Source organism: Paramormyrops kingsleyae, chromosome 21 (assembly GCF_048594095.1).
Source record: "Paramormyrops kingsleyae isolate MSU_618 chromosome 21, PKINGS_0.4, whole genome shotgun sequence".
Lineage (NCBI taxonomy): Eukaryota > Metazoa > Chordata > Actinopteri > Osteoglossiformes > Mormyridae > Paramormyrops > Paramormyrops kingsleyae.
The window spans coordinates 18,092,150-18,236,328 of record NC_132817.1 but is presented as its reverse complement, the minus strand read 5'-3'; the positions used below and the strand labels follow the sequence as shown (position 1 = coordinate 18,236,328).

The 144,179-nt window shown below is 46.7% G+C and overlaps 1 protein-coding gene and 1 long non-coding RNA gene across 5 annotated transcripts; both read left to right on the top strand.

The window, feature by feature from the left end:
• The first annotated feature begins 13,099 nt into the window (after nucleotides 1-13,099).
• On the top strand, nucleotides 13,100-31,719 carry LOC111853552 (uncharacterized). Its single transcript, XR_002840480.1, has 3 exons — nucleotides 13,100-13,496; nucleotides 21,111-21,191; nucleotides 31,578-31,719. It is a non-coding gene; the product is annotated as an uncharacterized lncRNA (long non-coding RNA).
• Nucleotides 31,720-55,907: 24,188 nt separating this feature from the next.
• LOC111853570 (ephrin type-B receptor 3-like) lies at nucleotides 55,908-102,434 on the top strand. 4 transcript variants are annotated; one of them, XM_023830591.2, is made up of 16 exons: nucleotides 55,909-56,581; nucleotides 79,588-79,652; nucleotides 82,702-83,374; nucleotides 85,337-85,492; nucleotides 86,184-86,519; nucleotides 87,793-87,917; nucleotides 88,545-88,707; nucleotides 89,439-89,547; nucleotides 90,828-90,880; nucleotides 91,220-91,426; nucleotides 92,564-92,811; nucleotides 93,355-93,570; nucleotides 93,659-93,808; nucleotides 94,144-94,337; nucleotides 97,109-97,264; nucleotides 98,868-102,434. In XM_023830591.2, exons 1-16 carry the CDS (start codon nucleotides 56,518-56,520, stop codon nucleotides 98,974-98,976), a joined length of 3,024 nt encoding a protein of 1,007 aa, XP_023686359.1. In that variant the 5' UTR covers nucleotides 55,909-56,517; the 3' UTR covers nucleotides 98,977-102,434. The 4 variants fall into 4 exon arrangements, with proteins under 4 accessions (XP_023686361.1, XP_023686359.1, XP_023686362.1 ...); XM_023830592.2 differs by having other exon boundaries at nucleotides 55,910-56,581; nucleotides 91,220-91,342; XM_023830593.2 differs by lacking the exon at nucleotides 97,109-97,264 and having other exon boundaries at nucleotides 55,908-56,581.
• Nucleotides 102,435-144,179: the final 41,745 nt, after the last annotated feature.

Sequence of the window (144,179 nt, the reverse complement as noted above, 5' to 3'; positions counted from 1 at the left end):
GGCAGCACCGGGCCTACTACAATATCACCCTGCCCTTCTCGTCCACCAGGGGGCAGAACTCGGGCCGGTGAGTCTTCCTTTGGTTTCCTGCACTGTGCTTCCCTCACACTCCTCCCCTCACAAATCACTCCAGGTGCTTCCCTGCCAGACCTTCTTCGGGACTCTTCCTGTAATTTCCCAATCCCGGCTCAAGTTTTAGGAGTCATCATTCTCCAGGATAAGATCGAGGAGATGGACCTCAGACAGAGAGGTGAGCGCCATTTTGCTGCTGGAACAATCTGCCATCTTTTTTTTTTTCCTTGCCTTTATTCATCTGCTTTTTTTCCCCAGAAAAAAAATCCTGCTTTCCAGAAGCAGACTTTCCCAGCCTTCTGCCTATGTGTGCTCGTCAAGGATGAGGTCGACCCGGAATACACAGAAGGAACGATGGACCTTTATCCTGCGGTCACATCCGGCACATGTTGGCAAAGAGCTTACGACGCCGAACGTGTCTTCCAGGAAAATCCGAAATGAGTGTGACGGGAGACTCCGTAAACAAGCCTCTCCCCTACGTCTTAGGCATGGAAAAACCCCGACTCACTGTGACCCACGCAGAGCGGTGAGTAGCTAGGCATCGTCACGGTGCTGGCGGCCCGGCGCCGAGGGCGTCGTTCGCTCCTCACCGTCTGCGCCATGCCCGTTAAATCAGGACGTGGCTCGCCGAGCTGGCACGCTGCGGTAATTAAGAGCGAGCCCATCTGCGTCCGGCATCAAAGCAAGTGGCTCCCACACGGGAGGGGAGGTGATGCATTCCAGCTGACAGACACAGGCTCGCGACACGATCACACGGTGCGTGCGACAGGTGAAGGTCGCCCCGGTCACCAGGATCCTGATGTCTGACACAGGCGTACCCAGACACCACCCCACCCCAACATACTGGGGGAAATCATCATCATTATCCAAAGCATAACTTGTTAAATCATTAGACAGCCAAAAGTCACTTTGCTGACTCGCTAATTTGCAGGCCGAATAAAACCAAATTCTTTATGCCACATTCATACGGTATAATGATTATTCCTTTACTATATGTTTTGCTGTATTATTTTTTTATTATTGTATCTACAGCATTCACTTATTGTATTGTCTTGATTGTCCTTAACTGTTTTGCATGACACCCCAAAGTAAATTCTTTGTATATAAAAGTATTTGGATCTAATTCTCATTCTCGGCTGTTTAAATAAATGATCTTCTTAATAGAAATGCACTGAGCACACTTAGGCCTGAGAATCGCTGGTTATAACTGAATACGTTTGGGCCCCAGCTGTGCGCTCTAAAATGATCCAGCCATAGAGAAACATTTCGGGATTATAGTCATAGGGAAGGATTGTTTTCCAGGACGCGAGCACATCTGGGCTGGGATGGGTCAGCCTGTACAATAAAACCTGCATTTCTCTCTGCGACTTCGTTCTGACCTCACGGGAAAGTCAGAATTGATTGATGCGGGATTTTCACCCCCCGCCTCAGATGCTTGCTCGCAGGAGGACGTTAACCTGATCCCCGGCAGACCTGGAGCGAAAAGCACAAACTGCTTACAGGGGATAATGTTGTAGAGGCCCGTAATCTTGGGACAGTTCCCTCCATTACGCAGTTCTGACGTTTTTAAGGTTCCTGACGCCAAATCGATGGGACATAGCTAATAAATTATGTCAACGCAAAACCGAGACGGGCAATTGATTCCAAATGAGTGGCTTCGTCAAAGCCAGCATTGTGTATATTTATGCTTCTTTGAACTGTTTCCTCTTCATGTGGACAAAAATCAGGCTTGAGTCCTGAACGTGACTGGGTGCACGATGCAGGAAGCGTCCTCGAGTGCTTTTCATAACTGAGCAACACATACAGCTCGGACGCTTCGGGAATTTTCTGCTTTGGTGCAAAAGCTAGTTGAAATATGCACAATATTCATATTTATGAAGCTTCTCTGCTCTGTTGTGGTCGACGCTGCCATCACGTTTTCTTCATTTGCTAGGCCCCGCCCTACCTCGCCGCTTTGATCGTCCAGAGGTCGACCACCACATGCTGGAGCTGCCAGCTCCGCCGAGCGTCCCATCCCGAGGACGAGTGCGTGTCTCTCTCGCCTGGAACATCCTTAAGATGTCCCCAAAACATCCTAGGCCCCTGGCACCAACTGCTCCAGCATCTGCTCTCAATACGTGGAAGACGTGGAGGCCGGCGACTTGGAAACATCCAAGGACCGCTGTGGTATGGCATTTCATCATTGCTGTCCCATCTCTCTCTCACTCTTTCTCTCCGGCCCGATCTTAAGGAGCTCATCTGCATAGATCGTCACGACTTCGGTGCACACGGACAATGCTAATGTCACGGTCAGGGACACGCCAGGACCGACAAGTGCGTCCCATAGTTAGAGGCCGATCCTCCGTGGGCGAGGCCCTTCCGAGCCAAACCGATGCTCGATGTTACATGTGCATTTCATTCACTGAGCACGTTTCACTCGATCCATCGATACACAGAATCCGCAAAAATGTGAAACGCTCAAAGGGACAGCAGTGAGCCCCTCGGAATGAGTCATTCTCGCTCTTGCTTCATGCGCTCCTGAATATTCACCATCAAACCCAGTTTGCTTTGTGTGTAAATGCACAGCATGTTGAGATATTGGGTGGACACCGGGGTGGGTGGGGGTAGCAACTATAAAATTAGTGGATTGGGGCAGGAGGTGGTGATTGTGAAAATTGTCAACCTGGGAGGTAGGGGGGTCACTGTAAAATTCGTCAACCGGTTGGGGGGATAGGAAGTATAAAATCTGTTGACAAGGAGTAGTTGTGAAATAGGGTAGGACAGGAGAAGTTGTGAAATAGGGTAGGGGGGGTAACGGAATGTTGGATCGGCAGATGATTCATTTGCAATGCCCAATTGTAGCCACGCCCATCTGTGGCCACGCCCATATGTAACCACGCCCTTTGTACACAGTCCTGCTTGCAACATGTGTGACAGTAAAAGGGATCTTGGTCACTTGCCGGAGCAAAACTCATGTCCGCAAACATCATGGCAGGCTTTCTCATTGGGGGGGGGGCACAGATACTGTACATGGTCTCATTGACCTCAGTGACCTTCACTGACAGTCGTGAACTGTGTGTGTTTCATCTCTATAAGATATATGAGATACATAAGGAAGAAGTAAACTGTCAGAAAAAAAGTACCAATTTGTACCTTTGAGGGTAAAAATACTTCTCACTGGGGATGTAACCTCAAGGGTCTGCCAATTTTACTCTAGCTGTAGGTAAATGTACCTTTTAGTCTAATTTAAGGTACAGAAATGGACTCTGAGGAACTATATACCATTTGGGTTACATTAATGTTGTTTATACCTTGGGAAACAAAACTATACCAGGTCTGCACTCTTTTTTTCTGACAGTAATTTGGAATGTTCCTTAAAGGAGCATTAATGGTTGAAGGCAAAGTTAAGTCAAAAACACTCGCCAATTGCTCCACAAAGCCTCATGCAGTGCCAGGTCGTGGCAAGCCTGGGGACCATCCGAAGAACCAGGTCACGAGGAAGGGAATCACCCCAGATAAGATGCCAGCCCATCACAGCACACGGCCTCACACCCTATGGGCAGGTCAGAGACACCAACTCACATAACCATGTTTCTCCAGGAAAAGCAGATCCGCACACGCAGACCCAAAACGATATGAGCCTCCAGTACTAATAAGTAAGCCACCAATGTCACACTTGACTTGAATTACTCTTAGGATTTAAAATAATGCACTTTTTAACACCATTAATCTGTAAACCCAATAGCCCACTGATGCCTCTTTAATCAACATAATGGATGTTTTCGAGTATTAATGTTAGAGGAGGGGAATATATCAAAATGGAAAATGAATTTGTTGTACTGTTAGTTTTGCACACACACTTGAGCAAGACCTTGAATCTATCACGGACAGTACCAAGAAAAAATAAATAAATTTCAGTTTTTAGGCGAATAATTTTGGATGAAAAACAATCTTACGCAGTTTTCCTCAAAATACTCAGGGGAGCGAGCATGAATTTGAGACTGAAGAAAACACTTAGAAAAAGAACATTTTCAAATGAACCGTGTCAATGCTCTAAACACTAACAGTATTCAGTATTCCAGTGCCTGAGGCAAGAGCTAAGTGTATAATAGGAAAATAAACATTTGTCCACTTGTAGCGTTGCAGATGATGCTCTAGACGGGCTTCTCTGGTGTTGTCCAATAGTTATGGGGCTTACAGATGCGTTATATGTAACTGATTATTTTGTAAGTGTTAATACACACCTGTATCACTAAGGTAACATTAAGATACAAGATTTTTTTTAATAATCAGATTATTGATTCAGTTGTTTTTGCTTGTCGGTTGCTATAGTTTTTGGTGTTTTGGGCACATTTCAGCAGAATGTCGTCTATAAACGCTCGGGGATGTAAAGTGGCTGTGGAGCTTGAGAAGTTCCTTTTATATATATATATACAGGGAAGGAGAAGAAAGAGCAACAATGTGGAAACTGGAGGAACAAAATCTCTTTTAGCCAGGAAGTGGTCAGTGTGAAATATGCTGTCTCCACTTCCAGCAATCAAAAGGAACGGAAAGAAAAAAGAAAGAGAGATGGAACGAGGGAAGTATGTAGCCTGTCAGACAAACAGCCACAGTGCCCCAGTTATCTTGCTACGACACGGGCCCGGAGGAAACCAGAAGGAGACGGGAACCTGACCCTGGAACAGTGACGGATCCACGGGAGGATTCAGAGCCAAAGTGCTGCAGTACCCTCTGGCAGTTAACCTGAATATCTCCAGCTGTATAAATCACTAAAAAGCAGCCTTTCGATTAAAGTCTTGGCTGGGCAACTAAACAGAAAACACTATGACATACTGCCTAATTTATGATGTCCTGTTACAGAACAGAAAAGCATCAGATGCCCGATACTAAAATGACTCTAAGTAGGTGTTTGGACTCCCCCAGAATTAATTAGCCATTAGGGAGACGCGGATTTCTCCTTCGACAATTTATTGAACCTGTCACATGGCTCGCCAGTACAACACTTTGACTTCCTTTTCCCTACTTCCTGTTTTTTTCTTTCCATTTCATCCAATCAGCATTCTCTTAACTCAAGTAGGTAAGCTGATGCACAAATTCCAATCAGCAGATTCTGAACAGTATTAAGAATTTAATAATAAATAACATAACTCGGTGCATTCAACCATTTCTAATAAACTCATCCTGCAAGGTTTATTGGATGTTACTTATATAACCTAAGAAACCAACACAGAGGACAGAAGGAAAAGTCATTTACTCATAAGACTTTGAGGTTGAGTTGATACAACCTTGATTCTATAAAAATGTGGCTATATGCTCTGTGATACTTTAGGGTAAGTCTGATCCAAATGGCCATGAAGATTCAAGACTCATTAATCACAGTGCTCTGACTTCCCAGTTTGAGTATGAGCCATCCACAGAAGCTGATTGACGTGATGGTAAATGGTAAATGGATTGCATTTATATAGCGCTTTTCTACTGGTGGTTAAAGATCGCATTGTCGGTCAACATGAGATCCGATACTCGGGCTTTAGTAGGGCACGGGTCACCATCACTATGGACTTGGCTAAACAGTGACCCGATGCATGGAGAATTGGTCAGCGTTTGCCTTTTGTTTCATCGACATGCCTACAGGAGTCAGCTGGCGAATTTTCCCAGCTGCCTCTGCTCAGGGGACGGCCACCCTCCCAGAAACATTGAAGGCCCCGTTTTTCGGGCTGCTAGAGACTCTGAGGCAAGAGCATTGAGTGAAAGTGGGGCCTCCTCACGGAGGGGGGGGGGGGGGGGCGTCCACAATGCAGACGTGTGGCCTGTTAGCCAAGCTATCGCCCAGGGGTTTAAGGGTGATTGGCGTCACATGGCCTGCGTTCAGACATCTGTACAGCGTAACCAGATGTCACATGATCTAGGGTGTCACATGATCCAGGGTGTCACATGATCCAGGGTGTCACATGATCCAGGGTGCCGCTCATCCCTCTTGCCCCAATTTAATTTACCTTGTGTTCACATTTCTGCCAGTACAGTTTGCGACGTCCTGACCCCTCTCCCTCCCCACCAGCCCCTGTTAATTCTGAAAAGGAAACCCCAATAAACCTTTCCTCAACTCCCCACCCCGGGATCATGCTGCAACCAGGGGGTGTCTCACAGCCAGTTAAAGCAAACCTCTCTAACAGTAGCACTTAAAAATGTAAATAATTTAACAACATCAAATTAAATCAATCAAGAACCTATCCTCACTGGGTCTTACACCTACATTATAGATCCTTTTGTAGCTTTGTCTTAAGAAAAAAAAGACATTGTCAATGATGAGTGGCTGAGTGGGTCAGGCCTCTGTTCCTCTGTTTTCCTGTTAGGTTCTTGAGCACGGCCTGTAACCCCCTAAAAAACACTCCATGGGATGGGGGGCAAACAGCTAACCCTGCGCTCAAACCCCAAACTTCAGTCCCTCCTGTGGGTTTAGACATTAAAGGAGAGCAAGACTGGATACGCAGAATTGTTTTAGTAATTCCAATGTACATGTCCTAACAAAGCATTATTTCCTAAAAAGCAGGTTAAAATAGTTTTTCAGTTTTCTGTGGGATCACTGATGCAGAATTTTTTTGCTATCAGCTTGCAGCTGTTTTAGACGTTTGCTTAACAATTGAATTGCATTATGGATGCCTGTCCCTCGAACAGGAACACACCGCGATGTTGGATATGACTCTTCAAGCCCAGCTGCTTATGCGATTCCCACCGAACTGGGCGCGCGGATGATCACAGCTGCGCGACCCGCTGGCGGGTGGTTCCGTGCTAATTCGGCAGGGCCACATTTAACATGTATATTATTAATCAGGCAGTAAAATTACCGTCTAACTTACAAATGGCCCCTCTGATGAAGGCAGTCCGGTGAGGAATACAGTATACTGCTGTTTGCTTGCAGATGTCACCCGTGTGTTTTCCCACTGTCGTGATCTATTACCTCAAATGCTCTCGGGCCCGGCTGCTGTAAAGTATGGGTTTGCAGCGGCGAAACTCCACCAGGCGTAACCCACAGCGAGACCAGATCTCTGGTTTGGACTGGGTTTCCTTGTAATAACAATGGTACCTTAAACACTCTGAATAACAAAGAGAAACGCATGCGGCCGGCTGCCGCTGGGTCAGAGCCGTGAGAAGCCTGCGGAAATAAAGAAGCGAAGTGCAGGTGTGGCTTTCCTGCGGAAAGCGACGTGCCGCGGCGGACAGCAAGCCGTTAAGAACAGCGGCCTTTGTTTGGGTTGTGTTTCAGTTTGCCGAGACGCTTTCTCTACGTAATGGAATAACATAGGAGTAAGAACGACAGCAAGAACAACAGCAACAACAACACCACCACTAACAACAGCAACAAAATAACAACAGCAACAACTACAAGAACAACAGCAAGAACAACAACAAGAATAATGATAATAATAATAACAGATGGATGGATGGATCGATCAATCAGTCAATAAAGCATGTCAGCTTCCATACTAGAATTTGAAATTTGAAAGATGGATGGATGGATTTAATAAGAATAACAATAACTCCACCACCACCATCAACAACAGCAATAATAATAATAATAATAATAATAATAATAATAATAATAATAATAATGTGTTTTCATACAATATGTTGAGTGCTCCTAAAATTCTCCCCTTGCTTTGAGTATAAAGCACAATGAAGCCCAGAACTACCAAACCAAAAGGACCAAAGTAAACAAAAAAAGGCAAGAGGATAATGACACTCCTCCATTTCGTAATAAAGCAAAGCATACGCAGAAATGTGGGAGAAAAGTAAAGGATTACTGCAGGAGACCGTACCGGGAGCAGAGAGGGAACCTGCGTGACAGTGGGAATGGAAATGCAATTAGGTAAGGAAGGGTGGCGGCAGATGTGATGGGGGAGGATCTCTCACTTTGTTTGTACCTTCTAGGTTACTTCTAAATTCTACGCTAAGTTCCGAGGTGAGGGTTCTTTGGAGCAGGGCTAAGGATAGAGGAGGTAGAGACAGGTAATGGAGAGGCACAGGGTACACTGAGGGGTTAAGAAGGTACCCAGATTCCGATCCACGTTGGTTTTGGTGGACCGCCAAGAAGGGTGCTGCAGCTCTTCACAAGGGAGGCCGTGTCACAAGATGCAGGTGATCGCTCTCTCTTTCTATCCCTTTCTATCTCTCACATTTTTGTAAGGACCCCTATCAGGAGCTACAAGGAACAAGTGAGGTTTAGAAGGTTGCCCAGTCTACTGATCCATGTCGGTTTTTTAAAGATCAGGAACAAGAGCTGCAGTCTGTAATTTGCGCGGGGCTCCACAGAGCCGGCAGTGTCGGCCCGAGAGTCAGGTGATCTCTTACCCATGCATCTCTCTAACTCCTACTCATAGCCCAACCTCTGGAGGGCATCGTAGTTCATTGAGTAGGCTGATGGGGCCTTGATGAAACACTATGTCATTGTATCTGTAGGAGGTATGGATAGAAGCTGAAAGATACAGGGTAGCTCACGTAAAAAACAAAAAAAGATCAAATTGTATAGTACAAAAAATGTCTTTGGAATGTCAGCATGTTCAAAGTATTATGGGCAAATGTGAATTACTCATCTCTTAACGTAGCTTCAGAAACTAAAAGCCCAGAAGCTTTGTTTTATTACTGTCCAACAGCTAGGAATGTGGATCGTTCAGGTATAAAGTCAATGATTCAGTGTGTAATGCAGAGACAGAGGCAGACGGTGTAAGGAAACATGATCCTGGGGGTGGATTTAAAGCCAGCCAGAGACTCATTGTTTCCTGTCCGGGATGTAGGATGTGAAACTACTTAGGGTAATGATGGAGCTTCCAAATTCCGGGGAGCTGAGTGGTTAATCTGACGTCTGTCCGTTTTTTTTTTTTTTTATATGTGCAGATATAACAAACACCATCTTGTGCAGCTTAATGGAGCCAGCTTGAGATGCTTTTAAGGTTTTCATATTTAAACACAGATATGCTGTTTAGATGATGATGTACTTTGAGTATGTGTTTTTAAGTGAGTCATATTTTGGATGCTTTGTAGAATCATGTAAGTCTCAAATCATCTGCATGTATTGTTTAATTTACTAATACAAAGGTAAACACACAACAGCTGCTATAATCATATCTTATTCCATTGTCATTATTATTGTTATTATTATTATTAGCTGTGTTGTATGAATCTTTTACAGCTGATTGCAAATGGAACATCCAGCCCTTCTGTGGTACAGATTACTTCTTTGCCGTGCACTTTTTAATTACACCAGACAGGATGATTATGACACAGTTTTGCAAAATATTTATCCTGATTTTTTTACCGCAAAATTACTGTAGTTACAAACACATGCAAAAAAGAAAAAAAAAACAAATTGCTCCGCATTCCACGGTGGAATGGAAATGATTTATGCATGCAAAGTATTTACAGTCCAGCGGTTGTGCACTGTCACCCACGAAAGTGTGCTCAGACATCCAGCTAATCGCTTTCTGCGATTAAAAAGCGTGGGAATCCGGTGAGTGCCAGATGGGGCAGGAATGTCGAGAGGGGCACCGTTTTGCTTTTGCAACCCGTGGCTTTACTGTGCAATTCCTGCCGTTTATCTTAAACACCGCGCACACGCGGCGCAGTCCCGCAAATTTGGAAAAAGGACAAGGGCCCAGCAGGGGACTGACTGGGACATGCAGATGAGTCCCACGGACAGTACTACTGCCCGGTCGGCTTTGGTTCTGTTTCACGTTTAGATTCAGTACATATCCTATTTTAATTCTCCCTGTTGGTGCTGCTGTATGTTTGGCTATTCGGGCGACAAACCGCTCCTAATTTTCACCACTATAAAGTCCTGGATCACAGCTTGACTCCCGGCAGCCCGCGGCCCAAGCTGGCATCCGTCGATGTTTCACGATCTTGTTCGGCTTCGCGTGCAGCTCCAGCTGTTCGCGTTCCCACTGTGTCGCTAATACCTGCAAAACAATAGCTATTATCGCCCGACGGTGATTCATAGGCCCTCTACGTGCGCGAAGCCCTCTCCCGGGATCGCACAAGGCCTTCGGAAGCGCTACATCCCCACGGAGATATTCAGATAGGATGGAGGGTAAATAGAAAGCATAAAACGGACAAACCAGAAAGGGGGGCCCCAACATTTGTCTCGAAAATGCACGTGGCAGTTTGATCAGCATGGCCTTTAAATGAAATGCGCCGGCTTCAGATTTTCGTTTTATCTCTGCGGATAAATCACAGTCGGATTTCTCTTCGGGGACGGCATTTCCAAGCCGGTCGTCATTTAAGTAGGGTGTGTTGGGGGGGGGGTGGGTTGTTTGAATCCCACTTGCCCATTCTGTCCAAATCATAGCCATACGTCCCTGCACCTGCACCCCCCCCCCCCCCCACCTAAAACATGCAGAGTGAAAAACAAAGACACCCCAAAAAAATTCCTAAGCACAATATCCTTCTGCAAACCTCCGGCTGGTGTCTAATAATCATCATGAGTGAATTAGGCTACTGGGGGGGGGCTTCAGAATGGGGGCTCCAGGATAGGGAAGCGGGTTTTTCTTTGGCTCTCGCATCAGGACCCCCCCCGCTTTCATTCCTGCTGGTGGAACCAGTGGAGATAACAGGTACTGGAGATGCCGGCGTGCCGCCTGATTGGCCGCTGGCAGGCAGGAGATGAGGTCATGGGGGCCTCGCCTTGGCGACTCTGACTCATGTACGACGAGCGTCACGTCAGCATCCGGGGGACGGCGAGGGGCCAGAAACGCCTGAGATTGTCAATCAATAAAATGCTCCAGATCGAGGGCGGTGACTGGATAATCTGCTTATGGTGGCTGACTTATTTAGCACTCGGGAGGTTAAAAAAAAAGCTGGGAATTAAAGAAATGACAGCCATGATTATTTTCCCAAACTATTTCGCCACTTTTTTGTGTTCTAGCTACACGGTTACTAAATGAGAAATTTGGCGACCCTAAAACTCTGCAGGATGTCCAACATCGTTCCCTTTTTTTAAGCTGTCCTGCATCTTGGTTAGTTCCGCAAAGATATTATATAATATCACCCAGGAAACTAAACGGGCAACTGAAGATCTTTTTTTGCCCATTCTGCCGTGACCCTCCCAGTGAGACCTGTAGCATGATCAAAGGCGGGATGAATTCCTCACAGTCTGACCAACCTGCTCCTTTTAACAAAGGGCTGACTTTGTTTAGCGTAATTGTGATGTTGATGGTTCATTTAAGAGCAGCGATTATGTGTTATTGCGCGCTCATCTGTTGGGGACAATCGGTTACGCCGACGAGCAGCCCAGCCTCAGTAATCTCTGCGGTAAAGTGGAACATCCTTGTAAACCAGAAGCAAGACCCCTGCCCCCCCCTTGCCCATTCACCCATGCGGCACCATTCGATGGTGATCACAGTCACACGGTGCCCATGGGACAATCACAGGGTCCTCATAGGCTGGGTGACAGCCAATCAAGAGAAGCAGGACGCCAAAGCCCGTGAGGGTGGTCCCATTTGGTACTCAGCTCAGAGGCACTGGTAGTAACATCAGAGTGCTTTTCTGGTGTTAAATTAGCGATAGCTAGAGGCCCTTCCACATCCCCTTGCATCCCTGGTGATGTGACATCGGCGGACAGTGACAGCCAAAACCAAATACACATAATAAACCAATGTTCCCTAAACCCAGTCCTTAGGGTCCCCCCCCGGCCAGTCCACATCTTTTGCTCCCTCCCAGATCCCGACACACCTGTCTGGACTGGGAAGGGAAACGCTGCAATAATTGAAAGACATTAAAGATCGGGGGAGGGGAGGAGGCATTCGGGCGTGACTGATAAATACGCTGACTGGTGATCAGTGGAGCTTTCAAAGGGCAGCTGACCAGTCAAGCCTCTGCATCAGGTGACTATTTGGGCCCATTAATGTCAGCCTGTTGTGGTTTAAGGTTTCTATAGAGTTTTTTATGAAGGTTAATTTAGGCCGGAATCACGTAAGAAGAAAAAAAAAAGAGAGTTTGTGAAAATCACTGTGAAAAATATATAATCATAAGAGAACCATAAATTACGCTGTATGACTTAAAAATGCACTTTAACAAAATATCCTCTTTGTTTTTAAATTCCCTTTGTAAATTAACATGAATCGTGCTTCACAGTCCGCAAACATTAAGAAATGAATAAGTATGCGTATGTATACAAGAGACTGCATTTCTAACAGTGTACAATGACTTCAAATTGATCATGTAACAAACGTTTTTGTGTGTCAATTTACTTTGGGACTACAAAGAATAAAGAATCACAGTTTGAAAATTTGTTTTCATAGTTTTGTTTGGGGAAAAATCAAATCAGTGGTAAGCCAGCGAGGAGAAAAAAAGATGTAATTTATTCAAACGTCTTAAACATCTGAAGTATGATTTTTGTAAACTGGCCACCATTTTAGTACGACAGTCATGGGGCAGTCAGGGAAATCTGGGCTGCTTCCAGAACGGCCGGCTTAAATCCCAAATCTCCACGAAAAATCGACTCAGTGACTTGCCTGAGCTTCTAAAGTGGTCTTAAAGAGTCCTGATTAAATGTACTGGGGGAAAAAAAACAAATTATAAGAAGCAGAAATGTCTTCTATCTGTCCAACTTCACCAGGAATGTTTGCTATTGTAGAAATCAGATCCCTTAGAAGTTTACAAACAACCTTTATATTCCTATAATCCGGATTTTAACAGAGAAGTTTCTGTATTCTATTCTGGGTATAAATAATTAACAGAATAATATAATAAGTGAACAAATTGGAGGGGGCTGAGCTCAGAAAAAGGTAATCATGCATATTAGCTGTTTGCGAAAGTTAATGATTTAGTAGGGCCTGAGGGGTGGGGTGGGTCGGGGTGGGGGGGGGGGGGGTCTGACAGCCCGAGGGACTTTCAAGATTACTTCCATTTTCATATGGGAAACAAACTTCAACAACAACCTCGGTTTAATGTTTTTTGGCTGTTCGGGGTATTATTTCTGCATGCATCCCTCTACTGCACATGTGCACAACACATTTATAAAAAAAAACTCAACCAAGGCACCAAATGGAAGGAAAATTGTGTGCGTGCGTGAGAGAGAATTCGTGTGTCTGTGTTTCTGTCTCTGTGTCTGTGCGAGGAGATGATGGCATTGATTCACGAAAAAAAAAATTAAAAAAAAACACAGATAGGAGAAAAATCCAGGGGAAAAACAGGATTAATTACCCCCCAGCTACTTTGCGAGCCAAAGAAATGAATGTGCCGGTAAACCCAGCAGACCTCGCCTCACCGTTCTCTCTGTTCCCAGGCTGTGCTGAAACGCTCAGCGGAGCTGCCAAACTCGGCCGAGCACTGGCTGCCCACCCACCGCTAATTGGTTTCTGTCGTACCCAGAAAGCGGGCGAGGGGATTACAGACTCATCGACCTGGAGGAGACCATTAGGCGACAGGAGGAGAGAAATCCGGTCGGCGGAGCGGTAAGCATCTTCCGGTGCTGATAAGTTTGCCGCAACTCTTGTTAAGGTGCCGTGGTCGAGACTTGTGGATCCGAGTAAGACCACACCTCGCTCGGCGGCGAGGTCAAATTGGCTGGGATGGTGGTCGCTTCATGTCCCGGGGGGGGGGGGGGGGGGGGGGGGGGGCGGGGGACACAGTGTCAGTGGTTTTTAAAGTACCAGCCTCAGAGATGAAGATTAATGAGCAAGAGTGTGCCAAAGCTTTGCCAGCCGGAGACCATTAATAGCGTTCCCAAATTCAAACCATCCCAGCGGAGACATTTGAGGCCAGGCTAAAACAAAAAAAATGCCCAGGCGGAGAGTTTGGGCCTGGGGCTACAGGGGGTGCCCCCAGAGTCCCGGCAAAAACAGCATGCGGCTTTCGCATCCATCCCCACATCCTGAAAAATATCCAGCTGCACCAAGTGCTGTCTATAAAGATGCCCGACCGATAACGATATGTGAAGGAATATCAAAACAATAAAAATCAATAATTTTTCAAAAGCGGCTTCACACAAAGCAATTTGCAGTTTCACAAAAAAAAAAAAAACCCAATTTGTCGTGGGGAAATATAATGGCTTCTATCCAAAGCAACTCGCATAAACAGGCCGGCAAATTATCAACAAAAGTCTTGAGTTGAGTTCCTTGTTCCTTGTTTAAGTATAAAACACGAAGGTTTCTCCCGGGAATAAGACCAACACCCTCTTACTTCACATCCGATTCTGAACAGACTACCTGCTACCATTGTACCACTAATATCAGACAGATACAGTAATGTGCAAAAAAAACTGGCTTCTGTATTCAGACAGGAAGATGAGATAAAATGAGGTGCATTATGGGAAAAAAGGCTCGCGTGCTCTTTAGATGAGCGCGGCCACATTAACAGTGTAGCCAGCTGGTACGACTCAGTGACTGCTCCTGCGTAATGGTTTTTGCACGCTGTGGGCAACAGTCTGTCGGGGTGTACCGGGACGAGCACCGTAGGGGGGTCCGGGGGCTACTGTGAGGAGGTCTAGGTTTGCTAATGTTGCGGGAAAATGAAAACAGAAAGCGGCCTTCCTGTGGGTTTTTGTGGAAGTTATTAAAGAGGTATTCCAGAGGAGGGGTTTGTTATCGCTGTGTTTGATTTATCACCCTCAACTGGAAAATCCCACCAAAAAAATCCATCAATTCCAGGTGTATCCTTTCATGTATCCCCCAGGACAGAAGTGGAAGCACATTAGACTTTTTTCCCTGTTTCCCCTCTTATACGCTTCGTGAAGGAAAATATACGGCAATATTTTAATAATAAAATTCTGCTAATAGCTAACTGGAAGTAAAGGAGCATTTTTTAAAAGTAAATAGCTATTCAACACAAAGTAGTAAATTTGTCGTCTCAGTCTCGCTCTTGCCCCAGTCTGCGTTTACGATCCTAAGTCGATGGGAGACTCCGAAACGAAAGTTTTCCACATTTTGGGAAGAGTCTGGTGCTTCCCATCGCGCTCGACCCATCAGTCATGCCTGCTGTGGTGCATAAATGTTTGACAACTTTTTTTAAGTGCTATGAACTTGGCTAAAGCTGCATTTATCGTCATTGCATGCTAAAGACACAGAAATGCGGCAACTCTCATAGATAGCACCGCCGCGGCCTGAACAGCTATCAGAGGCTTGTTAGATGTGGGGCGCTGCAAGATGCAAGAAATGAAAAGGAGCCGTCGTCGTGTTTTACTGGCATTCTTACCTCAGTAAACCACGTTACAAGGATATTCCAAAGCCGTTGGTCTGTTTCCCGTTGGGAAGATATGCACCACATCAAACAAGCCTCCCATACTGAGTGCATGAAACATGCAGGGCGGAGAGGATCATTTACAATTAACGTTCGCCTTGCTAGTCATCTGCCATTTTTATTTCTCAGTTAAGCAGACAGGGTTTCGTTTACAAGTCGAGGTAAACAGAATAATGTGGACGGACCCCTGCAGACTTGGATTAAAAGCTGGCCCTGGACTTTAAGGTGACCCCCACGGTAGATTTTGAATGAAGGAGCTTGAGGGCTTAGTGGTCCTTAAGAAAGTGGTACAAATCATTCATAAACATCACAGGAAACAAAAGTTAAGTTACAGTATTAGAATTAATTCCTAAACACACATTCTATACAGAGGGTCTCCTGTCTGGACCCTGATCTATCCGTCAGTGAACCCTGTGCTGCAGGAACCAAAACTTCTGGCTATATGACAAATTTGTGTCTACATATGCTGTTTGTGTATATATCGTTCTGGTTCAGAAACGTATAACCATACATTATATTACTCATATGTAAAGGCTAATAGTTTGATTAATGTTGTCAATTAATTTTCATTCAGTTCATTTATATTACTGAAAAGAAAAAGGCATGTGTATATATAGTTCTGACCTAAATGTGCATGTAATGACAGCATGCATAAGGGCTTCGTCTCAGCACGCATACAGGCATGGCTGAAAAAGTCCGCCGTTTCAGGAAACGGATCCTCTGCGGTTTAGGAAGCAATAGGTCTTTGTTTACTTAAGTGAAATAAATGTGTGCTTTTTGGATTTTTTTTTTTTAAAGATTGATTTTTATCTCCGTCGGTTTAAAAAAAAAAAAATTCAGTTTAAACAGGTGTCGTTATTGTTACTGTACTTTTGAATTTTAGGAGGCTTCTGTTTATTTTACTTAATGTATCGTAATAATTAGCTTTCCAATAGCCGCATTCACATTAAAAAAGCATTTTCAAATCCGTGCGTGGCTTTTACCTATACATAGACCTTTCTTATTGTGAAACATATGCATAGCATTATCGCATCCAAAAGGAAATTCAATAAAACTCTTTGTAAAGCAATGTCTTTTTCCATTAAAACCTTTACTTATTTTTAATTATAATTAATATATATTTTAACTCATTCTTAGTTTTCGATTACATTAATAATCTCTCTTAAAAGTATTTCTCTTCGCGCACGATGACGTAAACGGCTTATTAATATTTTATGCACAAAAACAAAAGGTAACATTGTTAAGCTTTAATTTGCAGAAGCGCTTCTCCTTTGAAAGCGTCCATCCGTCACATGATCCTTGAGAGGGCGACGCGCGTCTGTCTGGGCGTTACGCACCTACCACTGGCGAATGGGTAAATGGCGGTAAATACGGTAAATGCAATAAAGCGATCACACCAAACAGACAGGGTTAAAAAATGGACAATGTATGCAGTAATACGACGCATCAGTAGTGAGATCGGAATAAACACCGACCTGCCAATTAATACGTTAATGTTTGGGCAATCAGTGGAGTACAGTACCATAAAATATTTCAAGAGAGCCGATTATATTCTAACACTGAGATACTGAGATCAGGGATGCTCAAAACGCAAATCAGTCTTTTTTTTCTTTAATAGGCATTTGCTTTTTTTCCACAAAACACTAACAGAAGTAATTTATTGTTTACTATTAACAACATTTTAATAATAATTTCAATTTTCTTAACATATTTAAATAAATACCTTGAACAGTGTGATGTTCTTATAAATAAAAATATGACACTTGAAGTACTATCTGAAGCTAATCCTGGCTTAAAAAGAGTTTCTGGATTAGATATCTCAAACATTTTTAGCATGTTCATAAATATTATACCTTATGTATGCAAGGGTTTGTGTGCGGCAGACAGTCGTTATTAACTAGGCTGTTTAAGCATCACTGCTGTGCTCAAGACTCGGCGGAACGACTATCGTTCAGTATCTTTAACAGCTTTAACAACATGCTGCCTAACCGGAGAATGTGTTCACATGTTTCAGGTCACAAGGCCAGCTGTTTAACCATTACGCTACCTGCCAGTTGGCGACGATCCTCTCTACCGATTGTAATCATCCGTGATATTCCCTACCCTCTCACCCCGACCATGTTTCTGGCTTTCCAGCTTCGATGGAGAGTGGTCCGCACCTGGGGTCACCCTTAACAACATCTGTAACATGACCACAAAACAGCCTCTCTCACACGCTCTCATTAGTCAGTGAAAGGAAATGAAAATTCAGTAAAAACCCAAAGCATCATTTAGCACTATAAAAATATACTTGGAAGGACAAAAGGGCTAGTAAAATAGGCTGGACAAAAACCAGAGATTCCATTCAATTCCTCCAGATGGCCCAATGAACTCCTAAAGCAAATTACTTTGGTCCAGACCCTATTTATAGAAGATGACGTGAAACAAAAGATATGGACACGTAAACATGTATTTTGTGCCGAGTTGTCGTCGTGTATGAATGCGTGAAATGCCATGCTTGGCGTGTAAGTAATGGTTCTATTTAAAATGATGGTTGTGGTAAGTCAAAGCTGAAATCCGTGTTGGAAGCACAGTATGAGTTACACCCAGGACGGGATTGTCCTCGGCGCTGGGTCTTCTGACCAGCACAAAAGGAGCGAGGGGTACCTGGACGAAGCCCTTTTTATGGCTAGGAGAAGAGACCCTCCACCCACTTGAACGCATTCAAGTGACAACAGTTGCCATCAAGATGCTCCAGAATGAAATTCTAACACATTCCAGTGAAATATAATTATCTTTTATTCCGCTGAATTATTTTAAATTCCAAATTAATAAAATGAGAGGGGGTGACATCCAGAAGAGAATAAAAGGCAGGAAAGTATTCCAACTTAAAAAAAAAAAGCAATTGTTTAAATACAAATTTACAAATAGACTCAGAGAAGTTTGTAGACTCATGTATGTCCCTAGGCCATTCACTGATGGCCGTCCTTCTCGTGCTGTGACTTGCTAAGGCTACAGGAAAAATGCCCGCCAAACACCTTTGTATATTATGTTTGGAAAGCACTGGGAACAAATGGAACATGCCACGTCCCATAAGAACCCCCTCCCCCCCAGCCCATATTTAAAAAAGGTCCCCTACACCATTCCCTACGTTAATTTATTTTATTTCTCGTTCTATTTGGTTAGGGGCATCATAAAATACGAACAGCCAGTTGGCACTCCGAACTGTTCATTTAAGTATACATCACTTTAATCACAGAAGGTCTGTTAGGAAAACAAAACACTTAATCAACTTATGTTTGAAGGCCCTGGGGAGGCCAAAACAAGGCCCAAACGGGCATAAAAACCCATTGTACCCCATGCTAAAGGACAAGGAGGGACAGAGAAACTTCAGCTTGGGTTTTATATGGATTTTTTTCCATTTCCTCAGTAAAAATGTTGCCTTTGTCCACAAGACTCCAGAGTACTATGTACTGGATGCCTGCACTCGTACTGTACCTGTAAAAAATATATAAAAAACCACCCAGTGCACCAATTGTCATTACCGTACATTTTCTCCTCGCGACGTCATTGGCTCACACGTGAAATAAGATATCGTATGTCTTCTCCCTCCGTCGCAGCTGTTGAGATTTTTTTTGCCAAGAACTCCATTGGACTCAAGCTACATGTTTGACGAAAAAAAAATGCACGAGCTACACAGTTACACAATGTTTATTTGATTAGCTATCGACTTTGCGGGCAAAATAGCACTGACAAAGATCTTTGTTACGGGCGTGCGTTTAAAAGAGAGCGAGCGACCAGTAATCGATTGGGTCTGGGTCTGCTCCCCCGAGGCTCGTCGACTGAGCTGGGTTTGTGGAAAGTGTCTTATGTGACACTGCTGTCAACGGGGATCATGTCAGCTTCATTTCGGTTTCTCCATGTTGCCATTACGGCTGCAACTGGCAATTTCTGTAATTTCTTCCCGTGGATCCAAAGCCTGCAAACGATTAATGTATTCTGTTATGCGGTGGCATTGCTATCAAATTCAATTTTCACAGCCTGTAGCTATGATTTTGCTACTGCATCCATTTTTTGGAGGCAAAAATGTATGCCGATGGTATATTGCAATAGGTACAATTAAAATTAAAATAAACAAGCACAACCTGTAGAGTAACACTAGTCTATCACATTCTTTCATTCGTCTTCCATCCATGGAAGCCAGGGACTGAAGGCTGGGGAATATAGAACAGGATGCTTTGAGGTATTTGACAGTAATATATAAATCCATCTTCCAGCTGTTTTTCCACTCAGAGTTGCATTGGGGCTGGGAGGCTCTTGGACCATTTATATGCCTCTTTTTATTAGCTATTGCAATATGTTTTGTATCCTATAAATTTGTTCTATAATATTAATTTGTTATATTTTATTTTATATTCTATATTATTATTTTTTTTCCTATTACACATATTTTTAAAATATAAAAAAAATTAAAAAAAAGAAATTAAAATTTAATTTTATATTATAATATTATATTATCTATTTCTGCCGATAAACTGCAAATCATAGGCAACGCAGTACATTCCAGATTGGCTGTTTTGTTGTTGTTTTCCCAAAGAAGTAGAGTCTTGTCGCTCTCATTTTCCTCCCCCACCAATCATAGCCTCTAAAAGCTACGTATACCATCTATAAACGGTATTTAATGTTATGTTTTGCTTGTTCTGAGAACCACATCGAATTGTTAACGTATCACTGACGTAAAGCCTGACCTTATGAGGAAAACTTTTAAGTGTAACTGGTGTCTATATCAGAATTATTAAATATATGTCTACTGAATAGCTATATAATTGATACAGTACATACAATTGCTAATGTATAATTTATTCATACAGTATATAAAATATATGAATGTTATATATTGTATAAAGAATCAAAAAAATGTCTACTAAGCAACAATAATAGTAACATACAACAATATGTTGCGATGCTGTAATATTTGGTGTCGGCTGCGTTGTGTCCTACTGGGACACACTGACTCATTCTCTGTTCTCTAGAAAAGCTCCGTGGGATGTGTGATACTGTGCATCCTCGCAGTGTAATGCGATTTAGGGTACTGTTAATTAATGCAGTAATTTGCTCTGAGGTCATGGCGTCTTCGTCGTGTAGTCTCTTCGGGAGACAGGCATGACTCAGAACTCAGAAGTTTCATTATCAAAGTACTGGCATGAGGGCTTATGGGAAAAAAACCAACCTCTTTATGGGCCATCAGGACGTCATTAGCGTCAGGCAGGGTCTTGGAACGCGCTCCTTCGCTTGGCTGTCCACATCTTGTACATTCGAGCTAAAGTTGAGCTATCAAGCATGAGGAGCACTCCGATTTGTCCCAAGACTGAAGGTGCGCTGGGCCAGCTAGCGAGAATTGCATTAGCGAGCTAACATATAGAGAATATGGCGGGATCATACATACAGTTTTGTCTAAATAAACTTTCAGAAAAGTCTCGCCGTGAGAAATAAACAGCAGAGGGGCTGAGAAAACGTCAGGCTTCATGTTGAAAAATGATTGGCAGTGGGAACCAACAGAAATGTTCCCCATTTATGTAATGTCAATAATGTCAATTTTAATATTTACTGCAGTGTTTTGACTTAATAAAATCCACTATTTCCCTCTCCTGATGAATAATTTTATTTCCAAACAAATGCCAATTAAAATAAGTATTTTATTTTTGGATGACACAAGTTGCCCGTAGGACATTGCTAAAATTTCACTCAATGTCATACTGTCATATATTTAATTATCTTCTGCATTGTCAAATTAGCAAAGGTTAAGCAACTAAATAGACAATTAATGTTTTTTTTTTTTTACTCAAATGCAGCCAGAGCATTGAAAGCCAGCCTGTATCTACACTGTGTGAGGAGACTTTAAAAGGTTACAGAGTTCACGGCATCCAAGGGTGGTAAGTTATGGAACACATAGGCACCGCTAACTGCTAATCCCCTCCTTTTCACTGGATCATAGGTGTCAGATTCATTATTTGACAGGCAGAGTGTTTATTGTGGTTTTTTTCACCAATATCAGTGCCCTGCTAACTAAAATGCATGCGTGAATGGGAATGTGACTATGCAAAGAGACATTTTGTCCGAAAAACATAATCATATTCTTCACACACATATAGGTATAAAAGACAGACGATTAGCTAATAACCAAGCCGGCGAAATAGGATATGTTAGATTTTACGCTGAAGAATATTATTCAAGATAATTACACATTACGCATTTTTGTAATTATTGCCTACAAACCCAATAAAAACTCAAACTCAATATACAGCTTCAGTTTTTTTTTTTTGTTAATTTTTACCTTCTACATTTCATTTAGCTTTAGGGTACAAATCTGTGAAATATATTAAAATAAGCAAACCTGCTTTCATACTTACGTGAGCAACCCTCTGGGAGAAGTGAGCCGCATCTTTTTCCCTCTCAAATCAAAGCTTGTCTGTATTTTAAGGCATATACATGCATAATTTTTTGTTATAGACAAAAAGGAGAAATAAAACATTTCTCCAGCAATTACTTTACATAACTATTACTTGAATCCAGTTTTTTATAATTAACGAGACTAACAATAATTTCCTTGCAGTCTCTAGTAGTATCAGGCCATCCATGTTGCTAGAGTTGAGCTCCAAACCCATCTGCCTAGCATTACCATCACAGTCCTGGCTCTGCCAAACACAGTGTAGCATTAGACAGACCTAATGTGGAAAATTAGATTGAACGGCAATAAAGACAATCCATTGGACGAACCAGTTGCCTCGTCTTTCCTTCCCTTACTAACGGCTCTTGTTGTAGAGTTTTTGCAGGAAGACGTCTATTGAAGACAGGCTAACACAAGGCAGATGCCTCAGCGCTTGGCACCGTGAAAGGTTGCGGAGGGGGTCTGAGTAATGGTTTTGTTCTCAGACACTACCACTGTCGTGATTTTCCTGCAAAAGCGCTAGTCTCGGTTCTGCCCGCGTTGCAGGCTCCCAGAAGCCTGTCGGTGGAGAGCTAATACGCACCATCTGACACCTGTCAAAACAGAGGTTGCTTGTCAAGCATCGGGGCCCGTCGGCTTTCAGGGTCTGCCTGTGGCCAGCTCGCTTTGGCTGCTTTCCAGTCCTTCCTCCACCCAACGTCGCCCCAAACCCACCTATAGCCATTTTACTGTCTTGCTCCGCAGTTACCAGAAGACACAGGCATCCCCAAAACTGCAGACCAATCCGTTAGAACTTTGACCCGCCGTTCTCCGGCAAGGTCCGCGAAAAGTCTGCGCTGGCTTTGCGCCTTGGCCATTACGTCTAATGCCAGGTTGTCAAAACGTGTTCTGACACGGATTTCCACTGGATTTCCACTGGATTTCCACTGGCTAATAGCTATTTGTAAACTGACGGTTCTTGTTTGTGTGTGAGGTTTTTGCTTAAAATATGCCTGCAGTTTCAGGTATTTGTTCTTGTGTTGCAATTTCAACAGATAATAAACAAAAAATGGAACAATACATGCATTTGTTACAGGCAAATAGTGCCGACGGAAGTGCCGGGGTGCCGCAAAATGATGGCCACAATTATTGACTTGCACAGTCCTTCTAAGTCACCCATAATGCAATTGATCGTGTCCATGTAACACATCACTTAATTATATTCCCTCTCTTACACTCAGGCCATCTCTGAGATTTATTATTTATCTTGTGTGCCTTGCCATTTCCAACTGTGTCACTTCCTATTTTGTCATTTTACCGAAATCAAGATGCATGCGAGAGAGTGACTATTCCAGGTTGTTATATCACACTCCCACCCCCCACGCAAAAGAAAAACACCCTGTATTGCTTTGGTGTGGGTCTGGGTGAGTTATCTGCCCCTGGCATGCTGCCCCATCAGGGCATTTTGTTGGCATTGCAGAGAGTTGCCTTAAGGGAGTGATTCCCAATCTGGTCCTCGGGAACCTACAGACAGTCCATGTTTTTGCTCCCTCCCACCCTGAGCTGGGAGGGAGCAAAAATGTGGACCGTCTGGCAGGGAGCTAAACAAAAACATGGACCAACTGTGGGTCCCTGAGGAGCAGATTGGGAAACACTCCTTTAAGCGATCACTACACTGCAGGAACCAGATGCATCACCAAGGAGACGGGAGATTGCTGGATGTGATGTGTGATCTGGGATTGTCCTCTTGGTGAAAAGTAAAATAGCTTAATCAATATCCATTTTACACCTGCTGGAGTTCTCAGTCAATAGACATGGCTATTACAGTACAGTGATATTTTTTATTTATAGACTGCATGACAGCAATTTACATGGCATTCTAGCACACAGACTCTATTCTGCGTGACGTCTATATGTATAATTACACGAGCCATACAAAATGAAAAAACAGCTCAGCTCAGTCCAACTCGACTACCATAATTTTAGGGTAGCAGTTTTAGGATATTTGTTTTCTTTTAATTTTTAAGATAAAATTACCTAATTATTGCATTATCATTATTATTGTCATCATTATTACTGTTATTATTATTATTAGAAGTAGTATTATATTGTATGATCAGTATAGTAATTACTTTTTATTAGAACATTATTATTATTATTATTATTATTATTATTATGTATAATGTCTGTTAATAAACTGGGAAATTAGAAACAATATTACATTTGAATAACTTCTTGGATGAAAATGCAAAAGCTTTCATTTTATAGGTTGTTTTTTTGCAAAAAGTGAGCAAAACGCTTTTCTGAGACAACATTGGCTGACATTGAGGCTGTATGAAAAGGGGAAGGTGGTTTTAGTGACGCGATGGACTGTAAATAAAGCGACGAGGCTGGTGGCACCTGGACTCCATTTCCGGCGTTTTCTGCGCTGCCTGACCCTTGCAGGCGTGTCGCAAAGCTTCCATCCGTCACGCATGTAGGGTCATTTTCTGGGAGCACAGTTTAACCTGTTCGCCACTTCAGATAGCCTTTCCCCCTTGAAGACGACCACTGTAACATGTCTCCCGCTTCCTCCGCGGGGCAATCACACATGAAAGGAGAGTAGTAGAGTAGTAATAGACTTAACATACATCCCAAATGACCAGTCCTCTTCAAAGAAATGATCAAAAATCACCCAGAAGAATTAGATCCCAACTGTTGAATGAATAACCTTAGATATGAAATACGGCACTTGGCTTATGAAGACCTGTGGCAAAGCCCACTGATCTTCCTTTTGCCTGCAGAAGAACTCTGGCTCTGATAGGCTGATGTAAGAATGCTGGGGATTTCAGCTTGGTCATTGGCTACTATTTGATCATATTGGAATAGTGGTGTATGTGTGTGTGTGTGGTGGGTGAGCTTCAGGAAAGTTACAGCCAATTACAGCAAGCAACCTTTGAAAATCCTTTGATTGGTGCCTGTCGTTTCCAGCGTGCCCCCGGCGGCAGCAGCCACGTCGGAATCGGCTCGCCAGCTTTTCCCACTTAACGGCACGTGCGTTTCATTTGTTTGGGAAGAAAAAAATGCAATAATTGTTGCATGGAGATGCGACACTTATCCTGGAATGGTTTAAAACTCAATTACGGAAATGACAAAAAAACAGGCCACTCTTTTTCATTACAAAATACCTCCTCTGACTTCATTTCTATATCATTTGGCTAAGAACTAGAGGCATTTTTCTTTAATTAAATGTGCATACTTAAAGGAAGACATGAGCCTTGAGTGAAAGATGGGATTCAAGGTATCGCTAGCTAAAGTGCTTTAGAGTTTTAGGGGTATGGTTCATTTTCAGCAAATCTATTTAAAGCACACTGCACACCAGCAATCCCTTCTCACAAAATGTTCTGCATTCTTTTTAGAATAGTTGTGCTCAGTACCAAGAAATGGCGCTTTAAGGATGTACTCACACTCGGTGACTCGTACCATTCCCCAGCACGTTGGACACCCAAAATCCACTTTGTTTGACTGGTGTGGTCACTCCGTACCTCTTGAAGAAGTGCACTGGGGCACAGTTCAGTTGGACTCGCACGGTGCACGTCTAGTGTGATCGCTAACTGTGTCCAGACGCAGAACACAGGCGTAATGTCAGTTATGCAACTGACACACACACGTACATATGTACACTATACAGGAACTGCGCCAGGAAGGGATGGATCGGATAGCGGCAAATATTTAACAATTATTGCAGCAAAAGAATCACTTTGATCTATAGCAGAGGTGCAGTGTTTGCAGTGGAGAGAATCCAGGAACAACTGGATGCAACACATGACATATACCTGAAACTGCATGCATATTTGGTAAAATACACAACTATTTTCTGTAGCACAATTAAATGAAAATCCCTACATTGCATACTCGGTAAATGTATAAGAGGGCCGGGTGTCATCATGACCAAAAAGACTCCAAATTAGCCGCAAATTAAGGCCATTAATTATGAATTCTATTGCACTGCGCATCAAAAGTGCTTTTCTTCCTATGTTTTCTTCAGCACAAAAAGTTGCACGGTGATGATGAAAGGGTGCTCCGGGCTGGAATGTTAAGCGCAAGCTGAGCACAAGCCAGTGGGGCAGTGGGGAGGGGGGACACCGTGCTCGGGTAAGGTATAAGGTAACTGGACCAAGTGTGAGTACGTCCTAAGGGAAGTAGCTAAATGTGAGGAGATTCCAGTGCAATAGGGTGCCTGGCCTGACTGGCTTACAGTGTTGCCCAGCAACATGTTGGTCTCCATTTTACAAAAAATAGCATATGCCTGGAAATAAGAAGCCTTAATGGGTGTCAATGATGTTACCTTGTGGTTTAACTGGGAGAAGACAGGACAATCGCTTCACCAGCTGAGCTGAGGGCAGACAGGGGATGGCAGTGTGTTAAGTGCTTGCTGAGAGGCGGTCAGACGGAGTTCGGGAGTCTGTGTACTTTGGGAGTTAATAATGAAGTGCAGAGGTGTGCCGTCCCAGAATGGGAACACAAAAAACCAGCAAACAAATAAACAAAACGAACAAACAACCATGAACTGGCAGTAATGTAACATTTGAACCAAAAATATAGCTGTGAGCCCATATTGAGTTGATTTGTTTGAAATCTATGATTTTCTGGCCCTGTTTTTCTTGATTGTTTTGTCATTTATAAAAACCACAAGTCATTTAAAGAAACGTTGGCGTTCTCATATATGATGTTCGTCTGGTTTTCCGTTTGGGCGCCTCCACATGGATCGCTTCTTTCCAGCAGAAGATCTTGCTGAAATAGCCAGTATTGCATGTTCATATGCGTGTCGCCGTTTTGTCCGGTGCCGTTCTTTTAACTTTCGGCGGGTAATTGACTAAACTTCACCACGCAGTGTCTTGTTTGTCGACCACAGTGATGCCGACCAAAGAGCCGCGCACCCCAGGAGACTTTATACACCCTCAGGAGGCAAAAACGAAGGGGTGGTTAGTCGTTGTGTACAGTCAATGGGGGCAGCTCAGCAGGGCTGGCTGTGACTCTGAAAACATCGTTGTGACTCTCCCCCCTGCACCCCCCCCCGCAGTATTCATCCATGCTCTGTTGAGCAGCTAAGAACGCGATGTGTGGATAATGGGAACTGTTAATGTGGGGGGGGGTTTGTTGTTAGCAAAGAAAGCGGGAATAAGGATCGGGATGTGTGCCAGAGTAGGGCCTTCTCTGAGGCGAAACCCCCACTGCCGCCCTCCCGCCCCCCAGCCTTCGTTGCCCAACATGTAGCCGTTAATTAAACCCCCCCTCCCGTGCTACTTGCTTCTCCTCTTTTCAATGGAGCCTCTGTCATGGTGGTTTTTCATCTGCTCATTGCCTCCTGTTCTGTGGCCATCCATGAGCAGTCCACTAGCTGGGGGGGGGCGGGGGGGGGGCGCTATGAAAGAGTGACAGAGGGGACTTGTGTGATGCTCGTGGTGTGTGGGCGCCACCTTGCAGACGACCTGACATGTCAGAGGCCCTGGTTGGTGGGAGACCACCCACCCCCCCCCCCCTACCATTCCAGATGCACCGCCTTCCTGGGGGTGTCAGACTCCACCACACAAATGACAAATGGGGGATCAAACAAGCGGCAATAAACATAAACGGGATCAGAACGTTGCAAACAGAAATGCAGATGTGTGAAGGACAAACTACAGGCTCACGGACCAAAGAAAGGACAGCCGTCCATAGTAAACGAGCCAGACTCCTCACCACCAAATCAAGCCGGCTATGAAACGGACCTGAACAGCAGTTCGCTCCATCTGACATTGCAGACGAAGCCGCACCCCTGAAGTAACGACTCCATCCCACACACTGAGCTATGGTGCGTTTAGATTCAGATTTCCTTTTCTTGTAATTGTTTTAGCTATTCTCATTCATAAAAAAACTAAATACTGCTCCTCAGACCTAACCGTTTCTTAATAGACAATAGACAAATACACAAATATCGCAATAAATAGAAAAATATCCCAATATATATATGTATAAACAGTCGAATAAATATATACAAGAAGGATAGTTGGCAAAGTGTCCAGTGTTAAAATGTGCAGTGTTAAAATGTCCAGTGTTAAAATGTCCAGTGTTAATGTGTCTAGTGCTAAAGTGACCAGTATTAACGCAATTTTTTTTTATAATTAGCATGTTGGGAAACTAAGAATTCAAGGTTTCCGAAGCTTTATTGTCATTTGTACAAGTACAATGAGATACTTGTTTGTGTTCCTCCCAACATATAACAATGAAGGACAATAAATAGCACTAGTAGAATATCGCACAAAAACACACATACAATATCCATACAATACACATACAGTACATAATAATACACAAGTAAGACAACAAGGTTGAGCCCTGCTTTCAGTCTGTCAGCGCGAGGCGTCCACCGACTATGAGCATCGCCCCGCCCCAGCATTATCCCCTCTGACGCATTCCTTCCACTTACGTAACGCTCCCCCCTCAGTGGCCCGCATTAAAATTCATGCGCTTTATATATCAACATGCAATAACGTGCAAATTGTAGCGCCAAATAAAAATAACCGCAGTGTTCTTGTGGTTATGATTAATTGGGTAAATGATGCAAGTTTGCGGCCGGTAATTAAAATGAAGAATCGAGTGAGCGTTATCATATCGATTAACCTTTGCAGGCCGAGGGGGGGGGGGCGTGTAAAATGAGGGGGACCACCACAGACATAGTAATTCTAATATGTAAATCGCTGGCAAACGCTCTCTATAAATACTTCAGGCTTGTTTGCAGCACATGGATATTTCCCCTTTTGCCTCCATAAACTCCGGTTTATATGATGAGTCTTTCGGAGCCTTTCGAAACAATCGCTCGCAGTCAGCAGTCGTTGGCCTTTTGGGGCGATCCGCCGTCAGCGTTAAATTCCGAAGGCGTAAATGTGGCGGGCGGGGGGTGGTCGCAGACCGCGAAGATAATGAATGCAGTGATTCCATCGAACGCGTTGTTTCGGGGGGGATGAATGCGATGTGCTTTAACACCACATGTGCTGTGTTAGCAGAGGAGTGCAGTGTGAAGCGTGCTTTAAATAAAACACGGGTGGGGGTAGAACTTGGGTCATGAGAGGAGGGGGGGACAGAGGGGCACGTTCGGGTCATAAGTCTCCTTGACAGGCCAGTGGCGTCGGGCGTCCGAGAATATGGCATTCCGGAATGGACGTGGGAGCCTGCTGGAGAGGATGGCACAGCTCCCCATCACATCTGGACTGGAACCAGACACCGTGGCAGGTTCCAGGGGTCAAAGGTCAGCGGGGCGTGTACCGTGATCGGAAGCCTGAGACCCTGGGCCTTGAATGTATAGTCATGGTTTAAGTGCACTGACCTGCAATTTTGCGTTGGTCTTTTTCTTTCATGAGGATGACCTTTGAGGATGTGCCCTCTCTGCTTTTCTGGTTTTGCCGTGCGATATAAATTCCATGTCGGGAATTATGGATTCTGTCATACATCCCGAGGTTGTGCGTGAGATGTGCAAGAGGGAACTGACATTCACCTGGATGCAAAAGGTGAATGGAGCAACATTTCTAACATTTTTAATAAATTTCCTGTCATGGCCACACACACACACACACACACATGTCGGATAAACATATCTTTATGGGAACCGCTCATTCATTTCTATGGGAAAGATGTTAACGCTAACTTTGACAACCTTAACCCAGGAAACTGGTCCCCATAAGGGAAAAAAAGAGTATTCATCACGTTGTGGACACACACACACACACACACACACACACATACATATATGCACACACAGATGAAGGGATCTAGATTAATACCAAACTAAAAAATGTTCTGCTGCTCTGGTATATTCATAGTACAGGCCTGTTTATTTATGACAGACATAGCATATACTTTATAATCAACACAAATATCTATCAAATATGAGTCACTAAAAACAAAGAGGACAAAAGAATTATGGTAATTATATCTTTAATTAAAGTGTGTGTTTTTTCCTGCTTTGCATAATCAGACGTTTTTCTTTGGGCTTGGGCTAATTTGCCTCTCTTCTGTATGAAATAGATTTTTTTTTGGGGGGGGCAGCAACGTGGGGATCTCCACGGCGACGGGTCCAGGGATCCTGCTTCCAGGCGCCGTTAACATCGATCGCAGCGGCTCCCTCACACTCACAGGCGATCAAATTCAACATTACTGAATCTGCTCTCTGGCCAAAGGGAAGTTAGCGATGGGAAGTTAGCAATGGGAAGTTAGCGATGGGAAGTTAGCAATGGGAAGTTAGCCTGGACCGTGCAGGGCAGAGGGGGGCGGCCTTACAGTGCAATAAACCAGAGCTGCCTCATCAGCACAACTATCCTGCTTCTCTTTCACAGGTTCAGCTGATGAACCAAAGAGGGGCCGTCCACGTTGTTTAGTGAGCATTTAATAGCCTGCGGGGCTGGAGCATGCCGCAAAGACTTTCATCTACTGGTTTAAGCAGCCTTGGTGGTACAGCTACAAAACAATGGCAACTGACTGCAGCCCCAGTTCCATCTCCAGCAGCAAACCGCTCACAACAAACCCACAAATAACTTCAGCCTCATTAGAAAGCTGAACGTGTCAGGTCGCTTAGGATGACAGACACACAGGCTGAGTCCGCTGGCATTCCGAATTTCTATTACCTGCTTCTCTTTACCCATAAAAATATATCTCAGCATAAAAATATATTTCCCTTTACTGGAAATCTCAATATATTACATGTGGATCGCTTTAGAACACTGTTTCAGAAATTAAAATTCCAGCGATAAAGACAAGAAATTCGATCGTGTTTACTTATGGACCTATTTTTTTAACAGGTTGGAATGTTGTCTTTGGACTTCTTCCACCTTGATGTCCAGTTCAGGGTTTGTACAGCCCTTCATTGTAATCCACAAAATCCCAGCGAGGTCACAAGTGCACAGTTTACCTTTCAGATGCCGCTGTTGGGTTCATTTTATCTATTTGTTTTGCTAATGTAGTACATGAGCAAATCGGAGCTGTTAGCAATTTCCAAGAACACTTTAAAAGGACTGGCTAGCTTTGGCTCTGTGTACCTTAATTACCAAAGTGCTTAGCAACAGTGAGGTCAACACTGGCCCTTCTAGGACCCTGGGGGGACAAATGCAGAATTAAGAATATAATTGTAATGGAGGACTTGCTTTTGAGTACGCAAGAAGTTAGCGTGCCATTTTCTCGGCGGCGACAAGTGGTGCAACGCACAGCGCAATCTGGGTTCCCTCGGTCCCCATACGATTTGTAGCTAATTAAATTCACTTTTAAAAACCCTTCTTGGTCTTCATCTCATACCATCCTGGGACGCATTCCAGAATGCATCGAAAGCTCGACGACAGTGTGCTAGCCGCACAGATTCAAAATGCTTTCATTGTCACAGAGTCAACGGGAGTAGTCTGTGTGTTTGGCCGGACTGGCGGAAATCTAGTATTTGTAGCCCAGGTGTCTCCGAGCTCCTGGTGTAATGTAATCATGCCCTGTCCAGACTAACACATAATTACGAGCTGCTTGCTATTGATGGTAAAGGGTATGACCCTACTGTGGTAAATATTTGTTATAGCTACACTTTTCATCGCTGCCATTGAGCCAGCTGGGCTGAGAGATGTATGGTGTGTCTGACATCCGATCGGCCAGGTTGCCAACCTTCCCACAGGAACGTTTTGCTTAAAGCGACTTTTTTTTGTTTTTTTTTTACTTTTTCATGAGAGAAAACCTGGATTTCTGACTCAATAAAGCATCGAATATTCTTTCCCGAAATTGCTGATTGCGCAATGATAAGGCACCGATGACTTACTCGAGAAATTATTCTGATTTCAGATAATTTATGATTTATGATTGGTTGATATCTGGAGAATAAATGTTTTTGTGCCTTTTTTCATCTCAGTTTAGGATGTCCTGAGAGGAGCAGAATGAAGACAAAGAGGAACTTCTCTGTGACGCTGCAGGGATCTATTTTTTGGATCCAACTGAGGGTTCCGAAAACATTTTCTTACTAAAAATGTGAATAAAGACGCTGAGAAAGTGAATATGAAGAATGTGATTCTTAGCAGTAGGTATTATCTTTAGCGTTGCAGTGATCTCCGTTTTATGTGGGGGAACCAGGACAGAAAAACCAGGGATCTTGTTACAATATTCCGCTTCCCTGTATCCCTCCCTCCTTGGGATTCCTGGGTGGGGTAACCATGGCGGCTGCGGTTTCTTGCTCTTTGAAGGACAGCCAGTGACAGCAAATGCCGGCCCCTCGCTCTCGATGGCACAGCTGTCCCTGGAACCCTCTGTCTCGGCGAAGCAGATACGCATGGGGGGGGTGGGGGGTGAACGCGAGCGCAGTGATCTCACTGCGCTTTAATGCAGTGCATAGCTATTTCCTCTATTTCCCAGGTATGTGCAGCTGTTGCCATAGCTGGGTTATTTACTCAAGCCAAAGTCATCAAATAGTGGCACTCAGAGGTTAAGGAACACTTGGGATTAAGCTTTTCATGTTGATTCTGCTAAGTACAGACTGCAGACCGATATAACCCTTCTACAGCTCAATTACTCATTGAATTCTATTCAGCTTCTGTACCAAGCATCATCATCATCATCATCATCATCATTATCATTATTATTATTATTATTATTATTATACATAAAGTATATATATATATATATATATCAAATATTAATATTTATTAATTGAATAACAATATATTATTCATAATCATTTTCTTTGGGGGGGGGGGGGGGGTTTGTGATGGGATTTATTTTTGTAATGTTGACCAATTCACATATATTAGAGAGAGAGAGAGAGAGAGAGAGAGAGAGCACTGTGCAAAAGACGTAGGCAAAGAAAACATAATTTAACAGTACAACTTATGCAAGTTGTACTTGCATAAGTACAACTTGCATAAGTTCTATGACTTCTATCTTATCATATAAAATACATATTAAAAAGTAAAATGTTTCGAATTAATCACTAATCACTTTTTTTTTAACTAGTCCATCAAAGTGATTATTTATTATTTGTTAACGGCCCCCGCCATTGGGAAGCACTTACTCACCAGCAGAGGTGGGTGGCACACAGTAAGCACACTGGTAATTTTTCTTCAACCACCCTCCCACCCCTTCAAAATACCCCCCACCCCCCCATGCACAGCAAGGCTCTGCCGATTCAGGCATACCCCAGGGAGACCCCCCCCCTCCCCTACCCCCTTCAGGAGGGGTCTTTGCTTGAGTGAGGCTTTATAATGACTCAAGGAAATGGTGTTCCTTGAAAAAATCCTCAGAGCTGTCAGACGATGAAGATTAATGGCAGGGCCGTCTCCCTGGTGAGGAATTATCGCCCAAGTCTCCCTCCTGCTCACCCTCTGCCGCACATATTTGTAAGCGGGCACCGGGTGCTGGTAGCTATCTCGGGGATCCTCCGTCATGTGACCAGGCTCAGGGCAGATTCATAAACGTCTGGGAACGTTTCCTCTCTGTGGTCGAGAGGCAGGTGAGGGGACGGGATGGCGAGACCGTCATTGACCCAAGGGCCGCCTTTTGCCACGGATCTCCAGAGACCACATCGTTCCCCAGGAGAGTTTCTGCCATATCCCTTCTCCCCACTATAGGATGCAACCTCAACTCACATTCCCTGCTCACTATTTACTTAAGTGAAGCCTTTGTTCCAGAGCTGGCTGAGGCTCGAGAGAAAACGATTAAAACCATCATTATTAAACAGTAAGGTGTTCCAGAAGTCCGCCCGCCACGATGAAGAGATTTGGGATCGTTCGGATCTGCATTCCTGCATGTCTGTGTCCCCTCCGCGCGTCTACAAAGAGGATGTAATGACCATTTCTTCCCCCATGTAATCACAGCCTAAATATACAGTCCGAAAGTGTTTAAAAACCGTGTTTATTCCACTGTAGATATATTATATGTTACAAAGAGGACATTTATTTGAGCCAGAAGTCAAACTAGAAGTCACGATCTGTAAACGCTCAACAGGCCAGGAGACGTGTTAAGGACTTCATGTTACACAGAAAGGGTTGAGTAACTCTGGGTGAAACTGTCCCATATATCAAACGAGCTATGAATGTCTTATGGAGAGGTCATAAAGGCAGTGTGTACTGCAACACAGCTAACACTGGTCTCTATGCATTTTTTTTTATTATTATTTTGTTTGAAGAGTGGCGAGAACATTTGGCCCCAGTTCAATCCCAACGGCTCGCTTTTATTTCTCTCCCCCCAAAAAACTAGACTCTTGGGGTTTGGCACCAACGGAACACAATGAGGAGTCTGTAATGAGGTTCTTATGTGGGCTTTGGCGGTATGCTGGATTCCACAGACACGCCGTCCCCCTCTCACGGCGCGCTAGCTAAACTTAGACCGCACCGGGGTCTCCCCTCCAAAAAACTGCATGTGTGTTCGTGCGAACACTCGCTGCCGGCTTGCCCCCGGCCCCCGGCCCGAGACACACCTTACAGCGCAGAATCGGAGCTGAACAAATCGATAAGCCATTAGCAGCCAATTAAACGGGCTGCCCGTCCCACAGCACTAGAGACGCACTTGTACATCGGTAACTGCTAGTTCACTTCAAACTCTTGGATAATTAAATATTAGAAAAAGGAAAACACTTTAGTTTGTCTACTCCTAACTATTAAGAAACTGTTACTCATCATTTTGTCATATATTAATAGATAGAACATTTCATTCATTTGCAAGCAAATTTCAAATGTAGTGCAATCATATCTTGCTCCGCTTATTTACAAAACAGCTTATAAATCACTCGCAAATACAAAACAATGGGTTAGTAAACATACTCAGTAATGAGGATTTACAAGCTTTTTAGTAAATACTTTGTGAGGCAGGAGACATCTTTGTAGTAAATTTCAAAATTTGACTATAAGTGAATATATATATTATATATATATATATATATATATATATATATATATATATATATATAATCAAAAGATTAGTAACAGTTCATTAATATATAAGGAGCAGACCTTAAATTAAGTGTTATAAAAAAGATATGCCTAGTTTATTTACATACATGAATAATTCAGAGATATTTTAAAAGACTTGTTTTGATGCCGAATGGCTTACAGTAATATTCTAGAACATTTTAGAAGGGAATTTTGAAATCCTGGCTCTGGTGATCCACTGCATCTTCTGGGTTCCGTGCCATTGATTAGCCATGATGGAACCGCCGATTGAATGGGTGGCACGTTTCAAAAGGATCTTCAGCTTCAAAGAAAGCCTGTTTTACTTCAGTTGTGTCGCAATCATTCCTTAATCCATTAGAGAACAATACTCAGCATTTACAGTGGGTTACTAGGTCTAAGATTAAGAAACACACACTGGTCTGGCCTGAAGAACCAAACTGCCATGTTATTGTAATTGTTATAATTTCTTTCACAATTGATGCACAATTTGTTGAAATAGCATTAATCTGCTTGAAAAGCTTTTTTAATACACTTCTTTTGGCTGCAGTTTAGAATAATTCAGCTGCTCACTGGAGATTAAGATCAAATGGCTCCACTCGCCTTCGCACAACATTAAGGATAATATTTCAGAGACATAGTCGCAGTGAGGATGCCATCGTCCACTGGAGCAGTGACAGGACGCTCTGCACTGAGCAGCCCGACCCACACCATCGCGCTCCCCCCACACCAGCGGCAATATAAACAGAGATTAATTTCCCTGTTTGGCGGGGGCATTCTCCAGACGAAACGGGGGAATAAAAAAGCTAAACGGAACTGGAGCTGAGAACTTTAGAAATTCAGTATCGTCAAACAGCATTCCCTGGTGGGTGCAGTTCCTGCAGTGTGTCCGGCATGGGAATGGGAATGTCGCATTTTGAAGGTGACAGGAAATGGGAAACATCCTCCACAGTCAGGTGGCCGCATGTAAAAACAGAGGAGGGCAACAGCTGATCATAGATCCTCTATACCGGACACTACATATAGTGTGTGCAAATATACACAAACCTCCCTTAATGTCACCCCAGTATTTACAGAAACCATTCAATACACCCATGAGTTTTCTGACTCGACTAATCAATACCTCACTGACTTTTTTTTTAACTAATTAAATTTATTAGTTAAGTGAGCTGGTTCTGAAATGCACCAAAAACACAGAATGGCTGCAGTGCCCCTGAGGAGAGGAACTGAAGCGTGTTCTTTTAGCCGTCCAAGAAGATATCAGTAACTTTTCGGAGAACAGAAGAAATTCTTGTTAGTTTTCACTGTGTCATTGTTAATTTTGCATAAGTTGTACTGTTAAATGATGTTTTCTTTGCCTACGTCTTTTCCACAGTGCTCTCTCTCTCTCTCTCTCTCTCTCTCTCTAATATATGTGACTTTTTATGTATTTGTAGGATTTTTTACTAAACGAAAAAAACATTTTGAGATATGCTAAAGAGCTCAGCTGACTTGAAAAGCCGAACAATATGGATACTTTTCATGCTCCTTTGGTGGAAAATCTACAAGGAAAAGTCTTGTTTGTAGATTTGTGGTCGACCCAGTAGCAGGCATTGAACCGTGACCATTGGCTGAACTGGGTTCAGATACAAGGAGCAGTTCGAGGGCCCCGGCACTGGAATTTTTCTGTTTTCCTGTGCCAGAACTGTGCTCTCTCCACACATCCTCCACATAACGTACCATTGTTCGTAATGTAATAATACGCTTTATAAACTGATAAATATTTATTGAGGAAATGTTACATCTGCACGGTCCTGTATTGGATACCCAGCTGTAAGATAGATGGACGAGTGGGAAAATTACATTTTATTATTAGCGAAAAAGCAGTGGAAAGAAACCTAATAAATCTTATGTCACGGGAGGTCTGGTGACGTCGGTAATAGTCAATAATGGCCAGTTTGGCTTTGCACATGGAACCCCATTGGCTCAGCCAATTTTCAGAGTGGGTATAGATCCAGATTCGAGCCTGTGGAGGTCAATACCGGGAGTGTGCGACCTAGTGGAGGCAGGAGGACAATTGGCAGAGTTTATGAGGTCGCCTGCGGCTCACGAACAATAGGGTATTTATTTAAGTAATGAGTTCAACTCTGCTGTGTCATACCTCTTGGTCCAGGCAATATGTAACAATTTGCAGTGAGCGGTAAGGTAAAGGACTTATTTGTGAAGTGCTTGGGATGAGTGAAACGGCTGCGGGCATAATATGGAAAGGAACAGGCTGTTTAAGGGGGTGTCGGGGGAGAGGGTATGTATAACAGACTTTATGCTGTAAGGAAGGACCAGTGTTTTAATGTTTTTATTTCAAGATCATTTGTTTTTTTTAAACGTTTTTTGCAGGATTCCTTGTTCCTATGGGAATGAGCTCAGGTCACGCCTGTGCATGTGCGTGTTTGTGCGTGCTGATATTCCCGTGAATGCGCGCGCTCGCGTACAAATTTAGCACGAGAACGACGTTTTTCTGAAAGGAGTCACGCTCGGCGCTGGCCGGCCTTTTGGACCGCGTTATCGGCGACGGCAGAAGCTTCTGCTCCGGCACCAATCAATCACGCGGCAAGAAAATTCCTACAATTCGCCGCACTCGTAAATTTTCCGCACCTCCTCCTCCGTCGCTCCTGACCCAGCAGGGGGGGGGGGGTGTGGCGGCGTATTCTCAGGCTCTGGAGGGTGGCCCGTCTGTTTACAAAGCGTTTTGTGGCAATAACAAAGCCCGGTGCTTCCTTTTTGGACCGACGCCCGGTGCCCGGGGCCATATTTCATTCAAGAGACTTTCGAGATGCAAGAAGAACGGCTGACCTTCCAACACCCAGTGGCCCCGAGGTCATGGTGGGTCAAGACTTTCCCTACCTTACAACTCACAGGTCAGCGGGAGGTGAAAGGGATCATGTCCATTTCCCCAAAGGTCAGGGTCACCTACGGTGCCACGAACAGGTGCCAGTAACTGAGTAATTACTATTTTAGTGTGCCGCCATACAACAGATGTCCTCCGGTCAGGCTGCTTTAAATACGTATCCAGCAGGCGGATCTAGACGGCAAAAGCAGGACATGATTAGATGCGCTTTGCGCGGTGCACGATTCACAGCTCCTAAAACTTTTCGTGGATACATTGATTTGACAGGTAGACTTGATCCGTTCGCTAATCAGCTTCCTAGCCGGCCTGAGAGCAACTGCGGTTTCTAATCAGCAACATCTGTTTCGACCGATCGGGATGATGCATCGAGCTGACGTCCAGCAGGGACTTCAACATTGCCGCTGGTGATTTTTCTGGTGCAAGGTCCCTAGGAGTAAAAACGCAAGTTTGAGTTTTCTGGCTACAGGACCGGCCATCAAGCACGACTTCAAATGATCTCATTGGCTGCTTGCAACCTCGGTGCAACTAATGGTTGATTACCTAATATACCCAGTTAAAATAATTATATCCTTCGCAATGAATTAGCTCTGCACCTTGTATTTGGGTATCACAATAAAAATAGACTAGGAGGAAAGGGATTGTTGAAAAATATAAATATGTCCATCTGATTTGCCTTTTCCCATATATTTCTACAAGCAGAGCTGAGCAGCTGTTCTGTCCAAATTGATACCTCCTTTCAAGCTCGCTATCCATCCAAATTTCCAGCCTCCTTTGAAATTGTGAAGTTGAATTAATGGGTCCTGTTGAGTAATACTGCGCTTCGGCCTGGCAAGAGGCTGCTGTCGCTTCAAATTGGCTTAATTAAAATCTCCAGTCTGAAAGCATGTTGAAACTATACTTTGTATCATAAGCTGCCTTCATTTTAAAATTTCTTAAAATACGACCCGCGGTGCAGTCTGAGAACTCCTCTCAGAAATATACACTGTGAAATCTTTTGTTTTGATGCTGGAGCTGAAGAGGCGCAGTGCAGGATACACTGGTTATTATTTTGCACTGGAACGCTCGGCATTTTAAGGTTAATATTCAGCCCCCCTTGTTCCACCTTAGCGGTTTTCCAAAAACGAGTCTGCAAAAGCACTTTTTAAAAACTCACTTTCAAGACATGTTTATATAAGAGAACTACATAAATGCCCCCATACAACACGACTCGGGGCCGAGATCAAACTCCTCCGCCGGCTCGACTCGAGCTGCCGAAGCCCGGAATATTCCGCTTCGTTTTTATCTTTCACCTCCAGTCACCTGAGAGGGTGCCTGTCTTTCAGAAATGAAGGTTTGTTTAGGCTGAGGCTGCCACCACTGCTGGTTACTTCCCACTTATTTTCTCCAGTCTTTGCTGAACTTATGGTTTGCCGTCCCACAGGACCCAGCTAGCTCCAGTCGTTTAACAACATTATAAGACAAGACAGACAAATGGAGAGAGCAGCAAAACAATAGTGCCATTAGCAGCTACCGCAAACAAGTCAACAGTGTCAACATTTGTGCCTGTGGGCCTTGATGTTTGTTGCATGCCCCCCCCCTGCCCCCCCCCCAACAGCAACGCCCAATCCCCATTCCCAAGGTGTTACTTTCCCAATGGTTCAAGTGGCTCACTCAGCGCGACTCATTATAAGTAAACAGACGTCATCTCCTCACATCAAAGTAACGATACTTTTATTCCTGTTATCACACATTATCGCTCTCAACACAGATAGCTGAGGCTGAGCAACGGGAAAAGAATTACATTCAAATCAAAAAAATCGCTATGCCGTAATAAAGTTTCCGCATGTTAGGAGAACAGCAAATATTTGCATAGGGGAAGTTGTTAAGAGGTTTAATTTTTTCATTTGTGCCTTATTTCCGGACAGTTCGTATTGCACGATTCGAATCACTATCTTTGAATTACGTAGCTTTAAAAAGATGCGCCTGTGGAAGGTCGTCGGAATGTTCCGGAATTACGGAGCGCCGCGATTCGGTCCTGACAGAGCGGCCGCCTTTCACTCCAGAATGCGGTCGGGTTTGAGTCCAGTTCAATTTCCTCCCAGCACTTAAGCCTGTCAGGGCTCACTGAATTCCCACATTGTTGCCGTCTCCGCTGGATGCCACACCCCTGCGTTCTCCATTTGTCCTCACACCTAGCTGGAAATTCCCGGCAATCCCTCGGCTTCCCTTTGCCTCTGCCTCTCTGAACGCCAAGGGGGGCTGTCAGATAGCACCAAGCTAGCGATTGCTCCTCACTTACATAAAGCACTCATTGTTGCTCTCAGTTGTTCATTTTAAGTCCCAGTGCATCAAGTAGCAGAAACCCTGTGTAGCAATGAGCAAATAATTAAGTCAGAGCTAAATATTTCTGTTCACAAGAATCTGTCTGCTGACTTATGCACAAAGACCAAATATTTCTCTGTAGCCTCTCAAGTGATTGATGAGGTAGATTATATATATATAATCAGAAGGGTATATATGTATGTGTGTGTGTGTGCGTGTGTGTATGTATATCATTATGACAATATTAATTATAATAATTTTTATATGCCTATATTTTAAATGTTTGACTGAAACTACACCACAGACAGATAATGACTGTAGTTAAAATAACTATATAAATTATACACAACCAGTCTGTAGTTTTTCACACCACGGGTTTTCAGCACTTTTCCATTTATTTCAGAAACTGCTGATTTTTTATTCTTGTTAAACATTGTGAATTGGACAATTATAAATAAAAATATAAGTCAAATAAAACAAGTTTCCTTTATAACATGGAAAGAGCATGTAACAGTGTGTCTGACGTCCTATTTACTGGTTGTGTGGTGATGGTATAGTCAGATTCTAGGCAGTCCTTTAACTTTAAATGTACTAATTAACGGTTTCATCCCAGGAAACAGAGCAGTATGTAATGTCCCTTGTAGAGAAGAACTCCTCGAATTTTCTCTGCTGTTATAACTGCTAGAAGAGGTTACTTTGATGAATAAAAGATACGACATTTTCTTGCTAATAAAGAATATTGAGTGTATTTTTAGTAAATGTTAATTGAGTAACATGCAAATGTAGAGAATCTCAGCGTGTGCCAAACTTTTGACTGGCAGTGTATGGCAGCTACTGTATGTTGTCATGTTAGCATTATGCTTGTCATGGACCCGGGCGGCTCGGACACGAGAACGTGGCATAGTGCACACAGAAGAAGGGTGGACGACCCACTGGCGGCTCGAAAAACAAAAACGGGGTTTATTAAATAAAACAGAAAACGCTACAAACACAAAACCAAAAGGACCACGAGGGTCAAAAACTAAAGGGGATAATTAAAGACTTAATATCACAAATAACAAAAACTAGGACGGTAAACAGAATACAGCTCTAACCAAGCTTAGACAAGCAACAACAACGACAAATGAACCACTGGGGAACTGAACAGAAGCAGGAACTAAAATACTAAGGGGTAACGAGACTAACACAGGACAGGTGAGGCTAATTAACAAAGACCAGGAAAACAGGGCACAGGTGAAACTAATAACTCAAAGGAACTAAACAAGGAAACTAAGAACTAACCAAGGACACAGGGAAACAGAAACCAACACTAGGGAATTAAACAGGTAAAGACACAAGCAGGGGCACAAGGAACAAAACCAAACCCAACTACAAAATCAGACACAAGAACTAAAGAAACTCAAATGAAACACTAGGGAGCAAAATACAAAAACAGAGGCGGCGGGAATCGAACACAGGACAGAAGGGAACACAGACAACCACATGCTCAACACATTGAGCCACATGACCAGACAGGTAACTGGGAAGAACAAAGACTAACATAAAGAACGGGATGACCACAGCAGGGGCTGACCCTGACAATGCTGGGAAATTAAATGTATGCAGTTTGAGGTTTATTAGAGTAGCTAAATAACACAGCCTGGGACTCCATTAGCCGGAGTGTAAATGTCACCTTAAAAGCGAGGGCTAATCGAGCAGCTGGCCGCCGCAGCGTCCTGTGTCAGGCATTTAGCGGCGTGAAATGTGTGTGTGCTCCTTCCTGTGCTAACCTCTGCCTTCTCCTTCCTCTTCCCACCACATGAATGACTGTCCCTCCATCTACCACTTTGACTCATGAAAGGAAGGAGCCCGAAGACTGCCCCCCCCCCACCAAAAAAAAATAAATTTATTTTTCAAACTAGCGTGATTTCGTGCTTGGTTATTTGCAGCAATCTTGAGCATTTAATGAACTGGCCAGTGGAATGTTCTGGGTGCTATTTAGCACGGTTTCCTGCAGAGTCAGTATTAAGCAGCAAAAAAGGTCATACGCAACGTATGAGGAAGTTACTAAAACAATGATAGTTGCACAATTTCCATTTCCAATTCCTCGACTGTTATTTGGCTTTTTTCTCAAGAGGCTCTAACAAGGCCAGTCCCTCCCTTCCTTCTGTCTGTAGTCAGCTCTGCCATAAAAGCAGGTTAACCAACAATGCTTATTTGATTGGAAAATGATAGGAAGCCATGAGGGAAAGAGCGCAGGAAGTGTAAGATAAGCTTAGTACCGTCACTTATGAAGATTTTTTTTTTTCAGGCAGTTGGAAGGGCAGCTGGATGGCAAACGGGGAGAGAATGGAGTGAAAACTGGCACAGAGGGGTAGAATGGAAGGGAGACTGAAGAATGGGCGGAAAAAGGGTGGGAAAGAAAAAGAGGAGTGATGAACTTAGCGTAATACCAAGGCGTGGCAGGGTGGGCAGCGGTTGGCGCTGTCACCTCACACCTATGGGACCCGGGTTCCTTGCGTGTGGAATTTGCATGGTCTCCTCATGTAAGTCTGGGGCTTCCTCTGGGTCCTTTAGTTCTCCCCCACAGTCCAAAAACATGCTGAGGCTAATTGGAGGTGCCACATTGCCCATAGTTGTGCATGTGTGCGTGTGCCCTGTGTTGGGTTGGCACCCCGTCCTGGGTTGTTCCCTGTCTTGTGCCCTGTGTTGGGTTGGCACCCCGTCCTGGGTTGTTCCCTGCCTTGTGCCCTGTGTTGGGTTGGCACCCCGTCCTGGGTTGTTTCCTGCCTTGTGTCCATTGGCTCTGGACCCCCCTTCAACACAGAATATGACAAGCAGTTTCAGAAAACAAATGGATGGAATTCTGAGGTAAGGGGGCAACAGACTGCCCAGCACAATTAATATAAACATGTCCCTTGTTCCCCTATCTGAAAGCTTACACACAGACAGAGCTTCTGTTAAGATTTAATCACAGAGCAATGGAGATGGATTTCTGCAATGATCTGGAGCAGGCGTCGCTGATTGGCATGTTTGAAACTGCAGAAACATTTCTGCTCTCCGAACTATTTCTCTGTAAATCACATTGATTTTGACGTGCCTGACAAAGGTCAGACTCAGCGCCCGTGTGAAATGTAGGTGTGCGCATAAGTATGAAAGCGAATTTCCTGAAAAGAGTGACACTGAGAATGTGACTGTCACCCACCCTGGTGATGTAATTAGCTTGCATTCCTTTTAAAATAAGGTGAAAGTATACACAATTTTTGCCTTTTGCTTTGGCTCCCAAGTGTATGCCACAGAAAGGGTGACCTGACACTTGGAACCTTGTAAAATAACAAGCCATGTGAGATCAGAGTGGATGAATTCATTTTCATACCAACCATAATTAGGATAATTGCTTCCAGTGGACAGTATTTATGCTAATGATTGATCTGGAATGTGTGATTAAATCAAGTACTGTCATTTGCAGAGATCGCTTTTCTGGAAAAGTATACAAACATGATATAGATAGTGCTTAGACACATGTTTAAGTCTGTCAACTTAGCTATCATGTGATATAATTGCTCTACAACCACTTGCACAGCTTTACCTACTATTATGACTGAAAATACGTAAAAAAATAACTGAATTGAATGATTGTCACTGATACGTATAATGTGCATGGCCGACATATGGTGGAAATTTGTTGCAATTGATTGACTGAAGTTGTTTGTGTCACATGTAAAGGTCAGGAGGACATTTTACAATCTGCTGGATATCGAGACTCAAACATAGATTTTACGGTTTCAAAAGATTCCACTTTGTAAGAAAGCACGTAAATAAAATTCATAATCGTTTAACACTTACGACAATCAAGCAAAAGCTGTGAGCATCCAAAGATGTTTACTGGCAAAGTGTCCCCTCGCATGGCGCACTCTGGCATTCACATATGGTGTAGTCCATGGAAACAATGTACAATTAACTCTGAATATCATAAATGCTTAAAATGCTGAACAAATCACAACAAAGGAGACAAACAACACAGAGAGACATGCGACACTACGATCAACCGTTATCCCTATGTTTGAATGATGTTTTAATTGTTGGAATGATTCAGAAAGTGCCTCAATCAGGAGGATAACAGAACACGTTTGATTTCTCTTTCAGCGCTGAGTGCCTTTCCGTTCCGTAGCTAGTGTATGAGATTTCCTCTGGGCTCTTTTCTAAGTTCAGGTGACTGTGAATTGCTTTTAGTGGGAAACTTTGCAAGAGAAAATGCATGTGAAAATCGCGTCCGGAGTTATACCCAAATTTATACCCTGTGTTTCATGGGACTGCTGCTAACGTGGTAGCTTCCTTATTCTAAGATATCAAAAGGAACAAGTTCAGCGTGATCTAGGGTTTATTGGTGAAAAACACTTACAAGCCCAATGTGTAGCAGCTAAGGTGATGTAGAAGCCCTCTATATGCAACACGGAGTCAAACTGAAGGTGTGGGCACTTTGAGTTGAGCTAGGCCTTACGTGCCCGGCTTGCATCAGTGACGAATGCGTTCCCGTGTCATCTTAATGAGCGAACGCTTACTGAATAATGCATGAAAGGGAATAGCGTGTTGCGTTAGAGAGCAATGAGATAGCGAGTGGTACCAGCAGGAAGCCAGAAGGTTTCACACGGCGGCTAAACAAAATCGTATCTTTGCGTCACCCTGGGTAGCTTAGAAAACGTCCGGGAGAAGTCGGCATGCGGAAAAACATTTTGTATACACAAGGACGTGCGGGGCATTTAGCTAAAGGTATGCAAACTGGCTAATGTGTATATGCACACTCACGCATGAACACACACACACATACAGCATAAATAAAAAATATACACTGGATTGCCAATAGCCCAAGGGGGAATATTTTTCCCTTATTTTGTGGAAGAAATGGATGCAATCAAAGTTCAAAATATCCACAAAATCACCCTCCGTACACATTCCACACTGTTCTCAGAATATTTCCCTGAATTGCTTCTAAATGCGGATAAATGTCAACCCTGAATTTCAGCAACAAAGGACAACAGCCTCATGCCACCTGCAATGCCTTAAATGGCCGCTGTCAGTGACATTTCAGCTCGTTTCGGTCATCTGCGGTTCCTGATTGGCCAGTAGCAAGTTTACGGACTGGGATAACTATTGATGACGAGGCTTTGTATCCATGACGGGAAGGTTAAGGTCAGGCAGCTAAGCTAAATGAGCAAATTACAGCGGGTGGGGGGGCTTTGTCAGTATTCTCATGCGAGAGATTATGTCATCATTAACGAGATTGTTCTGTGCACACATTCACGAGCTCAGCTTTTATGGGCACCACACACTATTGGTGCCACCACTGAGCTGATGCTGAACAGGAGCCAGACCTGGACCCAGATCCTTCCTGTAACTGGCCCCGCCCCCCGCCTTGTAATTCAGCAGCGATTTCCCATGATGCCCTTTCAGCGGTACCAGACACGCAGCGTGCCCCATAAAGAAGAGGCCTGGTAGCCCGTCCCAGTGCACTTGATGGTAAACAGTGTCCCTTTGTGTGGCCCAGTTTCACAATCAGGAATCTCAGTACAGGTTAGACAAACATTCATTCTTCATTCATGTGGGTGAAATTTCTTTGCCCCCAAAAACTAAGCTGTGAATAACTCTCCCCCCTCTTTGGATACAGCCTCCATGTGCAATATCACCATATCTGAGAACGGATTCACCTGCTCTTCTTTAGAACTTTATTTCAGTTCACGCACATGCTTCAAAGTTCCTCCAGATCTCCACTGTGAATGTTCTTTTCCTCATCCTGTACGATGTGGAAGTCAGAATTCGTCACCACCATGTGCTGGATGTGACCGTGGCTCCATAAGGTTGAATTAACCACACCGCTCGCTACAGACTTTTCACACTCTCCTCTAGTGGGGGGGTTAATAGCCTTTCTTAGTTACACGGCCAATATGTTGCACCAGATGCAAACTTGAGGGCCCGAAACTTCTTTTCATTTATTTTTTTTATGACAGAAGGAGCTTTTCCCTTCTTCCTTTAACAAGGTTTTCATACCACGGCCCATTTGGAAACTCCTTTTTTATTAAATTAGTTAGAGGGAGAGCAGGAAATCCTAAAGACCTTTTAATGGCCGACTTCTGCTTCTCTGGAAAGGTCAGAGCATCAGTAAAAGTATACGGCGTAGATCACTCTCCCCTCCATATGCGAGGCGACTTGGGGTGGGGGTGCGTGTCAGGGGGGGGCGGGGTGGGGTTGATGAACGCCTGCTGACCTGACCGCCACCGGATTCCCACGTTGTTCCTAAGACAGACCACCAGAAAGTCGGGGAGCTGCTTACCAGGGCGCCAGGAAGACATTCTCTCTATTATCACCATAAAACAACTTTATGGGATTCATTCAGCCTTTAGCGCAGTGGCAAAAGTGTCATATAAACTTTCAACGCAGAAGCCAGGCCACTGTACCCAATGTAGTAACCTACACTGACTGTTACCCATCGCAGAACAATAACCGTTTCCTGGCAACCCATTTTGGCCAATCACGTGCACTGTAGAATATTTTAATAGTATCTAATTGGATGTTCCCTTAACTCAACAAGTAGAGCATTGGAAAGGTCACGGGTTCAAATCCGGGAGAACACACATAAATTGTAACCCTTCCCTCTGATGTAAGCTGCTTTGGATAAAAGCGACAGATGAATGAATGTAAACTCTATTTAATTAAAAGCCTCTCCTATCTGACCAGATTCAAGCAGTCCGCACTCAGAGGGTAAATAAGGGTGTTGGATCTTTAAGCTCGAAAGTTGATATGTTGAATTCAGCAAATCACACTGAGTGTTCCCGTCTGCTCCCTGGCATTTCTGTAAAGGCAGCCCTAAATCCATTTTCAGGGCTGAATTGATTTCCTCTGAATGTACTGGAAATTAATAAAAACCCATCCAAAAAAAACTATGTAGTAAGGAATAAAAAGGTAAAGAGCACTTCTTTCATCGCTCAGCGCATGCATCGGTCGACGGCGCACAAGGTTGTCTTTGACCGCTGGGACGACTCCTTTGAGAAAGGACGATTCATTCTGCATCGCTAGTTTTCATTGTTTTGCAAATCTGTCTTACTTTCCCGACCAATTCTAATCTGTCACAGTTCCTTAAATAAATCTGAAAAGTTCAATTTGGGTTCACTCCGTGGATGGAATATGATTTTTATTTCCAATGAGGCAGAGGAAAATCGCCTTATTTTAGGCTATAACCAGATTGTTCTAACAGAGAAAAACATGCATCGTTTTTGGCAGCATGAGTTCCCTTCGAGGGAGAAGCCTACCTATCAAAAAAGATGGAATTCTAAAATCAGTGCAACCAATCTTTGCGTCAGCATTTGTCTTTAATACATGGCGTGCTGTTCGGATTTCTGTGTGGCAACTGATTGCAAATAAAAGCTGGGTGTTTTCCGATTGGGAGGCTCGAGAGCCCCCATAATGGTTCTCCGCCACCTGGATGCTGAAGTACCCAGGAAAGGCGTACACACTCGGGTTCTCTGCGCCTCACTTTTGATGCAGTGCCCCGCTGTGGCTCGAACGTGTGACTCACACTTATCTACCCATCCATCCATCTTCCATAACCGCTTACCCAGTGCCGGGTCATGGTGAGTCTGGAGCTTAATCCCAGTAAACACAGTGCGGGCGAAACCAGTCATTCACGGGCGAGAGCTCACAAAGACGCTCGCACGACATGGGCGATTCACGGTCGGCGGTTCCGATGACGGCACGCCACTGGATCGCGAGAGGGAAGAACAGGGATGCATACGCGCAGATCTGAAAGCGGAACTCGAACCCGCAGCCATGGAGAGTGTGAAACCACTGTGGTACCCATAAACTGAATGTAAAGCTCGCAGTATGTGACAGTGGGTCAAGTCACATATTAGATTCCCTAATTCCGGCCTGAATCACATTGATTGACAGTGTAGAGCAGGGCTATTCAACTCAGGCCCTCGATTCCAAATCCAGGCCTTGTTTTCAGTTCTCCCAGGTAGTTAGTTTAATAATTACTGATTCTGATTGGTCAGAGGCTTCACACCTGGCTCACAGGTGAAGGAAGGATGGAAAATCAGCAGGGCTCAGCCCTAGAGGACTGTGAGTTGAATAGCCCTGGTGTAGAGACACCTTCAGATGTTCAGGGCCTTCATGCAAATAACAACAAAAAATAAGAGTGACAGAGCAGGAGGGAGGGGGGAGTCTGGAACTAAGAATTAAGTAGTGAGTCGTTACCCACTTTTGGAAGAATGATGAGGTCAAAATTCTCCCAAGGGTAGCATTACGGTATGTAAATGAGCAGCTTTTGTCCAATGAGGAAGAGACTCGGTGGACTTGGGGGAGGGCAAGGACAAAAAGGTCCCACCGGATGAGAAAAGGTGAGGCCCACCCCGACCGCCCCCCGATTACGGGGAAAAGCAAATTCAATCAGGGCAGGGCAGGAGTCAGAGTCTGGGGTGTGTAAAATTCAATTTGGCTTCCTCATTTGGGAGAGCCGAGGGGGGGCGCTCCCTTCACCCCTCGGAGCAGGCGCCCTTCAACTCAGAAGATTGGCGCCCGGGGGCCGCCGCCCACATTGGCCACTCCCCGTCTCCCAGATCCTCCTAAGCTAATTATCTCCGCTTTGGCTCTCGTTCCACTTCATTCCCGCAAAGTCGTTGTGCCGGCCCCCTGCCCCGCCCCCCGAGCGGGTTCGACCATGAAATCTCATACTTTGTCGCTTCCCCAGTTTGTCACTGGTTAGGGGACAAAAAACGCAGCCCATGGGTGTGAACTCAATTGCAAACATAGCATTAGGAAGCACAATTAAGTTGCCGTATTTACAGGTAGATCTAACTTCAATCCATCCATCTTCTAGCTGCATAGCGTCTCCCTATGTCCATTTATCCAAAGTGACTTACAGTACAGGCAAAGGTTACAATTCAGGTGCATTTCCTGGGACTTGAACCCACAGCCTTTGGGCTGAGCTACAGGAGCTGGTCGAGACCTTATTTTCCTTATCAGATATTTCTATCCAAAACAAAGAATGGGGCACCTGGGGGTTAAGGACCGTGCTCAAAGGTCCAACTCAGCCCTCACTAGGATCTGAACCAGCGGCCTTCCGATCCTAACCTGCTGCCCCACACACTGTCTGACGCAGCCAACCAAGATCCAATCCTAGGCAGTACAGGATACTTTCCAAACTAGCCAAAACTGACTTTCTTTATCTTAAATGCTGCCCCACATCATATTCGTATAACTAATTCAGGTTGAGCATGTGGCTAATCTTGCCTAAATATACCAGTAGGGCCTGCCTTCTCTCCAGGAACATAGAACCTTTGATCCTTGGATGCCTTGCTATCCCCGCAGGCAATCAGAATCATAATTTGCATTTCATACCGATATATATAGGAATTTTTGAATATATGCTTTACCAAACAAATGGATTTTGGCACGAGATGCCTGGGATGGAGATGCACACCGTCGACAGGCAACGCGAAGGCATATCGAATCTGGTGGCTCTTTGTTTACCGACTTCAAATTACACGCAGCTGTTTCTGTCCTTGTATGGAAATAATAAGGCCCTAAAAATGCAAGTAAGAGACTGTTTATGTGTCCAACTTCAGAGCAGGACGCATATGGCAATCTAATGTATAAAATAAGCAGAAAAATAAGCAATGTATTGTTTAAGTTAAAACACACATGCCACCCTTTGTATGTTTAAGTAAGGTATCATTTGGGGAAGCTTGATCTCCACGGAGGAGACTTGGAAAAGAGGACAAGATTTTTTCCCTTTTTTTTTCAAACTGGCGGGTGATGTACCTAATAATCTGTGGTGTAGACTTGATTACGGACGCAAATTCATTGTAAGAATGGGCGGTTTAGGGTTTGGTACACTGTCGATCAAGTTTACTGCTTACCAATAGTGTTTCCAGACTTGTTGACTTTAGTTTATTTCTGAGCAATTGGGATCTAAGCGACGTTCTACATCTGAAACAGAATCTGAGTCTTCACCTGAGATAAGATGGCATGAGCTGTAGGCCCCAGCTGTGACATGAAACCACATCCAGCCGGTAATTCCCTGGCTGGTGATTCTCCAAAAAAAAAGAAGGAGAAACAAAAACACTGAAGTACATTAAGCGAATGGAGTTAAACAACTCGAAATGAGTAAAAGGCAAACGATTTTTGCTGAGCGGGAGTCTCGACCACAATACCCATAATTCATTACGACCTACGGCTGTTCAACCTTTGATTCACAGGATGAATCAAATTTAGTCAGCAGCTTGTCGAGGTTACACATCAAGCACTGTCACCACACCAGCATCTTAGATGTTTCCACTGAATCCAGGCCTTGTTTTTTCAGTTTGATTGGCCCTGTGACTAAAACTCCATTAGACTAAACTAACACTGACTTCAGACATGATCACATTCAAACCAGTATTTGCTTAGTAAGTAAATTGGAGCTGGACTGGTATTAAGGTGGTGCCGGACTCCTTTGTGTGGCTCAGTGGGCTAAGCCTCTACGCCTGCGATCGGAAGGTTGCTGGTTTGAGCCCGACTTTGGCAGAATAGCCACCTCTGTGGGCCCTCGAGCGAGGCCCTTAACCCCCAGCTCCATTTTCGTCGCTACAGGTGGCTGCCCTTTGCAGTCAACTTGCTCACACCCACATGTGTGTCTGTTTCATGGAGAGCAGGATGGGGTAGATGAAATGAGAATTTCCCCACAGGGATCAATAAAGTGTCATTATTGTTATTAGGTTGGGGGAGATCACATGACCTAGTTTGCATCAGCGCCATTTATTAAACAGATGCTTTTACCCAAGAATACTTACATTTTTTAAGAAATATCAGTCAGACAGATACTCAAGAAAGTGTGAGGTAGGACCCTTTGTCAAGGACCCATCAGTGAAATCGCTTTGCCAACCTATGACTTTGAACCAGCAACCTTCTGATCACAGATACAGCATCCCAACATACTGGGCCAGACATCGGCAACAAATATGGAAAAGCTGGCAGTCCTTCGCTGAAATCTCAGCCCCAATCCAGGCAACACTGCAACCTTGATGAGGACAATCCGACCCGATGGAGTCTAGCATGTCAGATTCACGGCAGCCCAGACCGACTCCTGGCGGACTGATCGGGGGGAGAGATGCTCTTGCATTTTGCCTGCAGTCAAGGAACGCGATTCATCTCCACGCCTCTTCCTGCGCTGTCGGGTTCGGGACGTGTTCGGAATTGGGTCACAATAAAGCGGACGCTTGTGGCTGAGGACCCATACTCCCGGCCCGGTGGGTCTCTCTGCTCTCTGGAACCGCACAAACCCCTCAGGAGCTGCCTTTGCGATTCAGACAGCCTGCCACACCGAGGACCACAGCGTGGCGACGGAACGGGCGACACGTTCGCCTTCGCCCACAGACACGTGCGTCCGCCAGGCATCGCCTTTCATACCACTTATGTACACAATCCGGACCTTGTTTGCTACATCAAATTTAAATTCGCATTTGCATACTTTTTAATTTGGAGAACCTTTGCCTGCAGCACAGAGTCTGCAGAAGGAAATTCATGAGGATATAATGAAATGAAAGACAGGAAGAGGAGGCAGTGACCTTGGCAACGCGGATCAGTGCAGTGTGCCGACCAGAAGCCTCCGTACCCTAACAATACCCCAGGGAATATTGTACAGATGGGAGAGGAGAGGTGCATTGTGGATGCCTGTGTGTTTTGATCTGTGCCTGTGTGTGGGGTAGGGGTTTGGGGTGGGTGGGTGGTTGAGGGAGACAGTAACAGAAAAGGGACAAACTACAATCTGCAAGGTAAATGAGCACCACGCTATCTGTGCCGCAACACCACAGCCGCTGCATTTAGTTGCGATGCAAATTGCCAGTTTTGCGGGCGAGCCCCCGCTTCCCAGCATCCCCGGCTCCCCGGGCCGCCATGCGCTTTTGAAGAGTTTGCAGCTGAAGTCCTTGACGCCCTGCATCTCAGCAGGGGCTGCCGGGGGGGGGGGGGGGGAGTCGTTTGATCAGGGACTCGATGGCGCATCGGCAGTTTGTTTGGAACGAGTGTGAATCCCCAAAGTGACACCCCCTAAACCCCCCCCCCCCCCCCCACCACCCAAAGAGCTCCAACACCAGCGGTGCTCTGCCGCCAAATCCCTACCTCTTTCTCAAGTCATTGATAGAGAGTTCCGGAACGTGTCGGCACCAACGGGGGAGAGAGAAAGAGACACATTTGTTCCCGCTCCTGTGTGACGACGGTTGTGTCGGGCTCATTTAGCCCTGAGTGTGGCACAGGAAGTGGCTAATGGCTGCTGAGGGACGAGCGTCCCATGCGTGTTGAACCCAGAGCCGGGAAACACGGCACTCAGCTGCGAGAAACATTCCTGCCCTGCCTGTCACCTTGCCGACTGATCCCGCTCCTGAAATCTGCACGCATTTGAAGTCCGGCCCATCAAATCGGTTTCACATGTCGTCGATTCACTGCAGAGAGATGAATCACTGTTGTTTTGCCAGATTCACTGGATAAAAATTAACGTTGGCCCATGTCAGCCATTTTAAGACAGCATAGTACATATAATGAGTTTATATAACACGACATACAGAGGCACTCGTGTACGGCACAAAGCTCCCTCTTCTTCAGCATGAATCAGAGGGGATATTTTTATTATGCCACAGATAGACGGCGAGCAGTTGAACGGTGATTATCCTCTGCACATTCAGGGTAAATTACAGCTAGATGTTTCTCCGCAGAATCTACGAAAAACACGAGGTGTGGAGAGTTCCGGAAAAATCAGCAGCGCAGCTAAATGATGAGGAGACATTTAGGTAAACCAAGGATAAAATAGACCATGTCTATAAATTTTGTGGGATGCCAAAACAAGGGCATTAAGGACCACACAGGCTGTCCTACTTAAAATAATTTTTCCTCTGGTATAAGTTGAGAGCAGTAATTGGAAAGAGAGTATGCAATACTGTGGGGTTTCTGCAGAAAAATCACATACAGAATGACTTTCAGCCAACCGGCCGAAGCCAGACATGTAAAGGTTTAAGGTTCTGTTTTGTTTCCAATAAATTTAATTAAAAATGGCAAAAGCAGGACCGATCACTTTTTGCCAGTCCACTGAAGGCCTAGCACCTGGTCCTAAGTAAACACCGATGTCTATTCTTTGCATTAGAAGGCTCCAGATAATTAAACTTAGTGTTTGGTGTTTGGCTAAGCAGGATTTAGGTTCCTGCCGACCATATTTCTCAAGACAAACGGCTCTTCCCTTGACTTGTTTTACACTGGAACTTCCAGTGCAGAAACAGTGACTGGATTTTTCAGCAATTGGGTAAAAGTTGATTAGGTATCATCTTTTTTCTTCTTACTAGCAACGCAAAAAGCTTTCTCAGACACTGCTGTCCTCTGGATTTATGTATGAAGTCCTCAGATGGAGAAATGCAGGTAATATTTTTTCAACTGGAAAGTACTGAATGAATAGACACTCCACTGCTTCCAGTGAACATCAGGAAAGTGAATTGATTCCGTGCCGCCATACTAATCTTCGCGTTATGGCTGTTCTGCGGTAGCAGGGGGGGAGTGTAACCCCCCCCCGGCCCGACGCGTTTTGACCGACGCTAAAACTGTCGGCTCGCAGGAGTCCTTTGAACCCGACAACAATAATTTGTAGCGCTGAAGACTACGTTCCTCATGCGATGTCTACACCCCAGGTGTCCAGGGCAGTGGGGGGTGGGGGGGGGGGGAGGTTCTGCGGGGAAGATTCATTGACTGTAGAAAAGAGAAGAGGGGGGGAGACCCTTAAACATGACTCTGATGAAGATTCATTGGCATGGAGACACTCTACCTTCTTCCTTACATTTTAGGTCGCCTTTCCTTGAACCGTCTTTTGTGTAATAAAACCTCGGTAATATATATGAGGTCTGTAATTGCCTGGCGCGGAGGCCATCTGCTTCCCAGAGGCTGCTCTGGGTTCGGGTCTCTGCATCCTAATGCAACATCAAACCGGAATGTAGGTGCCTTGATTCCGGTAGGCAGCTCTGAAACATTCCCTTAAAAAATACCCCAGTGCCCTCAAACTGGAGAAGTACTGGTATCTGGGTTCTGCTTCCCACACTTGGTACCTGCGGTGTGGTCAAAATGTGGAAGGAATTAGTGCAGCAAAAAGTAAAAGAAGGGAAAAGAAAAGGAGCAAAAAGAAAAGAAGGAAAAACAAGCAAACATTATTTCCTCCAAAGGAGAGGACCCACCCAAAACACCTTAATATATCTTTTCAACATGATGTCACCCTTCTGCCTTTTTTGTTGAGTATTACTACGGCAGAAGTATTTAGAGCCCCCCCCCCCCTTTTATTTTAGTGTGACCATACATCAACCTGAAATGGCCAACAATACCTGTCTGCTTCCTCAAAGGCAAACAAGTGGGGTCAGAGTGAACGAAAGGGCAGAGGATTTACAGATCTCACTGCACGCTGCGGGGCTGAGTATGACGAACAGAGGCCGGGGCAGCCGGGGGGGGGGAGCTGTGTCTCCGGGTTTTCTCCAGCACCCCCCCTTCCCCCAAACCTTCAGCCCCAAGGCCATTCGGCTAAGCCTGCACCACTTTGTGCCGCTATTAGGTAGCTGAGGAGGCGGCGGATAAGAGATGTGGGGGAGGCCGTTCCAGAACTTTCCACATGGCAATAAAAGGCTGGCCACTTTACTTACCCGGTTCCTAATGCACGCCAGGTGTGGGAGTATCCTATGGGCTATGTCAGAGCACCGCTACGCTATGCACACGCATGTTAATATGTGTGTGCCGCTCCATCTCTCATGAAAGTATCATCTTAAAAGGCCTCTTGCTTTTTTTAATTCAGAAAAAAAAAAACAGCAGATCGCAGAGTCTTGTTTTGCTGGCGTTTCCAGCCGTGCCGTCCGACCTGTGAGTGGTGCCTTCTGCCTATGTGCCATTTAGGGTTTAACAAGCCACTTTAATTCTCTTCTATTTCAGCAGACATTCCGCTTTAGGGCTTCCCCGAATCGTTCTTTTCCTCGCGTCATTCTGGCCTAAGAAAGCCCCATCGATAAAATTTTTTAAATCTACAAAGAGAACAATCAGACACATTCCTCTGTTCCCTATTAAGTGACACACAAATACATAAGCCTAGTTAGATAGTTAGCTCTGCGAAAGCTTATATTTCAGTATGAAATATAATGATTCAGAAGACTAGGTGTGAGATTAACTCCATCGTAGTTCATATCTCAGATGCAGGAAAATATATAGCTACTGAAAGCTTCGACCAAAGCCTGACATTTACAGATTGGCTAAACGGAATTTGTATTTCCTAGTTTCGTGTGACTGATAGTTGGTGCCCTTTTAATTTTTAGAGTGGGTAGGAAAACCAAACAAAGCTGCCGTATTTATATCAGTCACAGATTATTTGAATAACATGTCTTTGTGAGTAACAAATTGTAAATAAAGATTGTTGGGAATAGATGACTGAGTGATCAGTAGGCCTAACACCATGGAATAATAATAATAAGAAGAAGAAGAAGAAGAAGAAGAATTACAATAACAATAATAATAATAAATAATAATAATAATAATATAGTAGTATTAGTAGTACTACATATAGTTATAAATTTGACAAAACGATTATTCTTCAATTGAAATAATAAGCAGCTGTCGTTATTATGACTATTAAAATTATTGTTGTTGCTGCTGTTGTTGTTATCATCATTTTAATGTGGCTCCCGTAGAAAGTAACTGAAATATACGTGACTTGTAGTCCTGCTTAATATTAGCTTACATTTCTGACAGAGGGCGATTCTCTACGATCTATATTTTTACACATACACGCACGGTTTTCCTTACAAAGCTATTTGACTATATATATTAGAAACGAAACAATCAGTGATCTGCTTAATATTGTATTAACATAGTAAACGAGACGATGTACTGCACCCATATTTTCCACTGAAATCAAACATCCCGAAGGAGGCGCTGTTTCCCCGCTGTAATCGGAGATCTGCGACCCAGCGCTAACATAGCAGGCAAAGCGGCAGATCATATGGTCGTACCATTGCATTCAGAGCGAGTCGTGGAGGTGTGACTATTAGAGAAGGAGGAATGGCAGCTCCCTTAAGCATAACCCCTCCTCCTCACCCCCCGAAATCCTCTCTCATTCTCTTTCCCAATCTTCATTCCTATACGCAGACGGAGCGGGCGAACAACAGCACTAGGCTGCACCTATAATTCGCTCAGGGAATTACAGCCTTTGCGCTACGGCGATCTGCGATATTTTCAAGTATTTGCACAGACGCGTATATGCATGGTGGTATATATGCATGACTGGACTATGGTGTCAATACAGCAAGAAAATAGCACAAAGACATAAACCTACAGACTCCTGGAGTTACCTCCCTAAGCTCTGTGAAAAACAGCTTCTATTGCAAGACCTGCTTAAATGCATCAGTGATTTTGACCGGTGCTGTAGCGGAAAAAAAAGGGGCAACTTGCCCCGTAGTTGAATGGACAGATGAGAAGTAAACGCCTTGTAGCACTTTGGTTCAGTTGCGATCTGATGGTTTAGGCTCCTCAGATCGGGAAGGTTGTCCGCGTCGGGTGCTCATTTTGTGGCTGTATTTTTTTTTTTGGAAGGGGTTTCTCTGGGTGTGGGGGTTCTGAAGCAAGTGTACCCGACTGCGCCAAGATCACAATTCTCGGGGAATTAACCAAGATTCTCCACTGGAACGTATTTTTTTCATGTCCGAAGTCCCTGGTTTATGACAATGGATTATTTGCTGTTTGTGTGCGGCTTCATATTGCCTGCGGTTATAGCCGTTGAAGGTAAGTTAGATCGCGGTCCGCCTCGTAGCCTTACTTTTAATGTGCTTTTTAATTACCAGCTCATAGTCGCTGCCTGCTTACCGATCACTGTGCCGATCAATGTTATGCGCAATTCGGACCGACGCGCTTCGGAGACGCGGCTACGCGAAGCTGAGCGGAGTGGATTCGGCTGAAAACGCGATGTATCGCAGGCACATGGTGTGATCGCTGTGGTCAGTTTGAACATAATTTTTTCTGCTTTTCCCCCCTTCATCTGTCTGGATCCGGGGGACCGAAAGGGATGATCAAATCCTCTAAAATGTCCAGGACTGCGGCTCGATGGGAGCGTCTACACCTGGCTTGGCTTACACCGAAATCCAAACAATAGTTCGCCGGAATATACATCCAGCGATTATACCGCATTTAAATGCCAAAAGACGGCTTTGCATAAGTGCACACTTTCTTTGCCTCTCGCCCCCCCAAAGGAAATTAGCGCAACAAGATCTCTCAATGGGGAGTCGCAGTTAACCGGAGCGCGTCTCCTTTAGCGGGGCGGGCGACGTGATGCACCGGCCGCTCTTTTCCAAGTGAGACGTCTGCTTAACAAACCAGGCTTGTTTTTTCGAATCTTCGCGAAGCACCGGAGCATTAAGACTTCAGGTTTCCTAAAGGTTTCGGAGACCCCGAATATTGCAGCTGTTATCGCTGTTAGTGATCCGCGACCTGCTGTATGCGGGCTGACGGCACTTTGTAACAAATCAAACCAGGCTCTCTTTACGACTTAGATGTATAGATAACCTGTTCTACATACGTATTCCCTTATGTCACTCACCACAAAAGTTGCTTATTTGTAAAACTCGGTGTTTCCCTATATATCAAAAATATTTTCCTGATTTCCAAATTTTATTAATCAGGATAATACGGCGGATTGTTGTATGGCAGCATTATATATATATATATATATATATATATATATATATATATATATATATATATATGCACACACACTGAGTCCAACGTTAACGTGCTTTTTTGCTCGTAGTGTTATTCAGACTCACTACGTAAATGAGTAATTTAGACACAGTCTCAACATGAACGAAGCCAGTGTGTTACAGATGGTAATATTAATGGATATACCGCATACGCTGCTTGTGTAACAAAACTTTTTGAAACCGCAGACTTAAATCAAAGCCGATCATCAATTACCAATCACTTGCCATTCTGACTATAATTAGGTTACACAGCAGTGACTTTGAAATAATGCATTTTTAATAAAATTAATAACTTACGGTTTGTGAATATGTAGCAAGGAATTATATGGTGTAAATTTATTGAACGCGTTTCACTTTTAATTACTTACAAAAAAATCCAATTATACCATATGTTCAGAATATCCCTGTTTTTTTTGCGTTTTAGGCTAATTGTAAAAAAAAAAGGCCCCAGTTTCACGGAATATGTACACTTTTCCTCTCAGTCACTCCAGCACGGACTGGATATTGCTTGATATGCACAAAACGACTCAAAATCACTATTCTAATTGCGACAAGTTGATAGGCCAGGATATACTTTAAATTATATCATTTAAACAATGGTGTAAGTCACAAAGGTCGAATCATTACGGTTTGAATATGTTTGTATGATTTATGGCCTGTCCTATGAAGTTCTCAAATAATCCTGCTTTACGGTGTCGTGGGGTCCCTGGAGAGGGCCGGTGAAAGACCAATAATGGATACTGGAGGTCACTGCTGTCCACCTGAATGAATATATAAATACGGTAATAATGTGAATTATGATAAGGATAAGCGCATTTTAGCGACATTACCTAATATATCTGGCATCGAAATAGGCCCTATATTGTATGGGCACCTCATCTAAGCGTGCATTTTAAAGAAATGAAATTTAGAGCGTTTTTCTATTGATACCCTTTTATAATTATGTTTAACAAAATTACCACATTATGTTTGTTGCGAATCCCACCTAGGCCTATGAGATAGGAAGAACTATCGTCTGTTTAGTGATGAATTTGCAACTCTAAGACAGAATCTGTAGAAAACGGTGATGTAACATTTTGTTGCGAGGCTTGATTGCGGAATAATTATGAACCGAGTTTAAATTGTATACAGATGGTAATGGCTATTTCAGATATATTGCTGTACTGCAATTCGGGCAATCACTTTTACAGTTTACTTAGTGAGCGGTAATTGTCCGGTACTTGTGAGGATGGTAGTTTCGAGTGTTTCCACTTCCCAGCTATACAAGCGAAGCAGTCAATGAGGCCATTTGTCCTGCTGGCCATAAGCTTAGCGTATTCAAACAATAAATATAATGGTAAATAATCTTTTAAAAATGCTTCGTTTAACCAGCTTTTTAATCGACATTTCGACTGTTAAATGGTTGTCCACTTGTATGTTTCTTAGATGAAAATTTTAAGATGTACTTGATATTTTACGGCAATAAAAGTGGATTTCTGATTATGCACGACGAAGCACAAAACAGATGTTGAAATATGAATTAAGCGGAATTATGTTGTCTTCATTTTGAAAACGGTCATCACAGATTTTCGGTGTCTCTCTTCCCAATTTATTGTCAGAATTTGGTGTTTGAAAAGAAAGCAGAAAAACAAAGTGGCAGGCCAGTTTCTTAGTGGATTAATTGTAGGTAGGGTCATGTTTTTAGTTTTCGAATTAATATTGTTTTAATTGTTAGCGCAAATCAACGTTCTTGCTAATAGTCTCAATTAAAAATAATACTTTGTAAGTGGTGTTTACATCACAAAACACAGTGTATTCCAGTTTTCCACCATAAAATTTCTTTAAATTGCCTTGTATATAATTCTCATCTCTTCACAATAAAGGGAAACTAATACAGGTTTATATAACGTTTTTTGTAAAAATCTGAGAAATCTTTAAATCCCTGTATAGTAGAAACATCCATTTGCTAACCCCCATCAGCTGTGTGTAAGCTGTAGTCTTTGTGCTGTTTACGTTTTGCTGAATTCAGTCAGCGGATTAGGAATTTATATATTGTTGTAGTCATACTAAAGGGAAACATTGTTTTTAGCAGAATGTCATTTTTTCATGTCTGTGCAAAGAACAGATCATGGGACACTTTAAACATTTTCCCTTTAAACTCGGTAAACAAATTCAATTGGCAGATTTTTTACTTACTTTCATTCTGGCAACAGCTGATGTTAATCAAAGTTTTTGAAAGAGGCCAAGGACTGACTCGTATATGTAAGTCAAAGTTAAGAACAAACTGTTTTGTAGTGGGATGCGTGTGTGTATGTCATGGTTTCTGGGGATGTATGTTTCTTTGTTGTTTATGCACATTTGCACGCTGGTAAGTCAGCGGTACACATCTCCAGGTTAAGCATTTACGTCTGGAGAACGGCCAGATCTTCTCCAAACCTCTCCCCACTCCTCTGCTCACTCTGCCAGCCGGTGCCATTATTCTTTTCTCGCACCTCTGCTTGCTTTGGATGGAGACGATATTTCCAAGGTCTTGGTTACCTTGAGTGCAGGCTAACCCTTCCATAAATCGACCCTTAGCTCCATGAATAAATGCAGCAGTTGGCTAACAGGGCCGGTCTCAATGTTGGCTTCCATGAAAATCCAAAGGCCATTAAATCCAAAGTGAAATAGTGGTTACAGCAGCACCTGTGTCTCCCTCCGATTGTCTCCTCTCTTTACTGTCACATGGCCCAATGTCATCCATATACCAGCATCCAATAATGGCTCCCTTCACTCAGTGTCTAGAGGGGCTCGTTCTACGCTGGCGTCTGACATAACTGACATTTTTCCCAACGTTAATCTGTTGGTCAAATAAATTGAAAGAGCCCAGTGATGTTACAACATTTGAAAAAGTTTATCACATAATGTGCAGTACTACAGCATTTTTTATAACGTGAAACAGCATTATTATTATTATTATTATTATTATTATTATTATTATTGAACAGTTGCTCATTGAATGGAGCCTTGGGGGACAGCCATTTTGTTTAGCAGGCTGTCCCCAACTTAAGAGATGTCCCCCGTTAAAGTGACAATGACATTTCTACAGCTTTATGGATTAGTTCTGAGTTGGTCCTGTTTGAAAGAACGTCGTTTTAAAACCGCCCGTCTCTGTGGTATATAGACTGGGGCTTATGCAGCGACCGCATGCGTTTGTGTAAAAAAAAAAAAAATGAGTTACGGGCTTCGTTGCCTTGCTGCCTTAACTTGGATGCAGTTTAATTGCTAAATAAATTTTGATAAATAGGCAGGGTCTCGGGAGTTGCTTACGGGGTCTAACGGTAACTAACTGCGTGTAAAGAAATGATCTTAGAAATTTACATATTTTATTTGAAAGGGGGTAGTAACACAATTATAAACATCATTAAGCCCGTTATTACTTTGATCTAGATAAAATGATTGGCACTGTGTTTGAATTAACAACAAAACGCTGAACGTTTAGGGAAATTGCCCTCCAGAAAGGTGAAGTTCAATTAGTAAAGGTAATGGATGAATAATGAGTCAAGCCCCGGACTATTTTTATGCAGATAAGATCTTGCTGTCTTGTCTAATGTGAGGGCATCCGCAGGGCAGCCGAGGAAACGGCGCGGCTCCGGCGCTCGGAGAGGGACGGGTGGAGGACGCGGCGGGGAAGCCGGTGCAGAAACGGGACAAACGGGACAAACTTCGGGGGTTACTGAGTAATACACGGAGAAAACAGCCCATGAAGTAGAAACATCCGTGCAGATATTTTTAATCTTAACTAATCAGTAATCATTTTATTACAATAATAATAATAATAATTATTATTATTATCATTGTTATTATTATTATTATTATTATCATAAATTATCTTCCGGAAGTAGTTTTTGTATGAGTAAGGAAGATAAGTTATACAAAAGTTTAATTACTAGGCTATAGGCTATAATAACTATTAAGTTATTTGCTAAACGAAACAATATCACGGATCATGTTGATGTGGTTTTATTTTTATTCCAAGTAGTCTAAAACAAGAATTATTAATAACTCTTTAATAAGTACAAAACAAATTAAATTACTGAATAAGTGATTCCCCATTTGCTTTTCAGTTGTCTCATTCAATTAGATAAATCAATAATTTCATCCAAAAGATCGTTTGAGCTCTGAGCTCGTGCTTTAGATTGACTGGGAGGAAAACGCCCGGAAGCCGATACCCGCGTTTGATTATTAGATTTACTATTAAGTATTTGGGCCGGCATGCTAAGTCGATGTGGTTTTCTAAATTAGGTAAAGTGTTTCTGCTCTGAGACCGTTCTTTAGAGGCTGTTAACCGAGAAATCAATGATGTGGAGTGAGTGATTTCTTTCTGTTTCACCGGGTAAACGAATGCATGGGAACGTCAATAGACTTCTTAAGATCCATCTTTCTTCCCGGCGACTCCAGTCTGGGGCGAAATGCGGGCCGTTTTCAGGGTGGAGACTTTTCATTACCAGTTTGATTTATTAAACTTTTGGTAAACTCTAGTTTTATTGTTTTAAGAATAGTACTTTTAGACACCGCCCAGTAAGGCTGTTTTTGTCCCTTAAACCATTGAAGCGCCGGAGATGAAGCGGATTCCCCAAAGGTAACGTTACTCAGCAAATTCTTTTTATTATCGAGGTCGAGATCCGAAATATCGATCCGGATTATGGACAGGTTTAAAATAAAATACCGGTTCATTTATTTTAAAAATGTGCCTGACAAACAGGCACATTTTTGCAAAGCCTGAAAATCTAACACATCTCCTAGTGCTTTCTGAGTGTTTCTGAGTTTTAAGGCCATAGCAAGTAACAGACTTGTTTAACTTTGTACCAAAAAGCAGTGTAATTGCTGTACAGCAAATTCGTATTTTTAATGCAGGGTAGATACATATTTTTCTAGGCGCCTTAACTAGATATATTATGACTGTCTATATATAGGCCTGGGCGATTTTTTTTTTCATATGAAACGCCGTTAGTGGTTTGCGCATATTTAATGAAATACGAACATTCAGGTTGTATTTTGTCTTCAAATATGAGGAGAATAATTATTGTCTTTAACATTTGAAAAAATGTATAGGTATTTGTGTACTCATGTAAATAAAAATCAAAGAAATTGAAGACCTGACTCATTTGGAACCGGACGTGTTTTTCTTTTTCTCTTTTTTTTTTAACTTATTGATGTGTTCTTAATTATAAATGCCAGTTATAAATAGCTCTGCTGGAAATGTAATGCCAAAACCAGTGAAGAAATATGTGTGCCATCTTTAGGTCGTATTAATGTAAAAATCTGATTATGGTTTCACAGAGCCTTTGACAGCCCAGAGCCAGTACACACCAGTACACTTGTGGGTGGTTTTCCAGTTGCCCTGGGCTACGGACCCCTTCGAATCGTGGCAGCGCCTCGTCCGAAAGCATGATGTGCCAGATCCGTGGTATTTAAGCTTGCGGCTTTTCGACGGAGCAGGCCCCTATATTTTCAGCTTGAGGCTGTACTCGACGTATCTCAAAATTCAAGCAATGTTCTCTGGGCAGCAGGAACGCTCTAGCTACCTGAAAACGAAAAGAAAACAAAAATAAACAAGAAAAAAAAAAAAACGCTTGCGATGCAATTCCTACACAGGGTGTTGCTGTTGTACCCTTGAGCGAGATCCGTAAGCTAAGCTATTAAGGGAAAGCATGCAGCTTTAAAAATGGATGCATTGTGGGTTATGTAAGCAGCTTTCGGGTATTAATGACACTGCTGTGCTCACAGCTACCGAAGGGTCCGTGGGCCAGGCCTCTGACACTCACCCCTGTGAGGCTTGCTGGGGGTCGTGTCTGGGGCTGCCCGATGCCAGGATCCCACAGGGGCCGTCCGTGGCTATCGGAGCAGAACGGGAGATGTGGCGGGGCAAGGTACGGCAGGCCTCCTCTCCCGATTTAAACGACGAAGGACAAAATAAAGAGAAACAAAGTTAGGGGGCGGTACGCTGAGCTCAGAGTTCAGCGGCCCGCTTTTCGCTTGCCAGCTTGTAAACTTAAAAAAAGAAATGTTTTCCCCAGTAGAGAGGCGCTGGGGCTGCCTGGGGTATTCTCTCGGTTTCCGGAAAGTTCTGGACATGTGATTAAGGGGTGAGGGGGCCAAAGCGGTGGTCATTTTTTGCAGCGTTAACCATTTTAAGTTGGAGTGCCGTACCATAGCCTCACGCAAGGACTGTCCGGGAACTCCGCTTTAACGGCACCCTTCGTCAGGGAAGTCGTGCCAGGACAAGGTGTAGAGCTTCAAAAGGTCTGGCCCCCTGACTGCGGGGGGTGGGGGGTGGGGTTGTAAATAAAGTTTGTGAGTGAGTCAGTGGTATGAGCTCACTCACAGGTAAAGTCATTCATTCCGTAGATTTGTTTTTGTGATTAATCCCAGGCTGATGTCAGAGTGCCTTTCACATGGGGGGCTGGGACGTGGGGGGTGGGGGGGGGGGTAACTGACAGTCATTCCTCATGAGGGAGCCGGGATTGTCTTCATCTCCAGGCTTTGGGCTACATGACGAATGCACCTACCATGCTGACAAGATCTGCGATGCAGCTGCGTCTGTGTGCCTGTGTGTGTGTGTGTGTGTGTGTGTGTGTGTGTGTGTGCGTGTGTGTGTGTGTCTGTGTGTGACTGTGTGTGTGTGTGCGTGTGTGTGTGTGTCTGTGTGTGGTGCCCACCCCCACCGAACAAGGTTTTGTCTAAGTGGACCCCAGGTGGTGGGAACCTGTTTTGTCCCCCTTCTTTCCAGATACAGGGCTTGAGGCCTTGTTTGGGGATCAGCCCTTGTTTGGGGGTTAGGCCTTGTTTTGGGGTCAGGCCTTGTTTGGGGGTTAGGCCTTGTTTTGGAGTCAGGCCTTGTTTGGGGGTTAGGCCTTGTTTTGGAGTCAGGCCTTGTTTTGGAGTCAGGCCTTGCTTTGAGGTCAGGCCTTGTTTGGGGGTCAGGCCTTGTTTGGGGGTTAGGCCTTGTTTTGGGGTTAGGCCTTGTTTTGGGGTTTTGTGTCACAGGATTAATAAATAATAATAAAAATAATAATAAATTATTGGCTGTAAAGTGAATCAGTCCTCTGAACATTAGGGGGCGCTCTCACATGCGGCAGTCGGGGTTAATCCTAATTGAGTTTCTCGGTGAGCCGCTTTAATTACGAGTGTGCGGGGTAGGGGAGTGGGTTTGGGTCGCCTTGCGTTCTCGGCCCCCCTCCCTCGGCGTGAGAAGGCACAGTGGTGTAGAGATGGAGGACAGGGACAGGATTAAGGCCAGAAACCGATTCAGTGTGGGGTGGGTGCAGGGTTCCTTGGCATTAAGTGTACGGGGGAGGGAATGTGAGTGTGGGAGGGGCCTGAATGGGTGACGTACAGATGTGGCTCAGGATGGGGGTGGATGCCACCTGTGGTTTGGGATTCACATGGGGGTTGGGGCCGATTTGTCGGTGTCTGCCTCGAGGGAGGGGGGGGGGGGGGCAAGCCTTCAGTTACTCACCCTGGCAGGAATTGTGGGGGGGCTTGGAGGTAGTAACAGTTGCTCAGGCACATGGTGGGTGAAGCTAACGGGAGAACAGATTCTCCTTCCCCCATGTTGCCAGCCTGATGCCCCCCCCCAGAGACCAATGCTTCCTTCGCGTGCGGTTGTGAAGAAGAGCACAAGACAATCTGTGTGATGAGAAGCTTCCGGAATTTTCTAGAGTGCATGATGAAACCCTAGTGAGCTGTATCTGTGCAGCACGCGTGCGGCACGGCGGCGTCACACCTGGCCGGACGTGATGGTTACAGATCGGCTCGTCGTCTCGCCTTTCAGAAGCTCCAGAGTTTCGCTGGATAATAAGGCAGATTGGCCCACGGCTGCTGACAGATTTGCTCTGTAGGCTCCTGCAGTTTCTGGCCCGTTCACACATTTTTGGAGATTTCCCCTGTCCGACTCTGACATCTGTGGCCCGTATGGCACATGAGCCCTGCGTGGACAGCTCCGCCACGCCCCCCCGTCGCTCGGATCACCCCGGGGGCGGCCGTGGGATCATAATTTCCACATCATCCACGGGGAAAGTCCTTCCGTGTGCGTATCCCGCGAACACAGCACTCGTCCCGGAGCAGGAATGCGGCAGCCGCTTGCGAGGTGGAAAGGGGGACAAAGCGGGGGACAGGAAACAGACGTTGTCACGCCGCCCGAGAGCGTTTGCTGAAGTGATACTCAGGAAGGCGATGGGCCAGCTCGTCTGATAGGGTGTCGAGAAACGGCGGGGGGGCGGGGCTGCCACCTGGTTCGCACCTCAGCTGCGTCGTTTGTGGGGTGGGGGGGGGTTCCTATGACGATCTCGGATAACAACGTGTCTTCAGAACTCTCACCAGGGTCTTATGCTAGGGGCGGAGCTACTGGAGCACTGGACCCAAGTGAAAGCTAATTGGCTGTTGGAGTGCACCCTTCCCTGTCACTCATTGGCTAATGATAAGGTTGACCCCTCTGTATGAATGATGACTTAAAATCATCCCTGTCCCTTACCTTTTTACTCAGCGTCCCTTATTTCTCTTCCACTGTCTCTCTTTCAGAGGACAGATTTACTTAGGGAGCGTAGTGTCCACCTTGGAAGGAATCGCTGACCGATGGCGGCTCTGTGGGCCTGAGTGTGGACAGCACCCCTGACCGGCCTCGGATGACTGACAGGAAGCCTGGCAAATCCGGGCCGTCGTTTAACTACCTCCCTACGCTCCTGGTATTTTAAGACCCCAGGCATTTGTAATTAAATGCTTTAACTTACAGGAATCGCTCTTAAGCACTGTTAGCGATGGCTAATCCCAGCCCAGCGTTACGCAGACTCCGTCCTGTCCGCCATATGTACCGCGTGCCGACGGTGGCATATCGATCAGGCTTTGGCGCCTCCCCAGAAGCCGGCGATCCACGCTGGAAAGCCTTTTTAATAGAGCCCGGAAGCCTGATCCGCTCTCTTAATGCCCGTGCCGTACGGCGGAATGAATTCGCTGGGATAAACGGCACCCTGGACGAGCCGGCGGAGGCGTCCGTGCCAAAGGAGCAGCGACGTGAGCCAAGCGGCGCGGTGAAGCGGAGGGGGGGGCGGGGCATGTGTGCCGGCGGCAGGAATGTCGCAGGTTTGCCTATCCGGTCCGAACAGGTGGATTTACGCGCATTAGTATTAAACACCACTCCCTTCTCTGCAGCTCCCACACCCTATTCTCTCGCTATCTTTCCGCTCGACCTGCACACAATGCACCTCCTCCAGTGCACCCTCCTCCCCCAACCCCCACCCAGGCCACTCTCAGACCCTCACTTCAGATGCGGTCTTATCAGAGATGGCTCCTAATTGCAGCATTGTTCCCCTTCTCCGTTATCACCCCCCCCCAAGTCACTGCCGTAAAATCTCAGGACGGCACTCAAGACTCGTCCCGGCAGCAGCCGCTGAAATGCCATTGTTGCTCCCCTGGGGGCGCTGATCTGGGTTGTCGATTGCCGTCCCCTCCCACCCCATGCTAAGGGTGAGCAGTGCAGTCCCCGGACAGCAGGTGGCGTAGCGGTTCAGGCACTCAGTTCCAGTTCTGCTCTAGGGGGCGGGAGATCAATGTGGGAGTGGGAATCTATGAATAAAACTGTTCTAAGAAAAAACATTAATGAATAAATATGCATAAGGAGACAGAGGCTGCTGAGTGTAGCCCTGACAGGCTCCCTGCTCTCCCCCTTGCCCTTGACTGAGTATCTGAACATCCGAGCGGCCACCGTCTGTAATTTCAAAGCGGGTTAGCAGAAATGAAACTGGAACGGCGCCCCCTACTGTAGTTTCCAGGAAAGGCCCCCACAACCCTGCATAGAACTAGTGGGTATAGAAAATATTTGGGTGGATGGAAGTGGCAGTAAACGGAAGAGGAGGCAGGTAAGCAAAATGGGGAAAATAAAGGCAGAGACTCACCGAGGTCACAGGAAGGATTAACAGGAGAGCGGGGGGCCCAGCGGTGTCAGGTGACCCGGCGGCCGCGTGGAGATTTATTTTCGGGCGGGGGGGTGGGGGTGTCAGAGTGTCAGCGCCGGAGCTGGTCGTGCCCTGAAATGTCTCCTTCGGGATCCGACGCTAAAACACTCAAAGGATAGCGATGACGAGGGATTCAATTTGGTCCCCTATCAATCAGTGCGAGTGGCGGGGAGAGATTGCCTCTGACAGCGGCCCGTCCCCCCCCCCCACGGAACACACCGGGGTGTGGGTGTCCCATGGGATATGAGGTTTTGGTTAATTAAGCAAGCAGCCTGCCAGCCCGCTTACTTATTCATGAGCAATGCGCTTCGATCGGGTTCAGACGCTGCTCTGACTGATTAGTCGGGCAATTACGGCAGGCAGCCCTAGTAGACGATCCACGCGTTTCGGGGCCTGATGGCCGTAATCCTAGTCTTTCCCTCCTTACTTCCATCTCCTTTCCCATTTAATTTTCCCTTTAAGAAGACAAACGGCTCTGTTCGCCCGCTCACTCGTTACGGTTTCGGCCTTTGGTGCTCGTCAGTCGCATTTAAGTGAAGCGTTAACTGTTTTCTGCGACTTTTTAGCTCATTTTTGGAGTTGATTACTTTGGTTACTTGGATTGAACGAGGCCCCCAGTCGATGACTGAATGCCGGAGATTATAAGTTTGGTGATGAGTGACGTCTGCAGATGCTGGTCAGTCATGGAGAGCAGTGATGCCCTGGGAGCTTAGAGCACATTTCCGACTTGCTGATTTCTTTACGGCGAGTCTGGGTGGGGCAGGATTGAGGTACCAGGGTAGCTTGCATACTGTGTGTACCTGCATATAATATTTCATGTCTGAGTAAAGACGCCCAAGACAAAAACAAGATTTTTGGCCACATCATTAAAATAAATGCTGATCAGAATATGGTCATTTCCCCCGTGAGTTAAAAGTATTATTTCTGTGTCCATTGATGTGTGAAACCTACAGAATTTACCCTAATGCCATTTCTACTTCAGGGAATCGTTACGTCATCCAACTTTTGCATTTAATAGCAACATAGAATTTGCGTACAGAATTCAACCATCCATCCATCCATCCATCCATGCAACAGGTCATTCTAGTTGGGGGTGTGGGTGCAAAATTAATTGCAAACAAAAAAATATGGATCATGAGTAAACTTTGAACATGACAATTGTGCGAGTTATAAAGAAAAAGAAGTTTTCTTTTAATCACAATAGTCTGCATTGTAAATAGACTCTGCCCTTCAGGCTTGAAGCAAGCGCTTCTAATAAGTAAACTGCTATCAGTTTGCTTTAATTTTACAGTTTCTATAAATAAGTAATTAGCTTAAAGTAGAGCGACGATTGAGTGAGATAAAAAGGGTCTGAAAATTACGATATAATTCCACGGAAGCGTGTCTTTTCCTGGTAATGGGTAGCGTGGTTCCGGCACATTCTTTGTCGTCATCCACCTAGAACGGAGAGAGGAATGACCAGAACGATTTTGAGATTGCACATTTCCACATAAAGGCTCAAGTTCGATGCGGTTTGGCGAGATGTGTGCAGATAAGGCTCCCATGTGCACCTCCAGATCAATTTGTGACTCTTAGTTACTTGTTATGTCTATATTTTTTAATAATATTTGTTTCTTTTTTATTTCACGAGTGCATTAATGTGACTGCCGAGCGAGGCGGCTCGTGGTCCCTGGTCGCACGTTCACCCTGGGAACATGGCCGGCGCGGCCCGCAGAATGTTACGCCTGCTTCACAGAGCCGCTGCTCCGCCTGGCTTCTCACAGGGTGGGGACAGAAACGGTTTGGAATCCGTCCCCGGTGGGTCAATTAAAAGCCTCTCAGTGAAAGCCAGGCCGGGTTTGAAATGCGGCGTGCAGCCCCCCCGCTCCCTCCCAGGGGGCGTGACCCATGGGGTCTGTAATTAGGAGAGACCCATCCCTGCTGCTCGGCGCCGCTGTGTGTTCCGTGTGTCCGCAGGCAGAGTGTCCGCGCGTCCGCCAGTGCCGTCCAGAGACCCCACGCTATGCCCCCTGTAGGCTGTACTGGGAATCTCACCCCATCTTGTAGAACTGCTCCGGTTAATTGGAATTGGGGAATATTTTGTGTGCATATGACTTGTGAGCGAATGACAGGGGAGCCCTTTCAGAACGGGGGGGAGGTCTATCCCAGGGGCCATCCTGCCTTCTGAACTCTCCTCTTTCTTTCATTCTTTGTTTTTTCTCACTTTCTCTGTTTCACTCGGGCATCAACAATGGGATTCACCCTTTAATCCCTGTCTGTTATGGCGACCCAGTCAGGCCTTTATTCCTGTGCTGTTTTACAGGGGCTTAAGTCCACCAACCCCCCCCCCCCCCCCATTTCTCTTGCTCCACCTCTGCTCAGAGCCCCTTAACACCCACCCCCACCACTCCAAATCCTGCCCGCCGGCCCCGGACCCCCACCCCCAAACCACCCAGGAGTTGGGTTGGCTTCAGCCTGCCGCCCGCTTTCGTTCCGCTCTGTTCCTCCCTGCCGCAGCGTGGACAGATAGAGCAGCCCGGCTGATGCCGTGGGCCGTCGGCGGTGAGTTGGGACCGGGCGGCTGCCTTTTTGCGAGCCCTCCTTCCGGTTACACGCCAGCGGACCGGCAAGGCACACATCTCCCCCGGCTCGGCCGTCTGCGACGTGCCCCAGCTCCTCCCGCGCCCCTCCCGCTCTCCCTGCCTCTCTTCAGGCCTAAAACTTTTACTTTTCTTGAATTCCTGACAGGCGTCACATACCAGGCATGTGTCAGAAAATAAACACTGTCACAGTCTATTGTTCCTGGGATTCTGTGAGGCTTCCGCCGAGCGCTGGCTCCGTCGGTGATGGAGGGGTTGACAAAATGAGAATTCCCGTCTCGTCCCGTCGTATGAGTTTGAGTTTCAGTCAGGAGCTTTGGTCGTGACGACCGAAAGCCGTCGGAATCACAGCACTGAGATCGCGGCGCCCCGAGCGACGGTAGTGAACTCGCCGCAGCTTGTAACTGGCTGATTGAGGATGCCGTTAACCCAGAACTGACTGGTGACAAATTCAGCTGTGATGAATTATGCATAACTCACTGCCCTGTGTTAATATGTCACTCTGCGCCGTGACTTTCTCACATTTATGCTCCTGTGTTGCAGTATGGAGGCAAAGTATTACTGCAAAGGGGGGTTTCTGCATTTTTTTTTTTTTGGGGGGGGGGGGAGGGGGTGACACTTAATCCCTTTGCAGTAATGGACCCCCAAAGTCTTGAATGTCAGTGAATCGATCGATCGATACGTTTAATTGCTCTGAGACGCACTTCCGTCACAGTGTCATCTGTTATTAAGCGTGAGTCACTCCTCTGCGTTTTTTGGCTTGTGAATTATTTACCAGGAGGTTCTGCGGGTTTAGGGAACACTTTAGGGACCGGGAAGATGTTCCCTGGCTGGTGGGAGGGACTCTGGCTTTATTCATTTAGGCGATTCGGTGAACTCAGAGACTCAGTTTTCCTGGGAATTTCAGAACCCGGTGGCGTCTGACCCTGCTGATTTCAGAGATGCCTCCGGTCTCCGTTCGATAACTAATTCTTTCCACCCCCCCCCCCCCCAAAACCGCGCGGTCCCCAGTGCTTAAGAGCTGAAAACAATTTAGGAAGGAGGTCTAATGAGTCACAATCACCAGCGTGTGAGATTAATTAACAGAGCGGCGATTAGGAACTGTGTGGACGGGGCGGGGGGGATGGGGGGGGGGTCTTAAGGAGCCATTTGATGAGGTTCTGCCCTGTAGCCGATCATCCATCCAGCGGCACTGGTTGGAGGCTGAGATCACCATTATTATTGCTCTTGTCTTGTCGAAATCCCAGGTGCCGAACTGCAAATAAACACACTTTTGGGCAAGAATAAGAGGAAAAAAATACATATAATAAAAGTGAATAATGAGTTGGCATCTGTTTGCTATTATGTGTTGTTAGATCTTCACGCTGAAACTATAGTGCTATGAACTGCAGTACTGGAACTTCATGTCTGGCAGTCTGACAGTGCACCGCTATGTGTCTGATTAATATCCACCAATAACAGTGATGGGGGGGTAGCGTGGGGGTGGGGCTTGCCACCTTTCAGCAGGCTTTACACCCAAACCACCGGATCTCCACCCAAACCTCCAACCTCGTCTGGCTGCCTGACCCAAATACCAACGAAGGGTGAGCAGGTGAACGAATGGGATCTGCAACGGCGAGCGGGGGGTGTGGCCCCTGGTCCCGCCCGTCCGCCACCTTGCCCCCTGGCCTCCGGTTTATATGTTACCCGTCACTTAATGCCAGGCTAATGAGGATCGCTCGCTAATCGCTCGGAGAATGCGAAAGCCGTTACGTGGGATTTGTTTGGGGTGAACCCCGACATGCCCAGGAAATTAATGTCATTGAAATCATTTACATTTTGCAATTTAACAACTGCTTCCCTTATCTTCCCATGGTGAGATCCAAGAGTAATTATTGTGGTTATAAATATATAAAATCACATCTCCGATGCAGACGATCTGAGCTCTGAATGAATTGGATGTTGAGTGCTAGTAATTGCGGCTTATTAGTTTTCAAATATTTATTTATAGTTTATGGTTTTTTTTTGTTTTTTTTTTTAAAAAAAGACCCTAATGGACTGAAGTTAACAGAGGGAATTAGTTTAGTTTCAGAATTACTGTCAGCAATGCATATTACAAGTCTGGCAGTTTGTAATGAATAATTTATGGGTGTAGAAAGAGGTGTTTGAATGGTACCTGCCTGTACTTATGCTGGCATGTTTGAATGGCCTGGCATTAAGTTTAAAAGAGACACACAAGCTCAGAGCATTTTCAGACACGCTGACGTTCCTGCTGGAGATAGAACCAAAAAAACGGGAAAAATATAATCTGTGTTTCCAGGTTTCTGCAGGGAGACGAACAGGACCAAGTAAATTTCCCAATTTGGCTAACATGCAATAATTCCTGTGACGTGTGCTGCGTGTGCACGCGTGTGCACGGCTGTGCCTGTGTCGGGTAGCAGCTTGAGTCTGCTTTTGCAGCAGGGAAAAAAAATAATAAACACCACAGTCCGTATTTATGGTTTCTGACAAAATCCTCGTCTCTCCGTTTCGAGGAGTGGGCGGCCGCGTATGTGGAAACTGCTGCTCATTCATCACCGTCGTAGCAAGTTCATTATAACCCCCCTCCCCACCCCATGGCGTTAATACTGAACGGATGGCACCCCGAAGCCGGAAGTATGATGTCATTTTTCCACCATTTCTTCTGTTGTAAATGGCTCTGTTGGTGGCGCTGTAAGCGAGCGCGTTTGGCACCATCTTGGGGAGGTCAAAGATGCGTGACGTTTGCGGCACTGGGACTGCGTGTTTATAAACAGGCACCTCATAAAACCTGAGGGGCAAAGAGAGGGAGAGAGAGGCAGAGAGAGAGAGCGGGAGTCGCTCCGCTGATGCTGGGGGTCTGTAAGAGTTCCAGGTGGAAGACTGATCCAGGAGAGTGAGTCAACAGGCAAGAGGGCCAAGCGAGAACAGCCAGGGTCCTGCTTTTAACGCCTCTCTTAGCATTCACTGAGTCTCCGGCGTGGCACGTTTTCTGTCCAACCAGCACCTTCCCCTGGATTTTAAAGGGGCATATTTAAGAAGCGTTTCTTTATCTAAATTTTTTTTATGGCACACGACTGGCAGGAAACGGGTCCAAAGGCTGCAGCTCCCGACCGTGAGACGTATGCATATTCAGAGGCGCATACATTACAGTCAGGCGTCGCAGGATTGCGGTGGTGCTGCTCTGACATCACGGGCTGCACGCCTGCCCTCTGTGACGGCTTGCGGCATGTGGAGAGTGGTGGGGGGGGGGGGGTGGGCACATCTATGGAACGGCCCTCCCCAGGCTTGTCTCCTCAGGGAACGGTCGACCTATGCGCCCTCTCGCAGGAGGATGCCCTGCGACGCAAGCGGCCGGCGGTGATCTGGAGGGACCGGCTTTTGTGAACCGGGCCGACCATCCGCAGGGGTTTCCTGCGTCTACGCAGTGGGTGGGGCCATCAGTCAGCCCCGCCTCTGCTTTATCACATGGTCTGACGAGCCGTCAGGCGCGTCCGCTTATCTGATGAGTGCCGACTCACGTATGTAAAACCTGTATAGCTTCCCTTTACTAAGCCCTGAGTCAGTGACAGGATACATTTAAAAACAAGCGTATCTGATGTGCATTTTTTACATAACACATGATTACAGTTCTTAACATTCTTTCATGATTTGTCAGGCGGCGGGAGGAAAAAAACATCACCGTACAAAGACGAGAATAAAATACAGTGCACTGACACGTATGTAATATAATACGTCAATAGCCAAGGAATGGAAATATGAAAAGACTGGAAGCCTAACAAGGCCTTGGCTGAAAGTGGAGAGTTGCCACGGCGATTCCTCGTTGGTGGAGTCATTTCCCACGGACAGCCCTTTGCCGGCTGCGTGCCCCGTGGGCACGGCATGTCAACGTTAGAAACCGAACCGGCAGCTTTACACATTGTCGCTACACTCACACATGCACATTTCTCGCGCGTGCGCACACACACACACACACACGCACACACACACACACACACACACACACGCACACTGCAGCCAGACGTTTTTATGTGCACTGCTCATGGGCGAGTGCAGAGTTGTCTTCTGGAACGCGGTTCAGATAAAAGGGCCCCTTAAACACGTCGTCTTTAATGATGCCCGTTCCAGCCGGAGCCGGCAGCGCCTGACAGGCAGGGAGGGGGGCCTTTACAGGGAAAAATGGGATGAGCCGGATGTTAACGGCGGGGTTGACGGAGTCGATTGGTTTCTTGGATATTCTGGAGCTGGTTGTCGTTTTTTTAGAAGTGTGCAAATTACAATCTGTGCATGAGGACATGGGGAATATGGTGTATTTGCAAAGTACGGAATAGCAACACAGCCGTCACTGTAACCTGTGTGTGAGGTATGAAACTGAATCTGGCCTGAAAAACTCGTGGACACACTGCATAGCAATTTGGGATTTATTAAATATCATTCCGGTCACTCCATAGAGTGGGAAAAAAAATTCTATTTCGGATAGATTATGATGCAGCAGGTAAGGAGAAGGTGGGAGAGGAGAGTCAGGGAACCCAGATATTTGTGAGCAGACAGGCCTAGATTTTCTGCGTGAGGTGGTTTTGTGTTCTAGGTGCCGTCCTCGCCTTTAAAGCCTGGCCGCGATTCTCGCCATCTTGTTTTTCTCGGTGTAAATACACAGGCAGAAAAGGGGGGAAACAGTTTTTGGGGTGGGGGCAGACTTGTGACATGTGTGGAAAGGATCTCGGAGGAGGGGGGTTTGAGTCTCCGCGCGCCCCAGGAGAACATCGACCCCGGCGTCAGCGGCAGCTTCTTACGTCCCGCTATGTGCCACTGCGCCCGAGTTTTTGGACGGTAATACCTGCATTGTCAGGGTGCTGCTGAAGTTGGGCTGGTGACTCACACGCAGGAGGCCTACATTCTGAGATGGGGGGGGGGGAGCAAGCACAGACATGAAGATACAAAAAAAAAAAACCTTCGCACAAAGGCGAGACGAGGGCCATGGGACAGCTTGCCGTTGTTGCTTAGCAGTGTGGAGGCGGCCTGCAGGATGGGGGGGGGGGGGGCAGAGAATAAAAAATGCAACAACAACACCGGCAATTCCCAACAGCTTGCTGCGGGTGACGTGGGGGGTCTGCCCCCCCCCCCCCCCCGGGCCTCGAGAGTCCGGCTGGGAGGCCCTGACGTGCCGGGCACACGTGCTGGCGTGCCGCTCGGCCCACGACTGAATCTGATGTCTGCGGAATGTTCCAGAAGCCCCGTAAACTGCGTCTGCCGGTAAACGTGAGACAAAGGGCCCGTCTGTTTATCTCGGGGGGGGGTAAAAAGGAAGCTTCTGAGATAGCATCCGTCGCATCACCGTTGCACGTTGTGTATTGCGACAATACGCCGGACAGCCTCACTGCGTTCTTTCACAAACTCCTCCTTTTGTTACTAATATGCATTAAAAGTCTTATTGAGTGACCATCCACTTGGGAGTGGCGGCGTGTGGGAATGGAGCGAGCGCTGACGTGCGCACACACCTGTTTGTGGGGGTGCCGGGCCTGCGGGGCCCCCTGTGTTGTCCGCTCTGTAATTAGGGCCGTCCCACGGTGCCGCATCCGCAGTTCGCCGCTGATCCGGACCGGGCTGCACGCCCCAGACACACACCCTGGGAAACAATGCGGTGAAGCAGCCTCTTTGTTCCCGCTCCCCTTTCATCCTCCTTAAGGTCTGCAGGGTGAGGGACCTGCTTCTTGGGAAGACCCACCCCTACACTGGTGGGGGGCTGAGGTGAAATGGTACGTCCCCGAAATTCTAATGGTGTGGCAGGGACCCATAAACCTGCTTTGGGTTCGAGGCTTAGAGTTAATCCCTGTGATGCACGGAGGGCGGAGTGTTAAGGGAGTCAGGGGTCCGTAAAGCTCCGTGCTCGACTGCCCCGCCAGCCAATCGGCTCGCCTGTGGGCTCCGAGAAGCTAATCCAGTTCCAGTCCAGTTCCCGTTCCAGTCCGGAGGAAGGCGAGGCCATGTCCTCCCTGTCTTCGGCCGCTGACAGGCTGCCCTATTAGCGCGCGCACACACACACACACACACACTCACACACACACACAGTCACACACACACACACACACACACTCACACACACACAGAGCCACAGGGCCTGCTATTGTGGGCTGAGTGACAGCAGCGTGCACAGCAGCGGCGGCGAGGGAGCGGCGGGGGGGGTCCTCTCTGGAAATTCCTCAGGGGGGGGGGGCTGCCGCCTACACCAGGCCTATCACCAATTACTGGTGACGGTTCCACTCAAACTGGCTGTAATCACCGCACTCAGCCACTGCCCAGTCTATTTAAATTCCAATCGCATTTTTTTTCCTCTCCTCCTCCCCTCCCTTTCTCTCTTTTTCCTTTGCCCCCCCCCCTCCCCGCCCGCCCCCCTGGGCCAGTAAAAAGGTGGCGAACAAAGCCGCGGGCCTGATAGCCCTAATGAGTTTACGGGCCACTTTCTTCGCCTCCATCACCACTCCATAACCCCCTCCATGTTTTATAGCTAAACAGTGCTGGAGTGTTTGGACACAGGGACCGGTGGGGGAGCGCAGGGGCGGGTGAGGCAGCCGTGCATGGACGCCTCTACGCAGGATCTGGAGACAAAGGCAGGAGAGAAATCAATTAAGAGAGGAGAAAAGAGCAGAAACTCAAAGGGGGGGGTCTCTCTGTCTTTCTCCTTTTTCTTTTGACTGACTGACTGTTGCAGATCTATGCAAATCCGCTGCTCCTTTTCCCCTAATGGGGGCAGTTATTCGCCCCTCGGACACCCCCGACCCTGAAGACCCGATGGGGTGTCAGTCATTCTTGACGAAGCTCCTCCTTGCAGCGCCGATTGTAAATGAGGGGGGGGGCCGTGAGTAAGTGCCAATTTACCGGCGTCGGGCTTCTCTGCCGCATGTCTCGCCCCGGGGGGGTGGCTTTAGCGTTAAAAGAGGCCGTGTCGCGGAAGGCAGACGGCAATCCTTGCTAATCCCACACCTGTCTGAGGTTTGGGAGGGGCCAGCAGCTCTGTCTGTCATTTAGAGAGCTGCTATGAGTCCTCCGTGCCCCCAGGGGGCGGTCTTGTGAATGACTGAGAGACGAGAGCATCATCTCCTAACCCGTGTGTCAGCTCGACATGTCCGTGCACCCTTACGTGTTCCTACCTGTCGGTGTGTAACAGACGCCGGGGCCACTGTGTACCAGCCTGGTTATGTCATGCCCTGAGGATGTGGGCACGTGTGTGTGTGTGCGTGTGTGTGTGTGTCCTTTGCTACAACACGGTTCAGACAAGCTGATTGCTCAGGGAATGATTCGGGAAACTTGGAGGAAAAATGCAAATGGAGCTGATGGCGTGAGCTTGATATCAATCAAAGTGCGGGCAGGAATGTAGGAGGGAGGGGGGCAGATAAGCGATGGTGAGATAGTGCCATGCTGCTTATCGACGGATCGCATCCTCGTGGCCGACAGCGGCCTCTCTCCCGTGACTGAAGAGCCGATTTCCCGAATTCATTCAGCGCTAAAGTCAGGCTCCCTCATCATATGTTACAGTGTCGGGACCTGAAACTCACTCAGTCCTCATGTAATCCGCTGGACAGCTTATGTTAAATTTCCAGAACTCACTCACTCCATTTCTTGAAAATGTATCCTGTGGACTAAGTGAATGCGTAATCATCCCGCATGCCGAAAGGTGCAGGACAATCACTTCCTCATCAGATCTCTGCAATCTGTACTGTCAGAGGCCCCAGTTACTTTCAGATGAGATGGAAGCTGCCCCATGTGTCTTTAAGTACTCGGGAGTAATAATATCTGTACCTGCAGCAGAAGAGTAACTTTTTAGTTACATATTATGTTTCATAACTCGCCAGTCAGGTTTTTCCTCGCGTTCGGATCTACAGACAGCCACAATTCCCAGGTGTGTCTGTTTGCTCGTCTTTTTTCTTCCCTTCTTTTTTAACGCCTCTTGTGAGCAAGGGAGCAAGAAAAAAAAATCGTCAGCAGTGGACAGGGACACGGAGTTTTGCTGCACCGATATACATGCTGCCTCCTGTTATATTTTTCTGTAGCGCTGTACTTTTATATTCTTGCTTTTTGTGTCTGAGGGCCTTTGGCCTAGTGGTGGGACTGGGGGGTTGGGGGGGGGGGTCTCAGCTGCTCAAGACTGCATAGTAAGAAAGAGCCGAAACAAAGAAGGCTTTGCCCCCCCCCCCCCCCCCCAACTACCCCGGCTGCTGCCAAAAAAAAACCTTACACAGAACAGAATTTGTGAACATAAGGACACTGAAGATGATTATCTTGCTTATGAGTTTGCAGTTTTTCCACACACCCGAGTTAAGTCTGCTGGTGTGTGTGTGTGTGTGTGTGTGTGTGCGAATGGGTGCGCGTGTGTGTGTGTCAGGGAGGCTACAGAGAGAGTCAGCTGAACATTGTCTATTTACTTATTATTTAAGCCCACTTACTGTGGTTTTCAGTCCCTTCCTTTGATACTATACAATTGTCTTCACAAAGTTTTCTGTATTGTACGGTGGGAGGTGACAGCACTGTGAATAGCCCTTCTGACCAATCGGTGCTTGTGTTACATACAATGTGCCCCACCCAATCGGCAAAGCCGTTTCTTGCTGCTGTGCTTTTTAACCCAGTATCCCTGTTCGCCCTGCTTTATGAGAAATGTGAGGGAAGGTCTTTGTTCTGCGGGTGAGGGGTACAGACCAGCTATGGGAACGTTCTAGCATCAGACCCAGAATCCTGGTACAATTTTTCCATTCCTGACACGGGCCTATCAGGACAGACTTCCTGTCTGCGTTTTCACAAGGGTGGAGGGTCCTTAAAGACATCTCTCTGACCGGCATAATTAGCAGCTCTGAAACATCCCACACTGGCAGGTCTGCGAGGGAAACAGCAAGGTGGAGCGGAGAAGATAGCCTGGAGTCGGGTCTGTCTCAGGGAAGGGCTTCTCCTCCCTCATTCTACAGTGTTATTCTGCTGCTCGTGTGTCTAGTATGTGAGACGCTCTAACCGGCCGACACCCACTGTGTACCCCAGACAGTAATAACACAGAAGGGCTTTTAATAAATCCATGTCCCACCTCACCGACGTGGGTAGAAATAACGGATGATCTTTTTCTCCGTATTTTTCCCGGTGCCGTGGTTTTTTTGTCAAATAGAAACGTCCAGGTCGCCTAACCGCACGTAGCCTGTCCGATCCCCGGACGCGATCCCTCGGCACTCCGGGCTCCGCAGTCTACGTTTCCAGAACGAGGTAGACACAAATGCAGATTGGTAGGACGTAAATGTCCAGTCTAGGAAAGGTGTTGCTCGCTTCGCCGAAGAGGAGAGGTACATGAATACTGAGGTGCATTAAAGCTGATTTCTGTGAAGTGTCCCTCTGCGAGACCTTCATCCCGCACCCCCTGAGCACAGCTTCGGTTCCACAGACACCCGTGTGCTGCCACCTACTTCCCTGACAAATCCTTTGTTATTAAATCTTCTGCTTTTGTTACTCTGCAGAAACACTGATGGACAGCAAGTGGGCTACGACGGAGCTGGCTTGGACTGCGCATCCAGAAAGCGGGGTGAGTAGGTGTATGTGTGTGTCTGTGTGTGTGTCTGTCTGTGTGTGTGTATGTGTGTGTTTTGACCTTATGGGGACATTTTTCTCAGTTCTCACAAGGGGAAACTGAATTTCACTAAAATCTGACTGCAATCGAAAACTAAAAATGTCAAAAGTCTTGTATTTTGTTTGGGGTTAGGGTTAGGGTTAGGGTTAGGTTGTCATTGTTGGGAATCGGGTTATGCCTATTGAAATGAATGGAGAGTCCCCACAAAGATAGATACCTAATGTGTGTCTCTGTGTGTCTCTCTGCCTCCAAAAGTGACTGTGTGTGTCCATACGGCGCCCCGAGTCGTGCTGCCTCTCACGCTGCACTGGGCTGCGACCCCAAGGCTGCATTTCGTATTCGCTGTTTGTTACCCTCCCTTTTTGCCCCCGTACACACTGCGTTGTCCCAGCTACACGATCTCATTCTCATGGCATCCCAGTCCGTGCCACCTCCCCTTGGCCTTCGGGTGGCGCTCAAACGGGTCTCCCATCCTAGCCCAGCTGTTGCGGATCCTGCCTGTTTTTCTCCCCTGGTAAATGATGGCTCGTACTCGGCCCCAGCCCTGACCTCCCCTCTGGCCCACGAAAGGCCCCCTGTAATCCACCACCCAGCCGGACCCCGGGGGGGGGCTAAACGGCGGCCCAAGGACCCTGACAGATGTCACATTCAGGGGGTTGCAGCTCCGCCCCTAACCTGCCTCTCTTTCCTCATTACTGCCGGGGTCCTGACTTTGTTGTTCCTTTGCCTGGAAGTTTCTGGAAGGTGCCATTTCTAATGACTTTCAGCATCTGCGTCGTCCTTTGTCGAGCGCCGTTTTGCTCTCCCGGGTTTTCGGCATCCTGTTTTTCCTCGTACTCCCCCCCCAGCCAGCCCGCCGGACACCCCCCACCCCCAGTACACACCTTTGATATACCCGTCCCTTGATCGTTCTCCATGCGCTGCTTTTTGAGTTTGTGGCATTCTGAAAAGGTCCAAGACTGGTTCCCAGGCACGAGTCACGCTTCCCTGTCAGCCAGGCGGACATTTCTTGGGACTCGAGACGCTGAGATGCGCTAAGATAAGGCAGCTCTGCTAACTGCTAGCCACTAGTAGGGACGTGACTTGCCCCGGCGCATCTGAAGCTGCCTTTATCTCCCTGGGACAGATGGGCTGCTGGAAATGAACGCCGTCCTGAAGCTAATCGTGCTAATTAGGCTCCGTCACGGGCCCCTCGGTACCGGTCTCTTCAGCCAGGGCCGGTAGCTGCGAGCATAGATGCGTTCCTCTCTGGTATACCCCTGCAGTTGCCACTGCAACGACATGCAGGATCAAATGAGAAATGAAAAGGGTGTTTAAACGCAGGAGCCTTGAGCATTGTGGAAAACGTGCAGTGGGGGGGGGGGGGACAGGAGTGCGTGCACAGGATTACTCTGACAGAGCCAGCTCACAAATCTCATCTGGCTACTTCATCTGCCCACTTTTAAGTGGCTCGGAAAGGTGAGTTAAATGGATCTGGTGTCGGCCCCTGGAAACTTGGCAGCTGGCGGTCAGTGCAGTGAGACGGGTGGGGATGTGCGTGGTGAGAGAGCCGGGGATCTGTGCAGTGCGACAGGCTGGGATCTGTGCAGTGAGACAGATGGGGATCTGCGTGGTGAGAGAGCCGGGGATCTGTGCAGTGAGACAGACTGGGATCTGTGCAGTGAGACAGATGGGGATCTGCGTGGTGAGAAAGCCAGAGATCTGTGATGGTCAGGGATCTGTGCAGTGAGACAGGCTGTGATCTGTGCAGTGAGACAGGCTGGGATCTGTGCAGTGAGACAGGCTGGGATCTACGTGCTGCTCTGCCTGTTCATCACAGTGAAGAAACAACACTTACCAGTGCTTGTCAGCGATCATCAATCCTTCATCATTGCAAGTCATATTTCCAGTGCCGCCTCCTCTATTAAAGCATTTAAAAGGCAGGCTTCCATATGAGCCGGACCCATCATCCCCCAAGACTCCAGGTGGATCCCGTAGGTGGATCCCAGATGCCCGCGCCAAAATCCCGAAAGCCTCATTTAATGGTAGACTAGCCTGAAGACACACCATGGGGGGCATCCTCTACGGGAGATAGGTGGTGGTGGTGGGGGGGTCACAGTGTTATGGAGCGCTCACACACACACACACACACACACGCTCACACACACACACACAATGGAATTCTCAACTCTTCCAACCTGTGCAGTTGAAAGGGCCTCCAGTATGCTGAGGGATTATGGGTAATTGCATGCAGACATGCGAGCATGCGAGTGAAAGGGCATATACCGCGTATATTTCCTCTGCGTAATATTCTGGAAAAGGCAACGCTTTGCTTTTTAATTGTCTGTGATAATAGAGGAAAGGGGGGGGGGTGTTATTGTTCTCTCGCCGACTACTGGTGGGGGTCTCGCCGCCGAATGGGATGTAATTGGTCTTGAAGTGACGCAGCGACCCCCTCGGCTGGATGGGGGGTAAACACCCCTCCTTCATCCTCTTCACTGCTGCGCCACAAACCGGGAGGGATGGTGGTTTAAGATGCCGGTCCGTCGCCGTGGCGACCACCGACGTTGGGGCGCATTGCTCGATTGCGTGGCATCAGTGTAACAGATAAAGGCCCAATGGAGACGCCGGCATCCTGGTCTGCAGGGGCACATCTAGGGGAGCGTAAGACGGGCTATAATTCATACTGAGGGGCCGACCTTATTATTAGCCAATTGTATGTTTGGAATTGGTGAGTGACGGGAGGGGGGACTCTGTGGACCAATCAGAATTTAGCTGGGGAATGTCTCCCCATGGTCCCACCCCTCTATACACCCTACTGGTCCATGTTTACATCTCCCCTGCCTCCTTATGGTATATCCATCTTGCCAATTATTTATTTGTCCATCAACTACATCCAACTACTTAATGTATCAGGAAGGACTACAATTTATGTCCTCCCAGGGATTCGAACCCACAACCTTTGCTTTGTTAGTGGAATGTATTACATGTTGAGCTAAAACAGGCCTCTCTCTGCCTTCCACAGTGGGAGGAGGTAAGCGGCTACGACGACGCTATGAACCCCATCCGGACGTATCAGGTATGCAACGTGCGTGACCTGAACCAGAACAACTGGCTGCGTAGCGACTTCATCCCCCGGAAGGACGTGCTGCGCGTCTACGTGGAGCTCAAGTTCACCGTGCGAGACTGCAACAGCATCCCCAACATCCCGGGCTCCTGCAAGGAGACCTTCAACCTCTTCTACTACGAGTCGGATGCCGACACAGCCAGCGACAGCAGCCCGGCGTGGATGGAGAACCCTTACGTCAAGGTGGACACCATTGCGCCCGACGAGAGCTTCTCTATGCTCGAGTCCGGCCGCGTCAACACCAAAGTCCGCAGTTTTGGGCCACTCTCCAAGGCCGGGTTCTACCTGGCCTTCCAGGACCTGGGGGCCTGCATGTCCCTCATCTCCGTCCGCGTCTTCTACAAGAAGTGCTCCACCACTATCGCCAACTATGCCGTGTTCCCCGAAACGGCCACGGGGGCCGAGGCAACGTCGTTGGTGATCGCCCCCGGAGTGTGCGTGTCCAACGCCGTGGAGATGTCCGTCCCCATCAAGCTCTACTGCAATGGCGATGGCGAGTGGATGGTCCCCATCGGCTCTTGCACCTGCATGGCCGGGTTCGAGCCTGCGATGAAGAACACCCAGTGCCAAGGTGAGCAATGGGGGTCCCATCCCGGAGCCCATATAGACAGGCCCCGGCAGGAACATGCATTTCATTTATATCCACATTTTATATCCGCTAACCACAGACGGACGGGCCCCCGCGTGATGCCGCAGAAGCAGCTGGAGATGTTTGCTGAGTCGCATGACTCGTTTTGAACTTACTGTGAATTTCAGCAACTTATAACAATGTCCTTCAGGCTCTGAGCCCTTTCGGAGGAAGCAGCAGACATCGCCTCTGCGTTAGCGGGGTGCCGGGCCAGCCGGGCCTGTGGCAACACGGGTCCGAGGGGAAAAGGGGTCTCCCGGGTGCTCAGCCTCTCAGGTGTCACTAGGAGGCGATAGCGCACCCTTTGACATTTACATTTACTTATATGCTGCAGATGCTTGTGTCCAAAGTGAGGCAAATAGCACGTTACACACATACATGCTATCGAGGAGTCGCTTAGGCATAAGTGCAGCTGGGCTGCCCAGGCACAAGGCCTGCACAACATCTTCCAAAGAAAGCAAGAACTTAATAATGCTATTCAATGACCGTAAGTGCGACATCAAGCACATTCTGGAAATGTAATGAGGCATCAGGCCTAGTGGAGGAGAGATGAGACACGCTAGGACAATGATTCCCAGTTTGGTCCTCGGGGACCCACAGGTCCTAGTAGGGAACTGGGAGGGAGCAAAAAATGTGGGCTGTCTGACAGGGAACTGGGAGAGAGCAAAAACATGGACCGTCTGTGGGTCCCCGAGAACCGGGCTGGGAGAATCACTGGGCTAGGAGATGCAAGGCGGTCAGGGGTTTGGACATGGGGGGGGAGGGGAAGACAAAGTAGTCGCAGGAATAAACATTGACTATTGCAGTGCCAAAGGAGCACTTTCAGGAGAGATGGTGCCGGGGGGGTCAGACGCTGGTAAATATCTACTACAGCACATGCTCCGGAGCTCATTTGTTTCCTCCTGGCGGCTCAAGGTGAAAGCCCAAGCGACGGGCCTGATAAACCCCCCTCTAATCACGCTCCGGCGAAGGGCTGGGGGGACGTGGCTCAGCGCAGCCGCTTTCTGCCTTAATCTGAAGGCCGGCGGACTCATTAATTCTCAGGCAGAGTGCAGCGAGGACGGCCGCATAAATATTAATCGATGGCACCATTGTTTTTTCCGTCCTCTGTTTAGTAACCTCTTCGTTTTTGGCTTTTTTTTCCCACAGTTCCAGGTTCTGTGAGTTCATTAGGCTCCGTGTAGGGTGTCGAGAAACATCTGAATAAACATAGAGAACGCCAGGTTTAAGCCCCCCCCCCGCCCACCGCCGCCCCCACCAAACACACACACCTTCTGTCAAACTTTTCACTGGGATTCAAAAGACGAGGAAATTGTAGGACGGGGAATGAGAGGAGCGAGGCTGTGGTTTGTTAGGCTCCTTCCTTATTTAAAAAGAAAACAGTTTACTTCCTCGACCGTATCTGTCCAGTGATCTTAGGCTTCGCTTTTGTAATGAAAACATCGATCTGTCGGCTGCCAGGAAGCCTCTTGTTTGTAAATAGGAAAAAATAAGTTCATGTATATGATGATAAAATACAACTCCGTAGTTACATCACTGTTGTTGCCGAGATACCGCCTACCTCACAAAGGAACATATTCTAAAGACTTGCAGACAATGTAGACCTCCCTCTATACAGCTAGGTGTGTGTTTTCCTTTCCAGTACCGGTGTGTGTTTCACACCTTTTTGTAAGCAGACGTAAAGGGAACCTAATTATGGCAAATGTGCAGAATAGTGTATTGAATGTGTACCGGGCACCTTTCTTCGTGGAACCGCCCAGTCGATGTTGGAAAAACTGATTGTGTTCGCTGTTCTTAGGCCCGGAATGTTGGTTGTGTTGTTCGTAAACGAAATTTGGATCTCGGGGGTATGGGAGGGATGGGAGAGATTCCTGACCAGAACCTTCCACTCTCGTTGCTCTTCAGCCTGCAGCCCGGGAACCTTCAAGTCCAAACAGGGGGACATCTTCTGCTCACCCTGCCCCCCCAACAGCCGGGCCACCTCTGGGGCTTCCAGCATCTGTCCGTGCCGCAGCGGCTTCTACCGCGCAGACACCGACTCGCCCGACTCCGCCTGCACCAGTAAGTTATGGAACGCGCGTCCTTGCGGGCCATGGCCACTGTGAACCCAGTAGGTCGACGGTTCGGCTGAATTTTAGTCTGATGTAAATATTACTGAAGGGTAACAGTCGGTCGGCCTCGGAAAACAGTGAACAAATAATTCTGTAAGCGTGGGCCGGAGGCGTCTCTCTGAGCAGTTCTGAAAGGTTACCAGAGAACCTGGACGTGTTCAAGACCGTTTGTGAGGCCCAGGGCTTAGGGAATAAACTGGGTTTGAGGTCCTGCTGCTGTAACTGTAAGCATGGGATGCATCAGGAAACTGGAGATGAGAGGGATCCCTGAGACTGGCGTTCATCACCAGCTGACCCGATTTGCCACTCGGTCTTGATAAGCCCCGATAATCAGTCAGATGCAGCCCGGGGTACAAATAGATGTGCCCTCCAGGGGGCGTGGTGAGGGTGTGAGACGCAGGATGCAGCCCAGTTCTGTGTGCAGAGGATTTGCATGTTCTGTCTCTGTGTCTCGTACAGGGGCTCCGGTTTCCTCATGCATGAAAAGGATGTGTAGTTATGTTATCAGCGTGTCTGGATGGATGGATACATGACTGGTTGGATGGATGGATGGATGTAGTAGGCGTGTCTCATACTGATATGCCCTGGGGAGTTGGGGGGGACTCGGACAGCATGACCTCACGGGCCTTTCGCCCCCGCAGCCATGCCCTCATCTCCTCGGAACGTCATCTCCATCGTGAACGAGACGTCGCTGGTGCTGGAGTGGGGCGATCCGCGGGAGTCGGGCGGCCGCGACGACCTGCTCTACAACGTCATCTGCAAGAAGTGCCCGCCAGAGCGCGGCGCGTGCCAGCGCTGCGACGACAACGTGGAGATGACCCCGCGGCGCCTGGGCCTGACGCAGCGGCGCGTGGCTGTGCGCCACCTACAGGCCCACACGCAGTATAGCTTCGAGATCCAGGCCGTCAACGGCGTGTCCAGCAAGAGTCCCATAGCGCCGCACTACGCCACCGTCAACATCACCACCAACCAGGCCGGTGTGTACCCCCTGCCCCCCACACACCCTCCACACCCTCTCCCTCCATGAGCCCCTCCACAGCCGCCTTCATCCTCACTATTTTCCTAGACAAATGAGCCTCCCCTCCAGCATCTAGGAAAGTGATGCCGTATCTTACCTCCTGGACGGGACCCCCCACTCTGCCCCCTTTTCCCAGCAGATGTGGCGTAAGATGTTAACCTCTTTTATGATGCTGGGGCTGGAACCCCAACGCGACGGGGTCCTGTGTGCGTGAGATGGAGGGGATCCATGCTTGAGACAACAGTGGGATTATCCTTCCTCTGTCTGCTATTGCCCCCCTCCCCATCCTTCTGGAATGCCCCCTGACAGGCCTTCCAGGCCTCTATTCTCTATAATTGTGTATTGGTCAGTTGTGGGGTTACAGGGACCGTCCCATGACCCAAAGCCGTATCCTACAGGAGTACACGGTCACAGGACCGGGGGGGGGGGGGGGGGTCTGCCCTACCAGATTATACCACAAGTTTTCTTGGGGTGCTCTGAATATTCATTCACCTTTTAAGACCAAAAGTAAATACGGGGTGGGCGGGGGGTATAAGCCGATAGGACGCCATGGTTACCCACAGTCTCAGCAGGAAGAGGCCCCTTAATCCTGGAGCTAAAGTGATGAGGGAATCTGCCCAGGGAGCATTGTCTTTGGGGAGGAGCAGCTGCCGTGCGGCCTAGCAGCCCGGCAAAGGCTAGGGGAATAAGGACAAGGCCGGGATCAAAGAATCAGCCTTAGGGCTTAAAAAATCTTTTAACAAAGTAAGTGGAAGAAAAAGGGGGGGGCGGTGTGACAGGAAGGGAAAATGAAGAGGTGGAAGGGTGAAGGGGTGAGAGCAGAAATGGAGCAGGGAGAGCGCGTAAGAAAAGGGGAAGTCTACAGCGCTGGAGGAGAGAGAATGGCCTGAATGGGAAGACCTGAATGGGGGAAGAATGAGAGGAGCAAGGGCTGGGGGGCTGGGGGGCTGGGGGAACGGGGAGCAATGCGGCAGGCTGGTCGAGTCGGCGGGGAGGGCTCCGGCACGGGGGGGGGGGAATAGTGTGTGTGTGTTCAGCTGATGGTGAGAAGTTCACTGTAAAATGTTGGTAAGTGTGTTACATAGATTGAGGGGATGTAAAGAAAGTTCTGGATGTATTTTGTATATGTTTTCTAGCTCCCACAAACTCCTTCTGAGAACATTACTTGACAGAGTAACAGTGCAGTAATGTTTACATGCTTCCTGTACTAACTGTTGTTTCCCCTCTCATAGCACCTTCCCCAGTACCTACTGTCCACCTGATGGGGGCGACGGCGAGCACCATGAGCCTGTCCTGGCTCCCCCCAGAGAAGCCCAACGGAATCATCTTGGATTATGAGATTAGATACCATGAGAAGGTGAGAAGGAGGGCAGATGATAAAAGCATTGCTGGGTAACGTCACTCCTGGTCACGTCCATGTTTTGGACAGGAGGGGGTTTGTGAAGGTGCTTTATTCTCCCCATGCCTTCTCCACTCCTCCCCCGTGCACCTCCTCTGCTCCTCCCTCATGTACCTCCTTCAACTGCTCTTCATATATACCACCTTCACTACTACCCCTTATCCACTGCTCCTCCCCTTACACACCTGCTCCACTCCTCCTCCTACGTAGCTCCTCCGCTCCTCCCCCTAGGCACCTCCTCCACTCCTCACCCTATGTACTTCCTTTGCTTCTGTACCTTCATACCTCCTCCACTCCCCGCCTACACAGCTCCTCTGCTGCTCCCCCTACTTGCCTCCTTCTGTTCTCCTCCTACACACTTCCTTCTCTCTACCCCCTCTGCACTTCCTTCAGTCCTCCTCCTGTGCTTGTCCTTCATTCTTTCCCCTATACTCCTCTGCACTCCCCGCTTTCCGATCATGTGACGCAGGAGCCCGATCCACGCAGCCTTGTAGGGGGGCAGGGAGGGTGTTTCAGGGGGGGCACTGCCCCTGCAGCTCTGCCAGGTCACGTGACTGCTGGCTTGTCGTGGCCATCGCCTTGCAGGGACGCGAGGAGGCCATCGCCCACACGGTGACAGCCCAGCGCAGCTCCGCACGGGTGGAGGGGCTGAAGCCAGGGACGGGCTACGTGGTGCAGGTGCGGGCACGCACCGTGGCTGGCTACGGGCGCTACAGCAACCCGGCGGACTTCAGCACCAACCTGGAGAGTGCGTACGCAATCCCCCCTCCCTGTAGTAGCCCCTCCTTTGTATGTGACTCATTGCATATATGCTATACGCTACGCTAAAAACACATCTCAGGAATGAACCCACTCATCCATCCCTCCATCCACCATAAACATATATCCAGTATGGGGCCACGGTGAGGAAGCACAGGGTCAGGCAGGGGACGTCCCGAGCAGGATGTTCGGTCGTCACAGAGCTTACCTCACAGCCTACATATCAGAGCCTTTAATTGTAACTGAAAGCAGATTCCACCAAACCACTGTCATGTGGCACCTAATCTAATCTAATCTAATCTAATCTAATCTAATCTAATCTAATCCCATCCATCCATCCTCCCTCAACTCCCATTAACTTGACTGCTTGTCTTAGGACTGTGGGAGGAAACTGGACTACCCAGAATGCCCATACAGCCGTTGGAGATCATTTGGTCAGGGCAGAGCTGTAATTCGAACCCCTAATCCTGGAGGTGTGAGGCAGCCATGTGAACCAATGAACTTCCTCTAATCTAATCTTATCCAATCCAATCTAGTCTAATGAATTCTTTGCGAAAAAAACATGACAGCGTTTGAATTCAGTTTGGCACCACTAATCAAGTTAAAGCTCTGTGCAGTCATTGGAAGTGAGGGAGGACAAGTGGCCACTGGCAGCAGAGGTTGTGTGTCACATGACATGGGCGTGGCCTAATCCCCTCTCCCCATTGGCCGTGACCCCAGGTGACCCCGAGAAGTCCCTGCAGGAGCAGCTTCCCCTTATCGTGGGCTCGGTGACGGCAGGCCTGGTCTTCGTCATCGCCCTGGTCGTCATCGCCATCGTCTGCCTGAGGTGAGGGTGCCCCTTTGCCCGATCACTCGCTAGCTGCCTGGGCAGCTTCTTCTTTGGCGCTGCCAGCCATTTTCAGCTTAGTAAGCACCTTCCCACAATGCACTGGACAAAACACGCCACAGAGTGGGCCATCCACTTTATCGCCATTTTTGTGCAGTTCTGCCACATTAGGGGCTAATACCTCATCATTACATTATCAGCTGTACATGCATATTATATATTTAGCAGCAGGAAATTGGCAGGATCAGTCCGTATGTCCTGGATTACCTTCCTATAGTGTGTTAGTCAGTAGACACTGCTGGTGAATCCGTTTAACATCAACCCACGGAACTCTCCGGCACAATTTCGGAGCGCATTACCACGCCATGGCAACTGTCATCAACGCTCCGTAGGAATACAAAACACCCCCACCAAAGAAATTCCCCACTCCCCCAAAGACCGGCGGGATGAAAGACGCATGCATGTGGTCACCGTGCCTATCCTGTGCGCCTAAGAAAATCTCGTGGGGTGGGGAGGGGAGGGTCTGGCCCCGTTCCCAGGCACGACCCCCAGCCCTCCCCACGCTCTTCTCCCGCAAGCCGGGTCCTGTCGGGCCAGCCTGAATAATCTCTCTGCCCCCTCTGCCTCGCCTTTCATCGATACATTGTGTCTCAGTATCTCAGTATGTCTGCGACAGAAGGCTTTGGCATATCCCAGAATCCCGCATTTGAATTGGAAATGAGATGCAAATTACTAGCGGGCATTATTGTCCCGGTTACTGGTTAGACAACAAAGGATCCACATTAACATCTAATTCCAACACCCTCCTTCCCAACACACACACACATGGACACACACACACAAACACATGGATACACACATACGGACATGAACACACACAAACACACACACACACGGACACACACACATACATATTAATAGGCTGACATGAGAAATGGTAAAACAAGGGAAATGTTATGAGTGGGACTAGTAGCTAAAGCATAGGCTCACATGACACTGTCAAACAGAGGCTATAAATGGCAGAAAGTCACAGTCTCCGACTAGAAACAGCCTCCGTTACCTTTTTAATGGATGACAGAGATTCACCCTCGACTCGCTTGAGACCGTGAGCTCCTGCGAGAGCTCCGGAACCCTTTTGCTCTGTAGTCTTCCTCGACAACTCGAACATACGTATGACTCGCGGTACCAGGTCCTGGGCCTTTAATGGGGGGGGGGGGGGGCTTGCACCGAGGACTCTAGAGCTGCTCACGGAGGCTGCATTATGCTTTTCACCCCCACAGGAAACAGCGTAGTGGATCGGAACTGGAATACACAGAGAAACTTCAACAGTACAGTAGGTTTCCCATTTATAAAACATATATGCGTATATGTTTATATTGCAAAACACCCTATAACCCTAACCCTAGTCAGCTGACCAGGCACTAACTTTGTGTTTGCATGGTTTATCATGACAACAATGCTGAATGTAATTATTAGAGCATGTTATGTCATATCACATCAGCGGTTAAGTACCTTCTGTAAGTGGAGCCACTTAGATTCATTGCTGTCATGGATACAGGTTTAGTTCTCCTGTTGGTGACCAGTAAGCATGATCTGCATCTCACCAGTTACAGGAGCTTACGGCGGCTTGTAGCGGCTGATAGGGCACTGTCCGCTTTCTCTTTGCTTCCAGTAACTCCTGGGATGAAGGTGTATATTGACCCCTTCACCTACGAGGACCCGAACGAGGCCATCCGCGAGTTTGCCAAAGAAATCGACATCTCCTGCGTGAAGATCGAGGAGGTCATCGGGGCAGGTAACCGACACAGCCATCTCAGCAGCGGGGGGACGCCAGCTAGGCACTGCCAGGCCGTACCCTTAAAGGACATCAGCCCAAGCGGTACTTCGACCACGGAATCGTTCCCCTGTCGGCTTTACTCACAATGCTGGTCCCGGGGGGGGCACGGACACCTTCAGGATTCGCTTCCCACTTACCCCCACAACCCCCCACCCCTGACAAGTCAGCTGACCTGACCCTCCCCCTCCTGAAGGTGGACCCAGGGCCAGAATTGTGCATATCTCTTTAAACCATCTAGAAGCTACTTTGCTAGTGGTGGACTATTCCATTAATGTTGGACTATTCCATTAATGTTGGACTGTTCCATTAATGTTGGACTGTTCCATTAATGTTGCACTGTCTCATTAGTGTTGGACTGTTCCATAAGTGGTGGACTGTCTCATTAATAGTGGACTGTTCCATTACCGTTGGACTGTCCTGTTAATGGTGGATCAGTCCCGTTACAGGCGGATAAGTCTTGATAGTGCTGGACCATCCCTTAATAATAATATCACCTTTCCCTCCCTCCTAAATTAGTCTGCAGGCCCTACGTTGTTACCACCCCTTCAGCCCCCCCTCCTGACCCTCCTAAAAATTAGGCTGGTAATTATGATAGTTTCCAAAGGTTACAGAAGTGTGCCCCCCAGGAACCAGGGTTTGGCATTTCCGACTCGGAGACCTGCATCGTAACGGAGTGTCCCGTGTGGCTTGCCCCCCCCCTCCCGCCCCCGCTACACGGCAGTGCTTCTAACATCTCTCTGCTGCTCCTGGTTTTCGCCCAGCTTTGCCTTGAGTGACAAGTGTGTCATGTCCCCCCCACCCCTTCCCGCTCTGTCCTCACACATGCACATGTCCTGATTTAGACTACACACCCCCCCCAGCCGTCAAACTCCTCCCTCCTCCTACCACACCCTCCGCTCCACCTCCTTAGTGCCCCCCACCCCCAGTTTTCCCCTTCCCTCTTCCCTGTCCCCCTCCAACCTCCCCAACCTTATGGTGCCTCCTGCTGCCATTTTGTCACAGTTTTTTCCCACCCCCATAATTTTGCTCCACACTCACCATCTTGCCCCTCCCCCTCTTACCCCAGTCCGTGTTTCCCTTCTCAGTTCCAGCCAGTAACACTCCCTTCTCCCCTCTGTCTGCCTCCACCCTCCCCCCCCCACAACCCCCCATCTCTGCCCGTCTGCCATCCTGCCTTAGGAGAGTTTGGCGAAGTCTGCCGTGGCCGCCTCAAACAGCCGGGGCGGCGGGAGATCATCGTTGCCATCAAGACGCTGAAGGTGGGCTACACGGAGCGGCAGAGGCGGGACTTCCTGAGTGAGGCCAGCATCATGGGCCAGTTCGACCACCCCAACATCATCCGCCTGGAGGGCGTGGTCACCAAGAGTCGGCCAGTCATGATCGTCACAGAGTTTATGGAGAATGGCGCCCTGGACTCCTTCCTCAGAGTAAGGGAGACGGCGGGCTTGACCTGCTTACACGCCACACTCAAGGGCGTACCTGTCACCTCTGACACTTGTGGCAGGACACGCTCTCCTGCACACGTCCTCGGACATCTGTGCTGCTTAGTCTTGCGGGGACGTGCCAGAGATGCGGCGGTCACAGAGAGCCGCGGTCAGGGTCCTAACATGGGCGGCCTGTTGATATGCCTGCATGTCTCTCGCAGCTTTAAAGGAGCCGTATCCGCATGGGTAGCTGACCAATGGCGAGTTTACTATGTGGGATCGGCCGCGACTCAGCTACGAGCGCAAACAGCAAGCTAATCTTCGTAATCTATTTATAAATAATCTTTCTTCACATTTCATTAGGAAAGGTCCTTCCTCGAACGCTCTAAGGCGCCTGCAAATTGCCTGTCCCGTCCTTCCTTGGCATTTAGATAGGAGTCATCTGGCTATGAATCACTACCTTATTGGAATTTTAAGCAGAGCGCGATGGCGACTTGGGACCGTCTCGAGCTGAGCTCTAGGCTGACGTCTGTCTGGTCCCCACAGATGAACGACGGGCAGTTCACGGTGATCCAGCTGGTGGGCATGCTGCGCGGCATCGCTGCTGGCATGAAGTACCTCTCGGACATGAACTACGTGCACCGGGACCTGGCAGCCAGGAATATCCTGGTCAACAGCAACCTGGTGTGCAAGGTGTCCGACTTTGGCCTGTCCCGCTTCCTGGAGGACGACTCGACGGATCCCACGTACACCAGCTCGCTGGTGGGTCTCTGCCCCACGCTCCGCAACCTTCCTGTCTTATTATTACCGCCTGCCTGACATTCCTCTTTTTTTCCTGTGTTCCCCAAAGGGGGGCAAGATCCCCATCCGCTGGACCGCCCCGGAGGCCATCGCCTACAGGAAGTTCACCTCCGCCAGCGACGTCTGGAGCTACGGCATCGTCATGTGGGAAGTGATGTCGTACGGAGAGCGGCCATATTGGGACATGAGCAACCAAGACGTGAGTATAACGTACCTCTCTCTAGCTTTGGGTCCTTCTTAGGTTACATGTTACTTTTATGTAGGTGACTCTTTTGTCCAAAGTGAGGTAAATTGTACATCGCAGACATACCTGCAAAGTGCGGCTAAGCTAATCTTCCAATGAATGCCCAGGCAAGTGGTGTTGGAGCAGGAGCTGCAAAATGTCTTCCAAACAAAGCAAGAACTTAATAAGACTACTATTCAGTCGGCAGAAAGTGCAAGATTAAGGGCATTCAGGCACCATGAAGTGTTGTATCAGGGATTGTCTATATTGCTAAGCTTCACCTCTACTTCATCACCCCGTCTCCGTTCCAGGTGATCAACGCCGTGGAGCAGGATTACCGCCTGCCGCCCCCCATGGACTGTCCCACCGCCCTGCATCAGCTGATGCTAGACTGCTGGCTCAAGGAGAGAAACCTGAGGCCTAAGTTCTCGCAGATCGTCAACACCCTGGACAAGCTGATCCGCAACGCCGCCAGCCTCAAGGTGGTCACCAGCACAAACTCAGGGTAAGCAGGGTGGGGTATCCCTGGGAAACCCCTTCAGGCGTGCCTCTCCTAAAGAGATCAAAGCTAACGTACGCTGCCTGACACGCTAATCCATTTTTTAACACCTTACCTCCAACGTACCCGTTACGGGATGCCTCTTTCCGCTCATAGTCCGTAGGCCTACGTGTCCCCCAGAGGGGACTCCGGAAGCCCCCGAATGATCTTCGGCTGGCTTTGCGCTGAAGCTGGTCTGAGTATCTCACCGCGTTACTCGGCTCTCCCCGAGGACAACGTCCCCTTGTGCTCTGATAGGTGACAGGCAGCTCCGACTGACCTTTGACCCCCGGATTAGGCCGACGGCATTGGCGGCTGGATGTTGGGGCTGTTAGCGGAGGCTGCCCTGAAGTCGGAGAAAGCAGTGGCTGCGAGCGAGAGCCAGGCCGGTAACAAAGGGCCATTAAAGGAACTTGTCTGTTAGGTTAATGACTGAGTGCCTTAGCCCTTAAGGCAGGCTTATTAAAAATCTCTTATATCCATCAGTCTGCACCCAGCTTCACAATGGCACCACTGTATAGACTTATTAACCTTCTCCTGCTCTTAATTGTTGATTAATCTGATGCCAACTAAATATGACAGGGATCAATAGGGCAGAGACGAGGTTCTGTTAGATACACCCCCCCCCCCACCCCATGGTTCCCAAACCTGCTTCCCCCTTTGACCACCATCAAAAAAATATACCTCAATACCCTGCCCCCAATTGGACAGCATGGGGAGCCTATTTGAATTCTGGGACACCGTCTTAATATTCCTGGCTGGTGCGGAATTGCATTTTCCGCCGAATGTGATAGCACAGTCCACTGTTTACCCGGCATATTTCACCGTGGTCTCAATGTACGCCATCGCATACCACGCTGGGCTTGCAAGTCTGATGTCGGAGCGGGTGTGATATTTCCCTGCAGAAAATCTAAACATTTTAATCGTCTATTTATGTTTTATGTAGCTAAAAATGTGGGCCTTTGGCAATTTGGCATTTAATTTGAGTGATTCGTTTGGAATGCATTTAGTTGTTTCATTTTCTGTATTTTTTTCCATGAAGATTTGGTGCATAGTATTTTTCCAAATGAATGGTACATCAAATATTTCTCACACAAATGTAGCAGTATTTAAATCAGAAGTAGCTTTATGTTTCAGTGGAATAGAAGAGGAAATGTTAGCTTAGGCTATGCTACTTGTATTTAGAAGGACAAGATGCAACATCTGCTACGATACAATCGACACACTAATTGTAACGACACACGGGGCAACTTTTTCCACAATGTTGCCAGGCAACTGTCAACCAGGTGAGACGAAGGGCAACTCATCTGGATCTGGATGATTACGAAAAGTTGCCCAGTTTTTCAAATACCAATTTGTGGCTGACTATGAGTAGGAAAGTAACATTGCTCAAAAAGTTGACCTATGTATCGTCACCCTAAGATAGCCAAGCTTTGATACCCATTGGTAGTCATGTCCTGTATGAGGTCATGGTGAGGAAGCACAGAGTGTATGACAGGGTTGTCCCGTGTGTGGCTCCAGGTCATTGCAGGGCATACCTCTCAGCCTACATCCATTCTCCAACCTTGTATCCAGTACAGGGTGGTGGAGGGGCCTGGAGCCTATCCCAGACTGCCTGGGGAACCACCCTGGATTGAATGCCTATGTGTTTAGCCAAACCCATGTCACGAAACAATTGCGTAATTGTTAAATAATAATTACCAAGATTTAATGAGTAGCAATTAGCGGCCCATCTTGGAATGTGGCGTGTGACGCCCCCACGGAGAGCGGGATGGTATCCGATTACCCGTGTCAGCGTGCTTTCCCGGACGGCAATCCGAGCGTGCTTGCTTACCCACTGGATATTATATTCTGGTGTAGTGGGGGTATTTCCGTACGTGGCCCCCCCCACGTGTGAAATTACATATTACTCCGTCTGTAAGACGACGATCCAAAGGGATACTCAAGGCTAAAGGGATTCTGTGTTTTATCGGAGCGATTTGGATACGTCAGTTAGCGGCGACGCTATGGTCACGGACCTCAGAACCGCGGGGGGGGACGACCTGGCCCGTGTCCGGGGAACCTTTGGAGCATCATGAAAATTATCTACAAATAATTTAATGCCATAAAACTTTATTAATAAATTATTATTATATCCATGTTTTTTCATAAACAAGAATGTGTTTTGTAGGCAAGACTAAAGATGTAGTTGCCATTTGAAATCTACCAATTAACTGTATTTTTGGTATATTTGATGTTACAGCAGTATCCAAATCTCAGCATGCATCACGAGGCAACACGGGTGTCATGAGCAGGCTTCAACAATTTTGGGAGAAAAAAATGAAGAGGAAGAAGGTTATATCTGAGTTTTTCAAAAGCAAACAGACGAGTGGATATGACTCTATGGCCCCTCCCCACCCTGTCCAGATGCATACCACAGTAACCATGGTAACCACCGTAACCACAGAAACCAGGAGGTCCACTCCCGACTGTTAAAGTTGAGCTTTTACCCACCTTAACACAGTAAGGAAGAACGAACAGGACACGCAACGAATGTACGACAGACGTGTCATGAATACGGAGAGCGTCCGGTTCTGGGTACGAGAGCATATGACCTGCGTCCCAAGGCCATTCGCTCACAGTGGAGGAGGAGGCGGAGTCGTGGGGCCCTGCAGGGCTGGAGAGGTGGCGGGGGGTTTCCGAAGGGGGCGCAGAGGGGTTCCCTAACCGCCCCTCTCTCTGTGTCTGTCTCCCTGCAGGGCCTCCCAGCCCCTCCTCGGTCGCTGCGTCCCCGACTACAGTGCCTTCTCCACTGTGGCCGATTGGCTGGACGGAATAAAGATGAGTCGTTACCGGGACAACTTCCTCAACGCCGGCTTCGCCTCCTTCGACCTGGTGGCGCAGATGACCTCCGAGTGAGTGGGCGGGGCCTCCCGAGTCAGGGAAAGCAGGAGTCAGGGGGTGATGTGTAGCTCAGAGGGTGAGGCCGCGGTGCCTCTGATCCGAAGGTTGCTGGTTCAAATCCCAGAGTGTTTTTTTTCCCCTCAAATAAAATGCATGTAGCTTTGGATAAAAGTGGCTGCTAGATAAACATAAATATGGCATCTGTTTACAGAAGAAGGGTGTAGAGGAAGAGTTAAGCAGAGGATAGGCGTTGTTAGGAAGGGTGCAGGTTTAAGTGGGTGGTTAAGCCATGAGAATAAGTGAGACGGGTGATAATCCTACCTATCGCGAGCTGTCAGTCACTGTCTAAATTAACCACGTGCAAAACAATAAACCAATTAGAGGCAATCGGTCTTTGACTGACAGCACACAGCAGTCCCACCCACCGAGGCCTACAGGGCTGTTTCTCTGCTCGAGGTTAGAGGTAGAGTTGTTTAGTCACTCCTCCATCTCCCTCAAGTTTAAATTTTTTTTTTTGCAAGGATCCCCATACAAGCATGTTTCATGTCGGCCATGACAGAACGGGAAAAGCGCGGCGGCCGAAATGCCGGGAAATTGCCTGGGAAGGAAGATGGATCGTACATGCGGGATCAAATGAATGAATAAGAATAATAATCATTTAAATGTGGGCCCAGTCGGTGGAGGTGGTGAGGGGGGGGGTGCAGGAGATGGAGGGGCAGGTAATTTGTTTTAATTTGGCTCCCTGACAAGCGGCCCAATCGGCAGAATCCTCCTGTCCTTAATGCCTGGCCGTCCGCGTAATGGGCTCCGTTCATTATCATTTCAGCGTCCGCCGGCAGCGTGATGAGAGGGCCACTGGAGGGGGGAGGGGAGGGACACAATTAACTGCGGTTTGCGGGCGTGGCGGCAGGGGGGGGGCAAAGTGTGCGGAGGCGGCTAATGGTGATTCCCCACACGGCTCGGGAGTGATCCCCCGTGGGGCTGTGACAGCATGGGGGGGTCGGGTGGGGGGGGCTGATCCACTGTAAACCTGTACAACAGGGGCTTGGTTAGCCCAAGGGGTGGCACTAAGCAAACAGGTCGCATAAGACATTCCATAGAGGTGCCACGTCGTCCCGAATCATCGACCCCCCCCCCCCCATTTCTAATTAACTGCACCACGGTCTGGCGGCCAGGTGAGCCCTCCCTAGATGCCACCCCCCCACCCCCATGATCTGAAGCAGCCCGGTGTCGACCTGATCGGATTCACCCTGTGAACGGTGGCAGCTGCTTCATGGAGGTGTGGAATGGCTGGGGGGGGGGGGGGCGGGGGGGCGGGAGGGGTTATTGATTTCTCTTCACCTGCCGCCCCCCCATACCTTTGATCTCTCCCTCCGCTTACCACCTGTTTTCTGTGTGGGAGCGTGTTAAGGTGCGTTAAGCAGGAGACCCGCATGTCCGTCGGACGGAGTGTGACCTTGGCCGCGATTCAGCCCTTTAAGCTGTTTGCGTTCAGGCTCGGTCTGTCTCCTCTGGGCAGTCTCCAGCTTAGCTGCAGTTGTACTGTAACCATGTCATATTTATCGTCCGTCTTCCCGTCGCCTGCTTGACCCGCGCCTCCCTCTTCCTCCGCAGGGATTTGCTTCGGATAGGAGTGACGTTGGCCGGCCATCAGAAAAAGATTCTGGGCAGCATTCAGGACATGAGACTACAGATGAACCAAACACTGCCCATCCAGGTGTGAGCGAAAAAGGGGGAGGGACTTCACCAGAGTGAGCCAATGTAAACCCCAGCTGCCTGACTGTCTCTGCCAATCAGAAAACTGACTCGCAGTGCCTCAGACATTATTTTTTGTTTGTTTCCTCCACTTCCTGTTTTCCACGTTATGCTACGTTTACACCTAGCGGATATTAAGATTGTTCTGTATTTCAAAGAGTCCCATTACCTGTGCAGACCTTCCTGGATGGTGTTTGCATGCGTGTGTGATTTTTTAAAGCATTTTCTTTTGTTTTATTTTACTTTTCTGGCTGGACTTTCGTTCATTTCTGGGACTCCTCCTATGACATCTGTCCCCACGCGATCTCTCCACTCGATGGCTGAAACCAGGGAAGAAGGGAGCACTTTACTACGAGTGGATGACGAGACAAACAAAGGACACGGCGTCTAAATGAGTGTAAAGCGGAAAAGAGTGTAATAGACAATCTCTCCCACATTCTGTCTCTTTTTGTATTTTCCGATCTTCATATTGAAGATGTTTAATTTTAAATGCACATGCCTGAGAGAGATGAGGCCAGAAGGGACCGGAACGTTCCAGAACTGGAAAGGGGAGGAACAGAAACATCCATGGAACCACCGTGAGACTTTAGTGTTGAATTTCCAGACTAAACCAAGTGTGAAGTCTGGGGTCAATTAGGAACAGTTTTGCAATCATCCTGACTTTTTTTTAAGGAATTAAATTGTGGCTATTCATTTGTGTGTCAGCCAATTTTAAAAATCATTTATTGGGATGCTTAGAGGCTGATCGCTCTGTGAGACTCAAAGAACACTTCATCGCGACATGGATGGAGGGGGCAAAAGGATCACAGCGAAAGACTTGACGGAGACACTTTCCAGTTTGATATTTGCCTGTGCGTGAGCGTGGCACACAGACACTGATCCGCAGTGGCGTGTCACAGCAGACACACAGCGCATGGACTGAACTCAGTTGTGATCAGAAGACTTTATTTCTGAGACAGCATAGCTGTTATTCTATTGATAATTTTGCAATTTTTATTGGTTCTAAAATAAAAAATATATATGCATTGTTCAGAAATTCAAACGTGACTGCAGAAAAGGACCTTATGTCTCTCTTCAATAATATACCTTCCTATTTTATCCCTCTGCTTGTTTTCAAAGGTTTTTTTTTTCCTCCTTGTTTATTGGCAGACGTCAATGTCTGGGCATCGCCTGTCCCGGCGTGGTTTGGGGGGGGGGTTTGCTATAGGAGGGCGGTGGTGGAGCTCAGTCATGTTCGACACGAAACCAGTTTGGTGAGTGGGGGACGGCCGCGTTTGCATCGCTAATTCTGCGTTTACAGGGCACACGTGTGTCGGAGGTAAAAAATGAAAATCGGTTTTGTTGTGGACACACCTATGACATGCTGATGTGAGCAACTGCCAGTTGTACCCCCCACCTGCTCGAGAAGCAGGTGTGAGGACTCCCCCCCCCCCCCAGCCTCAGCTCTCCACAGAGCACTGGTAACCTGAACCCCCTTCAGGTGCGTGCAGACACACGGCCGGGAAGCTCACGCCGTACTGACTGCGCTCGTACTCCGTCGCCCGATATGGAAATGTACCCCTGGGATGCGGCCCCCCCCCCTTTCCCCCCCCAGCTCCTCGGTGACACTGCTTCCTCAGCTGCCTCTTCATACCTTCTTCCCGGTGAGGCTCTCAGAGCTGCGTTTGCGTGGGCGGAGGGCTCCAAGCGGAGGAGTTGGCCCCCAGGGATGCAGTGCTACGTGGTGTGGGTGCCTGTTACCCCCCCTCCCCCACATACACACGCAGACGCACAAGTCTGTTGTCAGGTCGCTTAGCCCCTGCTCTCCAGCCTGTCAGCGTGATTTACGCACCCTGCCGTCTGCGGCCCCCGTAGGAATACATTTTCGGCGGGAGAAGGCAGAGCCGCCATATCATTACCTGTCTACCCCCCCCCCCCCCACCCCCGCCCCAGGCTGTAATCACCCCCTTTCTTGTTTTGCCCCTGGCCTGATTAGTGCAGCACAGTCTGTCGAGGGGGGGGGGGCTCTGCCTTGACACAGGACTACGTAGTCGGTATGATGAGATTAGTAACAGCGGCGGTACCGTACCACTGATGGGGCGGTTGGGGCTGTCACATGACCCGTCCTGATCTGAGGGTGCTAGCAGTCACTGGGAATCACAGGCACATTAATAGCAGCGCCCCACGGTGGCTGTCACTGAGCGAGACGCTTCTGTTGTATTGATGTATGAGTTCTGATCTGAGAGTCTGCAGTCTCCCTCGTCTTCCTCTGGTCTGAGAACCATTCTGGGTATTATGCAGAGTATCGGCATACTCTTTCTTTTTTAAACAAAAGGATGTATTTATTTCCCATGCTAACCCTACAATATTGAATAAAAGTCCCAATGGTAATAATAATTCAGTCCACTGGTTCAGTCCAGCTACATATAGCTTCCTTGTACGTTCTTACCATTGCTGTGATTATATTTCAGCAGAAGTTAAAAAGCATTTTTTTTTATTTAATTGAAATGAAACATCCCTGTTTCTTGAATGAGCTAATAACATAAGTATCACCGTAGGAAATGTTTAGAAAACATGTTTATCGACTTTGGGAGAATCGTAATCCACTTAACTGTGATTGTAAAATAAAACGTTTTAAAGATCGCCTTTGTAGTCTACGGTATTAACGAGAAACACGTTCTCCTTAACGGCATTGAAAGATGAGCGCCTTCAGAAAATCTACAGGATACTGTGGTATCGGTATATTCTGACAAACAGTGCAGCATAATTTCAATGAAGTGGTCAATGATCTTTGGGTTTAGTTAGTGGTGTTGACATGAAAACATATCCTCAGTTTTATTTTTCCTCATCAGACCACATAAAATGTTTTTTGACGCAGAATCAACATCCATTCCTTCATCGCTGTTATTTTTTTTTACTGATCAGTCATCCTTTCGATAATAGTCCACAGCCCCTTGTGAATGTTTACTTGGGGATGAGGTCTACTGAAGATGCTGTCGTTATCATTTGTTGTCCTACTCGTCCAGCTTCACCACAGTCTTGATTCCCACTGTCTTCTCATTGCTGTGAAATGTTCATACCCTGATGTTTCATTCCCATGTTACCAACTCCCATCCTAACCCTAACCCTAACCCTAACCCAACCTGCTGTCTGGCTTAATATTTTACAGCTATCTTCCCTGTTACTGATTTTCTATGAGTTTTGTAAGCAAACACATAAACTGTACAACTTTTAGTCACTTTCAGAACCAGTTCAGAGAAAGAAGCTCGTAGTGTGTGTATAGTAATGAAAAACAGTTCAAATGGAATTGGTTTACTTTTGGATAGGAATGAGATGTATTTAATGGTGAAGACGAAAAAACGGTTAAAAACAAAGATGCATTCTTGTAGAAATATTTTTAAAGACCCTTTTTTGCAATTAAATTATTTAAGAAATTTATGATACATATTTGGTGTCTGTGTACTTTGTTTTATTACTTTGAGAGAACGTCTCCATTTGGAATGGCTGTCTCACAGCGTACCGTGATACAGCCTCCGGATGCATTTACGCTCGCTCCCGAATGCGATGGATTTCCCGCATATCTCTAAAGCGACAGAAACACGTGTTTGTTAAACAAAGGGATTAACTACAGTCAGTAAAAAGATGTACCCAGTTTGGTTACATTACATATGCAGATTGCATTGTGCTACTGCCCTTTAAAGACTGTGGAATTTCTTTTTGCCTAAAATGTTGCTAAAAATTAAAGGCATGCATTGTTGTTCACAGGGATTTGGTGCCGCTGATACTGACAGGCAGTTTCTAGCTGGTGGCACAGAGTTTGTAACACTGTTGGTTGGGAAGTTTGTGTCTCGCCCCCCCCCCCCCCTCCAAGAAATTCTCCCCCTCTTCTGTGAGATGCATCCAGTTCTTCTTCTTTCCTCTGATGGTCCACCTCATTCTGCTCGGGGAACCAGAGTCCATACTTTGCCTGTTTTCTTCCCATTAACTGGCATCTTGTACAGGGCGTTCATCCCCTGCCTTCTGCCCTTGGCTGTCAGGAATAGGCTCCTGGCTTTCTGTGACTTATGTGAATTATTTGTGGTTGTGGAAGATGGACGGACGTCCGGTTTGGTCAGCATATCTTACCGATGTGTCAGGCGCCTTCAAGGTGCTCTGCGATTCTAGGAGGTGAAGCTGAGGATCTTCTCCGTTTGGTGCTAGCCCACCAGCATAACGCGGCCTCAAGGGAACCTCTCAGCTAAAAACGCACATTCGCCGAAAGGACACATAGGATGGAAGGATCTTGTTTCCTTCCTGTTTCTCTTAAATAAAACCAGAATCATCTGCTCAAGATGAGACTTTTTGTCATGGTAACCTTCAGGAGCACTTGGTTGGAGCTCTTAAGGTCTTCTGGGTGGCATGACGGTTCAGCAGGTAGCACTGTGGTCTCACACCTCTAGGTTTGGGCTTCTACTCTTTGTGTGAGTGTGAAGTTTGCATGTTCTTCCCTTCCTCTGGGTATGTGGGTTTCCTCCTGTAGTTAGAAAGATGCAGTTAGGTCAGCCAGCATCTCTAAATCATTGCAATGTATTTATGAGCCTGATCATTGTCTGGCAGCCCATCCAGGGTGTATCCCAGCCTTGTGCTGCCTGTGATGGGCTCCAGGTGAGCATGACCGTGATTAGAGATTATAAGATGGATGGATGACGGACCTCAAAGTCTCATAAATGTATCTCTATACGCAGAAGTTCTACTAATCACGTAACTCAAGTAAATAATCCGGTTGACTCATTGACATCACAGTGATTTTATGAAAGGTAACCCTTCATGGAGATAAAAGTTAGACATCCGATGCTGTTTTTAAGTAGTAACATATTCACAGTTATTGTCATGAATGATGCAGGCTGGCATGCAACAGAATAGGTGAGAGAGATGGATGTCTGTGCAGTAGTGGGGTCACCTCAGTCACGGAAAAGAAAGTAATTCAACGATTCAAAATAAAAAGCGAGTATATCTTATTGGGGAAATACAAGCTTTCAACACCCTGGGGTCATAATAATGAAAAGTCTCTGTGCAACTGATATGCCGAGCATATACCCTGTAGGGGGATAGCAGAGATTTCTTACAGTGACGCTGTGGTGTTTGGGCGTCGAGGCTGTGACCCGCTCACATGTCCCATAGTGCCCCCCCTCCTTCCCTCCCAGAAGCAGCGCCCTTACCTGAGCCGCCGGGATGCCGTTCCCCGGCCAGATTACCTTCTCGCCGAGGTCCCCAGATAAATTTGATCTGGGATAGGTGAAAATAAATACAAAAAAAGCACCGCGGAGCTCGAATGTGTCTCCGCTGGGCTACAAAGGGGCTGGGGGGGGCGTAACGGGAGACGGGGCTCTGACACGTCGGGGTGCCGTCTCTCCGCCTGCAACCGGACACCGACCGCCGGCTCCGCTTTGTGCGTCTGCCAGCGCCGGGAGACCCGCGGCTACAGTCCGTGTCCGTCTGCCGGCCCAGCCAGCAGATCTCCCATCCTTCTCCCTGTCCGTTTTAGCTTTTATTTGTGTCTCAGTATTTATTCCTACGTCAAGCTTAATTTAGTTTTTTTTTTTTTGTGCTCTTTGTTTTGGAAGTTAATTGGACTTTTGATTTCATGCCAATAAATTTCACCAGACTGAAAGCAGTGTAGGTAATATGTTGACAATTGCAATTATATGAACAAATATCACGGACATGAAGCTGTGGTATTTCGGGAACGGCCTTTAATTAGAAGCAATGACATTTTAAACGAAACCGTATCTATGAAAAGAGAACGTTTTAGACAGCAGAATAGCAAATCGGGCTGGCAATATTTAAACCCCCTTTTTACTGCTGTGACTCCTGCAGATGCGGTATTGATTCCCGCAGCCTCTGTGCAGCCCAGGGGCTCCGATGCACGTTTGCAAACCTCCTAATAAACTCGTCCAGTGTAGCTAGTAAAACATCAGACGGGCGCAGGTTTTCCAGTAAACCCTTATTCCTCTGTTTGACTTTTCTTGACTCCCGCCAGGGACCCCCGCCTCCCCACCTCCATACCGCTTTTTGTATCTCCTCTAATCCATTGTTTGCTTTGGCCTTAATTGGTCACATGCACACCGTGACACGGGGACCCGGAGTCATTACCCGATCCGCGGCGTTTCCGACTGAGCGCCCGTACCGTTAAGTTTGTACGGACACGGGCTAACAAGAAATCCTAATTACTGTTAGAGCTCAAAAAATATTGTTAATTGGCAGCAGATTTTTTTTTTAATTCCGTAGGAAAGGGCGACACGGGCTGGGGAGAGCGACGACCAGATCGGGGTATTTAGTTGCGGAGTGGAGAGTTTGTCACAAGATGCTCTAATTGCTTTTACGGAGGCTGCATGGGAGCAGCGATGGAGTGAAACGAGAGCTTCGCGTTATTAACATTTTATAAGTTAGTCTTTCATCAGGCCGTTTGCATCCCACCAAATGACAATGATGGTCTTACAGGAACAACAAGAATATTAAATTCTGAGTGCAAATTTTTAACCCCCTCTGGGGTTATGTGAAGACTATAATTTAGGCAGAAAATGAGCACGTTTGAAGTGACCTTTAAGGTATTTCTAGATCTGTCACATGTGAAGAGCATGTCTTGGAGGACATCAAACGAGCGAGCCGTGTGCCCGGGGACCGTCTGATGGGGGCCTGTCCACAGGGATTACCTCACACTATAATCAAAGATAAGACCTTCTCTTATTAACAGCCACCATGACCAGCACAGACGGCCGCACTCCTGCTGGTCCCAGTTGGGACAGTCACCCTTTTGTTGGGAGGCTTGGCCACATCTGTGGGCCTCCCAGTGGGATTAGCCTGCATGGGTCCTGCCCGGGGAGAATATTCTGAGGGATTATGGCAGCCCCCATCTAAAAAAAAAATAAATAAATCAGCGGTCTGAGCCAAGGTTCCACCCATGTTGACAGACAATGCTCCAGTCTGTCTGTAAGTGATGGGCAATTGGGATTCTGGTGGTATAGCCCCCCCCCCCAATTGATTTCAGGATGGGGCCATTTGCCATACCTTTGTGCAAGAACAAATGGTTTGAATGGTTTCTGTGCAGATTTTTAGCATTTCATGAATGTTAAAAAAAAAAAGCAAATAACTAGAATCCATAGGAAGCAGGAAAATATCCTTGTTTTTCAGAACAAGGTGTCTGTCTCAGATTTATGGAAATCTGTGGATTTTATTACATTTTAGCTTCTTGTTGTTCATGATTACGAAGTTCGCCATGTCCAGTTCTTTTGCCATTACGGTGCAGAAAAAAGGAAATTGTAACGATGGATAGTATTGATCTCTTTACTAGAAGTACAATAGTCACAGTGAGAATCCAGATAATCAGAGAATCCAGATAATCATTGTATTATATATTATACGAACCCCCCCCACCCAATCGGAAGGTTTCCACCATCAATCCTGTTTGTCGCTTACTCCCACGCCATGAAAATATTTCTGACTGAACCCGCATGCGCTTTTACACATTTCTGCTAACGTTTACATTTTTGAGCTAAAATGCCTCCACGGTAGCCAATTAGCATCAGTATCCGTAGTGGCTCTCCATGCGACTCTATGGTAGCCTTCCTGCGTTACGTGTCTCCCGTGTTTAACCGGTTCTGCATGTAACGTGACATTATATTCCCCATGTACCCCTTTGCGGTTGGTTTACTGTGTATCCCTGTTAGTCCTGCAGTCCTCCCCTGCGTAAAACTGAAACCAATACCCTTGATTTCTCCATACCCTCGAGTCATTGTCCCTACAGCCGAATTCGCTTCCATCTCCCAGCCAAGTCATGTGTGCACGATAATTAATGGTGTGTGTTCGGCGCTGCTGAAAGACGGTCGTGACATTACAGAGGGTAGGTTGTTGTTGACTGTGGAAATCGCGGCCGAGGGGGGAGCTGGCTCTGGCTGACAGCTCATTAGCCAAATGCAGATATTTATCATATTTAATCAATGCTGCAGCAGCAACAATGCGATTATATCCTGGGTGAGGAAGCAATCACGGCGGCCTTCTGGCCGTCCTTGAGAGGGCGAAACGTGAGCTCTTTCACAGGAGAAGCGGCAGGAACTCAAATTCACAAAAAAGAGGCGATTCACACCATTGCCAGTACAGGTAAGAAGGGTTGAACACCAGAACAGTACAAAATCTGGCTGCCTATATTTCAGTAAACAAAAGCTCTTTGAGGAGAGTAACTTTTTAGATGTCCTTAGGTATATCTTTAGATGGATAAGAACTACTTTTTTCATATCTGTGGATCTGTACAAGTTCAATTATAACAAACCTCACAATGAAGACATTCATGAGAAAGGTGTATAGAAGGCAGGTTACAGAAGCCAAACTGGAGCTCAAACAAAGCCTTGTGTTGCGAGGAGCTTGGTCTACATGTGAAGCAAAGCAGGTACAGACACGCTGCGCCTATGGCGATAAATCCGCCGGCATCTGGAAAGTCATGTTGTTCTTGCACGGCACACTGATGGGGTGAGGGCAGAGGAAATGTCTTATAGATACCGCCGGAAGAGAGTCGCTGGGTAGACGAGACGACTGGCATCCCGTGAGATGACATCCTTCCCATGGGCGAGAAGACCCACGGTCATGTGATCACCCAGAGCAGTACTCCTATTGGACAGGAGGAAGCAGACCTTTTCAGCAAAGGAAGGAACCTTCGTTAGGGAACTGGCAGGACATTTCTACTGCTAAAGCCCAGGGCCACAACGCCGAGGTCCCCAAGCTGTCACAATTGTCCATACCTCGAGAGGATAGTGATGTGGAAAACTTGTCATTTTTTATCACATTGCTCCGCTGCTTGTCAGTCTGTTGCCTATTATCCGTTCACCTCAGCATCCACAAACAGTGACTCCTACACGGACACCAACAAAGTGGGGAAATCTGCGCTAACATTATTCTCCTGTCCTGGATGCTGCTGACATCCCATGCCTGTATATTTTAGCACGGCTGAGCCAGACCGGGCCAGTTGGTTGACCGCTAATTTGCATGCGAGTCAAAATCCGTCTCCGAGATACGGAGAGCTCATCCTGCCGGTGAGGATCCTCGTGGAGTCGCCGATTGCCAGGTGTCCTCGTGCTTTTCCTCTGCCCTCCAAGGGTGAGAGAGGGAGACCGCCTAATATTAGCTGACAGGCAGACAAAGGGCACGGCAGCAGGGGGTTGTGGGTAATGTTTAACATTCCACATAGTTTGGCAGCTGTGTGAGCCAGGGGAATTGGGCGGGGGAGCGTTTTAAAGTGGAACAAAGTGCCAACTCATTACTGACTTTTACATCACCTTTCTGTGCCGGCGCTGACCTGTAAACAGGGAGAAGGAGGAGAGCTGTTGTGACATGCAGCACCTGGCAAAAAAAAAGTGCTCTCCTGTGAAAGAACCAGGAACAGCAGAATATCCACGAGTCTCTCAGAAGCAGGATGATGTAAGAAGAAGTGCAACAGTGAATGGCAGACGGGCCTCTATCAGACCTGCCCTGAGTGGAACGGGTTTGCCATTCTCATCGTCTCTATTATGTCTTGGGGCTACGACTTTGATGAGAGTCACGCCGTCCGTCATCATCGTGAGTGGAGTCGGTGATGAAGCCAGGGCTGACCGTCCGGTTGCTCCGCCCATGGAGTGAAATTCCTGACATCTGTGGGGTCGAATGCGGGACACAGCAGTGCATTCTGGGGAAGGGGGCGGTACCATGTCTTAAGGGAGACACGAATCCAGCTCGCTTTAATTTACTTGAAACAGATGCCATTTCTGATTTTATTCAGTTATAGTTTATTTTTTTTAAATAAAAACAGAAGTTATGCAGCTTCCCTATATGGACATCAGACATATATGTGGCGTATAAAATACGAGTTTGGGTGGGCCCAAGCAGAAGGGGGAGGGCCATTCGTTCAACACTCAGAGTATTGACATGCGCATTAATGAATGATACTGGATTTGCAAACATCCAAAGCTAAGCTCTGACCAGACATTAATGTGGGTCAGCAAATAATATCTCAAAAGTACAGAGTGTGCATTTGAGTCACCACAGGAGATTAAAGGGACATTCTGGCTTAAGTGCATCCATCCATCCATCCATTCTGCTTATGCAGTATAGGGACCTGATGAGTGTTTTGGGTCAAAGTCATTTAAAAAAATAATTGGTAATACTACAGTAATGACTATTACACAAAAATAATGATATAAAAATAATAGTAATAATCTGTTACTATTTCCATGCATAATCATATCTGTTATTAAGTAGTAATGAAGTGTTAACAATCGCAGCCCTTTATTGATTAGAGCATAAAATTAATAGTCTGTTTAATTGTCTGGAAAATACAATAGGGCCCCGGGCTAATTCATTAAACAAAATTAAAACAGAGAAAATAAAACAAGCAGACATGTTTGTTATGTATGTGATACGCACAGAAGGTGGAACGTATCATTTAAAATTACCATCACTCACAAATTCACATATGGAGCCATGATTTATTGTTGGTGAAAAAAAAATCTTTGTTGATTTCATAATATTTCTACCTAAATGTGGTAATAAATCACATGTTGACAATAGATCATACGTTTGTTTTCCATGTATAATCAATATTTTTCTGTGAAATTAATTTCAGGAGTTTTCTTCCTCTTAGTTACTAGTTAATTAGTTGAGCTGAGACGGCTTAGACGAGCTTTCCTCTTAGCCGGCTCATCCAGCCGCGGTGAGCCTGGGGCGCAGGAGCAACCCGAACGGGATGCCAGTCCATCGCCGTCACATACACACCGTGGAGAGACACCCATTCTCAGAACTGCATGTCTTTATCCCATGGGAGGACACCCAGGTGTTTACTGGAACTGCACGCAAGGAGAACATAAGGAGAACATAAGGAGAACATAATGAGAACAACTCCACTCGGGGGGGGTAAGATTTAAACATCCAACCCAAGGGGGCTGAAAGAGACAGTGACAGGAGGAACTCTAGGCATGTCCATCAATCCATCAGTCCATTCATTCATTTATTCATTAATTCGTTCGTTCATTCATTCATTCATTTTCTGTACCCGCTTGTCCAGAGCATATCACAAAAACTAGGTGCGAAAGGCAAGGAACAACCCAGGATGGGGCGCCAACCCATCACAGGGCACAAGGCAGGGAACAACCCAGGATGGGGCGCCAACCCATCACAGGGCACAAGGCAGGGAACAACCCAGGATGGGGCGCCAACCCATCACAGGGCACAAGGCACGGAACAACCCAGGATGGGGCGCCAACCCATCACAGGGCACAAGGCAGGGAACAACCCAGGATGGGGCGCCAACCCATCACAGGGCACAAGGCAGGGAACAACCCAGGATGGGGCGCCAACCCATCACAGGGCACAAGGCAGGGAACAACCCAGGATGGGGCGCCAACCCATCACAGGGCACAAGGCAGGGAACAACCCAGGATGGGGCGCCAACCCATCACAGGGCACAAGGCAGGGAACAACCCAGGATGGGGCGCCAACCCATCACAGGGCACAAGGCAGGGAACAACCCAGGATGGGGCGCCAACCCATCACAGGGCACAAGGCAGGGAATAACCCAGGATGGGGCGCCAACCCATCACAGGGCACAAGGCAGGGAACAACCCAGGATGGGGCGCCAACCCATCACAGGGCACAAGGCAGGGAACAACCCAGGATGGGGCGCCAACCCATCACAGGGCACAAGGCAGGGAACAACCCAGGATGGGGCGCCAACCCATCACAGGGCACAAGGCAGGGAACAACCCAGGATGGGGCGCCAACCCATCGCATGATGTAACACAGACACACACACACAGACACACACACACACCGACACAGGCATTCACACCAGCAGGGAATTTGCCAACTCCAGTTCACTTTAGCAAGTTTCAGGGCTGCAGGGGGGACCCCGGAGCAGCCGCAGGAAACCCCACGATGACACGGACAGAGCGTGCGAATCCCACACACGTAGAGCCAAGGCGTGTCGCACAACGTTGCCCTACCTTGGACGTTATTAATAATAATGCAGTACAGTTATGATAACATAGTGATTTTGCACACTGGCATTTGGGATAGTTACACAGACAGGCCCCCATGTTCTGTATAAGATGGCCTCCCGTGGATGTTTTAAAGACGAAATCCTGCAGGATGTGGTGTCATTTTATGGTTTGTAACCGTAATCACTGTTAAGAGGTACGGTGTTCCCGGTTCCCCATTCTGCCGGCTCCCGCTCCCGCTCCGCTCCCGCTCCCGCCCGCTCGCCGCATTTCAGTGCCAGCCTTTACACTGACACATTTAGGTCAGTTCGGCTGCGTTAGATGCAGGAGGCTGTCAGGCTTAAGCACACAGAGTAGTAATTAAACATGCCAAGGGGGGGGGGGGGGGGGGCGTAAGGGGGAGTACACGAGAGAGGCGTATGTTCCGCACGCGGAGGCAACCTGGGATGATCACGGAATTAGCCCAACAGTCACATGTGTCACTCGGCGTCACGTAATGTGTTGGAGATTTGGCCCCCGAACCCCCGAACCGCGCGGTCTCCGTCTGCCTGACGCTTTCCCACCCCCTCGGGGGTTTTCTGGGAAACAACAAGCCCCCCCCCCTCTCCTTCCCCCCACCCCCTGCTACCTCTGCCACACAGATGGCTGAGTTCTATAGCAGGCCGTCTGGGCACACCTGTATGCAGCTGGAGCGGATCTGCCGGGGGAGGAGGCGTATGGGACTGTGTGTGCGGGAAGGGGGGGGGCTCCTACTTAACATCCAAACAGCCGACCTGCTGTGCTCTAAGCTCCGGTGCGGGGAGCAGCTTTTCTTTGGCCCATCAGGGGACTCAGCATTTAATCAACCTAATTGACCCCGTCGGCGCGACCCGCCAAACAGCACCATCCGTTACAGCCGCGCGCACCGGGCCGCCGCAAGCTTTAAAACGGCCACCGCTGAACCGCCCAATGGGAAGCCTCGGGGGTGTCCCACGCCTGGGCCCCTGCTTCCTGCCGGCGTCAGCCAGACGAATGCTTAATTAATAGCATGATGTTTTATTGCTCCATATTTAATCATCCCGGTACCTAAACGAATGCACAGTCATTTGTCTGTGAGTTTAATTCCGCTCTGGCTTCGGAGGCCCCGTGCCGGAATTCTCCCTCTCTGTGATGTCATTAGCCGAGGTGGCTCCGCGTCGCTTTGTCCGTCCCCGCATCCTCCCAGCCCCCCAGAGGAGTTAACCCCCTGCAGGGCCGGCAGTCGCACTTCACGGCTCACCTTGAAAACCCAGGTAATGAGGTCCCCTCCCGGAGGGCAGCCAATGGAATTGGATCGTTCTACCGATAGCCAGCGCCGCCGATTACGCGGATGCCACTTTGCCTGATGGAAATTGGCCTGTTTAGAAAGCCGCTGCGTTTTCGCTCCCCTTTATCTGTTTGATGCACGAGGCTTATTACCCACTAATCCACTTCGCCATCTGCTTCAGCTGGAAGGTCAGGGGACGTGTCATATTTTGCAAACGCGCGTTCTGATTGGGCCGGGAGGGCCAGCGCTCAGGAAAACGCTGGCGATGACTCTCCGCGTTCCGGATTCCTCTACCGCCGTCTCGCTCGTCATTCTTTCTTTTAATCTACCTCTCCTGTTTGCATCAAAAATGCCAGAGAAGGAACCATTAGAGTTTAAACTAGCATGTATGTATATTCAGGTAACCCAGGTAACGGGGGGTGTCCCCCTCCCTGTCTTCCTCTATCTCACCGTCTTTGTCTTGTTCCCTTTCAGATCAGGATTAATCACCGTTTTCCAGTATGTCCAAAACAAGCTCATCTGACTTTCTCTCAGACGCTGCTATTCCATTTCTTCCTTTTCTCGTGCAGATTCGTTGCCTTTTGAACATTGCTTTGCTCTTTTTTCCCCAAGATGTTGATTTTTTCCCTGGAGATCTGCCAACGAAATGCACACATAAGTAAGCCAGACAAGAAACTTAAATAAATGAATATGCATACCTGTATCAGGTTCCGGATTCACACACAGTCAATATCTCTCCCATCCTGTCACCAAAAATATGATATAATGAGGTTCTGACAGCAAGCAGTAGGAAATTCATCTGTGGCCATCATTCTATTAGCTTAAGGAACCTCAGATCTGAATATTCAAACAAACTCTTTAGCAATTAGGGGGCGGGGTTTATTCACTCTGCTGACACTGGGATTTGAACTGATAACCTCCTGATCACTAGCACAGCAACCAGCCAAACACTGACCCCGGGTCAGTTATGTGTTTTGGCAATTATAAATAACAAAAATTATGCATTATGCTATGTCTAGTGCAGGAAACTACATGGAAATTTACTATATAGATGGTTGACGTGACCTGTGATGCTCTGGCGTCCTGTCTGGGCAATCCCCCTGCTTCGTGCTGCTTTGGCCTCGCTCTCTCCTGACCCTATACTGCATAGTCAACTGTGTAAGATGGATGCACAGACAGACATTAGGGCTTCTTTTGTACCAACATTTAAAATGCATATGGGCCAGAGAATTAAAACGGTCCCAATTTTTCAAATACAAGGTAAATAAATTAATAATTGGGATGCGAATCTTTATCCCCCGCATAACTTCTGGTGCAGAGAAATTCGATTTTGGCCCAGGCTGAGGGAGAATCTTACAGTGGTGGTCTGTAGCAGCGAGAGATGAGCAGGCGTGATAAACAGCTTTCAATCAGAGTGTAGAATGAGTTCGGGGGCCGTTCAGAGCAGGAACCTGGCAAGCTAATTGCTAATGATGGAAACTGAATTCTGGGAGAAATGAGAGCAACCGTACAAAAAGTCTTGTTACGAGTCACTTTCTCTCTCTTTAGCCTGGAAGGCTGGTAAACATGAATAAGTTTCATGTTGTGACTCCTAGAGAGGGAAGTAGCTTGGGGCTGACAAATTAATATATACCACAGCGTGTGAACTGGCATAGAGATACAACATACATACACACACCCTGTCACAAAATAGCAAAACAGAAATATATAGTGGGAAATGTTTTAGATATAGAAGAAATAATGGTGTGATTTTTACTTTTTTCACAGTCACATATATAAATCCTAAAAAGAGAATGTAGTATATAAAGGTTTTAGGCTTTTATAGTCAACCAGGGCACAAATATCACAATGACAAATGTGACATTTCAGTCAAAAACCACTGGGATCAATATTCACAGGTCGTCAGGTCATTTCATCTGTCTTCCATAACTGCTCATCCAGTACAGGGTTACAGGGAGTTGGGAGGCTCTCCCAGTATGCACAGGGCACGAGGCAGGGGACAGCCTGGGGGGGAGTTCATTACAGGTGACACACTCCAGGCAGGTTAGAGATGCCATTTCTAATAAACTGTGTGATTTTGTGACTGTGGGGGGAAGTTAGAGCTCATGACACAAATTCAAGGAGACTGTAATGTGGTGTGTGGCTCGGCAGGGTAGGACTCTATGACCAAAAGGTTGTTAGTTCAAATCCTGTGCTTGGCAAAGTGATTTTGCCATCAGGTCCTTGAGCAAGGTCCTTAACCTCGATTGCCTCAGGGACTGTCTAATCCTGCTTTCTGAAAAACTGCATGTTGCTTTGGATTAAAAACATCTACTCGATGAATAGATGCATGGACACAAAGAGTGGGATTTGAATCCCCATACCTAGTGGTCATTTTTTTTAAATCTGGAAGTCATCTCCATTGCCCGGTTGCCTTTTTTGTGAGTCAGAGTGTCGGTCATCAGTCTTCCAACCATTGGGTGGCAACGCGTAACAAGTGGAAGGTAAGAATCGTGATTTTATATGATGCTGGAGATGCCTTGGAATGCAAGGGGGATCTCAGTACAGCCTTGACCCATTAAATGCAGCGATAGCTTGAGGCCACACCAGGAGAGACTGGAGAATCATGGCACCGCTGTGCCGCCGGAGTCCCCGTTGGGACGTATCACTCGACGGTTTGCTTCAGCCGAGCACCGGATAAACCTGCACCTGCAATTGCCCCCCAAGTTCCCCGGGCATACTTTTCAGACCTTGCTGACTTCTTGAAAACGGAATTAAAGTTTCCGTAAAACATAAAAAGCCAGGGCTTGGCTGTGAAGAGATTTGCATATCTAATGCACGAGCGATGCACTCGAGAAACTGTTGAGTCAGAAAAGCAAATCTGCGGTCTTTATAGCAGCCGTGTGCTGCTGCTGTGCTTGTATTTATGTTCCACTCTGATTTGTCTCGCTGTTCAATTAAAAACCCTTTTGTTAAAACTTTCACTTTTGCTTCAGTTAGGTTGTAAAAAAGAATACATTCCATCGATGATCTAAAACATCCAAATTTAGAACAGGAACACGGGCATATTGTCAGGCTCAGCCCCTGTTGTCGCACTCTGTGTCACTTCCCCTTTTGGCCAGCAGGTGTTGCTGGTCATCCCGTCCTTCATGTTAGTCTTTATGTTTTCCCCCTTGTTCTCTGTTGGCCTCATGGCTCAACATGTTGAGCATCCATTTGTCTGTTTACCCTTCTGTCCTGTGTTCGAATCCCACCTCCTCTGTTTTTGTATTTTGCTCCCTAGTGTTTCATTTGAGTTTCTCCAGTTCTTGTGTCTGATTTTGTAGTTGGTTTTTGTTTTGTTCCTTGTGCCCCTGCTTGTGTCTTTACCTGTTTAATTCCTTAGTGTTGGTTTCTATTTCCCTGTTTCCTTGGTTAGTTCTTAGTTTCCCTGTTTTGTTCCTTTGAGTATTAGTTTCACCTGTGCCCTGTTTTCCTGGTCTGTTAATTAGTCTCACCTGTCCTGTGTTAGTCTTATTACCCAGTTTTGGTTTCTGTATTTAAGTCCCTGCTTCTGTTCTGTTCTCTAGTGGTTCGTTGATTGTGTTTGATGGTTGTGACGTCAGATATTCTCAGTATTAGATGTGCATTTAGGTTTTGTTATTTAGTCTTTGTTTATCCCCTTTTGGTTTTTGACCCCTCGTGGTCTTTTTGGTTTTGTTGTGTTTGTAGTGTTTTCTGTTTTGTTTAATAAACCCCGTTTTTGTGTTCTTTGAGCCGCTAGCGGGTCGTCCACCTTTTTTTTTGTGCACTATTCCTCGTTCTCGCGCCCGAGCCGCCCGGAACCATGACACATATTGCTGACCTGTACACCTTCCGTATCACAGATTTCTCAGGCACGACTGTTTACAGAAGGGTATTGGGGGAAATTGTGGAGGAACCACGTTTGAGAATATCTTCCTCACCTAAGGCGGCAATGACTGCTGGCCCCACAGCAGGTGGGGATCGCGGGAGGTCGGAGTTGTAGACAGGAGACAGCCGGATACAGAGGAGACTTGTTAAAACCCACAGCAGGACCATGTCGGCTTGATCAATACCCCGCAGGGTGTCATGCCCTTCCAAGCCCCCACTGCGGAGGTCCCCAAGCAGGACGGCTGACCCTTGTCCCCCACGCTCACGTCAGCGCCTGCCCATCACGTGGAAAGCATGATTTAAGAGACATTCACAGGATGACTGCACGGCTTTGCGGGTGACTGATGTTCTTGTGACGACATCCAGGTTCTCCTAAAGAAAGGACAGCATTTTCTAGAAAAGCACATTCATGGTTTTTTTTTAAAGATGTTCAGTAAGTGTTGCGTCATGCTAACATGCTTTCTGAGGTGATTCAAACATGGCTAATTGCTTTTATTACTAAATGACTACTGTTGTTATTGTTAATCATAGAAGTATGAGGATTCTTTTTTAAAGTCTAATGGCATGATTCTCAGCAACAGCCTTCCTAGGGAAGCAGAATACCCCAAGGGACTGAATATATTATAGTCATCTGTCACAACCAGGATTCAGAGTGCTCAGATATAATATGTTTATTGGGATTTTGCAGCGTCCAAGACAGAGCATGCCGGACTGGGCTGCCCACCCACAATACCCCATTCTCTGCCCAATGGGCCCTGAGGCCATTGGTCAGCACACTGCAGGAAACAGGTACCTGGCGGGAATCGGGCTGCTGACTGGACAGCACACAGCAGGAAACAGGTACCTGACAGGACTTGGGGTTGCTGATTGGGCAGCACACTGCTGGAAACAGGTACCTGACAGGACTCTGGGCTGCTGATTGGGCAGCACACTACAAGAAACAGGTACCTGACAGGACTTGGGGCCACTGATTAGTCAGCACTTTGCAGGAAACAGGTGCATGATGGGATTTAGGGCTGCTGATTGGACACCACACTGCAGGAAACAGGTACCTGATAGAACCTGGGGCTACTGATTGGACGGGTGACTCCAGGATGAGCTGCATGAAAAACAAACTCAGTACGCAATGCAAGAAAAACCAGGAACCAGGAGATAGGACTGAAACACAAAAACAGGACAACTGCAACAAAACTAAAAAACTAGCGCCTTACACGTGGCACACTGGCTATGAATCTCGGGCTTCCCAAGACACGGAAACAAAATGTGGGCGCAGAAGCACAGGGCCAGTGATGACGCCCGGCAAGCCTGACCGAAAAACCCAAAAGAAGACATAAACAAAAAAAAAACTCAGCAAATTGCAGGGGCTGAACTGCAAACCAAAGTGAGCACCAAGCCTTACACTCAGAGAGCAAAAACGATGAGTCAGCAGTATTCAGTCTAAAGAAGATTCAGTGCCAGTTACCTCTGATTCAGATCCAGATCACACTGACATCACAAATTTACCAAAATTACAACAATGCATCATAAATGTAACACAGGCATTCAGATAACAACCATGACACAAACTGCTATGGTCATTTCCATTCCTTTTCTGTCCTTCATGTCTGTAACGAAACCAGAAATAATAAAGGGAAATATCTACTGTAACTTCATTAGTAACTTAATGAACAATTGTGAGGAAGGAGGCAGCTGGACAGAATTAGAGGTCCGGCAAACTCGGTCTTCATTGTTCCCAAAAAACAATGATATGCTGGTGTTTACATGAACCTCCAGGGTCCAGAAAGGTTTATGAGATTGTTACCTCACAGCGCCTTGGGAACTCCACGGAAATGTTGCTGGATTCTGCATTATGGATCATGTAGGGGTTTTTTTTTTTTTTGCGCTTGAGAATTACGTTAATCAGTGCAGCTAGCTGAGAAGCTTAATGCCTGAGGTCGCTTTAGTTAATCAGGTTAACTAATCAGTTTAGTTAATCAGGTTAAACAGATTTCTTAATGAGACAAATAAAATCACTCCAGTCTCTTAATGCAACAAATGCTTGTTAAAATGCACTCTCCTGTGGTATTTGTAAACATTATTTGGAAGATCAGATCTTGATTTTAAATACATTATACACATTCTTTAGGCATAAATAGCACGATCGACACAGAACAGAATGTCCCAGCAGCGCTTGTTGAATTTATAGCATCCATAACGTTCATTGTTTAGCGTTTTCCGTTTTCATTTCAGCGAATTCTCATAGCTAATCCGCATAATCGAAATGTAAACATTATAAGACTCTACGAGACTCCCTGCGGTGTTCCATAAAGACAGGGAGGCTTGCCATCGGGCCCCAGCGTTCTTAAACCGGATCTACTTTCAGTGGACGGCACCGGCGCTGCGATTCTCGTAAACTCCGCATTAGTCACGTCGCCGGGGGATAAACACTGGGGCTCCGACGCGTAAGAACATTACGGGGATCTCGTTACGCCTTGCGAATGAAGCTGAACACCCGAATTTCGTCCACGCGACGCTATGATGGAGGGCCTCGGCCTCCCCCGACAGAGACCCGAGCACTTAGCGGGAACAGCACATAAAACACGATTAATGCTTTCAATTACAGAAGCCGCACCGCACGGCTCTGCTGTTTTGGGTCGCGGCTCATCAGCAGAGTGCATTTGTCGTCAGGCGCCATTATGGGATGGGTGAATCACGCCTGACAACCGTTGGCCACACTCTTCCTGGCACGGCCCGAATTAAACCCGATGCTTTAAATCAGATCAGGATGGACCGGACCTTAAACCGTTCACCTGCACCTGCAGCCTCGCTTTTACGAGCTCCGAGGCCGGGTGATTTCTGGTGGTGAGAGATGTGGAGAATGCGAGAGTTTAAGGTCGGCCAGCCATAACAGATGCGCTGTGAATGACTTGGGTCGTGACCCCTCCCCCCCCGAAATGTCCCTTTCATCACGCCTTAACTGCTGATTTACGTTCTAAGACAAACAAAGGGAAGTCTAAAAAAACAGGGATTGCCCTTTATGGCAACGTCACAGGTCAGAGTTTATTTATAATCTCTGCCTCGAAAAAAACTCCACTGCCAAACCCAGTTCTCACCATCATGACAAACTCCCAGCATTCTATGGGCCAGGGCTTTAGAATAGAATAGAATTCTTTATTCAGTCCGGTAGGGGGGTGGGTTGTCCCCTAACCCATCTTGCTCCCTGTGAAAAACACAGATCAGAGGGAGTAAGATTAGGGGTCACAGAACAGCGTGCAACGCCCCTGGCGCTGGGGGTTAAGGGCCTTGTCCAAGGGCCAAACAACAGCATCATTCTGCTGGCCCCGGGATTTGAACCAGTGACCTTCTGTTCATGGGCATGCAGGCTTAAACATACTCCAGATTTAGAAACGCAACAGCACGTGTGCATAACAGAATTATATTTAATGTGATCCCTCTAATGGCATTTATCCCAATTACATTCTTTTTCCAACCTCATTTTAATTTCCCAACTGAGAAGCCACCCCTGAAAAGCATTCTGGGCAGATGAGCGTCGATGGTGGCCGCCAGACTCCGTTTGCCCAAGAAGACTGCTGTGACCTATTGATTTCCAGGCGTCTCTACCCACGCGGTCCGGAAGATGGGGAGGGGGGGTCGTGTGTCATTGGCACGGGCTTGTCTCCGCGAGACCGCCTCATCTGATTGGCCCTCAGTACCACCTACAGCTTCCAGGGCACCATGGGAAATATTTCAGCGGAGAGCACACTATTGCAACACGAAACCTAATATTTGTTTGTGAGCTGACAAACCCGTTCTGAGACTTGTTTCTAATATTAAATGTTCGGGAATTTAAAAATAACCTGATGCACACTGTAAGAATCTGAAAGGGCGGAACAGAAAGGTGAAGGATAAAATCCCAAAATGTCTCACCTATAAGAGCTTTGTTGTTAATTAACTCTTAATTGATTAATGGTTAATTGTTATAGACCTGTGATCATTTAAAATGTGCAAAGAGTGTGAAACAGACACTTAATGTTTCTTACAGAGAATTTTGAGGTTTGTTCCTCCTCTCCATTGTTAAAACCAAATTTATCACAAAATACCTATGACATAATTAAAAACTCTATGCATCTGCTGTCACCCTTCCGGAAGTGACTTTTTCCACATAACTGTATGGTAGGAACTGTCCGGAAAGCACCGTGTGACTACAGCGATGTCCCAATGTGACCACAGCGATGCCCCGGTGTGACCGTTGCGTAGAATGTCATTTCATTGTGCTTCAGCGCATTGTTATCCAAGGCGTTCTTAAGCACTGCCTGGCCCAATTCTGATGCAGTAATAAGATCTGCACTTGTGCCTTTGTCTACGGTGCTGTTATGCTTTGCTGCCTGTTTATTGTGCTTTATCATTGTCTTGTATTTTGGCACTATAGCCTGAAAGAAGCACGTAAGTCAGGATTTCCTGGCGCTATGTATCCATGACAATAAAACGCTGAAAGTTCTAGAATGTCGATGGGCGCCATGGGCAGGGCACTTGAATTCCTTTGGTGTCATTCAGATGTATAAATGGGTAAAAGAGTTAAAATGTCTACCAGCGAAAAACGAATAGCAGGGTTTGTTTGCCTAGGCTGTTAGGTATTCATTGGAACCATTTTTGCTCTACGAGGAACAGTTTGGCCAGCAGTGTGGTTCCTAAACGTCTTCCTCCCAAACGAAGCTTGCGTCGCCACCCCAAGGACAGACGGGCCGGTTCCCGTTTTAGCGGATTCGCCTTCAAAGCATCGTGGTCACGTTTGATGTTCGGCGTGTCAATATCTGAAGCACACGGACTCGCAATCCCATTTGATCCTCACTTTGCCACAACAGAAGAAGGAGCCCAGCAATATTATGAGAAAAGAAAAGGCAGAAGGGCGGTGGTGGGGGGGGGGGGGGACGACAACTGGTAAGTGGATTCATTTGTCAAGCTTAAAACTGTACCGTGAATAGACGAGCGTGAGGTGTCCGACCGGTCCGCATTGTTCCACCTCAGAATCCATTCCCCCTCATCTCCAAGACTCTGTCCTGTCCCATGTGGGTCTTCCTATAGCCTTACAGACAGGTGTTCCTCCTCTGCGGGGGGTGGGGGGGGGGAACACTCTCACGCTGAGGACAAGGAAAAAAAAATAGCAGAGGTATGACAGGGGGATACAAGAGAAGCCAGGCCAGCTTCAGCTGGTGTGATAAGAGAGGATAAAGAGGGACTGTGGATTTTGGGTGCTGTGATGCTGTTAAGCTGCTCCAGCAGCGAGCGAGAGAGAGGGAGAGGATGGCACAAAGAGCCGCTTGGCCCGGTCCGCCTCGCGTGCTGTGACTGATAGAGTGGGAAGGCGACGCGGGACGCCTGCCCAAGCCCAGAAAAGTGCTAGAAGTGAAGGGCGAGGAGTCGCTGGTGGAGTTTGTCTCATCCACGGTGCGCCGGACTTCCCTTGTCCTGGAACTTCATTAACTGGAAAATCACAGTCCTTAACGGTCCCCCCCCCCCACCCCCCCCTCCTGATCGCTGCCGGACAGAGAGCTTCTTCTCTGCAGCCCTTACCCTCCCCCCCCCCATGCTACCCCACCACCCCCGCCAGCCCCAAAAACAAAGGAGATAAAAAAAAGACTATTCAGGACTGCGAGAATGTCGCTAAACAGGATTAAAAATTTCAGAATGAGGTAATTAACACCGACCTGAAATGGGCTCTGTTTGTGTGTGTGTGGGGGGGGGGGGGTTGGTGGGGGCGGGGGGTGGGAGAGGGGTGGGAGAACAAAGGCCAGATTAGCCATCTGTGTGTTTTCTCTGCCGGAGCAATTAACATGCTTGGGCCCCACAGCATATGGAGACAAGGCCGGGAGGAGAGGGTGAGCTCCGGCACGCAGGAGGAGAGGGTGAGCTCCGGCGCGCAGGAGGAGAGGGTGAGCTCCGGCACGCAGGAGGAGAGGGTGAGCTCCGGCACGCCCGGGAGGAGAGGGTGAGCTCCGGCACGCCCGGGAGGAGAGGGTGAGCTCCGGCACGCCCGGGAGGAGAGGGTGAGCTCCGGCACGCGGGAGGAGAGGGTGAGCTCCGGCACGCCCGGGAGGAGAGGGTGAGCTCCGGCACGCGGGAGGAGAGGGTGAGCTCCGGCACGCGGGAGGAGAGGGTGAGCTCCGGCACGCAGGAGGAGAGGGTGAGCTCCGGCACACAAGTGGAGAGGGATCTGATCCCGTTTTCCCAGCTTTTCCACAGGAGAATCACGCATCTGCCTCCGACAAAAACACTCCCCGTGAGTAAGTGCCAGAGTGTGTACAGACTGGGCCTGCAAACTCTGATAGGATTTACACAGGGACACGATTCAGGGATTCATGCCGATTAGAGGGGAATGCAAGTGACATTCAAAATGTCCCGCACCTCGGAAAATGCCGGTCGGTGGCCCCATAGACTCCTTAACAATGTGTCCTTCTGATCTCCCATAATCAGTGTCACCTCAGAATGGTTGATGGTCATGAACGTGGTGCTCCGCCCCCCCCCCCCCCCCCCGCTGCGTATGTTTCAGAGCAGAAAAGGCACCTTTCCCTCCTTCCCAGTTTATGTTCTGTGAAACGGCCCCATTCTTAGCAAATCTGAATTCAGATCTGGCAATTAGTCACCAGAAAATATGACCATGTTGTCTTTTGTTCGTTAGTTATTGTCTTTTCTGAGTTCAGTGGATAGTCTAGATTTTTTTTTTCCCACCACTGGTTGTTTGTGGACAGCTGGTGTGCGGCGTGTTCTAACAGGTTATAAATAGAAAACACTAGTATACTGTAGGTGAACTGGTGTCTCTGAATCACCCTTAGTGTTTAATTAGTGTGTGAGTGTGTGTCCTGCAGCAATATCGCTTCTCATCTAGGGTGTTGTCCTGCCTCGTACCAGGTGCCTCGTAAACATGAAAGTCTAGGATCATTCGACCCTCTGCTGGATAAGCACTTGGAAGACAAGTGGCTTAATCAACTGTAAATGAATCAACCTGGTGCTTCATGTGTACAATCATGGTATTCATTTTTAGCTACAAGACTCAAGGACATTGAATGTACTTCATGCTGTGTTCTGGCTCCTTGCTAGAATGCCTACCTCTATGCCATGACTGAGACACAAAAAAATGCACAGGAAGGTTACAATGCACAGCCGGCCCAGTATGCAAATCGTTAACAGGCTCAAAACAAGGCTCCGCCCTCAGCGTGGCTTAACTGTCATCTCATTGGCCAGAAACTGGGGACGAGCTAGAAGAGAGGCGTTCGAAAGCAGGCACTGAGACTCTCCGGCGGCGCGGAGACTCCCCGGCGACGCTGAGACTCCCTGAGTGCGCTGAGACTCCCCAGTGGCACAGAGATTCCCCGGTGACGTTGAGACTCCCTGAGTGTGCTGAGACTCGCCAGAGGTGCTGAGACTCCCCGGTTAGCCGCCACCAAGTTATATCTGCAGGATCGGAGCTCAGCTCGATTGGTGACCCAGCTAGCTACAAACACGCCAACCACACGGCCACAAACATGGGGTTCGGTCCATAATGCCACAGGCCTGTCCGGAGAGTGTGTGAGGGCAATGACCTGGTCTTTCGCAGTGACCAGCTCTAACAGCCATTAGATGCTTCGTATTTGAGATTAAATACTTTATTTGCCATTTGTACAAGTATGACTATATGTTATCTTTATATATACATACATAGTGTTATCATATGTATACAGTTCAAAGCAGGGGTGCACTTAGAAATTTTGCGCCCCCTGAAAATATGTCACCTTGGGCCCCCACCCAAGGACCCCTGTTAAGTGCTGCCCGCCCTGAATCGGGGCAGGTTTTCTGTGCCTGTCTGACTGGAGGGTCAGCGTTTTGGGGATGAGGTAAGGGTCGTGCTCCAAAGCCCAACATACATGTGACTCTTCTGCTGATGATGGGATTCGAACCAACAACCTTCCAAACAGTGTCACAGAGGCCTAACACACTGAGTCACAGACCTCAACTTTCATGAGCGTCTACATTACTGTGTCAAACGGGTTTCTTCCGGCACCCTCCTCCCTGGACACAGTGGCGTGCCAACAGGCGGGGGGGGGGGGGCGGGGGGCAAATTATGTGCCGCTCAGAGAGACAATGTGTGTCAGTGGAGCCTTTCGCATTTCGTGTCTAATTCACTCCCGAGAGCGGCGTGAGAATACAATCACTTGTGGGCTCTCTCGCCTGAAACAGGAATGAATTACTGCACAGCTAGCATGGGGAATTTTTAGCTTGGGAAATGCCGTTTTTTCATCAGACAATTTGAAAAGTTGTTTTGTATTTCGCAACAATATTTCCTCGAAGTGTTTATTGATGTTGTATTTCACGTGGGGCTTCTGGCAGATCGTGCCATCTAACCCCTCCCACAATCCCATATGTGATATGGTGATTGGCTGTCCCTTTCCCTCCCAGGCCAGCTGGCCAATCAGAGATGACTCTCCGCCAATGTGCCCAGAAAATTCTCCCCTGACCTTGCTCCGTATGGGAGATTAGAAAATGCGCCCGGGGTAGGGTGAGGTGGAACGGGCTGCTTGTTAAACGCCGTTCCTGTGGCCGCCCTGCATCACCAGGCCCAGGCTAAACTGAGATCCAATTTACACTTGGCAGAAGAGGGGTAAAAAAATACAATCACTTTGCGTAAGAGCGGCCATTCTGACGCCGAAAAGAGACAGAATTACATTACTGCGTCGCTAGCAAGGGAGCTGTTTAAGAAACACAGTATTCAGGGGAGAAAGATGCTCCTTTGAAGCCGTTTATGTGAGACAGGAAACATCCTCAGTAAACCACGCTTTGATGTCATACCTACTTTAATGTAATATTCCACTATTTGTAGAAGCTGCTTATTATGTCCATTAATACACGAGGGAGTAACAATGTCCTCTTTGTGATTGTCGATGATAAAACTCTCCACCTTCCAATTTTTCTCCCTCCTCCAGTCAAGACACCCGCCTTTTTGCCATTAAGCTGGAAGTTACCAATGGCCACTAATCACAAAACATTATGCAGGATGCAGGTGAGGCAAAAATTTCCGGTCCAGAAAGTAAAAATCCAGACCAAGAATTTGTCTCAACCAAGCAGTTGAGTCACATTTACAGAGTTCTTAATTGGTCGGTTCAAATAAAATCTTGGTCTGGATTTTTACTTTCTGGACTGGAAATTTCCACCTGTGCTTCGTGGGTTAAGAGGCTGTATACGTGATCAGAAGGTCACTGGTTCAAATCCCAGCTTTGGCAGAGTGATTTCACAGCTGGGCCCCAGAGCAAGTCCTGAATGCCCAACAGTCTGGACTCTCTGGGACTTACACCAAAGAGTGGATGTTGCTTCGGATAGAGGGTCTGCTGGATAAATTAACTACCACAACGGAGACTTCATGCACTTCTCATTTTGAGTTAACCACCATTATTTTTGGGAACAGCACCTAACACACAGCAGCAGGGTAAAACTTATTTTTAAACATATGCTAGATAATCTTGAATATGAATAATCATTAAAATTGTAAAATTTGCTAGGTGTTTTTTTCCTATGACAGAGTAAAAATGTTTTAGGAAAACTTAAACTCCCTGCACTATAATGTCTGTATATAGAATTGAAAGTAAGAAAAAGACTGATCTTCATCTAGCTGACTGGTGATGTAAGAATTACATGCTTAACATGCAATGTTGGTATTAATATCGCACATCGTCCAACCCTTTAATATACTGCAGCCATTTTGAATTCAGTACAAAATACCCTGAATAGCATTGTGATGTCATTCGGCGCCGGTAACAGTTTTTACGTCAGTGGAAATCTATCTGAATTATCTGATTGTCTTAGAGAAATGTGATTTAGTACGATTTCAGTAGGACTAACATTGATTTTAAGAGTCCAGGTTTAGTTGGACTAGCACAATAATATGATTTTCTTAGTGTGCATGTAAACATACTGAATAATAAATTTGGGGCACCGGTCATACAAGCTGACAGAGAGCGAAGGTCTCACCCCCAGTTGGGGGCTCTGTATAGCCTGTTCCACATGGTGTCTAGCTGACTTGTAATCCTAATTACACTCCCCCCTCCCCTCCCCAGGAAGGACTTATTAAATATGTAGCCAGTGTGGGAACTCGTCCCCGCGTTCGCTGGCAGCCCCCTCCGCCGTAACCCAGCCTGGCCCCTGCCTTAGCTTAATGGTTTCTGGCTGATAGATGAGTTGAGTCTGTTCCTTTCAAGCTCCCTTCTAACTCCAGCGGACTGACCAGCAAATGGCCTGTTCCACACCTCAGCATGAGGGTCCTCGTTTAACTGTTTTGGGTGACAGTTAGAGTCTGAACCTGTCTAAGGAACATTTGCTTCAATGCTGGGGTGCAAAGACACATAATAAACTATTAAAACTTTTGGTAACACTTTACTTAAGCCTGCGTTCTTAGTATTTATAAACACATGAAAAGCATTCATAATGCATAATAAACATGGCTATAATGTGTTATGCCTTTTTATAAATATTTAAAGGCATGTTTACAGTGCTTTATGGATACATTATAATGTATTATGAATGCATTTGAAAATTACTAAAAACATGGTCTTTCAGTACAGTGTTAAACTTTTTTTTTTGATATTTCTGTTCATGTTTATAAAGTAAAGTGTTTTGTTCCAAATCAACTTTTCTTAAGTTGAGGGAATAGTGTCCAACTGTCTCACTAAGTTAAAGTCATAAAATCAGACAATCTGATTGCATGTGCATAGATACGCGTAATCAGAAATATGCTGTACATCATGTGCCAGCAGGAAAGGATGTTTGCATGGAAATCATGTCCTATGCTGATATCGCTTTGTATCTGTTTCAAAACTTTTATAATCATACAGCAATCTGACTGTAACATACAGACACGCATATCAGTCTGGCTTTGACATTACTGTAGGTAACATTTTCAGTTACGCTGCCGATTCATTCGTAGATTTTTTTTTTTTTCTTAAACTTTAAGCTCCATCATTGCCAAGGGACTGTATCCTAGCAACAGTGCTTATGCACCCATGGTGCACAACTTTCTGCAGAGCCCGAGTAGTAGCAGGAAGTCATGTGACATTCGAAGATATATTTTTTTTTTCTGTGTTGCCCAAATACATTGCTTGATGAGGCAAGCAAGCACGTTTTCCTTAAAATCAGTCAGTCAAACAATCAACAGGGATTTTGGTTTAGTTACATCAATTTGTCCTGTCAAATGATCAAAAGTTGCAGAAAAAATACAAAATTTATAAAAAAAAAACACATGCATCATAGCATGCATGAAGGTCATAGGTTAAACGTAGAATACTTTTTTTAGTTATATGCTTTTTTTATTATTTGGTGTTTATGTCCTGCAGTAAAATGTATGTTGAATTGCAAGGTGCCATGTACAGGCTCTCACTAAAAATTTGAGCAAGTCAAAGAAAATTGATCATAACAGAGTTTACTGTCTACACAGTAGGAAAGCGGCTGGCTGCTTTATACAAAACCTACAGTACAGGTGTTTCAGGTAAATCTGCGAATGAAATTTATTGCAGTTACTGTAACAGCTGTGATCCTCTGCACTTACTTGTGGCAGGTATCCCCCCCGCAATTAAGCTGCATCCTCAGCACTACTGACAGAGCTAAAATATAGGCCGATGCTTAACTTCTCATACGCTACACCCTTGAGATTTCATGCTCAAATCAAGTATCTTTAATTTCGGCACTTTCAGTTCCCAGAATACCTCTCACTTCTTAACTGTTCGCCTGACTGTTTATAATAGAAAGCGACGTGCTTTTATGTCGTTTTAATTTGGTTTGTTTCTGTAAAGTGCCCCTTTCCCAGCGCGGTCGTCTCAGAGGTGCGCGGAATAATGCATGCACCACAAATAGCACGAGAATCAGCATTGCAAATGGGCATAAAAGACACTGCTAGTTAAAAATTATAATAATAAATTAAAAAAGGAGTGGAGAAGTCAGACTGGAGGACTGTTGAGGAAAAGTGAAAAAAAATAATCAAGGTGCATCCCGAAAAAAAATAATGTAAGCAAAAGTCCGACAAATGTGTGCTTTGGGTCTCCGCTCTGGGTACAGTCACAGTCACACAGACAGCAGTGAAAGATAGTTACCTGAGAGAAATCATGCCAGTTCAAACACCAGTTAAATCCAATAACACACTCACCAAGGTCACAGAAACCGGGCGGGACAATATTTAATTTGGCTTCAGTCATCCTACCCAATAAATATACCTTTCTATTTAAATGATTACGCCGTGCCCCCCCAGTAAAGAACTCTCTTCTACGCCGTTCACCCTCAGCACTGTAGCTCTAAGGAGAGTTTCAACCTTACAAAAAAAAAGGATTATCACAAAGCACATCTTTTGCAAACCCATTCTTGGGGAGATGTAAACTGGTTTGCAAACGATGCACCTTACGATTATATTTTCACCCAGGCAAATGTTAGGAAAGCACGCAGCCCCCCCATGTGTTTACACAGTCCCAGCTTGCGCGTCCCTGTTTATAACACCGTAAATAATGACACAAAACAGATGGGTACATTCCCCACTTGTTGTGTAAACAGCTCTGTGTTGCGGAGAGATTGTAAGGGACATTTTTTTTTCAAATTTTTATTCTCTTTGTTGCAAAATTGGCTCTAAACATACGTTTAGATGTCACAGACATATGTTTCTATACAGAACAAAATGGAACAAATTAATTTAAAGATAACCATTTTTAGGGGATTTCTAAAGTCCGAGCTTGGAGTGATTATGGAGGTTTTCATAACGTTCCATCCAAGGCTATGCTAATCGCATTCCTTTCTTTTCATCCTTTCTTTCTTTGCCAGATTACTTTCCTTATCTTTCATCTCGTATTTTTATTTTCCGTCCCCTGCCAGTCCAATCCTGGCTCTCATGCATCATCTTCGCCCAGCTCTGTCGCACCCTTCGTTCCCCCCCCCTTCCCGTCTCCCTGTGTCGCTTTCAAACCACAAATGTTCATCCGAGTGCTTGGTCCTCCCTGGCTGACCTTTGACCTGGCACGTGACGGCGATGTCACGCCGGTTCCCCTCTCATTGCGTCCCTGTCTTCTTAAAGAAAAATGCACCAAATAAATTCATTTTCATTCCTGGAAAGCAGTTAGAAAGGTTGCAGAAGGTAGCCAGGGAAACTTTGCGGGACGTCTCCGAGTTGGAGCCGGTGGACTCCCTGAAGACCTCACACCTCTCCTCTCTCCACACCTCTCTCTCCTTCTCATCCTCCCTTTGATCCCCCCCACCGTCCGCCTCCCCGCGGTTCCCCTCTGCCTCTTCCTCTCCTCCCGGCTTTGATCACCACCACCAGTCCCACGCGATGTGGACGCATTCTGCCTCGCTCCTCTCCTTGCCATTTCCTCCTCTTTATACATCCGGCCGACCGTCTGATCCGATTTTAATACTGACGTTTAATAGAGGGCATATTTGCCCAATTTTGGGCGAATTAGGAAGCCAAATGGGTTCCCTGAATGTGAATGGGACGCGGTTAGGCCTGTATCTCTCACTGTCATGACACCAGCATTCTCATAGTATCGTGTATCATTATTTCCGAGTACAAACATTGTCTACATACAAATACGTTTCTCCACCTTATATTCCAGACGACCTCCCATAAAATTTTGTGCACGATTGTAATTTATTATAATAATTGAATAATATGTACTTAGTTATATATATATATATACTGTTTATATAATATGTAATGTAAAATATTATTGTATTTATAAGTATTATTATTAGTAGAAGTATCATTTGTATTTTATTTCCACCTGGGTAAATTCTAACTGCGTTTCTGTACTTGTACTCAGCACTGTGACGATAAATTTGAATCCAATCTAATGTAATTGGGCTATAATTAATAACCCTCAGCTGCAAATAAATATTCACAGTTACCATATTAATCCCTCCCCAAGGATTTTAATTTCTTTTTGGCAGGACCCCCAACATTTACGGCATTTTTAGATGCCTTTTAACGAGAAACAGGAAGTTAGAAGACGTCAGTTTCTGTCGGAAAGCTGGAAATGGAGCCATGGGCGGGAATCGGGGGAAGAACGAGGGAGATGGGATGGAGCGGATCCCCATAGTTCCAGCCTTTTTTTTTCTTCTTGTGCTTGTTGTGCTGTTGCCATGGCGGCGTGTGGATGGCGGGGGACAGGGTCATAGGGGGGAGGAAGGACTGAGGGACATAGGGGTCAGGCGTCTGGCCGTCCCCGTGGAGGACTGACCCCTTGCTAAAAACCAGGTCCTTGCCTGTTGAGCTGGGACACGTCTCCCACCAAGAACGCGACATTCAGGGAGCAGAACAGGGCACAGTGATTTCACGCAAGCTGTGCGCCCGTACAGAAGCTGCGACTTTGCGCATTTATTCCAGAGCGATAAGTCTCGCTTTAGTCAGCTGCGCTCTTCGTTACGCTTGCTTAGAACATATGGAGTCAGAGTACCTAGCTATGCGAGGGTAATACATTATCTCACCAGTTTCCACATTTTAAGACATTATAAAAGTAATTCCAGACTAGCTGAGCTGAAATTTCTGAAAGTAAGTGGGCTGTTTTCCTTTTTTCCCCACACCACGAAGAAGCAAAGCTTCCATAGTTCCCCTCGTTCCGTGGCTTGTAATTAATATAATTGATCTGCTCCAGGAAAAACTATACAGGCATAGTGATGCAATTTTGGACAAAAAATAATAGAATGCCGAGACATTTATTTTGAAAATCATCCACCTGTATTCTGCCTGATTATCCAGCACAGCATCATGGGAACTACAACCATAACAACCATAACAACCATAACAACCATAACAACCATAACAACCATAATCTGAAGTGCTGCTATATTTATGGTTGATCAATTAAATAAATAAAACAAACAAATGAATAAAAGCATTTTGACGATAAAAACGATTGCAGATATTAATGAATGGAAAACGCAGCAATCCATTGCAGTGCCAGTGCCAGTGCCAGTGCCATAGCCAGTGCCAGTGCCAGTGCCATAGCTAGTGCCAGTGCCAGTGCCATAGCCAGTGCCATAGCCAGTGCCAGTGGTGTGTTCTGAGTCTGTGCCAAGTTAGAATAGTAAGCCTGGGTAAAATAAATTTGATTGAAGTCACTGATTTAATTAAAACATCCAGTAATTAGTGGATGGTTTAAGCTTTTCATTGGTGAAGTTGAACATTGATTTCTTTAGATTTTCTGGGTAGAACTAAAACCATAATTTCGCTTTTCACTCGTGGGATTAGTCCCCCCCCCCCCCCCCCCCCCCCCTGTATTTTAATGCATATTCGAACACTTTCTGGTTTCTATCAAACGTCCCCCTCCCCATCTCGGTTTGATGAAGCTGTGTAAAACACTCACCAATAAACCCAACCAACCACCCAGCCATCTGTCAGCGGGTCTGCTGCTGTACAGTTTGCAGATTAGGCGTGAAGGATCAGTCGGGTGACATCCGCGGTGATGTGTCACCGTCACAGGACGGCGGGTGCAAATAGACACATCACGTGACTACCTTAAATCGAATCACTTTCATTGTCACATCACTAAAACGGGTCAACTAGTGAGTGAAAGTCTCGGGTCATGAGATCCTATTCGCAGTGCAGGATGTTAAATTAATCAGAACTGTATGAAAAAACATCAGTGCAACAGTATACTGTACATAAGGACTGTACATAAAACAACAGTCCAACAATATACAACTCTACCGATGCATAAATGCTGCATTAGAATACACAATACCGTACAGCATATGTACAATATGCATACAATGTACCATGGGACAGACAGACAGACTATATAGGTATAATGTGGTACAGTTTAGTGAACCAGAGGCATTCAATAGTGCAGTGCGCAGTGGGGAGGGGGGGGGGGTAGCCTGGGGATGGCTGATCACTTTGTTCAAGGGTACAACAGCAAGGAAGCTCCTGGGAGAATAGCTGGAAAATATTATTTAATCACCGCCCACTGGACAGGTTTATCAATCCAGCACTCTAGCGTGGGCCCAAGTAAACCCACCGATTCTAGAAGATTCCACAGAGGATAGCAGAGGCCTCGCAAACCCAGCAAGCATGCTGGTTTGCATCGCGCTTTCCAATTCGGTGACTTCGCTAGGTGTCTAAAGCTCATTAACGGCACACGGCTGTTGGGGGCTTCGGCGAATCATGCGGGGGCGGGGGGGCGGAGCCTGTCTGTCGCTGTCCTGCGTGGTCATCCAGCCTGGAAGCTACATTAAAAGTGATATTTGAGTGATCGCATGCGCTGGTGCCAGATCTCTGCAGCGGGCGCCACGGCAACGAAAGCGTCGCTGCATCCCCTTCCCTGCGGGCCCTGTCATCCGCATGCCTCTGTGCCAGGCCTCATCAAGGAATCAATTACACTTTATTGGGCAGATAATTGTTTTGCCCCAAATGAGAAAAATAAAACTGCAATTGCCTCGGATTATATGTGGGGCTTGTGGCAGCGCCCCCGCGTATGTGCTAAAACGCGCCGTCAACCTTATTTTTCCTAAGTGAAGCTAATTCTTGCAGTGAAATCGGGTAATTATGACCTAACGAGGACATTTATTGAAACAAGGGCTGGAGAATATGACTGAGTGTAGATAACAACTTGTCATAAAACCCTAACGAATTGGGCTAGCACTTTTCGGTCATAATCTTCCATCTTTGTTTTGGGAACTAACGTGACCGGGGTGATCTTGCCTGTTCTGTGAGGGACTGCGTGTGTTTTTATACGTGCGGCTGTTTGTGTGCCTTAGCATTGGGGTTTACCAACCCCCCACCTGCAATTTACCATCACCAACCTATAACATATACAGAAGTATATTTGTCAGCATTGAATGGTGACTTATTACCAGTGACAACATACCAGTGAAAAGAAGGCTTTGCGTGACGCTGTATGTACACAGAACTATCGAAATTCACTACATCTAAATTCACCATCAATACATTTTTTTGGCAGGCGAGCAAAATCTGTGGCAAGATTTTGTGAAGATTTGCCGAACGTTTCTAAAATAATGTCCCGCTAACGTCATTTCCGCACATTAATCTAGATAAGCGGGAAGGACAGAGCGACGTAGACAAGGTTGAAGGTTTGGGGACAAGGTGTTCTCTCCTCTGATAAGTGCTGCTTTGGAGATTGTCGGCTCTCTGCCCATTACTCACTGTCACTGGTCATCACAGCAACCATCATTCAGCCGCAAAGGACTGACTTGGCTGTAATTCAGCGGGCCGCCGTACGCAACAGGCCACGTGAATACAGGTGATTGGGGCAGCACGTGTTCCTCTCGTCTACCTTTAACGGTGTCTGGGCCACACCTTCAACCCCCTCGTCTCGGCATCACCGTACCGATTGACTGACCCTTCGCCACTGATCATAGAGACCATGGCTTTAGTGTCAAAACAACGCAGCAAAGTTGCATGCCTTCTAAATATGGAGATTGGGCACGAGCTGCCTGCATCACCCCCTGCCCCTCTAGGTCTGGGTACACCCTCCCCCCCGCCATCCCCCATTCCACGGGAGTATGTCCGACATGTGGAAACAGGCCCAAACATATACATAAACATACCTACCATGATCTGGTGATGTAATGCAATGGATCGCTTTAATTCCGGGGTGATTCTAGAATTTTTAAAGGTGGAAGGCATAACAGAGGCCATACTTCCTATTCAGGGGCCAACCTTATCATAAGCCAGTTGTGTGTTTGGAGCCGGTGATTGACAGGGAAAGGCGCTTGCTGGCGGCCAATCAACTTTCAGCTTGCCACTGTGGCTCCGCCCCCTGTATGCATCCCTCCTTTAAATGGAAGTAAGACCCCTTTGCTGCTAAGCAAAACCGAACAAAAAGACCCCCCAATAATCTTTTTTGTTCTTCTGAAGGGGACCTCGTACTGGCAACATATGGTATGAGTAACATGTGCCAGTTTCCATCAGCCTTCAGGAACTTACTGCTGTACAAGACTTTAGAGTTTTCCGCCAGACTGTCTAATGAAAAACTAGGTCTACTTGCTCCTTTGCCTTGAATACCCGCAGAGCACATGTTTGGCCGCGTAGAAAGTGAGCGATAATTAACCTAGAAATAAAGTGGATGAGCCGTTTGTGTTGAAGCGGCTATTTATTTCTGTCGAGGTCCCCATATGCTGGTAGAAGTGGCATCATTTATAATATCGGAACGAAATGACCAGGTCCAACATCATTGAAGTGATCACTGTTCACTTGCTGAGTGTACAGTCCTTAAAATAAAATTGTACAGATAATACATTTCACTGCCTCTTTCTCCTCAGAATGTCAATATTTATTGGGCGAAAAAGGCCAGAGGTTGTGGGCCTGACTTGTGATGCCTGTGATTCTGAAACGCATGTATCAGCACATTGACAAAAACAGTACAGAGGGCATCCAGTGTCAACCATGTCAAAGTACATCTTCCAGAAGCTTCCACACTCTATCCCACGATGGGAATTTACTTATAATCTCTAAACGATTCAGGAAACCTGGTCAAATTCAAGGTGGATTGACCACGTAAGATCTCATCGGACGAGACAGTATGGCGAAAGGAAAAATGAGAATACAGTGAAAATACACGTCCCGGCCAAAAAAAGTCGCCATTTGAATTTATATCAGCAATTGGTGAGCAATAAAAAAATTTTAAAAAAGAATTTATATCAGCAAATACTTAAGAGCCAATGACTGGATCATTATTACAGCTCAGCAACGTTATGCAGCAATAAAGTGAAGTCAGCTGAGTACCTGAAGGTACTGAATGGCCAGGATACACCTTCTTCCATCATTAATGGATTTTTTTCTTCCCTGTTGGCATGGCCATATTCCAGGACAAGAATGCCAAGATTCAATGGGTTCGAATTGTCAAAGAGTGGTTCAGGGAGCACGAGGAATCATTTTCACGCGTGACTTGGTCACTACAGAGTTGTGACCTTAACCTCATTGAAGGTCTTTGGGATGTGCTGAAGGAGGCTTTACGGAGTGGTTCAACTCACTTGTTAATACAGGATCTCGGTGAGAAATTAATGCAAATATGGATTAAAATAAAGGGTGAGATGTCGCTTAAGCCTGTGGAAACAATGGCATGACAAATGTGCGCCATAATCAAAGCTAAAGGCGGCCCAATGAAAAATTCAAATGGAGACTTTTTTTTTTGGCCGGGCAGTGTATTTGAATAAGAAGTATGAAATACATTTTGTAATTTAAATGAATAAATATTGTTGGGTGACATTTTTATTGTGGCTCGATACTCAATACTCGATACTCAATACTCGATAATCATTCAGAGGCACTGCTGGCATTTAAATGCATGTTTAGTAAGTAGTTATGATATTAAACAGTGATTTAATGCACAGCTGTATGGATGCAGTGACATGTCGCCATTCCCACTATTAACGCTGCAGTAATGAAATGCAGGACATTCCTTCCTGAGCTTCAAGGACAACCAGACATCTGACTGAAGGCAAATGGAGCCTCGCGACCATTTGCCCACATGTAATCAGCGAGACGCGTAGCTATTTTCGGCCGTTTGTTATTGCGCCGTTATATTAGGCTGGAGGTGAGAAACAAGCAATCCCCCCCCCCCCCCCCACACACACACACACACACACGCACGCATGCAGATACCCCAGAACACTCCCCCTCGATTATCATTCCTGGGAGGTAGTAGATGTCAGGCAACCCGCATAAATGTTAATCCATAATAATGAGAATAAGCAAGACTTGATAAACATCTGAAGACAGTTACAGGCACGTAGCAATAGTGAATAAAAAAAAAAAAAAGTCACATTTAACTTAAAACAGTGACCGGCCACCATAAGGTTGACGAATTTCACTCTACTTCATCTTAAGAAGTATATATTGTCAATGAGCCAATTTAGGTGTGAAAAGAACCTGCCAAGTTTACAACCACTTCATCACAGTATCTGACATGTAATATGCTGATATTTATCTCAAGAAAAGATTTCCCAAGTACACTATACAGCAGTTTCAGTTTCGATCAGGGTGATGGCAGTTACTTGAGAGGCTCAGATCCGTGGGTCCGTGACGATGGAGGGCCATCGCAGTCCTGGGCTTTGTGGGCGTGGTCGACAGCAGAGACATGTCTACACGCCTGTGCTGTAACTACACCCTGCCAGCCCCATGCCACCATGCACCTTGTCAGTCGGTAATTGGCATCTACGATGCTGGCATCAGGCTGGGTTTAGGCCTGACGTGAAGGATTCAGGACGACGGGGAACCAGACAGATCTGCCCTGGCGTTGGGTTGGGGGGGCAGGTGCAGACGTCAGCCCCATACCGGACTGTCGACCACACACTGCCTTTCTGCCTTCTTAATCTTTGCTTGTCCTTCCTGGTTCAAATCAAGGCCTTTTCTGTCTTTTTGTCAGGGTAAACAAGACCATACACATCCCCTTTAAAAGTCTGTGTCTGACAGGACACCGCAAGAAGTCATCAGCACTCTTCCGGAAACGTCTTTCTCTCTGCGGTTCAGGTTCGGCCAGGGTATCCGAATTAGCCACGCAGAGTTTCGTTAAAATACTCGGCAGCGTCGCCCTTTGCTGGGCCGCTTAGGACGCTGCTCTTCGCTCGTTATTTTAAGAACGTGCGGAATTATCTCCCTACACGGCGACCAATCCTAATCTCCAGGCCAGACCGGCTGCACGTCACACGTCATATACCAGAGAGCACTGCCGTCAGGTAACGACCACTAGCGCCGAGATGGACCCTGAGATTCGGGGAACACTCTGCACGATCCCGACCGCACGTTTAATGAGTTTGGTCCCCTCGGTACAGTGGGAAGTAGTTTCCATCAGCTTATGAATCACATTTTGGGCGTATTTTCTATAAAAACACAACTGGATATCAGAGACGGTTTGTTGGCCTTGGCCATAAGAAAAGTTAAATTTTTTTAACTGTATTATTTTTTTAGCTTTCCAGAAAAACACCAGTGTGACTTTACTGCAACTAAAAACAAGAAAAAAACCCACAAAGGTACTTGTAGCAAGAGTTCATATCTAAAAAAAACAAAAAAGTTTTGGCACCAAATGAGAACTGTAAATTATAACTCAAATAGTATTACGTTTGCCTGCATGTCTGGAACAGGGCAGTGAAACCCTTACCCTGCAGATGCTTTTTCTGTTGTAGGAAATTCCAAATGATGATACTGAATATTCAGAAAAAAAAAACTGTAACTTTGCCTTAAGGGCAGAGACAAACACCCTCGGCATTGTGGAGCACGCCCCAGAACGGCAGCCTTTGTTTTCTTACGTGGGTGTCAGGACTTCCTTAAACACCTGGCAGTGGAAGACACTGACGTTCTCAGGAACACTGATATCGCAGGAAGATATTTCAGGTTTAAGCAGAAACGCTTGGATGGATGGATGGATTAAGCAAAGTGATGGGTGGGGTCGACAAGGCTTAAACATTCCGGGGAGATTATTTTTTTTTTGGGTGGGGGGGGCAGGGGTGGCTGTAACATTCTGGGCAGCGTTTTGTGGGCAGGAGGGGAGACTTTTCATTGCCTGTAAAAGTGGCAACGCGGAAAAAAAATAAGATTTAACACTCTAAGGTCTGAGAATATGTTGCCTCACTCTGTGTGTTTGTAATGCGGGCGGGGGCGGGGGGGGGGGGGGGTGTTTATTTCACACATTGGGGGGTTCTGGCTGTCTGGGGCTCTCCGTGGCTCCAATGTGGCCACATTCACGTGAAGCCTTCCGATTCAGCAGCCTGTACATCGGTGCGTCGTGTGGATAGGAGTAACTGCAGGGCTGCTGAATCCGCAAAGACAGCGACAGGACACTGACTATGCGTGTAACATATGTTGTTTAGCGAATACACATCATTCATTTCATTTTGGGGCATATCATAGCACCCCTAATTAATCTCGACTGAGTCCCAGCTCTGACCTCAGGTTTCTGGCTTCGTGTGAAACACAGGGGGGGGGTTTCGTGGAACTACCCAGCTGAGAAGCCTCAGTCTCATGTCCCAGGTTGGTGGAAGGTGGTGCGTGGGTGTGTAGTGAAGGAGCGGTGGTGGTGGGGGGGGGTTAGGCAAGGTGTTCCGTGTCACGCAGGCCGACATATGCGGCCGGGACTGAGCCGTCACTAAGAGGAGCCGATCCGCTTTAGGTCTGGCCTTCCTCGGCCGTCTGGGAAGGTGAGAGAATGACGAATTGGGGCGTCTAAAAAGCCGCCCGCGTAAGAAAATTCCGAGCTCCTCTCCGCCTCCACCCCCCCAAGGCGCTACGTCGGCCCGATTCATTACAATAACGCTTTCCAGAGAGGGGTGTGTACTCTTTACTCCTCAGAACGTGTGCCAGGCATTTTAGCAAGGAAACCAGTCTCTCAATACTTTCAAATTTTAAGTTACTCCTTTTCTTTCATTCATATATATATATATATATATATATATATATATATATATATATATATATATATATATATATATATATACATACACTTGGTATAGTTTGCCTCCACTTAAACATAAATACAGAAGACACCCGTACAGACAAACAGGGAATAACTCATACATTTAAAGCACAAATTAGACACATTAATTAATTGTAGACTTACGCCAACCCTACAGCCAAATTATTCTTATTAACGCTATAGCAATTAGTACATGAATAGGGTAGATTAATCAACTACGATTCTGACAGGTGCTTTCCCTTTAAAGAGATCAATTGTTCTCAGCATTCTAATTTTACATATTAATTTTCTAATTTTATAAATTCATTTTGTTCTTTGAAGATTTACAGACAGAATGTGACTATTTCCTCATAAGGAAAGTTTTGAACTACAGCAAAGATGGAAGCACTTCTTCAAAGCTGAGAATCAGGATAAAACAGCGAGAGACAGTAATCTGACAGAGTCACAGCGTCTGAGGGGCCCGTTGGCTATTAAATACAGGGCACGTGGTTTAATACCAGGCGGTATAAACATTTATTTATGTTAAATTTGTAACTACGTGATATTAGTACAGCAAAAAGCATGTATATCTGAGCTGTTTTAAACCTCTGTTTGGATAGTGTTACACGTGTAGCAGGGTGATAGAATCACGTTGTATTTATATTCATGAAGGGCGCGTGGCTTTTTACACAAGCAATGCTAACGGCGCACTAACTGGTCTTCTGTGTGAGCTGAGTTTTATTTCTATTATTTTATTTCGCTTAGGCCTAGCACTGGGATGGAGCTGTTAGCACTGGGATGGAGCTGTTAGCACTGAGATGGAGCTGTTAGCACTGGGATGGAGTTGTAAGCACTGGGATGGAGCTGTTAGCACTGAGATGGAGTTCTAAGCACTGGGATGGAGCTGTAAGCACTGGGATGGAGCTGTTAGCACTGGGATGGAGCTGTAAGCACTGGGATGGAGTTGTAAGCTCTGGGATGGAGCTGTAAGCACTGGGATGGAGCTGTTAGCACTGAGATGGAGCTGTTAGCACTGAGATGGAGCTGTAAGCACTGGGATGGAGCTGTTAGCACTGAGATGGAGTTCTAAGCACTGGGATGGAGCTGTAAGCACTGGGATGGAGCTGTTAGCACTGGGATGGAGCTGTTAGCACTGAGATGGAGCTGTTAGCACTGAGATGGAGCTGTAAGCACTGGGATGGAGCTGTTAGCACTGAGATGGAGTTCTAAGCACTGGGATGGAGCTGTAAGCACTGGGATGGAGCTGTTAGCACTGGGATGGAGCTGTAAGCACTGGGATGGAGTTGTAAGCTCTGGGATGGAGCTGTAAGCACTGGGATGGAGCTGTTAGCATCTCTGCATTTAATGTCCTCAGTTTCACTGCAAAGGCCACGCAAGCCTTCATAGGCCAAAGGATGTTATTAAATCTGCCCCCCCCCCCACACGTATTCTCATTTTGTGCCACGCCTCCGTACACACGACCATCTCGGCCCTGGGTCGAGGGTAACGTGTCCTCAATGATGCTGTCAGTTTAACATCGGGTTTTATGCCTTTGGCCTCGCTGCCATATTGCGCAGGATTTACTTTCGCTATTATATGTCAATTTGAGCGGTTGATGGCCAACGTCTCTATTGGCATCCATTGTCTTAGTGTTAGTGAAACAGCTCGTAAGACAGGAGGGGAAGGAGACTGTGAGAGGAGATTGAGAAGGAGAGCGAATCACTGTCTCTCTCTTACTCCTGGTGGTCTGCTTTGGGCAGTCCTGTCAGCAGCAACAGCAGTGGGACATGCCTTAACAGGAAGGCTGTCAGAATCCACGGGTGGGTGGGCGGTTGTCTGGGATTGGATGGAAGGGACCTGGGGATTAATATGTTGTTTTGACAAGGTGCAGACCATTATGGGATGCAGATAAGGTGAAGAAAAAGCCCCTCTAATAAACGGCGCCCCCTCAAAGGCGGGGAGAGGAATTACAGTCTATCAATGCGACCCTTTTCATTTTTGAGGCCTTTTTGATTTGCATTTTCGAACTGCGGAGTACAGACAGGCAGACAGGGGGGTGGCACACGCTCGTGGGGGGGGTGGCACACGCTCGTGGGGGGGGGCACACGCTCGTTAGGAGACTAAGGGACGCACTTCAAACACCGGCAAACCTTCGCCCACATCTTCGATAATAAGAATCGCATGATAACTCACCTTTTTATCTTTTGTCGCTGTTTTGTGACATTTCTTGTGACGTGAAAATGTAAGGAAACGGGTAATAATGAAGTCATGTGCTGCACATCTCCCAGCATGGGGGCTCCCGTGGGTAGCTCTGTTACACCTCCGGGCTTGGAGATGTATATATTTTCTCCATGGGGGGGTTGCCTTTGGACACACATTTTCCCCCACAGTCCAAAGACATGCAGCTAGTCTAACTGGTGTCTCTAATAGCCTGTAATGTGTGCAGAGGTATATAAAGGGGCGGGGCCACAGGGACACTGGCCCCAGCTGAAAGCTGATTGGTCCCCTCCCCTATCACTCACCAATTCAAGACATATTATTGGCTAATGATGCAGTTGGCCCCTCTTATATTCCCCCACCTTTAAATTGTGTGTGCATATACGTAACTGTATGCCGTGTGACAAACTGGTGTGCCATTGAGTGTGTTACTCCTGCCTTATGCCCAGTGCTGCCTGGGATAAACACACCAGTACTTTGACATTTAACAGCTGCTGGGAGGACTCTTGCTTTATTGCTTTATGTGTATTTGTTTGCATTCTGGTTACATAACTGGAAAGTCTTTTCTCCGCTCAGTATAAAGTGATCAATACAGTGGCACAATGACCGCGTTTTCAAAGCACAACGGACATAAAAAAAAAAGTTTAAAAATAGCGTGGTAGGCCTTTATTTTCTCAGCTTCTTCACAGAGACGGACACCCACCTGACCTGTCTCACCCGAACTGCTGAGGTGTGAATCCATCACAGCGTGCGGGAATAAAGACATCTGCGGCTAGAGCTGCTTTTAAAAAAATAAACGGAATAAAAGATCAGCCACAAGGTTAATTGAGGCAGGGTAGATGGTGGTGTTCAGAATGGACCACAAGTCGACACGAAGGACATTCTTCTGCTCCTTTTGACTCTTCAGGTCAGCTGAGTTCTCACTCATCCCGCAAATATTTCTTTTTAAATAAATCAAAATCTGATAATCCTTATGTATACCGGGGGGGGGGGGGGGGTCTTTCGCAGAAATACCTGCAGAGTGAAGTCACACATCTGGTCTTTTTTGTTCCGGCAAACATTGAATAATTGCACGACAGTTTCAACATACTGTCTTGATTGTTCTGGGGCTTCCTTGAATGGTAAAATCCCATTTTGCATAACAAATAGCTTTTTCACAATACACATATGTCACAGGAATGGGCGTTGTCCTTTCGATTGCTCCACAAAGAGTTTTATTTGTTAAACGTGTCACAGAAATATTTGGCACCACTTTACTTTTTAAATTTGTCATTTTAAAGGTCTTTAAAATTAAGTAAAATTGTTTTTAAATAACTATTTTATTATGCTGTAACTCGAAACTAAAAAATAAATTAGAAACATATGATTCTGTTTTCGCCTGGCAATTCATAAATAACCTTGAAGAGCCCTGAACTTGCGATGTGCTGTGAAACAATTTTTTTCCTCCCTAGTATGTCAATTACAAGTCACATTGCCTTGGGTTCATCTTGCGACCCAGAGCTTGTTAAGTTTGTGTTTATCAAAACAAAGAAACGCTTGGTTAATCAGAGAGTCTGTTCTCCAAAGGGGCGATATATGAAATCTCATTAAATCCTTTTTACCTTTCAACTGGTCAAACAATTTACATTTGTCTTTCTCTTCTGTCAGGGCAACGATAAACATTTGCCTGTTTGAAAAACATGCCGCCTCACCAAACAGACATGGAGAGCTGGGCTACGGGCACATTTTGGCTTCGGATTTTATTAGTATTATTATTATTCTTATTTTCTTTTGTAAAGCAGCTGACAGAAAAGTGGAATGATATGAAATTAGATAATGATTTGTTTTGGCTCATTTTGACTGCCAGCTGATCTGTAGCAGTACTGACCCATGTCGGGTAGAAGTGTTTTGAGGATCACCTTGTAGAAAGCCTTGTTTACAGTGCAGACAGCAGTGAAGTCGAGTCACGGGATTATGACATTGTTCTGCTGAGCCAGCTGCAGATAGCCTTTGGAAATCATTAGCATCACGAGAACGTCCATCCCGTGGTGGGGGGGGTGGGGGCGTGGGGGGGTTAGGAATAAGACTGGATTTTCTTGTAGCGCCATGCGCTGCCACTCTGCCGGTGAGGTCATGACAAATGATGAATCAAAAACAATAATTATGACATCAGAATGATACAGAGGTGAGGAATGATTAAGGGTTCTGTATGTTTGTTTCCAGTGAACTGTAACCCCGCTTTTGACTTTGAAGTTGAATTTTTTACTTGCGTGAGAAGGTAGGCCAGGGTGTGGAACCATCGCATCCTTGCTGCAGATTTATGTTTGTAAGGCTATTGTCTGCTGCTCATTGCTGCTTCTCTTTGCATTGTCACATTCCCTTTCATTCTAAGTTCCATCCTTCCAATTTCCCAGCACCGAGCACCTTGATTTTTGAGGCTAAATGTCTCCCATATCCTTGGTGTCCTCCCATTATTAATCTATAAGTCAGGCCTGTGCTCGCACGTTACATAAATGGCGCATTTTAATAGCGCAGATCTGGTGATTTAAATGCTTTCTGCCACTTGTCGATAGCCTGAGGTAACCGCCTGCCAAAAATTTGGATTTAATAGAGGTCAGATGGAAGGCTTATTTTCTGGCTCACACTGCTGGCTCTTAAAAATAATAGAAAGAAAAAAAATATGCATGACGCATTAAAAAGTAAGTAATATCTCATAAAATACGTTAAAATAATTATGGTTTCAAATTTTAACTGAATTACAAAGCAGTCCTATAGTGTTTAATATCCACCACAATGCAAACAACTGTAATAATTGTAAACAGGGTGTGAAATTTTGACAGCTTATTATGTGGATGACGGAAAATGAGCTATTATGGTGACATTTGTTTATCATTAGAACATCTCAGCAATGCCAAGGATTTTAAGCATATAAACCTCGCAATTTTGAGGAACCGTACTAAGCTATATTCCAGTATGTGATTGTCAATAAAAAAACTCAAAAAAGATGGACATAAAAATGCACTGAAAGTACAAGAATTGTGGGGTGCAGTCGATTGGCTGTCATTTCCTTTGTCATTTCCCTTCCATCACCGTCCATTCAGCAATATAAGGAGGTTCCTGTTGGCTTAAAATTAGCTCAGTTTTACTTTCACAAAAATGTTCTGAGGGCAGAAGGAACAATGATTGCTTCAGCGAGATAACCAATCAAACTGTAGAGGAGGTAGGTCCAAGCAACTAGAGCAGGTGGGACCAACCAGTCAGATGTCTTAGTCCTGCCTTGCCTACAATCTGACTGGTTAACTCTCTGAACCAATCATTGTTCCTTCGGCCCTCAGACCATTTTTGTGAAAGTAAAACTCCCATGAGCTTAAAATTACGGAAATCAGAGCTATGAACTTGTGCTGGAGTCAGACTGTTGTGATCGTCATGACGTTAAAGCTACACTTAGTATGTTAAATTGTAT

What these genes read in the sequence shown, in the direction of transcription:
- LOC111853570 (XM_023830591.2), top strand. Translation starts at nt 56,518, where the DNA reads ATGACAATGGATTATTTGCTGTTTGTGTGCGGCTTCATATTGCCTGCG. An exon ending in ATCGCCATCGTCTGCCTGAG is followed by an intron (nt 89,548 to 90,827) that starts GTGAGGGTGCCC and finishes TCACCCCCACAG; the next exon opens with GAAACAGCGTAGTGGATCGG. An exon ending in CCACGTACACCAGCTCGCTG is followed by an intron (nt 93,571 to 93,658) that starts GTGGGTCTCTGC and finishes TGTTCCCCAAAG; the next exon opens with GGGGGCAAGATCCCCATCCG.